We start from the raw sequence: 140,601 nt of genomic DNA, 5'->3' as shown, positions 1-140,601 counted from the left end.
GAAAATGTTTGGCTGGGGTCACTGAGATGGGTAAAGACCTTGCTGTGTAAGCCTGGGAACCCCGAGTTCAATCCCCGGCCTCCACACAGAGGTGGAAGGGTAGGGCAGATTCCAGAAGTTGTCTTCAGGCCTCCACAAGTGCACCCGTGTCTCATCTGTATGCCTTTCCCCCAAACACACTTACAGTAACTAGGTGATTAATTAAAACACACACACACACACACAATCTGGCTGGATTCCTTACTAAGGTGAGTTCTTGGTAGATTTGATGGATCCATACATGGTGATAGAGATGATCTTAGAAGTGAAACAGAGCGATAGCGGCAGTGGTGGCGGTGCTGTGGATTAGAGAAGGCGGGAGGAGCCACTGTGGAAGCCATGGTGCAGGTGAATGACTTGTCCTCAGTGTGGGTGGCAGAATAGGTAAGGAGGAAGTAGTCAGCAGGTAAAAGGTGAAGGGGTCCCTGGTGGTAGCGGCAGTAGAGATGGAGCAGGCGATAAAGGTGGTGGAAGTGGCAGAGTTGAGGCAGGGAAGTGGTCACGGTGATGGAGAGGGTGGTGATGATGGTATACAGGGCAGAGATGGTTGTAGTTCTCCAGGTGATGATGGAGGCATTTGGTCAAGTGCTGGGGTTGGCAGTGATACATGTGGTAAGGACTGACCGTGTGGTAGACAGGGGCAGAGATGGTGGAAATAGTTAAAGTAACAGAGATGGAAATGGTGGGTGGTAGAGATGGTTGGGGGTGATGGAGAGGGTCTATGTGGTAGAACTGGTAGGTTTGATGGAGGTGATGAGGACAGTGCAGGTGACAGTGCTGATGGAGACGATGGACGTGGTCCAGATGATGGAGGCCATGAAGAGGCTGTGGGACCTGAAAATGGAGGGGGGGGGGTCAATGGCAGTAATAGAAGTGGTGGAGATGATGGAGTCGGTCGAGTGATAGAGATGGGGTAGGTGATGGATTGGTGGCATGGGCGGAAGTAATCAAGCTTGAGGAAGGCTACGGCGGAGCTGGTGGTGGAGAAGGTAAGGAGATATCTAAGTGTGAAGGTGTGTGAAACCGAGTGAGTGGGTGAGTCCTTTCCACAGTTTATCGAAAAAAAATATATATATATATATATCTTGTTCTTTAGAACAAGCAGCAAAATCCTACCAACATAGCTTTGGCAGGATCGGGGAGTGCTTGTTCAGCACTGCTGTTACGATGCTTTTGCTCTAAGGTTTGTGGGCTCAAGGTGGGGCCAGGAAATACCTAGATGCTTTGCTAAGCTAAGTCTGACCCAACACTGTTGGATTTGTGAGCACAGCACCACGGTCAGTTGGGAAAACCTCACAGGATTTGATTAACTAGTTCAACTGAAGGCAGAGGGTGGTGGGTATAGAGCGAGAGGCTGTGAGGGTGAGGCCTGAACTCCTTCGTTTTCCTGATGAGAGAAAAATGAACGCCAAATCCTTTGCAACCATCCTACCCATGGTGCTGACCATCTTTGTGGTTACTGTTTGAGCCTGAAGGATGCATTCTTGCCAAAAATCCTGTGTTCCTATTTTACAGATGGAAAACTTCAGCCTTTACAATCTAATCAGTTTCTTTCTTCTCTCTCTCTCTCTCTCTCTCTCTCTCTCTCTCTCTCTGTCTTTTGTTTGTTCGTTTTTTTTGTTTGGGGGGTGTTGGGTTTTGTTTGCTTTTTGAGATAGGCTTTCTCTGTGTAGCCCTGGCTGTCCTGCAACTTACTCTCTACACCAGGCTGGCCTCAAACTCAGAGAGCCTCTGCCTCTCAGCCAAGTGCTGGGATTGAAGGCTTGAGCACCAGTGCCCAGCTTCCAGCCAGTTCTTAAATCCTATCCATTTATTGACTGCTACTCCCAAGGTGCCTTGTGAGAGCAAGAGTCTGTCCCAACTTCTCTAGAGGAGCTTGGCAAGGCACCAGCGATACCTTGAAGATGCCCACAGAGGCAGGGTGCTCAGCTCTCCAGCACACCTTCTTCCTGCTCAGTCTTTCTGTTTCTCTTTCCTTCCCTCTTGTTCTTCCTTTCTGACCTTTCTCCCCATTCATCCCACCTCTGCAGAACTGTCACATCACCAGGGTGCCAAAGGAGCGATGTCTATGTAAGCTCTGAGCTGGGCGAATCGGGTGCAGAGGTAACTGGGATGGATGCCCAGTGTGCCTTCCAGGCGAGAAGGCCACGGCAGCGGTAACTGATGCTGGTGGCTCTGTGCTCAACCCTTCACACCCTGCATCCTTCTCATGGCAGCAGAAAGCTCTAGCTGTGGCTGTTTCCACTGTGCAGAGGGGGAAAGGCAGAGACTGAGAGGCCAGGCTGCACCCAGGATGCAGGGCAGGGGAGGAGCTGGAATCTCAGTCACTATAGCCCCCCAGGCTGTGCCTACTATTTGATTTCTGCCTCCTTCATTTGAGACACCTTGGCAGAATCCTAAGCTTACCCTGCCTCTCAGCCTCCCGGCCTTTCTATAAGCATACCTGATTATCTAGGCAGCCAGGCCTCGGGGCAGGAGACAGGCATTCCATGCCCACCAGATCTCCAGGGTGACTGAGGCAGCAGACACTTTCTGACACAATGCTAATAAGAACATAGAACCCCATCCCCCGCAGTTGGTGACCTTCAGACCCCACTGTGCCATGATGGCACCCTGGGCTTCTGAGTCCTACCTTCCTCACTGGACCCTTCAAGGTCCCAGGACTCTCTTCTTCTCCATCAATGCCTCCCTCCTTATCACACCACGCTCCACATTAGCGAGCACCTTTATTTTTCATATCTTTGGGCAATCTGAGGCTCATAACATCCCTGCAAAAGACCATGTAATGGCAGCCTAGATTCCAAGCTCTGAAATCCACCTGCTTAAGCTACCCTTGCAGCCCCCATGTCGAGGCTGCGTGGGGCCGTTGTCCACAGATAAGCAAGCACCCAGGCTTTCCATACGCAGGAAAGTACCTGCCACCAAGCCTCCTAGACAGACAATGGAACCCTTTTGGGTGACCCCAGGCCACTTACTGAGCCTCAGTTTCCCCACATGAAAATTATAATAGCTAATATTTGCTGGGTACTTGCTTTGTGTAGCCAGTAGACACCTGGTATATACTAACTTACACAAACCTTTAAATGACACCCCCCCCCAAAGAAGCTAGTTAGTACCTTTTGTCACATAGGAGGCTATCACAGCGCAGAGGTCAGGGCACACATCTGGTAAGTGGGTAGGTCTGGACCCTGGATCTGGGGATTGCTTTCAAACACCTGATTCTGACGTTGAGCTTCCCCATCCAGTGCCCAATAAATAAATGACTGTGGTCATGTGAGTGTCTAGTTCATCACTGACATTAAGTAAATACTTACAGACAAGAAGGAACTGGGAAACACCAATCAATGGCAATCGTAACATCCAGGGAACAGAAAAGAGCACTTATTGAGCACCTCCTGTATACTAGAATAGGTTAAGTTGGGGGTGGAGGTAAAGGGCACCATGAGAGCCCAACAGGAGACACTGGGCCTGGCCTGGGCTTTGCTTCCTGTTCCCATTGAGGAGAGGTGACAATAAACTTCATTTCCTGCCAGGACAGAGGCCCTGTCCTGAGGGCCTCCACTGCTAACCTCCTCTGCCTCCTAGTCCTATGGCAGGTCCCCCCTGTGCTTCCGGTTTTCTATGAGGTATGCCTTTTGTCACCAGGGATAAAGGCATCTATGAAATAGAAGTTCCTCTGGCCCCACAGCCTAATTCAGTGGTTCTCAAGATGTGGGTTGTGACTCCTTTGGGGGATCCAGCCGCCCTTTGACAGGGGTCACATACCCGATATCCTGCATGTCAGACATTTACATTATGACTCATAACAGTAACAAAAACAGTTATGAAGTAGCAACAAAATAATTTTATGGCTGGGGGTCACCACAGCATGAGGAACTGTATGAAAGGGTAGCAACATCAGGAAGGTTGAGGACCACTGCTGTAACTACTGTTCCTCGGACTGTGGCATCATCGGCTCTAGAAAGGACAAAGGTAGGCCGGATACCTGCCAGCAGGGGCAGAGTTTTAGCAAGGCCAGCCCTCCCTCTGGTGCTGCAGATACTGGTGGAGGTACCACAAGTTTCAGCATGGGTATCCCCTCACACTTTTGCTGACCTAGGCCCAGAGAAGAACAGAAGACTTGGAGTCTCCCAACCTCCCCCTAACCCCCTCCCCCCAACCAGCTCTCCCAGCTCCCGCCCCAGCCACAGGCTCTGTAGTCCTGGGGCAAGTCGCTTTGCCTCTCTGTCCTCAGTTTTCTTCTCTGTACAATGGAACAACAAGGCTTTCTCGGGCAAACAGGAGGTGAGTGTAGTACCTTCTCCCTCTCTGCCAGGCTCTGGATTGCTCGAGGTGTGCTACCTACCAGTGGTGACTCAGTGGGGTGGGATCAAAGCTGGGACTGAATGGAGTCTGAGCAGCTGGAGAAGAGGGAGCATTAAGCTGGGCTTAAACACCATATGGCATTTCCTAGGAGGCAGAGTGGGGTGGCCATTCCAGGGAAGGGCCCCAGCTGGAGCCGGCACCTAGGAGATGGCCGTGGAAAGCAGGAAGGCCTAGTGTGGAGTGTGTTGTAGCCACTGCATGAGATGTGCACTCAAAAAAGTGTTCCAGTGACAAAACAGTTGGGATTTTATTCTGTGAGGGTTGGGGAGAGCTAAACCGTTTGGGCGAGAAAGCGTGATATGGCCAGATTTAAGTAGTAAAAAGCTGTGGGGTGCTGGTGTGGCCAGGAAGGGGCATGCCTGGAGTGACCCCAAAAGATGGAAGCAGGGATGCCATGGAACTGTTAGACCTGAACTCTAGAAGTCCTGTCTTATTGTTAAAGGGGCGCAAATGCATTAAGGGAAGGCTTGAGGGGGCAAGGTGGGGCTTTGATTGGGGGTTTATAGGACTTTGATTACACAGCAAGAAAAGGCTGCCAAACAGGGTTGGGACGGGAAGTGGGGTCTCTTAGCTGGAGTTTCTAGTACCTAGATGAAGTGCATTTGGGCCTGGGGGTCAGGCAGGGCACTCAGCATTTGTCCAGTAGGCCCTCTACTTGATCTCCAGGGCAAGGCGGAGCTCTGGGCAGGAGGGGGTTGGGGGGCTGGGCAGGTCCAGCTTGGAGTTTTTATCACTGGGTGGGATTCAAGGTCTGTGGAGGAAGTGGCCACCCCCTTCCGGCCAGGCATTTTTTTTTCCTTGCAGCGTTGCTGGCCACGTTGGCTTTTTCCCGAGGCTCCATTTCCACACACTGCCCCTCCTGGCTGGCCAGGCGTGGGCATGACTCCACCACACACCCACAGCAGGGGCAGCCAGGCCCTAGGCTTCCTGTCCCTCTTTGGGCAGGCCTATTGGAGGAAAACAGTACTCAAGCCTTCTTCAAAACAGGAAACTGCTCTCCCTGCTTCCTGGAGGACAGGAACTGTCCCCATGGCAACAGTGGGACAAAGAGGCCACATTAACCCTTCCAGGCCAGGCCTGGCTTGGAGCTGCTTATTACTAATGTCTCCAGGTATACCTTCAAACAGGTGGCTGAGAGTCAAGCCGTAGAAACAGTTCTGTCTCACCACCATTCTGAGAGCAAGGCAGAGCTGGGAGTGTATGCCCATTGGACAACACTTAGACAAGCTAAGGCCAGGCCACACGCTAACCAATGGCCACAGGAGACAGCTACGGCATGGGACATGGGGCATGGGGCATGGAGCTGCTAATTTCGACTGTAGTCCCATTGTTTGCTGTGTACCTGGAGCAAGTGGCTTAGGCTTCTCAGAATTCAGTGTCTCTTCCAATGGATGAGTGTCCACCTCTCGGGGCTTCTGGGAGCGTGGAAAGAGGCCCCACATGTGGGTATCGTTCACGAATGCTGGTCCTAACTGCCTCGTGTTTCTCTCTCCTCCCAGTGTGGTAAGTACTGTGCTTGAGGAAGGCCATGGAGATGGAGTCTGCACCCAGGACCTCTGAGGATGTCAGAGGATGCTTCCTCTCAGTGATGGGGGTTGGGGTATGACAAGGCCTCATCAGATGCTTCTAAAGGGAACCCACAAGAGCACACTAGGAGAGGTGACAGTGAGGCTATGCAACCACCATGTAGGAAAGGGCCGGGAGAGAGCAATGTGGAAAGAGATGAGGGAGGGCTTGGGGCTCTCCTCTGGGAGCTATGGAAAGACCCAGGGCTGGAGCAGAAAAATGTGGATTCTAATTTGCATTAGGTTGAGGGTGTGGCTAAGCGACAGAGTGCTTAACCTGTTTGGCTTGAGTTAGTAGTGAGTCTTGGGTTCAATCCCCAGTGAATAGGAAGATGGGGGGAGGGGGGGAGAGGGAAGGAAGGATAGAGATGGGGGAAAGAGAGACAGAAGAGAGGGAAGAAGGGAGGAAGGAGGCAGGCAAGCAAGCTCTCTCTCTCTCTCTGAGTGCTGGTAGATTCAGCCTAGAGTCATAGACTAGGGATCCTGAAAGGTGATTTTTCTAGGCCATTGCCCGGAATTTGAATCCCAGAGAAATTTAAGACAAACCACATGCTGTGGGAATCACTGGAGACCCTGTGACCCTAGCATGCCACTACTCAGGAGGCCAGCCTTTTCCCTGCCTGGTGCAGTGGCCAGAACTCACTGCCTTTCAAAGCCCAAGGGCCACCGTAGGGACGCCCAGAAGCTTTGCAAAGCCGGAGCTCAATGGTTGCTTTGAGATTAATGGCCGTTGACCACCAGACTTGAACTCTGCACTGTTGGATCCATCCTGTTGGCTTCTTACCCAGCTTCCTTTCTGGGCTCTAGCCATGCCAACCTCCTTGCTGCCAGATCCTGGTGGGCTCCTCCATCCCCAGGGTCTTTGTCTCTGTTCTTCCCACCCCTTAGAAAAGTCTTTCCTAAACTTGCACAAGGTTAGGATGGCTCCTTTTACATGCCAGGTGTCCCACATCACCTCGTCCCTGACACCGTCCCAACTCTGACCTATCATCACCTCATGTCTCCCCCTTCCTTGTATCCCTTTTTGAAAGCACCACATCCCTTTACTCGTGAGCTTGGGTTCCAAGGTCTTTTCCAGAGAGTGCCAAACTTCATAATTCATAATTTAATATAATAACTTCATAATTTAGGGGCTGGAAAGATGGCTCAGTGGTTAAGAGCACTGGCTGCTCTTCTAGAAGTCCTGAGTTCAATTCCCAGAAATCACATGGTGGCTCACAACCATCTATAATGTAATCTGGTGCTCTCTTCTGGTGGTCAAGCACACATTTGGGCAGGTGTAAATGCAGATACACAAAACTAATAAATACAGCTTTTTAAAAAATAACTTAATAATTTAGTATAATTCATAATACTAAATGGTTCTTCCTACAGTTACACACCTGTAATAAAGAGAAATCTACAAATTAGGGACACAAACAGAGAATGGTGACCATAACTAATTGTATTTAACAGAACAGTTATGACAGTGAACCACAATACATAGTATTTTCTTATTTTACATAGGAACTGTTCATGTCTGGAATTTTCCACGTCACAGTTATGGGTCATGGCTGACTCAGGGCAAACTGGACTGTGAGAATGGGGCTTTGGGTAGGGAGCATAGCTACAGCTTGTCTCCTCAAAAGAATGCCAGCCCTAGCAGGCAGGGTTGAAGATTCCTTGCTGCTGTCTCTACAGCCCAAGGCCAGAGCCTCGCATGCAGAAGTGTCCATGGTGGCATCTTGTAAAGCTGGAAGGATAGACATACATCTGACCTCAAGCCTTACCTGCTGAAGGGGCTGGTGACCTTTCTCTGAAGGTCATGCTCCAAAGAGGAGGTAGTGGGGACAGGAAAACATAACCTCAACACTGTGCTCTGGAAGGTAGCCATTGATCTCTGTGTTGGTCAGCTTTCCACCACTCTGGAAGTCCATGGTAATTGACTTAGAAGGAGAATGGTCACTGGGGCTTGCAATTTGGTGGTTCAGGTCTCCAATCTGTTAGCCCTGTTGACTACTATGGCGGGAGTGTGTGGCAAAGTAAAACCTACTCACCTCCTGACCACCCAGGGAAAGGAACGAAGAGCCAAGGCCTGAAGGAGAGATAAACCTGTTTTTTAGGATCCCAAGTGCAGGATTGGAATGGTCACGTGAGAGAACAGGTGAGGTTAATCCACTACAAGAGCAACCACCTCGTGCAGGAGCTTAATTGTTGCCAGCTGAAAAGATCCTGCGAACAGACTCTGGGAGGAGATATATAAATGAGGCCAGAACTGGAAGCGGAGGTTTTTGGAGACTTCGGATAGTTTTTGCTGTTCATCGCTGCACTTCGAGACGCTCCTAGAGAGAACCACTCAAGGGAGGGCTTCGGAGCTCTGGCTCCTGCTGAGGTTCAGGGTTCTGGTTACCCTAGGTTTCAGCAGAAGAAATCCTGCGGATTGTGCCAGGAGAATCATTCCTCAGAACTGATATCCTTACAGTTTTGTTATTGTGTCCATTAATCCTCATTTCCTATTGTTTTGGTTAGTCGGGTTATAAGTGAAGTATGCTCGGTCACTAAGTTGTTAATAAAATATATTGGTTAAGAAAATTGAGCGTATAAAGGCCACAGTCCTATGTCATTACCCTCAATGACATGAAGACATACAGCTAGGTCATATCTCTTAGAGGTCCTACCACCTCCCCACAGACTAAGCTGGAGATCAAGTCTTCAACCCATGAGCTTCCAGGCCTAAATCATAGCAAATGTGGTCACCAATAGCTGTGCTAGGAAGGATATTATGAGACTCAGAGAAAGAAGCCAGTATCTATCTCTGTCCTCACCCTCCCACCAAACCAGCAGGGGTTTACAGATAGAAAATAACAGGGTGATTTTCTTTATGAGGGTTGACGAGGTCTATGCCATGGTCCCCTCCCCCAGAATGGTGTAGGGACCTACACTTCCTATTTGAAGAGTCTTCTGGGTGCTGTGTAACAGTTTCCTTAGAAATGGAAACATTCCATTTTTCAGGGAAGCTCCTTAAGTATGAAGGTAAAGAACTCAAAATAGTTTCAGGAAGTCCCTGAGACTGATGGGATCCACTAGACCCCTCCCTACCAGAGTAGCAATAAAAGCTGAGAGTCGCTCTCAGACCAACTGAGCCAAGCTGCAAAGATGACTCTCAGACAAGTAAAGCTTCAAAAATTACTCTTGACATGCGATCAGCTTCCTGGAAGAAACAGAAATCAGCTCAGCTGCCTGGAAGAGGTTTAGACCAACTGAGGCACCTGAAAAGGACACTCTCTAACCTGATGAGTTGCCCGCAGGCTGTGTAGTGTGCTCTCAGTTCCCAGTCTTGTGAACTGTCACCCTTCCTGGGGTGGGCTTTGGTGATACAGATTCTTTGAGTCATTTCTTCTCCTTTAAGTAACCCTTCACCCATATTCCTGAAAGCAAAATGCTTCAGTTTACCAAATTGGACTTTGGTGGTGTCCATACTTTGGTCTGTTGTGGGCTCCCTATCTGGGGTGAATAGACATGTGTGTTGTGTCTCCCCAGGAAAAATTTTGTCTCATAACACTGGGCAGGTTAAACTACAAACACTTGGGCTAGGAGTATTCATTTGGAAATCAATGAGGTGCCCTTGAAATGTCAACTGGTCACCAAACGAAAACCTCGGACACTAAGTGGCTAACTGTGTAGCTGCGTCTAGAGGTAGGGTCCAGGGATACCCTGCATGTGCAGCAGAGAGCTGGGGTAGAGAGCGATGCTGGACACCAAGTCTTTTTATGGCCACCCATGCTGAATCTTCTCAGGGACAGGAAACTCATGTCTTCATGGGGCCAACTCTCCCCTCAAAGGCTGGGTTGGCAAGAGCAAAGTGGCAATGTCACCTTCTCCAATGCACCAGGAATGCAGTGGCTCAAAGGGGGACCACTTTGATGAGCCAGTGGACAGCCCAGATTTATGGACACATTTGGAGCAGAGACTGTGAGCTTTCTCTGCTGGCCACGGCCAATGGTGAGGGAAAACAGTCCTAGAGAAACCTTCTTCATTAGCTTAATAACCGGGTGTGTGCAGCTGTGTGCATATTCGTGGAGGGCAACAGAAGCAAATGTAACCCCTGTCATGGGTGTCATTAATTGCTGTGCTTCCTTCCCACAAAATGCACACTTACAGAAATGAACTGGGCTCTGTCTGGAGACATCATTAAAGCTCCAGGCACTGGTCCAGTCATCACCCGGTGTCTGTGGAAACTCTGCCTGAGGAGTATGGGGAGGGCACCTTCTCCTCGTGGGCCCTACCCAGAGTTGTGTTCGGAAACCCATTGAAGGTTCGCACAGTGTGAGCTTCAGACGACTCTGGAACAGTGTGTGGTACTGGGGTCTAAGCCACAGCCCCACCACCCCACCAGCCAGGAGTTCCAGGCCAGTCTTTCCCTTTTTGGGAGCCTCTCATCTGTAGAGGCATTTCTACCACCTACTGTCCATGCTTTAAGAAGAAGGAAAGATTGTCAGCCCGTCTAGCTTAGTCAGTAGAGCATGAAACTCTTAATCCCAGGGTCACGGGTTCGAGCCCCACGTAAAGTGTTGTATATTTTTGTGTAACATTTTTGAGTTTTCAACTCAGATTTATTCTCAAATATTGCCAGTTCTAACAGAACATTCTTAACTAAGGTGAAATCCTTAAGCTGAGGTAATTAAAAAAAAAAAAAAAGAAAAGAAGAAGGAAAGATGACAAGTCCCCAGCGCACCTGGTTCCTGGCACTTACGGACTGTCCTTAGGAACAGAGCTTATCAGGTGCTGAGTTAGGGTTCGACCTTTAGCAGGTGGACACATCTTAGCCACCCGCTATTCTAACTTGCTGGCCAGTGTATGTATGTACACCCCGCATGTTTGTGTGGGCATGCGCACAGGCGAGGGTGGATACACATGGTGGATGGCATGGCATGTTTGTATCTCATTCTGTGAGGTGGACAGGAGAATTTGCAGTTAGATAAATCCAGGTTCTAGAACAGTGATTCTCAACCTATGGGTCACTGATAGCCTACAGATACTTACATTATAATTCATTTATGGTTCTGAGCCTAGTCTTTAATGGCTGAGCCATCCCTCCAGCCCTACATTATGATTCATAATAGCAAAATTACAGTTATAAGTAGCAACAAATAATTTTATGGTGGGGGGGGTCACCACAACATGAGTAAATGTGTTAAAGGGCAGCAGCATTAGGAAGGCTGAGAACCACTGTCCTAGAAGGGTCTCACCCAGCTTCTCCCCAAACCGAGAGGTCGGCCTTTTCCTCCTGCTCTGCACACTTGCCTGCTCATCCACACTGACCCCAACCCCAGCCTTTGTTTTCCTGCTCTCAGAAAGAAGATTGTGTTTACTAAGACTGGGTTTTGTGTTATTTTTGTTTCCCAATAATTGATTCCCATAGTTCCGACAGGCGTCCTGCTGAAGAAAAACATGTTTTGCTCACTCAGCCTTCAACTTCCTTATGGTGCCACAGTGGTGAGGGCCCACCTCTCCGAGGAAAGCGTGGGGTGACTTTTCCCTTGGTTATTTTATTTTTTTTCCAGTGCACTGGAGACTCGGTGGGGGTGTGGGGGTGGCAACAAAACATGTTTTCTCTTTTTTCCAAAGGAAATTGGAGCTTAATGTTGACAACTTGTTGTCAACTTCATTCTCCTGCGATGGTCTCAGATGGAGGAGCTCTGAGCGTGAGGGTTAATTTTCATGATCGATGTGGCTGGGTTTAGAATCACCATGGAAATACACCTCTGGGTGCATCTATGAGAATGTTTCCAGAAAGGTTTAGTGAGGTGGGAAGACCCATCCTGGATGTGGAGGGAACATGCCGTGTTCTAGGGTCCTGGAAAAAGTGAGCTAGGCACCAGAATTTATTTCTCTCTGCTTCCTAATTGTGGAATACCATGTGACCATCTGCCTCACATTCTTATAGCCATGCCTCAGGCCCTGATGGACTGTATCCCCTTAAACTGTGAGCCAAAATAAACCCACCCTTCTTCCTTAACTTGTTTTGTTTTGTTTTGGGGGGTTATGTTGTTACAACAGCAATAAAAAGTAACCAGCACAGGAGTTAACACCACAATAGAGGAATGGCCTTCTTTTTAAAAGGACAACTGTCCTGGCCCAAGTTATGATCACCTGCAGCCACTGACACCACAGAATCCATGTAGCTTTGTTGTCAGTCTGCGCATACTCCGAGCAACTTCACTGTCCCCACTTCTCATGTGTGTTGGGAACTAGCTGTGCATATGCATACATGAGGAATGGCTGCTGAGAAGCCACAGAAACAGAGGCAGGTATAGAGTGCAGCAGCCCTCCAGAACTGTTGCTCTCCTGGGAACATCCTGTTTCCCTGCACCATCCATTCTAACATTACAATTTGCTGCTGCACTGCAGAGTCCTATTGTCATCCATCTGCTGATTCCACACGTTGGCTTAGTTCTGGACTTTCCACTCTTTTCTAAGTCTATTTGTCTCCCTTTGCACCAAGATCACCCCATCTTAATTACTAAGATAGCCACTAAAATGGGCAAATCCTACTTCACTTAGTGACTTTCTGTTACTGACTGCTTACATTGTTTCCAATGTTTTGTTGTTACAAATTGCCTCGTTCTAAGTCATAGTAATTAAAAAGCAAAAGCAATCTAGTTGAGGCTTAGACTATGCCAAGCTCTAAAATGCACTTCACTTTTACAACCCTTTGAGGGATGCAGTTGCTAGAAGCTCTGACACATGGGAAACTCAAGGCACAGGTCTGGGTTACTTGTGTAGTGTCACCCACGTCTACATGGTGATGATAGGTTTTAAAGTCAGGCATGCTGACTGTGGCAGTTGCACTTTGGTCCACCTGCCTCACAGTGGGTGAGGGGCCAAGAGGAATCAGCGTTGAGGAAAGAGAGGGACAGAGGTGATGAAGCCCTCCTTGTCTATCAGACTTAAGTAGCTTAGTCCCTTGGAGCCTAAGGAGCCTTGAACCCTACCCTGCTCTATTCTATAGACTTTAGGCCACTTCTAACTCATCTTTATGCCCAACCATCCTCATTTGTAAAGTGGGAACAAGAGAACATCTGGACTGGGTTGCTGGGGCTACTAGAGCAAGACAGAGTGTGTTGGCTCAGAGGATGGTCCCTGCAGTCTTAGCGGGTTCTTCCTCAAATGCTCAGTAGGCATTGTGAGTCTTTTTCTTGTGATGGAGGGGACTTCTTGGATAAGAAAACAGGCCTGAGTCAGGCGGTGGTGGCGCATGCCTTTAATCCCAGCACTTGGGACTGGGCCCCAGCACTCACTCTGTGAGGTCGAGGACAGCCTGGTCTACAAAGCCAGTCCAGGACAGCCAAGGCTACACAAAGAAACTCTGTCTCGAAAAACCAAACAAACAAAAACCCAAGAAGAAAGAAAGAAAACAGGCCTGAAAAAGCCTGTCTAGTAGGGCTGCCCAGAACCCATCAATGGTCACTTATGAGTTAAAGCTCAGCTCAGAATGCCTTCCCCATGCATGAAAGCTCACTTCTCTCCTTCAGGACAGTCCATTTTTCGACCCCAAGGGCTCTCCTGAATCACAGGCCTGATTCACCACCTTCAGCATGGCTGTAGTAGGAGAAGGAAGATACTACTGACAGAACCTGTACAGAGAAAGGCCAGGGAGTACCTGCTGGTTGCATGCATGGCTGGCCATTTCCAAGGGTGACCAAGCATCCTAACTGCCAAGACTAGAGGTTTCCTGGGATGGATGACTTCTGGTGTAAAGTCAGGATACTCCAGGTAAAGGGATGGAGTTGTTGGGCTAGGCCTTGGTGTTCACCAGTTGGCTGAACTCCTGTGGCTTAGGTTCTGGTCTTTAGGAGCAGGGCTGGAATGGAGGCAGGAATCCAGATTTGCTTGGACAACTGAAAACCTACCCTCACTAGAAAGAAGGGAATCAGGAGGGCAGGAGGAAGCTATGGCTTCATATAAACCTGCCTCCTCCCTTGAAACTTTGGGCCATATGGACCCACAGAGTACACCCCTTAGACAAGAGGGCATAACTCCAGCAAGGTACCTGCTGACCAACCAGGAAATGCTCACAGCCATTAGTGCAGCAGGGAAAGCCACTGCAACAGGGAATGGGGTATATGTACCCGGTGTCCTTTACTTGTCACAAGAACCATCAAGGGATGATGTCATCCCACTCAGTAGCTCCCCCACTGCACCAAGAATAAAACTCCAAGTCCCACAAGGATGAACCAAGTCCTACATCTTCATCCCCATCCTGCTCACCTCCCCTCGCTCCTTCCTCTGGACCACTCTGGGCTCTTTCCTATCTTACATTGCATATGCCGCTTTTACCTGACCCACGGCCTTTATCTTTGTTCTTCCTGCCTGGGCTCCCCTGTGTCCAGATCTTAACATGGCTGCCTCCTTCCTGTCACTCAGGCCTCAGCTCAAGTGCCATCTCCTTGGAAAGGACAACCTGCCAATATTGTCCTAATGCCTCTAGTGACCCTCTATCACAGTGGAGGTAATTTTCATCACACTCTGCCCTTCCTGGAATGGCTCTGCTCTCTTGCTTATTTTCACCAATCACTTTGTGTCCATTACCTTTATCTTTACTGGCTCCTAGGGACTAAAAAGTGCCTGGCACACAGTAGGCACCTCATACTTATTTGTCAGCTGATAGAACGCATCCTCATTGTGTGGACGACAAACTGATTCTCAGAGAAGTCACATGACTTACAACACAAGGTCATCAGCTGCTGAGTGGCAAAGTCAGACTTGTTCCTTGGCCCTGTGAGCAGCCCTGGCTGATGAAGGGGGTGCCTGATGGTGCTGACTAAAGGCACCTCAGCTCCTGTTTAGGGTCTGCAGAGAGGTGAGGAGAGAGGCAAGTATCAGGGTCACATATTAGAAACACTTTCCGGCCCCTTGGAGATTGTCTGAGTGGTCTGTATTTCCTGGAGAATTGGAGGGCAGCGAGCTCCTTCATCTGTATCCCTGTCCTTCATCAGAATGCACTGGCGAGCGATGGGGTGGGAGGGAGGGTGCTGTCTGCTGGGTGATCAATGTTAATAATAAACGTTTAGAGTTAATAAGCTCGGGTTAACTTCTCTCGCTTGGGTGACTAATGGGCTTCCTGGAGCCCATAACTCACGCTGTCTGGCTACATCTCCCTTCCGTGCCTGGCTTTGGAGCCCCAGCCTGCTGTGAGATGTCACAGGAACAGCAGGGAGCCCGCTAGGCTGAGGCCTTATTTATGGCAGTGAGCAAGGTACTTTGAGGCACTAACAGGGCTTCTCTGGCTACTGTTGGGCTGGGGTGGGGGGGAAGGGGGGCGGAAGGTAATGTGGTGGGGAAGCCTAGCAGGAGGAACTGGTGTGATTTTTTCTCCTGTCCTCTAGTTTCTCACCTGTCAACCAAGAACATCTGAGCTATTGTAATAATCAGAACTTGTGATAGATTTAAAAGTTTATTAAAAAAAAACAAAAACACTGGGCATGTGACAAGGGTTGGTCATGTCTGTTTGCTAATGGGTGCGATGATGAAGAAGACAAGAAAGTACCTATAAAAGACAGCTCCAAGATCCTTCTTCCTTGTTTTTTGTCCTAACCGCAGGACTAGCAACATGGCATGGCCTGGAACTCATCAGGACAACAGACACTCAGGCTGGCCACACTTGCTAGGCCAATCTGCATGTTAATAAACTCTAAGTGATTCCTGTGCACATTTTAGTCTGGGAAGTGCTGACCTAAAATGCCCTTAGCTGGTCAGTAAACTGAGCACTCCTTTCCTCATTGCTCACCCAGAGCAGACATCACTAATCAATCACTAATAGCACTCTTAATAGTAGAGGCTGGAAAGATGGCTCAGTAGTTAAGAGCCCTGTCTGCTCTTCCATAGGTCCTGAGTTCAATTCTCAGCAACCACATGGTGGCTCACAACCACCTATACTGAGATCTGGCGCCCTCTACTGGCATGCAAACTAACATGAAGGCAGAACACTGTATAAACAAATAAATCTTAAAAAAAAAAAAAAAAAAAAAAAAAAAAAGCAGAGCCTAGAAATGGCTTTAGAATTTGTTTCTGCATAGCACTACCGGAAATTTCTTCAGTGTTCAGGGTTGGCATGCAAAGCAATAACTGATTGCTGCCCTGGATTGGAAAATCCAGCCCAGCCTCTGCAGAGTTTCTGGAACTGATTCCATTCATACAACAGGTAGGATGAGGCATAGGCGACGAAACTATGGGAACTGTGGCCAGGAGAAGTCACAAGGCCTAGTGAATCATGAGATTCCTGTTAGTATGAGTGAGAGGGCCACTGAGCACTTAGTGTCTGTTGGGAAGAGCGGGCTAAAACGTCCACTGGGCAGGGAGAAAATGACCTCCCCGATCCCCACCCCCCAGGTCCCTGAATTGATTCCTGCCCATCCAACAGCATGACAAGATAGCAAATTACCATAGGAACTGCTCAAAATGACATTTAGGGCTGAGGAGATGGCTCGGTGGATAAGGTGCTTGCTGTCCAAATGTGAGGACCAGAATTCAGAGCCCCTGGAACTCCTGTAAATGGCATGTGGGGATGACAGCCTCCCCATAAGTCCCAGCTCTCAGGAGGCAAAAACAAGAGCTCTCCAGGGTGAGCTGGCTAGCTAGACCAGCCAGATTCAGCAAGTTTTGGGTTTGCTAAAAAGCGCAGTAAATGTCAAATTTTGGCTTCCATGCACACTCATGCACACACACATGCACAACTACACACATGTGCCCACACAAATGCCAACATACCTACACACATGCAATCATACTGCCTACCCATGCCAAAGACAAAGAGACTCTCAAGAAGAGCCTGTCCTGCAGAAACCGTTAGAGCTCTAGAAGCTCATGCTGGTCCGTCAGTGCTGATGCTACAGTGGCTGTCCTGGCACCATCCACTCCATCACCCCCCTGCCCTGCCACATTTACATGCCCTTTTGTTTTGCCAGCAAAGGTTCTTGCACACAGCATCTGTGTGCCTGCAGATGGCCTTGCAGAATCACTTCTCTGACATGGAATTGCCAGATCAAAGGGCAGGCGACACTTTAAACTTTAATACAGATGGCTGTCCCCAAAGATTGTGTAGCTCACACTCTAACAGCAGTGACACAACTGCCTGCTGCCGTGCTCCTTGCTGGTACCGGTTGTCATCAATATTTCATATTTTCTCCAATCTGATGAGAGAAAAATGGCATTCTATTGTTCTTTTAATTTGCATTTCCATGACTGCCTGGGAGGCCCACATCTTTCACTTGTTTATTGGCCATTTGCATATCTGTGTCAACGGAAAGGCCTAATCATATTCTTTGACCATCTCCCCCTTGTTTTTGTCTTGCAGTTTTATTACCAATTTCTCTTTGTGGGTTGGGAATATTAACTCATTTTATTATATGAGGTCTACTTCTGTGTCAAAAAGACATCTGCCAGCTTTGTGGATAAAATGCCACAGGAAGAAACTGGAGCAACAAATGCAGATTCTAGCTCCTGGGTCTTTGAGCCTACATGGAGGAGTTGGGAAGGCTGACCAGGGTGGTTCACCATTTATGGCTTCAAGATGGTGAGTTCAGGGGACAATGAGATGCAATCGCTGAGAGAGATAAAAGGGACTTGTAGGTGCACTCTGTAAGACAGAGGTTTAAAATGGTTGCTTTGCCAGCCTCCTGGCAGGAAGTCAGCTCTGGAGAAGAGTGAAAGGCCTTTTCTTGAGGAACTTGGTCCCACTGTAGCCTGGAGCAAGGAGATCCCAGGACATTGGAACAGATGGGCCTATGAGGGGTCAGAGCAGGAGCTGTGACACAAGGCAGGGGACAGGTCCTAATGATGGGGAGGATGGGTCGTCCCCCTGGCCATTTGAACCTGAACCCTTCCACCTGTGCTCTGCGTTATCTTCTCCCAGCATCCTCCGCCTCCGTCATGCTGTGCATACCATGTCCCCTCACCAGAACATCAGCTCCATTAGGACAGCCTTTGCCTGCTCTGTCCACGGCTATATCTTCTCCATAAACATTGTTTTCTTTCCCATCTGCTTTGCAGAAGCAAGACTAGTTGTATAGTTGATAGCACCCGCTAGGAGCAAAACATGCCTGGCTGTGCTGCAGACTTCCGTGCAGAGGACCCAGTGTTTCCTGTGTCTCTTCCACCAAGGTGAGGTCTGGGGCTATGGAGGCTGTAAGCCGGCCATCAAGAACACTGGAACTCTCCAACTGGGTCAGCTCCTGTTTATGTCCAGTCTGGTCCTGCACGCTGCCCCACCTCTGGGTTAGCCCTAGTCTGACTTCAGCTCTCCCAACAGCAGGAGATACCCGTGTTTTGGAAAATCAATCGACATCACATGGACTGAAAATATCTCAAAATACCGCTTGTAACTTCCTCCTGTTCCAGGAGGCCCCCACCCACGAGTGCAAGCAGCCTTTCCCCTGGCTGCTGATTTTCTAGAAAGGCCTTTTATTCCTGGACACAGGGAATTTCCAGTGTTTTTTTCTACCTCTGGTGTTTTTTCTTTTTCTTCTTTTTCTTTCTTGTCTTTGGCTGCCCACATTGTGTTGTCCTGACACAGCCAGCAGTGTTGAGCCTGTAGCCCTGGGCTGGCCACTGGACTCAGACAGCAACACTGGCTCCTTAGGCTCAGGAACAATGCCTCCATAATTCATTGAGCGCTCCCCTTGGATGACTTTTTCCTGTTTCTGATTGTCTGTGAGTTCCAGGCCTGCACAAACTGCTTTTTCCTGCAGCTAAATTTAAAAGGGCTAGACCCTGGAAACAGTGTACCAGGCTGGCCTGATTGCAAGGGCAAAAGTGGTGTGATGGTTGGTCTTGGCTGTGAACTTGACCACATCTGGAATCAATTAAAACCCAAGAGGTTGGGGTCACCTGTGAGGGAATTTTCTGGGTTGAATCTTTTGAAGTGGGAAGACCCACTCTAAATCTGGGCCACACCTTCTGGTGGCCCCTATATAAAGGACCTGGAAGAAGAAAGCACGTGCTCTTTGCGTGCTCGCCCTCACTCTCACTGGCAGGCTCATTACTTTACTTTGCTACTTCTTGCAGATTACAGAATATACTGAAGACCAGCTGAGCCATTCATGGACTGAGAAACTACTGCATTCTTGAACTTTGCAACAGCGTAAAACCCTTGTTGGAAAAGTTAGACCATAACCCATAAGCCACTCTAATAAAGTGTGTGTGTGTGTGTGTGTGTGTGTGTGTGTGTGTGTGTGCATGTGTGTGTGTGCAGAGAACCTGGACTAATACAGATTTTGGTGCCAGCAGTGGTTCCAGGACAACAGAAGTACAGGGGTGAATTTTAAGTATCTGGAACAGACTTTACAATTTCCTGATACCTACAGTTACTGAAGCCTCTCCTGGAATCTCCGAGATACTGAAAGCCCATGGTATGAACTGTTTTTTTACAAACCTAAGGAGACAAATGCACTTGGTTCACCAATTGTGAGAGGTAATAGATTTGGTGACTGTGTACATAAAAAACTTTTGATAATTTGTGGAAAAAATAAGGAAAATGAGGAGGCTGTTTGGTTGCTCCTAGCATCTCTGGATAAATTGGTAAATGAAAAGAATGAGCTCTGTCATCAAAGTTACCCACTTCTAACATCTCAGAAGATGGGGCAGGACAACAATGAACTCAGTGACAAAACTGACTAGTTTCAGATGAGCACAGTCTAACGGTTTCTATGTGCGCCCTGAAAGAGACTGTTCTTACCAGCAGCCCCAGAGAGCAAGTTGTGAGAAGTTAAACTGCTGTCTTCATTATAAGATGAATGAATTGGGTGAATACAACGAATATTCATGTCCTAGCCTTGCACAGTGTAGGCAGTTATTGGTAAAGAATGGGATCCCATGATACAATGGAGTTGTGTGGGAGGATCCCCTTGTGGCTGAGAACTTTGAACCCTCAGATACTCAAGGGTTTATCTCACCTTAAGAAATATCTCTACCCTTAGCAGAAAATGCACCCACACTCCCAACACCTGAAGTATTGCCTTCTCCACATTTGCCTGAGATTAACCCTTCATTGTCTGCTAAACCAGCAGTGACTTTCCCTGAAAGAGGGATGCCAGACAAGACATTACTGATGGTCCTCAGGTTACATCAATAGTTCCCTCTAGACATATAACCAGAATCTATCTATCTATCTATCTATCTATCTATCTATCTATCTATCTATCATCTATCTATTGTTTATATAGCATGAGAGCACTGTTTTTTAAAAAGTGTCAAAAGTTTGTCAAAAGCTGAGTGCGGTGGCACATGCCTGCAATCCCAGCACTCAGAGAGGCAAAGGCAGGTGGATCTCTGTGAATTCGAGGCCAGGACAGTCAAGGCTACACAGAGAAACCCTGTCTCAAAAAAAAAATTTTTTTTTTTTTGTCAAAACATGGCCTACTGAAAAGGAACTGGATGATGGGGATTTTAAGGTTCAGAGAAACTGTCATATAAAAGTGAGTGTGTAAAATCTAGATTAAGAACCAAAAATCCTTCCAGGACCCAGGCCCCCTCTCCCAAGGCTGTTGCTCCCTTATGATTCACCTTCCCCTGCTCCTTTGTCTTAGTGCCCTGAGAGACCTGGCAAATCCTTGTTCACTCATTGAGGTAAGCATGTACCCACCACAGCAGGCAGGACCTTCTTCACTTAGATGGGTTTCCTCTCAAACATCTACATGGCTCATCTCTCACTTCCTTCAGGGCTTCGTTCAAAACTCACATCTCAGTTAGGCTCTCCTTTATCGTCCCCGTAGCCTTTGTCAACACTGGATACAAACACCATACATAATACTGACTGGGGCTAGTGTCTCTCCCCTACAGGACAGGGGATGGTTTCCTGTCTGGTTCATTGCTGTGGTATACTTGAGTGCACACAAATATGTTGCACTTCGATTGGAAGAGACTCTTGCTTCCTGGGAAAACTGGCTGACTGGCCAGCTTGGCACATCTCTTACTCAGCTGTTGCCTCCTGGAGAAATTATTTTCTCAAATACATGGCATACACATACAAACAAACAACAAGAAAGTCCCAAATACCCAACAAAAGCAAATTAAGGAAGAACATACATCTGCCGTGGCAGGGAAACTCCTGTTTTCAGCAAAGGCATGAGAACCATGTGCCACATTGCATCCACGGCAGGGGAGAAGCAGCATGGTGGATGCTGGTGTGCACATCCCCTTTACATGTAGTCTGAGGCCTCTGCACAAGGTCTGGCATCACTTATTCTTAGAGTGGGTCTTCTCAATTAAGCTAACGTAGATACTAACCTCTCAAAGACATGCCCAGGAGTTTGTTTCTGTGATCGTTTGAAATCCTATCAAGCTGATAAGCATAAGTAGCCACCATGTATCTCATTCCTTTCCTCTCTCCTCTTTCCTCATTTTGTGTTTTAATTGTGGTCCCAAATGGAAGCTTTGTAGGTTAGAAGACTTGAGTCGTAATGCTTTCTCAGATGGCTGTATCAGCTTGCATTCCCGCCAGCCATGAGAAAGGCTTCAGACTGTGTGGCTTTGGGCAAATGGCTTGACATCGTGGTATCCCGACTTCCACTTCTGAGAAATGACAGAACAAAGCTTGGAGACATCCTCAGACTTCAAGGCCTACTACGTCACAGCTAACACCAAGTCTCTGTGGCCATGGTGAAGGACAAGCAAACAGATCAATGAAACAAGACAGAGAGCCCATAGCTAAACCCACACCAATGCTGTCAACCAGCCAGTCACAGAGGAGCAAATCGGACATGATAAAGCATAAAAGTAGTGTTGGACAGTCATGTCCTAACAGTGAGTCTGCACACACTTAAGCTTGTCACAAAGGCTGACGCAGGATGGGTCTTAGGCTGAAGCATGAAAATTAAAACTATAAAACTCCAGAGAAAATCTAAATCACATTATGACAATGATGTTTTAGCTACAATAGCAAAGATGTGGATCATGAAAGAAAAACTCACCAAGTTGGACTTAGTTACACTTGAAATTTTCTGCTCTGCAAAGCACAATGTCAAAGGGCTGGAGAGATGGTTCTTGCACAGGTCCTGAGTTTAATTTCCAGCAACCACATGGTGGCTCACAACTATCTGTAATGAGATCTGGTGCCCTCTTTTGGCATGCAGGCACACATGGGGGCAAATACTGTAGAAATAATAAAGCTTTTTTTAAAAACCCACAGTGCCAAGAAAATGAGAGAGCCACAGACTGTAAGAAAATATTTGCAGAAGCCATAACCAATAAAGGATGTCATCCAAAGACTGAGCTGAAGCTCAGAATAGAGTACTTGCCTAGTATGCACAAGGCCCTTGGTTCCACCCCAGTTATATGGAGAAAAGAATCTCATTTACAAAGTGGACCAAACACCCAAAGAGACACTGTGCTTAAGAAGAGATACAGAAAAGAAGAAGAAGAAGAAGAAGAAGAAGAAGAAGAAGAAGAAGAAGAAGAAGAAGAAGAAGAAGAAGAAAAAGAAGAAGAGATACAGATGACAAATGACATGTAGAAGGAAACTCATTAGGGAAACACAATTTAAAAGACAAGGTATGATTACCTGCATATTTATTTTTTATTAATTCATTCATATTACATCTCAATTGTTATCCCATCCCTTGTATCCTCCCATTCCTACCTCCCTCCCACTTTCCCCCTATTCCCCTCCCCTATGACTGTGACTGAGGGGGACCTCCTCCCTGTATATGCTCATAGGGTATCAAGTCTCTTCTTGGTAGCCTGCTATCCTTCCTCTGAGTGCCACGAGGCTTCCCCATCAAGGGGACGTGGTCAAATATGGGGCACCAGAGTTCATACATATATATTTCAATGGCCAAAATCTGGGCTGAGGAGATGGCTCAGTGGGCAAGAGCACTGACTGCACTAGCATGAAGAGGTGAATTCAAACCAGCCTAACCCAGGTTAGTGAAAGACTCTGTCTTCAAGGGAATAAGGTGAAGTGTGATAGAGCAGGACACCCAGTGTCCTCCTCTGGCTTCTCTGAATGCACAACTGTGCACACTCAACCGCATGTGCACACTCAACCGCATGTGCACACTCAACCGCATGTGCATATATACCACACAAACTCTTAGTTTGCTTTCTATGTCTATGATAAAAAAAAAAAAAAACTGTGATGAGAAACAACTGGGGAAGAAAGGGTTTATCTGGCTTACACTTTCATATTGCTGCCCATCACCGTCATCGAAAGAAGGCAAAGCAGGAACCTGGAGGCAGGACCTGAAGCAGAGGCTATAGAGGAACTCTGTTTAAATGGCTTGTTTCTCATGGTTTGCTCAGCTTGCTTTTCTGTATGACTCAGAACTGCCCCTCCCAGGGCTAGTACCACCCACAATAAACTAGGTCCTGACAATGGTCATTTAAAATAAAATATCTGAGGCCACATACACAGATGGCTGGGGCAAGGGGCAGTGTGTGCTTCAGAGCCTGTGTTTCAGATGTTACACTCGGGGTGGCTGAAATAAAGCCTGACACCTTTCTACATGCATTGGGCCATTTCCTATTCCAGTTTTCTTCTTCAAAATGTGGATCACATCCTCCAAATGGATTTTTCAACTCATTAGTGGGCCATAATCTGCAGTTGGAAGCCCCCTGCTTGGGTCCACAGAAGGATGAGCCTAAGACCCCGAGGCACCTGGCCACAGCAATTCCCCAGGACCCGTTCTCCACTCCAGGACCCATCTCAGCTCTCTTTTTCCTATTTTCTTTCCTCCAAACTGGACCAGCAGTGGGTACAACCCAATCTCTTTCCCACATGTGAACTGACAGCTTCAGGGAAGCTCAGGGATTTATTTGAGCTTGGGAGCTGAAGGAGCTGACAGGGCTACCCACTTCTCCCTGATGGAGGTCATTAGGATGCAGCCGGCAGCTAGGTTGGCTCTGGGGGCCGGGAGATTGCATAGATAGGGGGATGCTGTGTTGCTCAAGGCTAACTATTTCTGCTTGGCTGGTAGCCACGCTCCTTAACCCTTGCAGATACTGGAGCCTGTGAGATGACCCACAGGTAGGTGGACCCAGCTGATGTGCAAAGTGGCAACAGGGATGTGTGCTTAACAATTTAAAAATTTGTTCTCATATACATCTTCCAAGTCCAAGCTAAAGGTTTTCTCTGCACTGTATCTGACCTACCCCAGATCCCTGAAAGGATAGTATCCTGGAACATCACTGTGTGTGTGTGTGTGTGTGTGTGTGTGTGTGTGTGTGTGTGTATTCATATTACATCTCAATTGTTATCCCATCTCTTGTATCGTCCAATTCCTACCTCCCTCCCGCTTTTCTCCTACTTCCCTCCCCTATGACTGTGACTGGGGGGGGACCTCCTCCCTCTGTATATGCTCATAGGGTATCAAGTCTCTTCTTGGTAGCCTGCTATCCTCCCTCTGAGCGCCACCAGGCCTCCTTATCAAGGGGGCGTGGTCAAATATGGGGCACTAGAGTTCGTGTGAAAGTCAGATCCCACTCTCCACTCAACTGTGGAGAATGTCCTGTCCATTGGCTAGATCTGGGTAGGGGTTTGAAGTTTATTGCATGTACTGCAGAACATCACATTTTATAGATGAAGACACGGAGACCCATAAGCCAAGCTGCTTGCCCAGTCTCAGCACAGCAGGGAGGGGCTTTATTTTATGAAGGAGATACTTTATTTTAGGAAAGGTGAGAGGTATCAGGGACCTCAGCAACCAGAAGCCTTAACTCTGTGGTTGTGTTGAAGGCCCTGGGTAGACATGATGGCTGTCTAGTGGAGCAGCCTCTTCCTTGAGCTTCAGTTCACTCTGGGATCAAAGCATTCTGCTTAGGACCCCACAGCCCTCACTGGTACTGCATCCTGGTTTTGGACCTTTATGGTGAAAATGTGGCTTCATACTTTTGTCAAGTGTCATGGTTCTGACATTTACCCACTGGTTCTGTTGGGTTTTCTAGACATATAACAGAATGCTTTCCTTTTGTGTCCCACCCTTGCTTTCTTTTGTGTGAGGGCTCAGCTCTCCAGTGCATTTTGCCACTGGTGGTGCTGGAGACAGCTTTGTCTTTTTAACCTTACTGGCGATGCATTTAAAGAGTCTGTATGAATAAAGTGTTTGCTGAATGTTTTTCTCATCAAGTTTTTAAAATTATGATGTTGATCTATTTTTGGTTTGCTAAGATTTTGTCTGCTGCATTTCTTTACCAGGAGAGTTAGAATTTGGTTTTTCTTCTTTAGTCTATTCTATAGGGAGTGATGTTGACTGGTGTTTGATGTTGGATCAACTTTGTATCTCTAAGACAAACCTTACTTAAACATTATTTTAAAATTTTCTGACCATTTATAAAATGGTTCTATTCCGCCATTTTATATTTATGTTAATGGCATTCTTAGCATTGACGATTATAAAAATCAGAATACCTATCAACTCTGCAAAGTGGCAAAATGTTCCAAATCTTACATCATTGAATATTCAGGCAAGATTTTATTCCATATGTAAAACATATAAGCACATTCATTGCTTAAGGATGCAAAGTTGCTTTCATCCTTAATAAATGAAAAATCATATGTATGCCAAAGAATTGCTTTAAAATATATTTCTTTATTATTTATTATCAGGAAAAGTTTTATTTGCATACCTATTTTACATGCCTATATGCCCAGGGTTATGTAAAAATGTCTTAGTTCCATGTGGGAGAAGTTTAAGAAGCCCTGTACTAATCTCAGCTCACACAATCCATCACCTTCATGTCTTTGTGAGAACATTTCTCCTGGCATTTCTATGGAGAAGCGTTTTCCTCTTTTTTCACCACCACTACCTCCTCCTCCTCTTTCTCCTCCTCCTCCTCTTCCTCCTCTTCCTCCTCCTAGAGTAATCTGATGGTGTTGCCCTGGACATTCACTGCCTACTCTGCCAGTGGGAGGTGCTCCTGCTCACAAGCAGTCCTTCAGTGTGAAAAGCACCCTGCACAGGGCCAGGAGCTGTCCTGTCTCTTCTACTGATATACACAGCATTGGCTGCTTAGCATATCCATGTGATCACAGCTGAGCACATGGCCTAAAGGCCAGAGGGGCGCAGGTCAGAGGCTTCACGTCAGTTCTGGCCTTCTCCAGGGTTGGGGGTGCCTATCTGTGAGGTTAGAAAAGAACTTTAGGCCTTTGCCTTCTTGTTTTTATGTCTTTGTGAATGGGAGCAGAAGACAGGAGAATGCTTAGAGCCCTAAACCCCCTCACAAACATCAAGGCCCGAAAATATCAACATACACAGCTTAAGAACAAAGCAGGGCACTTCCAATACACTTCTAGGGGAAGAAACATAAAAACTGAGAAAAAAAAAGTATTTGAAACTATAAAACAAAAACTAAGCCTTAAAAAATTCAGATTGAAAAAGCATGTGTTGCTGAAGAAGCACAAATGGTTATCTGTAAAACACATCACCAAATGCTGCCTGGAGTTTGGGGCCTGGACTCTATTCTAGGCACAAAGGCAGACCCTCCACAATTCTTGCTGTGGGGACATGGCTCTCATGGACTATACAGTTGTGAGAAATCCAGCTCTCTCAGAGGTAAGGGAAAGGCAGCTAGCATGGCAGCGGACAGCTGCCTGGGGCCCCTAGATGCTAACAAGGATGCTCTGGACCCATGTATTCAGGGAAAGGAGAATTCAGTCCACTCATATGTTCCATGCTGGGCTAGGTGGGGATGAGAGCCTGCAATGCATCTGCTGGACTCTGGCCTTCAGACCACTCCTCTTCCTCTTGGTCTTCCTCTTCCTTTGGCATCTCTACCTGCCCTTTCATCCTTCTCCCTCCTGCATGCTTTCTCATCTCTTTCTACCACTCCCTCAGTCTCCTCTCTCTTTCTGTGGCCCTCTCTCCTCTCATCTTCTTTCTACCAGAAGTCTTGCCCATTCATCAGAGGGTAGGAGAAACAATCCAACCCCTTCAGAGGCTCCCCAGGGTTGCTGGAGGGTTGAGCGGGCAGGCCCTTGGCCATGAGACATTTGTTCCCTAGAATTGTAGTCTCAGGCTTACTCCTGGCCACAGAAGAAGCACTGAGTTGGGGGTAGCAAGTTTTCAAGAACCTAGCCTGAAACTAGCTGTCGGAGCTTCTGGCCTTCTTGGAGTCAGAGCTGGGTCTGTCCCACCCACCGCTGCCTCACCCAGATGCTGGAGGCACACGCATTTATTGAAGGGGGGTGGGAGACCAGGAGTTAGGGCTGGGTGTGGGGAGGGCATTGCTGGCTGTTCCAGCATCACTTCTTAGAACCTGACTTCTTCGTGCTGTTGCTCTTCTTACTGGACCTCCTAAACTTGAGGAAAGAATGTGGTTCCACTTCAGGCTGTTTCAATCTAAATACATAACAGAAGAAGCAGGTGATGGGCAACACGAGGGCAGGAAGGGAGCCTGGCTCAGCTGACGAGGGCATGGCCCAGGGGCAAATTGGAAGGAGATAGCTCCAACTTGGGAGCCTGGGAACACCTGTAGCCTGGTCCTAGCATTCCCCGCCCCCATCCCCCCGTCTTTCTGGAAAGAGTGACTGCAGAATTGTGATTTGGATCCCTGTCACCATCACCAAGAAACTTGCTGGAGTTGGGAGCAGCCTTCATCCTTCTGACTGATGAGTCTGGACCATGGGGCCTTGCTACAAAGTGTATTATCCAATGTACAACCCTTACACGCAATGGGACACTGTGCAAAACAGGCTAGAAATCAAGGGCTGACCTGCACCCAGAGGGACACAGACTGCCAAGGCATAAGCCATGACATGGTAACCTTAGTGGCCTGTGACCAAGCTAGAGATCCTGTAATGAGCCATCCATAACCTACCAACTAGAAACATGGGAAAACGTACTTGCCAGGGGTGGGAGATGGTACTTTTTCCACTTTGTCCCCAAGTGCCAATGAAGAGATACTGCCTTCAAAATCTTCCGATGGGGCTCTTTTAGCTGACTCAAGGTCTTCCAGGCTTGTGACATAGGTTGGCATGCTGCAGGGGAGGGGTGATAGGAAGGCATAGCTTAGGGGGTCAGATGTGAGAGCCCAGGGTTCACTCAGTGCTATCCCACCCTGTTCTAGCCCTTAGAGAGACCAGCAAAACACTCTTCCTCCCAGTTGTGCCAAGGGAGAAACTGTCTGCTCTGCCATGCTGGGGACCATTGGAGGTCAGCTTCCTGGCTTCCGTGAAGAGCTGCATAGCTGCTGTTCCCATGCCACCAGCTACCTAGTCCATGCTACACTGAACACAGACAATGCCCACAGGTTACAGATGGCTTTGCAAAACAGCAAAGGAGCCCAAGGAAAGGACGACCTCCAAATTCATATGTAGAATTCCTAACCCCAGGGCCCTAGGATGTGGCACCATTATAGTCATAATTAGTTGAGATGTAATAAAGCTGGAGTGAGGTCAGACCCTAATCCTATATCACTAGTGTCACATCAGGGTAATGTTGTCACCAAAGCCAAAGAGAGGCTAGAATGTGACTTTAGAGGGACCATGGCCTGCTCATACCTGGATCCAATGTCCAGCCCTCAGAACTGAGATGACACACATCTGCTGTTTAAGCCACTCAGTTTGGCTGTTCTGGATGCTCTGAAAGTGCTATTCCTGCATATGGCAAACAGATCACTGACATGAACTGCACTCAGTTCTCACAACTGGCAGACCATCACCAAGGTGCCAGAAGACTCAGTGCCTGCTAACACTCGTGGATGACATCCTCAAGGATGGCAGCCTCTCAGTGTTCTCACATGCAGAAGGGGTAGCCTAGCTTGTAGGTGTTATCTGTGCTTATGATGCCTCTGCTTTTGTGGTCTGGTCACTTCCCAGAGTTCCACATTCCTAACACCATCACCATGAATCTGTGGGATATGGCAGCTTGCTGCAACCATCTCTCTTTATTAGTCCCTGGCCACCTCCTGTTGTGACTCAGCTGGTCCTGCCTCTTCTAAGGTGGGCAGAAGCAGGGGTGAAGAACTCCCTCACAACTGGAAGCACCCACAGCACAACCAAGCCTTCACTTGACGTCCATAGAGATCACGACTGTTCACAAACCCTTTGAGGGCATTTGCATACCGTATTATATTTATGAGGTCTCACTCCAGTCTGTATGTCACAGGGTACTTGATGACTTATAAGATGCTTTGTCATTCATAGATTGCCATGTGGGTTACCAAGTGCTGTACAGGGTAGGACACTTCATAGATGACTGGGCATTGTGCGTGGCTTATGACAACTTGCAAAGTGCTCTGCTGCTTAGGAGGAGCAGGTCTGAGAGGAGGCCCAGTGGCTTCTGAGACTCTTCCTAGTTCACAGGGCACTCAGCAGCTCTCACTGCACATTGTGACTTATCAAGGATGTGGGCAATTTACAAATGACTTTGCCTTTCATAGATTTCATGAGTGTTTGCAAGGTTCTCTGTGGTCCACAGAGCACATAAGCATTCAGGTTATGGGGACAAGACTGTTTTCAAGGCATTTTTTTTTTTTTTGTCACTGCAGAGTGTGGCTGTTTCTGATAGATTTGATTGTCTCCTGTAAAGACAGTCCTGAAACAGCCATGTCCCATCCCTTCAGGACATGACTGAGGTAGAGAGAAGACAAAGGTGATGGCTGTTGTACAGCCTGGATTGATTCCCTGTTCAGAGCACATCTTTTTCTTGCTGGCCCTCAGTTTTCCTTCTTCCCTAAGGTATATGTGCTGTGCCAGGAGCTCCTAGCTCAGGGTCCTGGGCTGCTTTTCTGTACACAGCCACCCATCCAGACTCTAGCAATATAGAGCAGAGTGCTTGGAGCTCACAGTTCCATACTTCTCTCCCTGATGACTATGCCATGTCCTGTAAGTGGCAAAGGGCCACAGGATGCCACAGGCATACTTTTAATTGTATATTCTGCTGCTACAAAAGAAAAGTAGAAGAAGAAGAAGAAGAAGAAGAAGAAGAAGAAGAAGAAGAAGAAGAAGAAGAAGAAGAAACAACCTGACCAAAATCTTTCCACTGAGCTTCTGCAGCAACCAGAAACAGAAACAGCAAGAACAAAACTGTTTTTAAGTATCCCTGTCTCTGTAGACAGTCTTGTGAACCGTGAGCAACTTTTTAGGGGGACTAAGTGTTCTTCTCCCTTCCCACCTAACAACTCTTCCCTAATTGGTCCTATTTTTCACTTAATTTGCAGACCCACATTCAGCCAATCAGGGTTCAACGGGTACCGAGTGAGGGTTGCACAGACAGAAGTGCTGCAGGAACCAAGGGAGAAAGAAGAAAAGGAAGACTTCAGGTTGGGCTCCAGCCAGTTGTTTATCTTCACTGACGGAAAGACACCCTCAGTGAAGGTTGCCTTCAAGACAGGCAGGGCACAGAACTGTCACAATGCAGGAAGCTCATTTGAGCCAGCCTCCAAGGACATGACCAGTAGTTGCAGACAGGAGGGTTAATTTCTGTCTCAGCCTCTGAGACTATACTTCAACAGTAGATGATAATTCATTCCTGAGCTGCGACCAGCCTTCAAGACCTGCTGCCCCTGGTGTTTCTGTTGCTTGGCCAGCAGACTTGTTCTGCAAGGGACTGCTCTGGATGGGCACCCTGAAGCCCTCCAAGATCTTTTAAAGCGGAAACGCTGTGGAGAGCTGAAAGAGCTCTCTGCCAGCATCTTTCCGCTGCCGAGGATTCAAGCCTGATCCGTTTAAACTGTCAAGCCTGTGTGCCAAAGAGTTTAAAATTGTGTTATTCCATCTAAAGCTGTTAATCCCGAATTGTCAATAAAGCATCTCCTGGTGGATTGTCATCACTGGCTGGCCACTCCAGTCTTGGAGGAGGGTGGGAGGGAGGTGCATCTCCAGGCACAAGGAGAGAGGAGACAACATTTCCATGGGCCATTTCACCGCTACATGGGAAGGGTGGTCTTATATACACACAGGCAACTTCTGGAGCTCCTGCAGGTTAAGCCCCTTTGTGTTTCCATGGGACCAGCTGTTTTCTTTGTCTGGTCTGTTCTCTGATCCCCCCAGTCTCCATGAATATCTCGCACTGCCCTATCCTGGTCCCTCTTATACCTAAGTCCTTGCTGGAATGTGAGCATGGCAGATGCCTGTCTCTGTTCACAGACACAGATACTGGAGCCTGAAACCCACACGTGACCTCCCTTAGCAGGGGCTAAGTGTCAGTATTGTGCATAGGTAAACAAAGTCTCACTCAGGGCTGCTTATGTCAGGACCACATTCTACATGTGTTTCCCACTGAAGTTGTCTGTCCACAAGCCTGTCGTGTTCTCCCATCTAGGACCCAGAGACTTGGGTTAGGGGGCTGAGCTCTGGGCTTATGTAAAATTTTCATATTTTGTAGCCTTTGCCTCATAGCTTTCCACAAGCTATAAGATGTCCACAAACATAGTGGGGGATATAATTAGACACATTCCCGTTTGTTCAAACTGTAAATAAATCCATCTTCATTTTTCTGTTTCCTAGTATCTTTTAAAATACAAAGAATCTAAGGTGGTGGGTTTATGGACACAAATACCCAGTAACACCTCACATATCTCTGGCACATTCTTGTTTTAATTGTGACCAGCTCCTGAGGCTGAGGACTTACAACTCCCTGGACCTGCCAATGTCTGGTCTCAGCAACTAGCTGCTTCTCTGTGTGTTCTGAGTGATAGGGACTCAGAACACTCAGGATTTTTTGTCTGCCCTGCCTTATCCCCACAGTCTCTTCCTCTTCCTGCCTTCTTTACTTGAGTATTCCAAAATATTGAGGTCACTTGGTGTGACCTCCATGGATTTCCCATGAATATATCCCTAACTTCCAGGTAAAGCAGATTGACAAAATCCAAATCAACTACCTAGAGTGAGATGGCATCAAGATAGAAAGCTGAAACCAGGCATGGTGGCTCACACTTTTAATCCTAGCACTTGGGAAGCAGAGGTAGGTGGATCTCCGAGTTCAAGGCCAGCCTGGACCACAGAACAAGTTTCAGGACAGTCAGGACTACACGGAGAAACCCTGTCTTGAAATAACAAACAAACAAACAAAAAGATAGAAATCTGCAGGTCTTGTGGGAATAGGGGATATAACTTGGTGCTATGGGGGTGTGCCACAGGTAGCTCAGGTCTGCAAACATATTACAGATAAAGTTATCCTAGGTTTGATCATTGTTTTCCACTTACAGAACTTGTTAAAAAACGCTTTTTTGTGGAATCCCTAACATTTTGCAAGACTGAGTATTATCTTCATTTAAAAGGCAAAGAGATACAGATTTGGGAGCCCACATGATTAGCTGACAGTCACTCAGATAATGCAGGGCCAAGCTGGGACTCCAGCCCTGTCTTGGGACCCCTGACCTAGCAAGTTTTCCAGGAACCTGAACCACAGAGCACAGTAGAGTCTGGAATGCTGTCTTCTTTGGATGCAGACTTCAGCATAAAGCCCAGGCTCTTCCTGAACTAGACTACAGCGTTCTGAGCTCAGAGACTTCTACCCCTCACCAGAGCCAGCCTGACATTGTGTCTGTGGGGGTTCATCTGGCAACCCAGCAGAAGCCAAGCTGAATGCACATACAGGTTGGAGCTGAGGGGCTCGGCTGCATCTCCTGCCCAAAAAAGTCTTTCCAGTATCTCCAGCTGAGTAGGGCACTGTGCAAACCAGCAGTGCCTTCTGTTTCACACACAGCCCTTTATCCAAATGTATACTCAAAGAGACAAACAGCATGACCTTGTTGGCCTCTTCCTGCCAGCTCTTCCTCTTCCCCTGCTTACCTGCTTAACCCTCCTTTTGCTCATGGAACTATAGGAAGAGGCTGCCCCTCACTTCCACTCTGATTCTTCCCCACCTCACTCCTCTGGCACTACCTGCTCTCCCTTCCCACAGCCCACGTTGCCTGCCCCATTGTCCCTCCCTGTGGGATGCCTTGTCCAGTTTTACTTGAATTTGTAGTTTTCCGGCAGGAAGTAGCCCATCTTGCAATCATGTCGAGCCCGGAAGATCTGTTTCAGCAGATTCTGCTTGCTGAAGCCATAGCCATTTAGGACACAGCCCCCAAAAAGCAACTTCCCCCCAGCAAACATCTGTTGGAAGACAGAAAAGAAATGAAAAACCAAAACCAAACCAAAACAAAACAAAATAAAACACCCTCAGTATATTGACATAGTCGCATGACTCATAATGACAGGCAAGTTCCAAGTCTTAATAGGACTGATCACAGGCTCCTCAGAGCTGGGATAGGGCTCAGGCCTTTGATATGTTGGAAGAGTGTGCTACCCTTCCTCACTCAGTGACCCAGGGAGAAATGATTGAGCCTGGCCCCTGCGCAGACCCCTCCTGAGTAAGAGAGCAGCCCAACCTGGCTGCTACTCCTACTGGGGGCGCTCTCAGACGGACACTTCATACTTTCCTTAGGGCGCAGAAAGGTCACATTCTTCCCTGCTCACTCGACTCCCACCCACTTGCCTACAGCTGTCTGGCCCTCTCTGCTTTAAACCCACACACGTATTGGGATGCACTGCTCATCTCATCCTATGGAATGGGGGTCTCACACCTTCTACTCTGTGTGTATCATTTTCCAACATGGACACCTCTATAAGGATAGTTAGGCAAGGTTATCCATCATATCATTGCGATAAAGGAAAAGAAAAACAGGGAGAAAGAAAAGAGGGGAAAAACAACCTAACTGTCCAATAAAAGCAGCTTGGATAGTGATAAGATAGACTGACTCACATCCATGGTAAAAATTCTGGGGTTACAAACTGAAGATGTGAGAAGGCACTCTGCTATTGCAAAGGCAGTGCCCTAAAGTATGTGTGTGGAGAAAGACAGCAAAGGTCAGATACTGCAACATTAGGTGGGTGTGGCTTAGCAGGGTCTTCAGAACTTAAGTACTGGATAGAGGAGTAAGACCTCAGATGATATGAGGGTGACATTAATTTGTGCATTGTATACAAGAGTTTTCAATAAGCATATAAAGTCTTACAATATTTTAGTATAATTTACTAACAATCAGATGAATAGAATTTGGTTCTCTGTGTTAATGTTGCCCAACCCCTCCATCTCCTGGCAAAGGGGAAGGGAGTCTGTTGGGTGACTCTCAGCCAGTCCTGCTTTCAGTGTGGGTGGGAGAAGATCTGTCCTACTCTCCCTGATCTGGTTGAGACAGTAGTGGCTGGTGGTGGATGTCTAGCCATTTACAGGGCCCCAGCTCACCAAAACCATCCCGTGCACCACAGCAAACTTCTTCACCATTAGGGGTGGATCCTTCTGCAGGGGGCTGTCCAGGTCATACCGCAGCAGGCGGTAAGGGTCATGGCGGCACTGCCAAATAGAGATGTGGGAACTGGTCACCCTGATGCAAGAAGATACATGTTAACTTTCCTGCAGCCATCACTACCCCTCAAGAAGGTCTCCAGATCTGCTCTGAGCCCTCTAGGGGGGAGGGAGTCATCACTAGAGTGACTCCTCTTCAGGTGACAGCACTAGGCTTGCCCTGGGATCTGTGGTATATAATGCCCCTCACTCTGGAAGGTCTAAAAATGGGATCCCTGCTCCAAGTGGATAGGACTTAAGAAGGTTTGTTGCACATTCCAGAGGAGCCTTTCACTCCACCTCTCACAGGCTGGCCCTCTTGATCCCTTTGTGGTACTTGGCCATTGTGGGATGAGAGCGTTAATGACCAGCTTAGCCAGAGCAGAAGCCAACTCTCTGAGAGGTCCACCACTACCCTCCAAGCCTGCCTCTAAAACTCACTGCCACTTCTCATCTCCCCCAACGACTTCTGGTTAGATCTTGGCCCCATTCATGCTGCTTGTAGCTGGAGTAAGACATTTAAGCATTTTATTCCTTAGGAATAATTATTAGTGAACAGTTAGTAGCCCCCAGATGAACTATAGCCACCAGTACATTCCCCTGAGGATGGAGATTCTATCTGCCCTGAAACAGGTGGGCCCGGAGCAGGTTCTTAGTAAACATTCTCTAGACTGAAGTAAGGTGGAAAGGAAATGCAGGGAACTAGGGTGTCTCCATAGATATGGGAGTCAGCACTCCTAGAAAGATCCCTACCCCAGGGTCAAAACTATGCAGCTACAGGCTCAAGGAGAAAGAAGTCACCTAGCTCACTGTCTACATGAATCTGGGGGCTCAGACTTTCACCTTCTCTGCTAGCATTTTGAATAAATGCACACTCAGGATAATGAGGCTGGACTTAAGAACAACTCTAGAGAGAGGAAGGAGGTTCCTTGTGTCCTGACTGCTGTAACCCAACACCCCGTAGACTTAAATTGGGACCTTAAACTGTCCTCATCCCTACACAGGCCACTGCCAGGAACACTCAGCAGCCTGCCACAGCTCTGAGCATCCTAGAAGGCTCATTCTGACCCCAGGAGGCAGAAGTCACACATCCCAGAGCTGTCCTGCCATGGCCCTCTCAAGGGCCTGCCATAGCTGCAGCCATACTGGGTATTCCTGCATGGACTTGCTCATGCTGAACTAGTGGGAGGTATCCAGAGGCTAACACATGCCCGGCACACAGGGGGTACTTGGCGACAGTCCATGGACACTTATTGAACTGTGAGAAGATGGGTGATAGGCATTGTCTTTTCCCTGAACATTCACACCGCAAACTGTGCTAAGTGTTCTGAAAGAAAAAGACAGTGCCTTGACCTTGTCTCAAGGGTCAGAAGAAGCACCAGCCCCGATGTGGTGACATGCACCCTGGGAGAGAAGAGTGAGCAGAAGAGAGATGAGATAAAATGCTGCAGACAGAAAGGGGAGTGTATGCCAAGGCCCTGGAAAGAAAAGGAGCTGTCAGACATCCAACCCATCCTCATACAGTGGGGCCCATTTTTGATTGGCCTCCATGGCCCTGGCCTGAGGGGCCTCCTCACATGGCCCTAGACCAACCTGGATGCAAGGTGATGAACGGCCCTGCTGCCGATGGCTATACAGTGTATCAAGCAGCCACTGGAGCTGTGCGGTACAGTCAGGATTCTGGCTTGACATTATCCCAAATACCAGTACTTGGTTGGGGTCTCGGGGTGCAGACAGGAAGCGCTCCAGCTCCAGATCAGAAACCAAGGGTGCCTTCACAATACACTTGCAGCCAGCTCGGATGTCTTCTTTACGAATGAGCCTCCGCAGCACTAGTGGGCAGTCAGAGGGTGAGGCTGCCCACCTGGTGGGGCTGCGTACCTCTCCTGGCTTCCCTCTACAAAGAAGAGCACAGTGGTAGGAGCTTGTGGGCAACCCCTGCCCCCACAGCTCTTGTGTCCAGACAGAAAGAAGCCCACTGCAGTGCCTGGACTGTGGGCAGATCCTGGTGTAGCCCCCCTAACAATATGAGGGACCCCTAACCGCTCTAGGTCTGCTTCCCTGTGTGCAAAAGGAGGCATAAGAAGTTACTCAGCTGACTTCTTAGAGCCATCCATGGCTCTGACTCTATGCCCCACATTTCACCGATCCCACCCACAAGCCTCTTCCCCAGTTTAAGACAGACCCAGAATCTGACTGTCCTCCACTGCCACCAATATAGTCCAGCCTCCAGTCCTTTCTTACACAGTGCCTCAGGGTTTGGGCTTCCCTCCATGACTTCTCTTGGGGCCACTGAGGGATTCCCTCAGAATCTGAGTCAGTCTCTGGAGCCCTCCTTGGGCTTTCCAGCTTACGTCAGGTAAGGCAGCAGCAGCAGGCTGGATCAGATCTAGCTAGCTCCTGCTTCTCGCTTCCCTTAAGCCCCTCTCACACTCCTAGTACTCTCACTCTGCTCACCATGATATGGCCACACTGATTTATTCTTATACCTTTATTTTTCTCTCAGAGCCATAAGCCTATTCTCTTACCACCTTTAAATCTATTGAAATGTCACATTCCTAGTGACCTTCTAAACACCCCACTGAATGCTTCCTCCTCACCACTCCTTCTTGCCTCTTTTATCTTTCAAGCACTGCTTGCTGCTTAACACACTATATATTCCCCTTATTTATTATTATTATTATTATTATTATTAGTAGTAGTAGTAGTAGTAGCAGCTCTCTGTAGACCAGGCTAGACTGGAACTCAGAGACCCCCCTACCTCTACCTCCTGAGTGCTGGCTTAAAGACATGTGACACTACCACCAGGCTCCCCTTATTTTTATTATTATTATACTTTTCTATCCCACTACAGGTTCCAAGAGATTGGCTACTTGCAGTGTTTCGATTGGTGGAACACAATAGAAGCACTCGGCAAAACAAAGATGCAATAGAGATTAGTCAACACTCCAGCATTTACCAGCCACCTGTTATGTGCTGACACAGTGCAGGGCAGTGGTGCTCGCCATAACTAAGCACCATTAGATGGAAAGCACTCCTCTTGTTTTGCTGTTTTGCACACTGAGTGTTTTACAGGATCTATGGCCCTTGGAATAAGCATTTCCTTGGTTAATTTTGTGGAAACCCCACAGAATAGACAGGAAAGAAACTGTTTATCACTATTTACAGGTCAAAATATAGAAAGCTTTCATGAGAGGAATGGGCTGCCCAAGCTCAATGAAGCCTTTGAAGTACCAAAGCCTCAGATTAGAAGCAAGCCATCCCAAAATAAGAACAATGTCTATGGTTCATCACTTGTTATTTAGTTTGTTAGTTTAAAATATATCAATTTATTTTATGTGTGAGTGTTTTTGCCAACATGCATGTGTGTGCACAGTAAGCAGAAGAGCCCATAAGATCCCCTGGAAGTTACAGATAGTGTAAACCATGATGTGGGTGCTGAGAATCGAAAACAGGTCCTCTTCAAGAGCAACAAGCACCCTTATAACTGCTGAGCCATCTATCCAGACACTTATTTATTTTTGCCAGGTATCCCACACTGGCCTTGAGCTCATGGTAATCCTGCCTCATCCTCCTTGGTATTGAGGTATGCACGTACTAGCATACCTAGCTTTACAATTCATAATTCTTCAGAGGAAATTTAATGATGATACATACTTGCTGATCAAAGGTGGTAAGAATATCTGTTTGGGGGAGAGAGGTGGAGCACAGTGATGGAGCCTGCATTTAGTGTATATGAAGTCCTGAATGTGATCCACACCACCAAATAAGTAATGAAAATAAAGCATCACATCTCTTGTTTAAGGACCTAAACATCCAGGGGAATGTGTAATCTATTCATGATTTATACCAGAGGAAACTCAAAGCAATCAAGGATTTTAATGTTAGAGAATTTGACTCTACAATTTCTTACCAGTTAGAACAGTGGCAAATAGAACAAATTATTCTGTAATTTTTGGAGCAGGGAGCCTGTTGTAACTGATTCAAAAGTCCAGAACTGAAATTGAGTATGGTGACACAGACTTGTAAGCCCAATACTTGGGAAGTAGAGGCAGGAAGACCAGAAGTTCAAGATCATCCTCAACTACATAGGGAGTCCTAGGCCATACTGGGCTAAAAATCCTGTTTCAAATGAGCACACAAGCAAAGCAAAGGGGAAAGACCTGCGGGTAAAGGTACAAAATGCAAACAAGAAGCTGGGCGGGAGCTCCCATCTTAGCTGTGATGGACAGTAGGATGGTACATGAAGAGCCAGGGATGGACTAGAAAGGCCAATATTTGGGGCTGGACAGATGAGTCGGTAAGTGAAGTGCTTGCTGTGCAACTATAGGACCTGAGTTTGGGCTCCCAGCACCCATGTAAAATGCTGGGCATGGTGCGCTACATATATAACACCAATGCTGGTGGTAGGTGGAGAAAAATACGTCCCAGGGGCTTGCTGGCAGCTGGTCTAGAGAGACCTTCTCTCAGAAAGTCAGGTGGACAATGATAAAGGAAGGCACTGAAGTCCATTTCCAGTCTCCACATGCATACCCACAGATAAGCACACAACCCACACCCATAACACACACACACACACTTTAACGTCTGATGAAATGGAGACAAAATAATGAACAATCAATTTACCAACAAGGGTTCAGAATATATTCTTAAAACTCTGGAAATAGGGAAGTCACCAAAAATAGTTGGATAGGAACATCAAAATTGTTCTTCCATTAGAGTTGGTAACAAAATTAGGGGAAAATGGAGGGAAGGGGAGAGAATGGGTGGGCAGGCAGACCAACAAGCTGACCAAAACTAACTTTAGTAAAGGTCAGGAACAAGAAACTGCCGAGCTCTGGGGCAAGGAAGCTGGCACTTTGACTTTCTTCTCCGCCACCCCATTCCTAGCTCATGTGCTATTATGAAGAGGGCAATGTGGACTTAGGCTCAAGGAACTGTGGCCCTGTGGCTGAGCTGCCTAAGGGATTAGCTCAAGATCTGCCTCGAGCATCCCCAGCAAGCATTTGTTGAAAGGACTTGTCATAGTCAGTTTCACCTGTCGACGCGACACCAGGGAAGAGTAAGGCTCAAATGAGAACATGCCTCCATCAGAATGGCCTGGTATTTTCTTTATTGCTGATTGATGTGGAAGGGCCCAGCCCATGGCAGCCAGTGCCATCACTAGGAAAGTATACTAGGGCTGAATAAGCGAGGTAGCCGAGCAAGCCAGGAAAAGCAAGTCACTGGCAGTATTTCTCCAAGGCCTCTGTTCCTGTTCTTGTCTTGTCTGTAGTCTGTACACCAAATAGATCCCTTCCTCCTGTAATTTTGTTTTGGTCAGTTCTTATTACAGAAACAGTGACATATAACTAGAACACACACAATGGCAAAAAAAAAAAATGTCAGATACAACTTCTTGTGCAAGACATGGGCACAGACTTTAAAAACAAAATCCTAGCAGAAAAAAAAGATAGAGGGAGGAAGTAGGCAGATGAAAAAATAGAGGCTTTGAAGTCTCTCAAAGATACTGAAGGCTTTAGGTGTCATGTTGGGGAAAAGCCCAAGAACACCCTCATCTTCACCTCTGGAGCTATGCAAGTATAAAGTGAACGTTGATACACAGCTGTGGATGGCAGCCTGGGCAGAGGCTCAAAGGAGCAATGCCCCAACAGAGCCATCTGCAGCAGCTTCAGGTTCAGGGGCTCTTGTGTTAAACCACCAGTTGGCCCCCATACTGACTGCGTGGAGACCTCAGTAACTGTGTGCAATAAAGAACACAGCCTTTGCACAACGAGTTTGTAAAAGTTACTAAACAAATCTGCTACAAAGAACCTAGGCAAAGAGGGTTGGTCTACAACTACTATATTTTAAATGATCAGTTTTCAAGAAAAGGTTATGGGGACTACTAATAAAAACTGCTCCTTAAGAGACTTAGACATTAGACCTCCTAGCTAAGGGGCTTAAATACTCAGAGCAAACTATGGAACAGAAACTAAAGGAATCCAGAACAGCAGTGCCTCATCAAATAGAGGATGTCAAAGAGACAAAAACGATTAAAAGGTAGAACAAAACAAAGCTAGAGCCAAATTTACAATGGCTGAAATGAAATTTTCAACCATGAGTCTCTGCAGCAGACAGAGGAATTAGATAGTAGGAAGATAGTAAGCTTAGTACAAAGGATTCTTCATGTGATTACGTTACAATAAAGTTGTCAAGAAACAGGCACATGTGTGTGGTGCTGAAAACCCAGTACTCAAGAGGCTAAAATAGGAGCATTAAACAGCCTGGGCTACATGCTTAGACCCTGTCTCAAAATCAAAACAAACAAAGAAACGATAACACACATGAGACAGGAGGGAGGGAGGGAGGGATGGAGAGACAGAGAGAGGGGGAGAGAGAGAGAGAGGGAGAGAGAGAGAGAGAGAGAGAGAGAGAGAGAGAGAGAGAGAGAGAGAGAGAGGGAGAGAGAGAGAGAGAGAAACCTGAGAGCAAAAGGAGAGAAGCAATCCACATTTCGAGATAAGATTGACAACAAATAAGCAAATAATATATAGAAATATAAATAACACCATGATCGATGTTCAAATACATGTTGTCCATAAGCAATGTATTTTAGATTCAAACATACAATTGAGTTGAAAACAATAGGTTGGAAGAAACCATATCAAGAAAATAATAATTAGAAGAAATCGGGAGTTACTACACTAATAACAGAAAAAATAGTAAGCAAAAAATCATTATAGGAGGAGACTAGAGAGATCACTCAGGAGTTAAGAGCATGCACTACTCTTGCTGAAGACCCAAGTTTGTTTCCAAGCAACCACACTGAGTGGCTTCAGGGGATCTGACACCCATCTTCTGGCCTCCACAAGCACCTGCACTAATGTGCACATACATGTACACTTACATAAGTAATAAAACAAAAATGTTATTAAAGAAAAGAAGAACATAATAGCGGAGAGAAGCCATTCCACCTAGAAACACAGTGATTGTATCTGTATGTGTTGAACAGTGAATACTAAATATATGAAGCAAAAGCGGCAGAAATGAGGAGATGCCACTAGGGACTCTACAGCCAACAAGAAGACCATAAGTGGCTCAACCAGTAAAGGCACTTGCCACAATGTGACAACGTGAGTCCCGTCTCTGGGACCCAGCCATCCCCATGGTGAAATAGAGGCCACCTCAGCAAGAACCAACCTGTCTTCTGACTTCTCATTTTACGCCATGGCACAAGTTAGCGTGCACACATACCAACTAAACCAACTAAACACAAACTTTCAAAAGAAGGTCTTGGGAAAACTAGGAACAATTCCATGTCTATAAATCCAATGACTTGGATCACCAATTCCCTTAGAGACATGAATTGCTAAACATCAAGAAAAAGCAAGTGGCCTAACCAGCATTATATTTATAAAAGCGATTTTGTTTTAAAAGCTTCCCACAAAGAAGACTCTGAGTAGGATGGTTTCATGGTAAATCCTAACAAATATTTAAAGAAAAATACCTAGATTTAACATAAATAAACATAAATAGTTCCCAATCAATTTAATTAAGCTAGTATTACTCTAATAAGCCAGACAATAACAGTACCAGGAAAAAACTGTACATGAGTAATCCTCATGAGTATATATGTGAAAATCTTCAACGAAATCTTAGCATGTCATACCCAGCAAAATCCACTTTATAATTGAGTAAAGTTTATCTAGAAATGCAAGGCTGCTTCAATATTTGAAAGTCATATAATTGGATTAACAAAACATAGTACAGAAAGATACCCACACAAATATGACCCACTGTTTTTCTTTAGAAGAGTGTAAAGATAGCCAGGCAGTGGTAGCACACACCTTTAATCCTAGCACTTGGGAGGTAGAGGCTAGCAAATGTCTGAGTTCAAGGCCAGTCTGGTCTACAGAGAGAGTTCCAGGACAGCCAATGGTACATGAAGAAACAGTCTTGGGGATGGGAAAGGATGCAAAGACAAATTAGTGAAGAAAAGGATCTCTCTCCCGCCTCTCTCTCCTCTCTTCTCTCTCCTCTCACCCCTCTCCTCTCTCTTTCCTCCCACCCCTCTCCTCTCTTCTCTCGTCCTCTCTCCCTCCTCTCCTCTCTCTCTCTCTCTCTCCTCTCTCCTCTCTCTCTCTCTCTCTCTCTCTCTCTCTCTCTCTCTCTCTCTCTCTCTCTGTCTCTGTCTCTCTCTCTGTCTCTCTGTCTCTGTCTCTCTGTCTCTGTCTCTGTCTCTCTCTCTCTCTCTCATGGAAACAACTATATAGCCATGCATAAAACAAACAAATTTCAACTCATACACTGTACCTTATACAAAATTATTTCAAGATAGATACATTGTGAAACATAATTAGGAGTTGGGGAAATGATTCAGTGGGTAACCGTTCTTGCTTCACAAGCATGAAGACCTGAGTTCAAACCCCCAGCACCTAAATAAAAAGTTAGGCATATCCACAAGCACATATAGACACAGGCTATGAAGGAGTGGACACAAGATTTCTGGATGCCAGATGAACTCTAAGTTCAGTAAGAAACCCTGTTCCAAAGAAATAAGACAAAGAGTGATAGAGCACTCAATGATAGGACATTTGGTGCTTCCCCTGACAAGAGTGCATATGCCAACACACCAACACACATACACACACACACTCAGCATACTCTATACTTTTTTAGAGAAAGCAGAACATATCACTGGTAAGAATGTGGAGTAACTGCAGTGCTCGTGCTCTGCTGCTGGGAGCAAAGCTTGCTAGAAGTACTGCAGAATACCTACAGTCTGTACAGGAAGCTGAGCATATATCTACACACTCTGGTTCAGCCGTTTTACAAACCTTAGCATTTGCTAATCACATAAAAGACAAATGCCAAGAGTCACACAATTGGCTGTGTTAAAAACCTTGAAAAACTAAACACCTATAACATTAGGATGCATGGTTTCTGGCATGATCACATAATTGTTACATGGTGGCGAGAAAACAAATAAGTGCTGAATGAAAAAAACCACTCATCAAGAAAACAAAACATATACAACCATTTAAATAAAGTTAAAACAAAAGCTAATCTGTGGTGTTCACAATGTTTGGTCAAAGACTGGAATTGACATAGAGGGATTTCTAGGGGTCTAGTAAGGGTCTGTTCCTTATTTGGTGGCTACAGGGTCTGTGATTAGAATTTTCTCATTCTTTTGTGCAAAGTCCAGATTAAAATATATACTTTCAATTATACTTATCTATTTATTTTGTGGGCATGCATGTTCCATGACACACAAGCCCATGGAGGTCAGAGGACAACATCTGGGATTCAGTCCTCTTATTCTACCATGTAAGTTCCTAAGGATGGAACTCAGGCAATCAGATTTGATGACAGAGGTCCTTACCTGCTGAGACATCTCACCAGCCTCCAAATATATGTACTTTAATTTTTAAAAATAAAATCAGATAAATATGTTGAGCTCACTTTCACATGTACAGAATGGCATCTCTAGCATACCAAGGCTACTTGGTTCATCTTCTGCTTGTTCCTGTATTCTCAACTCATATCGTGTCTTCATTCTTTTAAAATAAATTTTTTAAAAAATTACATTGGTTACATGTTTATGTTTGTGCCACAGCACATTGTGAAGGCCAGCAGTCAGTTCTCTCCTTCTATCATGTGCATTTCAGGGGCCAAACTTATGATGTTAAGCATGGCAACTAGTACCTTTACCTGCGGAGGCATCTTGCCTGCCCCTTTAGGACACCCAGCCACACACTCATCTTATTAACTCTCACACACACCAAGCTTGTTCTTGTCCTCAGAGGCTCTATGATAGTCCTTTCTCATATCTGCTTGTTTCTCATCCTTCACTCCTCCCTTTAAATATCGCTTTAGAACAGCTTGCCTGACCCTCTTATTGAATACAGCCTTGCTAGCCTACTTCCCAGTCACTCTGTTCTAGGATGGGTTAGTCTTTTCTGTAATGGACTAAAAGGTAAGCATCCCAGCTTTCAGAAGCCTGACAGGTTCTGGTAAAGGACTCAGCATTACTGTTTTATAGAGAAGCAGCTATGGATGGCGAGAAATGATGGAAGTGGTTGTGCTCCAATAGAATATCATCAAAGAATACTATTGAGCTTCCTCTTATTTCATATGTCATAAAATAGCCTTCTTTTGATTTTCTATAAAGCACTTACAATTGATTAAAAAAAAAAATTAGGCAGCCAGGCTAGATCTGGCTCATGGCCAGTCCCTCTTACAGTCCTATTATAACATACTGTTCTACAATCTTTTCTTAGTAGCCCTATTTCCATCTGAAATGACATCAGTTTTGGAGCCAATAAGATGGCTTATCAGGTGAAGGTGTTTGTGACCAAGCCTGATAACTCACGTTCAATCTCTGGATCCCATGCTGTGTGAGGAGAAAACTGACTCCCTTGAGGTGCCCTCTGATCTCCACACACTTCCCATAGCATGTGTGCACCCACATACACAATAAAAAAAAATAAAAGGTATTATTTAAATACATGTGTATCTTCTATTCTTTGGCACTCCTAGAGTTGGAGCTGCAAAGAGGGGGCTTGTGTGGTTCGCGCTGCCTCTGTACTGACCATCACATGCCCTGGCTCTACAGAAGGAGAGAAGGATTAAGCCAACCTTTGTGAGACTTTAGCCTGGACTTTGTTGCTCTTCTTTCTAACAGGGATCAAGGGTGTGTGTAAAGAATCTTCCTTCCATATGTCTTCTGTAAAGGAGTCTTGTCGGGCTGAGTGGGTTCGCACAAGGGTTTCTGCTTGGTATAAACTTGGCTTACGGCTTCGATCAGGATAAGCCCCGGATTTCAACTTGACCCGACTAGCTTCTGAGTCTTCTTTTAGAGTGGGATATTCTATTGTGAAGAGACCTGTCAATAGGAATGCTGTTGTCATTTTCCCAATCCACCAGGTCACTTCTGATTCTTCTTCTGAGCTTCTACCAGCTGGACCATCAGAGTCTATGTTAGTTCACACCCACTGACCCACCCGACCCCTCACTGGCTCCAGTTCAGGCTGCTTTGTTTCTATATCTAGCACACTGTCCTAGTCAGCAGTCGGCATGGACAATCACATCCCATTTCTAATTGTTTTGCAAGACCCAACTTCAATCTTACTTTCTCCAGATGCCCTGTGTTTCACTCTGTGTTCTTCATAACAATCAAGAGTGAGGTTAGGTACACCATGTGTTCCCTTCCCTGAGAACACTGTCCCTCAAGTCTCTACACTGAGGCCAACTTCATCCTCTTTTTTGTTGTTATGGGTTTTGCCTGATTGCTTTTTTTTTTTAACCTTGACTTTTCTATTTAGTCCAATAGAAATTTCTGAGGCCAGAGACCTACTGTTCCTTCATTCGCTTAGCAAGCATTGTTGAGTGGTGATGCCAGGCTTAAAGACAACCCAAGATAGGCCCTTTGCCACTGAGAACTTGTAGCAGGGAACAGAGGGGCTGGGCAAACAAGGTGACAAATATTTACAAGACTAAGTAAGGAGGTTTATAGCTAGAACAGTGTTGAGAACCATCAAAACAGGCATGGGAACTATCAGAAGGGCGTGGGGAACCCCACTTTGTGAAGGAAGTTGAGGAAGGCTCACAAAGGAAGGGCACAATTGAATTAAGTCTCCTCTGTAAAGGAGAGACTCCTTGGAGAAGCCATGTGGGGAGCATGGCTGCAGGCCCAGCCAGGAGGCAACAGAATAGAATTTGGCAGCATCTTGTTTCCAAGGGCTACCAGCAGAGCAGAGAGCACAGACAGGGGAGGCTCCTGAAGCCTCTCACACTGGCCTGAGAGTGTTCTGGGTCTAGAAGGAACAGTCTTGTGAAGTGACTAGATTTTTCTCTTCTGAGATCATCCACAGAGGAGAGAAGAGCAAGTGCCAGCTATAAAGGATGACCGATGGTACCAGGGACAAAGCAGCTGCCTATGAGAGATAGGAAAATACATAATTGCATGGGGACACTATGTCTTTGGACAATGTCCTTAGAAAATACTGGGTGGTGCCACCTCTCAGGAGGCTGAAGCTCAAGGGATGAAAAAGATTTTGGGACAGGTGACCCAGGTTTGAGAGGACTCCAGGTAGGCCTACGCACCATTCTTCCCTTACCTGCTGCAAGCAACACAGAGTTCATAAACTGAGTCACAGTCTTCTGAAACCGCTTCTTGATCTCAGCCAGGGCTCTGTTACTCTTTAACACCTTTTCATCCAGGTAGCTGATTCTGCGAACTGTCTGGAAGGAGGCAAACGGGTTGGGGGCAGTGGTCACCTGCCCTCAGGGAGCAGTCTGACAGCCCAGCAGGACTGACTCTGCTCTGAAGGTCTAAGTGGCTGTTCCTTCTGCCAACAATACATCTCTTTTCCTCTTGGCCCAGTCCTTCCTGCACACAGGACCATACCTGCCTCACACTCTCCCACTGTGGAGGACTTCTCTGATTCCACTGTGAAGTATGACCCTTTGCTTTGTCCCACTGTGCTATATGGCTGCAAGACACAATAACACTTAACTAAGTGACTGGGTGCACTTGTTCTGTCCCCCTAAACTGCAAATTTCATGGTCCTCTGATTTCATGCAGAAGGTTCTCAATAAATGCTATTGCTTTATGAATGACTGGATGGACAAAGGCTCCTCTGGCGTGTGTATTGCCAATCTCCCCCTGTAGCATATATGCATCTTTTAGAATCCTTCCACCTGGCCAGCTACAAGAGTACTGGCTATGGACAACTCCTAGCTGAAGAGCCACGCTTGGCCAAGGTTGCAGAGCCCAGGGGTCATCCACAACACAAAGGCCTAAGACTCTCACCTGAAATTGGGATTACGCTGAAAGGCACTTTGGCTTCAGAACTCCCTGTGGTATCCCAGAGGCCGTTGCTTCCCTGAAGTTCAACTTCTCTGTCCTAATCCTCAATGCAGTCCTTTCCAGTAAGCTTCTGTGTACCAGTCTAATTTTCTGAAGAAGCTGCTCTCACTGGCTGAGTGCCTCCATGGTGCTGCAAAGCCATGCTCAGGATCCAGAGTTTACTGCAGTCAGCCTTTTCCCTCAGGAAGCCCTCACTTATTTCCTCAGCCAGTGGCACTTGCTCTCTATTAAGCGTTCACATCTACCCATTCCCATGTCTGCCTGGAGTCTTGTTCATTTTTCCCACTTCCTTTATCCCTAACCTTGGCTGGATCCTGAAAAGCAGGCTCTATGTTTTGTTTGTTTGTTTGTTTGTTTTTCCCACTTAACGGTGTAAAAGTATGAAAAAGTTCCTCCCGTGGACTTTGTGTCTCAGGCCGAGTGAGTGGGAAGAGCACTAAGCTGGTCTTTTTCTCTGCAGACAAGAACCCCATCAAGTGTGCCCCAGTACCAGCCAAGCCTCCACCGTCCTTCGGAGCAGTCCCAGCTGCTGCTTCTAGGCTAATTTTATTTATTAATTTGTAATTTATATACACCCTGGTTCCAAAAGAGATCTGAGCACTCTGGGATAATAAAGCATTTAAGTCAAAGCATTGCCTCGCTTCCAAAGTGCTGCCTAGATAGTGAGGAGCCAGGCCTCGGGGCGGTAAAAGCTGGGACTGCCGTTCTGCCTGTCGCTATGATAGGTGGCTCTCTCTGGGATGAGTATGGGGGAAACCATTTAACAAGCTTCCCGATGACAGAGACACTACCCTCCCCCAGTCCTGGCCTTTCTGGGTGGCCATGCATTTTTACAGAGCCAAACAAGCACAGTCAGTGTGGTTGAAAGGACTGTGAAAATCACAGGATGGACTATACATATAGAGAAACTTAAGCTCAACCAGGAAAGTAAGTGCCTGGGCCAAGGCCCTGTGGTCTCTTCCTAATCTGGGCTCTTTGCCAGACCCAACTGACCCTCTGAAAGTTTTCTTGGTCCATGAATCTTTGTCAGTTCCAAAGGATCCTAGATGACCAGGTATCGGTGCCTGGATGGTTCATGCAAAAATACTTGAAATGCTAACCCAGGACAAAGTCTGGAAATACTATTGCTCATAGGAAATGGCTACATCCATTCATTTATGTCTCTTCACCTAGTTATAAAGTCACACTATAGACTACATTGTGCATTTTTAAATAGGACCAATTACAGACAGAATGCTTTTTTGGCAAGACTGCCTTCTCTGTTACTAGTGTCTGTCATCTATAATGCAGCATGTTTTCTGAGGCCATTTTAATGCATTGTCCTGTTTATCCCTGTGTTGAATGTCCCCAAGACAGTCATGTTCTTTGAGTTATTGTGTAATTTTAAATAACTTGTCACCCTTCTACTGAACTGTCAGGCTGTGCCTTTGTGAGCCCCTTGATGGAGACCTACCCTCTACATTTAGCATGGTCTAGTAAAAATACAATGTGAGCTAATTTAATGCTTAGCACCCACATTCAAAACATCCTAAGGTATAGTTAATTCTAATAATATGTTTATTTTATCAAGTATATATAAATGATCGTTTGACATGCAATGAAATTGCCAATTACTGAGAAATCTTACATTCTCTTCTCCTTAAGTCTTTGAAACACAGGATGTATTTTTACAGAAATCTCAAATCAGTTTGCACTTCACAGGTTCAACATCCCTGTGTGACTTGTATCTACCATATTGTACAGCACAGCTTTGGGCTTCTAATTCTGGCTCACTACAGTTGCACTAAGGTAAGACAAAATCACAATTGAACTACTTAGTTTTCTCAGGCTTAGAATGCATGTACACACAGAGACTTGAGAGTCATTTCATTCAGCTCTTTTGGAGGGTCTTTAAGTGCTTATGTCATGGTTCTCAGGAAACACTCAGAGATCGTTAGACATACTATGCATTTAACAATGACCATTAGAGCAAGAACCTGGACCCAAATGGACATGAGAGAAACATCAACATGCAAGCTTACTCACCACAGCTCATTCATCTAGCCTACATGCCTGCCATCTTTGTTTTCTTCCTCCCTTACTTTCTTTTTGTTGGGGGTGGAACTAGCCTCCCATGTGCTAGTTAAACACTCTATTCTGTATTGCACCTTAGCCCACTGTAGTTACAGTTCTTGAAGCTGGTGTAGCCTGAGCTCACTGGCACCTGAGTGTCCTCTGTGTTTCTATGAGAGCTTTGGTGAACACTTCTCTCCTCATGTTTCAGCAGCTCCCATATGGCTCTGACACATAACACTAACCAGGATGAACTCATAACTGATACATGTTCTTTTGTCTCTTCCATTAGACTGAACGTTCCAGAGACTAGAAAGAAGCTTCTTTCCTACACCACCAGCAGCTACCAACCATGGCACATTGCAGGTGCTGATAAATGTTTGCTGAATTATTTAATAAATCAATGAAAGAGAAATACTGCTGGAATGAAAATACAATGGATAAAGCAGGCAAGACTGATGCTTTCCTTGGGGAGATCATGGTTTTTTTCATATACAATAAAGGCCTGCTCCCATGTCTCTGTGTAACTCAAGGGTAGTCAGCCATCCTTGAGAGCCTGAGAGCTTATGGCATACCATGGTCTCATAGCTTACGAGGCTCTTGGTCAGGTCCTTAGAATTTATCATTCCAACCAGGATGCCATTGAAGGAAAAAAGATTATTGTGTGTAATTACTGCATGTGACCAGGTGTAAACAGGAACTGGCACTGGGAAAACTGCTTTTGGTCCTAGGAACAAATCCTATTGATGCTTTTAACAGGGGAATTACAGACCTGCCTCACTCACAGGAGCTCTCAGTTATCCCAGCCTTATTTCCCATGCCAGGTGCTGTCTTTTGGACACCTCAAGGTTTAGGATGGCATCCTCTTCATCTGCTCTATCTCTTCCATGATGTTGCTTTGGCCCAGGCCACAGTCAGGCCAACGAATGGAAAGATTAGGGTTTGAAAAGGTTCTGTTGTATTTTTAATCCTCTCAATAAATAATGGGAAAGTACAGCCATCTCTCTTTGCTTGTGGGATTTGTATTTTCACAGATACGAGCAGCTTCACAGATACCTCAGCCTACAGGTGCTCAAGTCCTTGTGTAAATGGTGTGGGATTTGCCATTACCTATACATATCCCCTGTGTCTTTTAGCCACCTCTAGATTACTTGGCATACTAGTGTAGTGAGAATCATGCACCAGTCATTGCTTCACTGTGTGTTATTCAGGGAGTGAGGCACGAGCAGTCTGTGTATGCTCTGTTCAGACACAGTATCCTTTTCTGAGAAGTTTTCATTCATAGCTGCTTAAACATGGTATGGAAGACTTTGGCTAGGATATAATGAGGAGAAAGCCCCTGAGCTATGACATGGCAAACTCTGCTGAGTCACCCCGGCACTGGGCAAACTGCTTCTGGTCCTAAGAACCAATCCCAGCAAAGCTTTCAACAGGGAAATTACACTGATCAGGGTCAGGGATAGATGCCCCATCTTCATCGAACTTTGCCTTACCCGTTTGTCATGCAGCACACTATGGGGACAGTTTTTGGGTGACACGCTGAGTGATATCGTCTCATTCAGGGAGGTGAAGGTGACGGTGATGGAGTCCTGTCCCAAGACTGTTAGTTTCATTTGTTCATTTACCTGCAGATAAAGAAATAAGCACTCATGGATCCCTGCTTCTTCAAGTCCAAGGTACAAACCCTTGTTGGCTTGAAACTGAGCTTTGTAAGCTTTCTGGGTCGTGTGCTAGAATCTAACTTTCATGAAGAAGACAGAATACCAGTGTCCTTTTAGAGATTAGCCTAGAAAGTCAGCAATGTCTTCTTTCCCTGTTCCTTCTCTTCCTAATCATGCTTGGAAAGAGCTGTGGAGCCACACAGGTGTGTCTGTCAGGTGAGTCAGCTTGAGTCCTGCAGATTATAATAAGACACCATTGTGTCTCCTGGGTCAGAGGAGCTGTGACTACTTGGGTACCAACTGCCTTAAGTCTTGTTCTGTTAGTAACGTTTAGTCTCTCTGAATCTCAAGTTCTTCAGCATGAAGTAGTCATGGAGCTACTGTTCAGTTAAAATAATTGGGGATGTGTAGGCATAACGTTATTATGTAATTCAAATGCTGACTTCTGTATCAAATAACTTCCCAGAGTGGTGGAGGGGTCAGGAAACATTGAGGGAGGCAGAAAAAAAGCCTCTCTCTGGAAGCAAGAGATAAAAACAGACTGACAAACTGTTAAGGTCTAAAAAAGAAGCTAGGTCTAAGAAAGTAAAGTCCTTAGGGAGAGGTTTTTTTTTGTTTATTTGTTTGTTTTTGTTTTTGTTTTTGTTTTACATTCAGAATTTTATTTTATTTTAATTTTATTTTTACATTTTTTATTAATTTATTCATATTACATCTCGATTGTTAGCCCTTCCCCTGTTTCCTCCCATTCTTCCCTCCCTCCCACTTCTCCCCTTCTCCCCTCTTCTATGTCTGTGATTAAGGGAGACCTCCTCCCCCTATATATGCTCTTAGAATATCGAGTCTCTTCTTGGTAATTTGCTATCCTTCCTCTGAGTGCTGCCAGGCCTCCCCATGCAGGGGACGTGGTCAGAAAGGGGGCACCAGACTTCGTGTGAGAGTCAGATCTTACTCTCCACTCAACAGAGGAGAATATCATGTTCGTCAGCTAGGTCTTGGTAGGGGTTCGAAGCTTACTGCCTATATTCTCCTTGGCTGGTGCCTTAGTGTGAGGAGGACCCCAGGACCCAGACCTGCCTGTCATAAAGTTCTTCTTGTAGGTTTCCAGGACCCTGTGGGTCCTACTATTTCCCCATTCTTCCATGCTACTCTTGCCTAAAGTCTCAATAGGATGTCCTTTCCTCTGACCCACTTTCTTGGTAAGTAAAGTTTTTCATGGTACGTATCCCTTGGACTAGTGTTTTGATATAAGTGAGTATATACCGTTTGTCTCTTTTTGCTTCTGGGTGAACTCACTCATTATGATAATTTCTAGATCAATCCATTTGTCCACAAATTTCGGGAATTCCTTGTTTTTAATAGCTGAGTAGTATTCCATAGTGTAAATATACCACAGTTTCTTAGTCCATTCTTCTACTGAGGGACACTTAGGCTGTTTCCATGTTCTGGCTATTATGTATAAAGCAGCTATGAACATGGTTGAGCATATGTCCCTATTGTGTGGTAGGGCATTTTCTGGGTATATTCCAAGGAGTGGGATAGCTGGGTCTTGAGGAAGCCCTATTCCCATTTTTCTGAGAAAGCGCCAGATAGCTTTCCAAAGTGGCTGTACTAGTTTGCATTCCCACCAGCAATGAAGGAGTGTTCCTCTCTCTCCACATCCTCACCAACATGTGGTGTCATTTGAGTTTTTGATCTTAGCCATTCTGACGGGTGTAAGATGGAATCTCAGTGTCGTTTTGATTTGCATTTCTCTGATGACTAACGAGGACGAGCATTTCTTTAAGTGTTTCTCGGCCATTTGATTTTCCTCTGTTGAGAATTCTCTGTTAAGTTCCAAGCCCCATTTCGCAATTGGGTTGTTTGGTTTTGTGGTGTTTAATTTCTTGAGTTCTTTATATATTTTGGATATTAAACCTTTGTCAGATGAAGGGTTGCAAGTGAAGGACTTATTCGAAAAAAAACTTCAAACCTCTGAAGAAAGAGATTGAAGATGACATCAGAAGATGGAGGGATTTACCTTGTTCGTGGATTGGAAGAATCAACATAGTAAAAATGGCCATCTTACCAAAAGCAATTTACAGATTCAACACAATCCCTATCAAAATACCTACAAAATATTTTGAAGATATTGAAAGATCAATTCTCAAATTCATATGGAGAAATAAAAAACCCAGAATAGCAAAAACAATCCTATACAATAAAAGATCCTCTGGAGGAATCTCCATACATGATCTCAAGCTGTACTACAGAGCAACAGTAATTAAAACAGCATGGTACTGGCAAAGCAATAGACTGGTGGATCAATGGAATCGAATTGAAGACCCAGAGATGAATCCACACACATTTGCTCACTTGATTTTTGACAAAGAAGGCAAATTCATTCAATGGAAAAATGATAGCATCTTCAACAAATGGTGCTGGTCTAACTGGATGTCTACATGTAGAAATATGCAATTAGACCCTTATTTGTCACCATGCACAAAACTCAAGTCCAAGTGGATTAAAGACCTCAACTTAAAACCAGAGACATTAATTCAGTTGGAGGAAAAAGTGGGGAAGAGCCTGGGACACATAGGCACAGGAAACAACTTCCTGAACAGTACACCAACAGCCCAGGCCTTAATGTCAACAATTAATAAATGGGACCTCATGAGGCTGAGAAGCTTCTGTGAGGCAGGAGACACTGTCAGTAGAACAAAGCGACAGCCTACAGACTGGGAAAAGGGAGAGGTTTTGAAATTAAAGAAAAAGATTATTTTCTATGTTGAAAAAGATGGACGACACAGTGACACAGTGCATCTGGATTCCATTTGAGTTTGTTTCTCTTGATATACAAATAATTTTTTTTCAATGATGATTTCAGTTTTGTGTATCTTCTTTGGGAGAGATCAGGATAAGGAAGACTTGGAGAAAAAAGAGACTAAGAAATTAGATGCTGAATAAAAAGCCATAGAACAGAGGTTGGAAGAAGCATTTAATCAAAATAGGAAACCTTCAGTTCCAATCTGGAACGTAAGAGGGTGGTTCCAGATGAGGAAAATACAAAGGCTTGAAGAAATTGCAAAATGGCATCCCATTGAGATATTGGATGTAAAGTGTTCAACTATAGGCCAACATGGTCAAATTAGATGGTATATGTATACTTTCAAGGTTCAATTACTGGATGAAGGTCTATATGCTAACCTAGAGATGGAGATCCTGTTTGGTATTGCCTTGGAACAAGGTTATACAATGGCTATGTGCTCCATTTTGCCGAGTTTAGAAAACTGAAATATATGCATCATGTCATAGGTTCATATTCAGAATTCTAATGGGATTTTGCCTTAACTTCTGGATAGCATGATTCTACGGTTAAACATTTCTTAAAGATAGTGACTGTCTTGGAGATGCCTTTGCACACTGTGGCTGATGGTGCTTTAGCCTGCATAGCCATTGGAATACAACATTTTTTAAGCCATTATGACATAAAACCTGCCATATATAAAATATAATCCTACAGGTCAATTATGAAGAAATCTAACAATAATTTTTAAAAGATGTTCATAAAACAAAAGGGGAATATAATACTCCCCAAAATAGACTAAATAATGATTTATTGATTTAAATGAGACAAGTAGCACATCTTCTAATAAATACTGGATTTCAGAAGGGACTGCTGAATTAGATCACCATATAAAGAACCTAGTTCCAAAATGGAAGACAGGAAATGTGTTGCTTTGGGGAAGAATATGTTTTGGTCTCAACAGAAAACAACAGCAAAAAATATGTATTTCATCTAAACTGATGGAAATCAGATTTGACAGAGGGAGACCTCCTGAAGATCTTGGCTGCAGACAAAGAAAAGAAATCAAGAACACCAAACAAAACTTTCTGGCCTGGCCCATCTGGGACACAGAGATCGAACAAGCAAAGGTGAGTTGGGTGTGGGCTACAACCCACATTGCTACCATCCTGAAAAGGCCTGTGGGACACCCAAGTAGCTTTGGCTTGAATCTCTCTCTACCTGCTGCTTACCAGCCTGGCCCATCTGGGACACAGAGAGCAAATAAGCAAAGGTGAATTGGGCATGGGCCACAGCCCATATTAACTGCCATCCCGAGGACTGTGGGATACCCAAGCAGCTTTGGGCTTGGAGATCTCTCAGCCTGCTCCTCTCCTGCCTGGCCCAACTTGGATACAGACAGCAAACCTAGCAGATCTGAGCTTGGCCCAGGCTCCAACAGCCATTGTCCACCATCCTAAAGAGGCCTTTGGAGAGCCCTAGCAAATGGCCTTTGGCTTGGAGCTCTCTTCACCTGCTTCTGATTTGCCTGACCCACATGGGACATAGATGGTGACCCCATAGGAGGGCCATCCAGACCTGTTAACACCAGACGGCTAGAAGCCAGCACAAGACAACATACAGCAGAACTCAGAGCCATATGACACAACCAGAAACCAGTAGTCCTACCACAGCAAGCCCAGGAGATACTAACACCCATGAAACACAAGAATATTATTTTAAATTTGAGGTGGTGAAAATGATAGAAGGAAAATAAATCTCTCAGAGAAATTCAGGAAAATACATTCAAACAGATGAAGGAATTGAATAAGTCCTATAAAGAATTATAGGGGAAAAAAGAACTATAGGAAAATACAATTAAATGGGAGAAAGAAATGAATAAAACTATTCAAGACATAAAAAGAAAATTAGAAGAAACAACAAAAACACAATCTGAGGCAATCCTAGAGTTGGAAAAACCTAGGGAAGAGAACAGGAACTACAGACATAAGCAATACCAATAGAATATAAAAGATAGAAAAGAGAATCTCAAGTGTAGAAAATACAATTGAAGTTACCGATACATCAGTCAATGAAAATATTAAAGTTAAAAAGTTCCTGACACAAAACATCCAAGAAGTCTGGGACACAATAAAAAGACCAAATCTAAGAATAATAGGAATAGAAGGAGGAGAAGACTCCAAGCTCCACGACCTAGAAAACATCTTCAACAAAATCATAAAAAAACCTTCCCAAACCTAAAGAAAGAAATGTCTATAAACATTAAAGAAGCCTACAGAGCTCCAAATAGCCACATAATAATCCAAACATTAAATTGCAGAACAAAGAAAGAATATTAAAAGCTGCAAGAGAAAAAAGGCCAAGTCACTTATAAAGGCAAGCCTGTCAGAATTACACCTAAATTCTCAACAGAGACTATGAAATTGAGAAGGGCCTGGACAGATATCATGCAGACATTAAGTAACCACAGATGCCAACCTAGACTACTATACCAAGCAAAACTTTCAATCAACATAAATGGAAAACAAGATATTCTATGACAAAAGCAATTTTAAGTAGTACCTATCCACAAATCCAGCCTTATAGAAGCTACTAGAATGAAAATTCCAACTGAAGGAGGCTGGCTACACCTAGGAAAACACACCCCTACATAACCCTACATCCACAAAACACACATACACATCCTACCACCATAACCATAAAAACAAAAACAAAAAACAGGAACTAACAACTACTGGTCATTAATATTTCTCAACATCAATGGCATCAACTCCCAAATAAAAAGACACAGGCTAACAGAATGGATGTGACAGGACCCGCATTCTGCTGCATAGAAAAAACACATCTCAGCAATAAAGATACACGCTATCGCAGAGTAAAGGGCTGGAAAAAGGTATTCCAAGCAAAAGGACCCAAGAAGCCAGTTCAGTATCTAATTAAATAGATTTCAGCCAAAACTAAGCAAAAGAGATGAGGAAGGAAACTTCATACTCATCAAAGTAAAAATGCACCAAGATGATATCTCAATCCTGAACATCTATGCCCCAAATGCAGGGGCACCCACATTCATTAAAGAAACATTACTGAAGTTTAAGTCACACATCAAACCCTCACATTAATGGTGGGAGACTTCAACACCCAACTCTAACCAATAGACAGATCATCGAGACAAAAACTAAATGGAGAAATAATGAAACTATCTAATGTCATGAATCAATGGTACAAAACATTTCACCCAAACACAAAAGAATATACCTTCTTCTTAGTACGTCATGGAACCTTCTCCAAAATTAACCATATATTTGGTCACGAAGCAAATCTCAACAGATACAGGAAAATCGAAATAACCCTTGCATCTATCTTATCAGACCACCATGGATTAAAGCTGGAACTCAAGAACAACAGAAAGCCTATAAACTCATGGAAACTGAACAACCTTTTACTCAACGGCCTCAGGATCAGGGACAAAATTTAAAAAAAGAAGAAATTAAAGACTTCCTAGAATTCAATGAAAATGAAAGCACAACATAACCAAACTTATAGAACACAATGAAAGCAGTGCTAAGAGGAAAGTTCATAATACTAAGCACCTTCATAAAAAAAAATTAGAGAGTTCTCATACTAGCAACTTAACAGCACACTTGAAAGCTCCAGAACAAAAAGAAGCAGAGACATCCAAGAGGAGTAGATGGCTGGAAATAATCATACTCAGGGCTGAAATCAATAAATTAGAAACAAAGAGAACAATTCAAAGAATCAGTGAAGCCAATTGCTAGTTCTTTGAGAAAATCAACTAGACAAACCTTAGCCAAACTAACTAAAAGGCAGAGGGAGAATACTCAAATCAACAAAATCAGAAATGAAAAGGGTAGACATAACAACAGACACTAAGGAAATCTAAAGAATCATTAGGTCTTACTTTAAAAGCCTATATGCCACAAAATTTGAAAATCTAAATGAAATGAAATTTTTTTCTTGATACCTATCAATTACCAAAATTGAATCAAGATCAGGTAAACAAATTAAATAATTCTATATCTCCTAAGGAAATAGAAGTAGTCATCAAAAGTCTCCTAACCTCCCCCTCCAAAAAAGCCAAAAACAAACAAACAAAAACAAAATACCAATATTTCACAAAATAGAAACAAAAGGAACATTACCAAACTCATTCTTTGAAACCACAGTCACCTTGATACCTGAAGCACAAAAACAAAAAACAACAACAAGAAAACCAAAGAAAGAGAATTTTAGACTAATTTCCCTTGTGAACATTGATGCAAAAATACTCACAAACCAAATCCAAAAACACATCAAAAATATCATTCACCATGACCAAGTAGGCTTCATCCCAGGCATGCAGGGGTAGTTCAATATAAGGAAATTCATTAATGTAATCCACCATATAAACAAACTGAAAGAAAAAACCCACATGATCATCTCCTTAGATGCTGAAAAAACATTTGACAAAATCCAACACCCATTCATGTTAAAAAGTCTTAGAGAAATCAGGAATACAAGGCATGTATCTAAACATGGTAAATGCAATGTACAGCAAACCCATAGCCAACATCAAACTAAATGGAGAAAACGATAAATCAATTCCACTGAAATCAGGGACACGACAAGGCTGTTCACTCTCTCCATATCTTTTCAATATAGTACTTGAAGTCCTAGCTATAGCAATAAGACAACCAAAGGAGATCAAAGGGATACAAATTGGAAAGATGTCAATGTATCACTGTTTGCACATGATATGATAGTATACATAAATAACCCCAAAAATTCATCCAAGGAACTCCAACAGCTGATTAACACCTTCACCAAAGTGGCTGGATATAAAATCAACACAAAAAAGTCAGTAGCCCTCCTTTATACAAAAAACAAACAGGCTGAGAAAGAAAGTAGGGAAACAACACTCTTCACAACAGCCACAAAAACCATAAAGTGTCTTGGTGTAACTCTAACCAAGCAAATAAAAGATTTGTATGAAAACATTTCAAATCTCTAAAGAAAGAAATTGAAAAATATATCAGAGCATGGAAAAATCTCCCATGCTCATGGATTGGTAGGATTAACATAGTAAAGACGGCCTTCTTACCAAAAGCAATCCACAGATTCAATGCAATTCCCATCAAAATGCCAACACAGTTCTTTACAGACCTTCAAAGAACAGTTCTCAACTTCATATGGAAAAAAATCCAAAGATCTAGAACAATCCTATACAATAAATGATCTTCTGGGAGTATCTCCATCCCTGAAGACAAAAACCATACAATGGAAACAAAAAAAGATATCATCTTCAACAAACGGTGCGAGTCTAACTGGAAGTCTACCTGTAGAAAAATGCAAATAGATCCTTATTTATCACCCTCACAAAACTAAAGTCCAAGTGGATTAAAGTTCTCAACATAAAATCAGACACAACAAATCTGTTAGAAGAAAAAGTGGGAAAGAGCCTTGAGCTCATTGGCACAGGAGACAACTTCCTGAGCAGAACTCCAACAGCTCAGGCTCTAAGATCAGCAATTAATAAATTGGATCTCATGAAACTGAAAAGCTTCTGTAAGGCAAAGGACACTGTCAACAGAACAAAATGATAGCCTACGGACTGGGAAAAGATCTTCACCAACCCAACATCTGACAGAGGCTAATATCCAAAATATATAAAGAACTCAAGAAATTAAACACCACCAAGTCAAATAATCAAATCAAAAAATGGAGTACAGAACTAGATAATTCTCAACAGAAGAATCTTGAAGGACCAAGAAACACAGAAATGTTCAACATCCCTAGTTATCAGGGAAATGCAAATCAAAACAACTCTGAGATTCCATCTTACACCCATCAGAATGGCTAAGACCAAAAACTCAAGTGACAGCACATGCTGGTGAGGATGTGGAGAACACTCCTCCATTGCTGGTGGGAGTACAAACTTGTACAACCACTTTGGGAATCAATCTGGTGCTTTCTCAGAAAATTGAGAATAGTTCTATCTCAAGACCCAGTTATACCACTCCTGGGCATATGCCTGAAAGATGATATACCATACAACAAGGATATTTGCTCAACTATGTTCATAGCAGCTTTATTTGTAATAGCTAGAGATGTCCCTCAACTGAAGAATGGATAAAGAAACTTGGTACATTTACACAACAGAATACTACCCAGCTATTAAACACAAGGAAATATTGGAATTTGCAAGCAAATGGATGAAACTAGAAATTATCATCCTGAGTGAAGTATCCCAGACCCAGAAAGACACACAGGGTATATACTCACTTATAATTGGATATTAGCCACACAGTACAGGATAACCATACTACAACAACCCACAGATCTAAAGAAGGGTCCCAAGGAGGAACCTAGGGAGGATGCTTAATTCTCATTCAGAATGGCAAATATAATAGACACCAAAAGCAGTTGAAGAGAAGGAATAGGACAGGAGTCTACCATACAGATCCCCTGAAACACTCCACCCAGCAGGGGATCGAAGCAGATGCTAAGACTCACAGCCAAACTTTGGGGTGGAGCTCAGGGAGTCTCAAGGAAGAGTTGGAAGATAGAAGGACCTGGATGGGACAGGAGCTCCACAAGGAGACCAATGGAGCCAAAAAATCCAGGTGGAGGATGGGGTAGCTGCAGAGACTGATGCACCAACCAAGGACCATGCACAGTGAGGACCTAGACCCTCTGCTCAGATGTAGTAGACAGGCAGCACAGTCTCCTTGTGGGTGCCATAATATGGGGAGTAGGGACTACCTCTGACATGGACTCTGCTGCCCACTTGTGGATCACTTCTCCCTGGTGGAGAGGCCTTGGCAGGGCACAGAGGAAGAGGATGTAGGCAGTCCAGATGAGACTTGATAGGCTGAGGTCAGATGTTAGGAGAGGAGTGTTCCCCCTTTCTGAGGACTAGGAGAGGGGGAGGGGATGAGGAAGGGAGAGTGGGCCTGAGAAGTGATGAGGGACTGGGCTACAACTGAGATATAAAGTGAACAAATTAAAAAAGAAATCATTAAAAAAGAAAACCAAACAGAACAGGTAACATAATTTGCTGGTCCCTCCACATGAGAACAGCTTTGAGACTGACTGAGACATGAAAATGTCTCCAGCCAGGACTTCAGCTATTCACAGCCAATAAATCTTTGGCTACAAAATCCTCATGATTTATCATGCCATTCATTTAAATAGCACAAATAAAATTTATTTTAAAGCTTGGTTATATAGTTCAAAGTAACTTATATAGAAAACGAAATGCCATACCTGCCTGAATAGAAAGCAAAGAATCATCTTTAACTAATCTGTGGTCAGTGCACAGCCCATACATATATTAATAAAAATGCGTAATACCTTTGAAAGTTAATATTTTTGCAGAGCAAGAGTAACACATACACAAAGACAAGTAACTCAGGTGATCCTACCTCATAGATGGCCTCAATAACTGTTTGCTCAAAAATCTATATCTGGGACAGCTAGCTAGATTAATTGTCCAGCATCACGGAATGCTCCTATCAGGACTTCAGTTAAGATCTGAACTTTCTCAGCATTCAGAGACTGGACAACAAAAGTTATATCTAGCTTTCTTAAAAATGGACAATATCCCAATTTTTTGCCTCCCCCCCCAAAAAAAACTATATCCCAAATCAACAGGAAGCAATTTAACAGAACTATGACCCATTTTCAAGAAGAGGTGGGTGTTTGGGGTCATTCTATGGATGATAGATGTTTGGTATTGTTTTAAAATGACTGGCTATAGGAATGATAAGCAAAAAAGGTAGATTGTTGAATCTCCTTTGAGACAAAAGAACATTAATAGGCCAGAAATCTTACATTGGATAAATTTTGCATATTAATACAGATTTAAGATTATATTTGGTTACAACATGCTAAAGTATTATACCTATGTAATTCATTAAAATGTAATGTTAAGTTCTAGTCATTTTAAAAACTGCTATTATGAACTGTTTAGGATAAGTGAAAAAACGTATGTTAGCAGTCAGATAAACTCTTGGTCATATTACATACCAGTTTAGTTAATTGCAAAAATTTGTTTCCTAGATTGAAGAAATAAGAACTAAAAACAATTCAGATAAGATAGATGGTCTTCAAAATACCTCAGAGATTTGCAGAATATAGCAATTATTGTTGTTGTTGTTGTTATTATTATTTTGTTTATTCGAGACAGGGTTTCTCTGTATAGCCTTGGCTGTCCTGGACTCGCTTTGTAGACCAGTCTAGCCTCAAATTCACAGTGATCCACCTGCCTCTGTCTCCCCTAGTGCTGGGATTAAAGGCGTGTACCACCACACACAGCTAAAAGATTTTATTAACTTAAGGCTTTTTTTTTTTTTTTGACAATGAGACAGGTCTGCATCCCCATTCAACTTCAACGAGCATCAAAGACTTCATAGGTAGTAAGCCTTGGTGTCGATTACAGACAGAATACTGTCCAAACTGGACAAACTGGACACAGGAGAGTTGACTGATAAGCTTTGCAAGGACAAAGTAGGCAAGTCCTTCCTGATTCCTACTTCACAGAAAAGCCTGTTAAATATTCTGAGCAGAAGATGATGCTCTAACACTAAGGAGAAATTCCAGGGAACTATCCAGGCAGCCAAAAATCTCTGTCATTTCTATACTTTTGGAAGCTGCTTGTCTGCACTTCTGACATATTTAGGTAATATTTATTTCTTCTTAAATCTCTGATGGGGTTGAAGACTAGATAAGTATAGTCTCACAACCAAACTTAAATTGTTTAGGATGATAGAAATTGATAGATAATAGAATACTTTATCCAAAGGTACCAAATATACACATGTAAACCTTACCTAATATTTTTCATAATTGTTATTGTTACATATAGTTTGTTATTGTAAGAGAAAGAGCCCTTTATTAGACTAAAAGGGGGAGATGTAAACATAATATTATTGTGAAATTCAAATGCTGATTTCTGTATTTTTCATATCTGGTTGTACTCCTTGTTCTAAGAATCTCCTGTCTCAGTGTAGTGTAAAAACTGCTTCCCAATTGTTCCTTGATATGCCAATAAATCAACTTATAATCAATTGCTGAGGAGGGGGCAGAATAGGGCTGGACTTCCTGCCAGCCAGAGGAAAAGGAGTTAGAGGAGAAAGTAGAGGAGTCAGCCACTAGAAAGATCCAGAAAACATCAGGAGAGAGGAGCTGGAGCAGGAATGCTCCAAAGTGCAAGTATTGCTGGGAGGAAGCCAAATTAGCTTAGAGAGTTAAGAATAGAGTAACAGCTGCTCAGTTATTGTATTGTGAATCTTGTTATTAAACAAATATAAAAGAATCTCAATTATTTGTGTGCTTACCGGGTTAAGAGAGAAACTGAGAAACAAAAAGTTTTATAAAAATAACATTAAATGGGGAAGGGTGACGGGGAGGAAGGATTCGAGACAGGGCTTCTCTGTGTAGCCCTAGATGTTTTGGAACTTGCTCTGTAGACCAGGTTGGCCTCAAACTCACAGAGATCTGCCTGGCCGCCTGAGTAGTGGGATTAAAGGTGTGTGCTACCATCGCCAGAGTAAATGATGTTTTTAATGGCAGCGGTGTCTTTATAATCTATAAATGTTTCTGCCCCTCATGAGAGGATAGTGTCAGAGTATGTACAGCAGGGCAGCTTGTTTAATTCTGGACAGTTTGCCAGTTCTGAACATTATTTAGGCAAGGCCACAGAGCATGCAGCCCTCCAGCACTGCATTCCTCCCAGTCTTCAGTGTTTTCACCTGCAACTTTTCTTTATCTACAGACACCAGCAGACTGTTCTGCAGCAGGAGAGCTCTCTGCTCAGCTCCTCCTACTTCCACCAGTCCAGATGTTGGCCCAGTAGCCAGGGCCTCATCTTCTCATGACTGAGTCTCTGTCTCACATGCTCTGTCATCTGGATCTGGCACATCGGTACTCCAAAGACAATAAGCTATGATGTGCCAAGTCCCTGGACATCTTCAAACTTGCTGATCATTCTCACTTAAGAGAAGCTACCAACTCCTGAACCTCTAGAGAAACAGAAAAAAATGTCATCAGAAACTCAAGCTTTGTGAGGGGCCTGGTTCTAATCTAGTTTTACCTCTTACCAATTGGGCAATTATGAGAAAGTTGGTTACTTTCTCTGAGCCAGGAGACAATAATAAAGCCACTCCTTGAGAGTGTTGAGCATCCTTCATGGGCTAAAACATGCACAAGGCTTAGTGTGGTACAATTTTTATTTACGTATTGTCCTACTCCCTGGGGATTGACCCCCTCCTGTAGCCTGCAATATTTATGTTCTGCAAACTCAGTCAATTCTCTCCTTCTTCTTCTTCTTCTTCTTCTTCTTCTTCTTCTTCTTCTTCTTCTTCTTCTTCTTCTTCTTCTTCAGAGATCATCTGCTACCTGTCATGTCTGTTCTTTCCAATTTCTTGTCCCAGGTCAGGAACAAGGTCATAGGTCCTAGAGAGTTATTACTGCTATTATGTATGCTAACTAAAAAAATAACTTTAAAATGATCATATCTATCCCTAATCCAAGAGAGTCTTGCAATATCTTCATCCTCACCTATCTCTTCAGCTTATTCCATTCATCTGTTGGAATAGCTCCTGTTTAAAAAGAACACTGCCAACATCTTTAGTCATGCTAGGTCTGGCTAGTAGCCTCACTGGTCATTCCACTTATCCATCTTCTGGTCTTTGCATTGCTAACAAAATTATTTTTCATTATTGTTAATTATGTGTGTGTTAGGGGATTATGTGTATGAGAGTGCAGGTGCCCATGGGGGCAAAGCTTTCAGGTCACCTAGAGTAGGAGTTGCAGGTCATTGTGAGACACCCAGTGCGGGTCCTAGAAACCAAACTCAAGTCCTCTGCAAGAGCTGAACACAGTCTTAAGCACTGAGTCAGCTTTCTAGCTATAGTCTCTATTCTTGTTAACCTTTCCACATGGGGGCTGAACTGAGCATTCCTGCTCTCAGCTTAAAAACTAAGCAGCTGGTCCTACTTCTAGTAGAGTTGAGCTAGCCCCAAACAGATTGACCCTCCCACAGGTCACTACAAGCTGAAAAAGAAAACAAGAACAAAACCGGGAAAAAAAAAGCTACTCAGTGGCTCAGAAAAGGGAGCAAAGCCAGGCAGCTTTTGAAGAGCAAAAACTTAGGAAAGGATGCACATGAGAGGAACTTCTGTCTCAAAGCCCCAGCTTAGAGGCCACAGACATGACTAAAACTACCACTTTCTGGTGAAAGAATCCAAATAATAGAATTTGGGAAACAGTCACAATAAAGTACACAAAGAGTCTGGAAGGGGCTGAATCTGAGGATAGCTTAGAATTCCATGTACAAACTTGTCCATATCTCTGGCCAGTCCCTGAACTCTGTATGGGAAAACAGTCTCTCAAGACAGCTCACAGGTAGAGAAATTAACAACATAGCGATTTGAGTTTCTTTCTACTGCTAATAGGGAAAGGTCTATAGCTTCAGCCTGATCAAGTTCTTTGCCTTTTAGAACAAAAATATCCAGTACCATTCTCAGAAAGACATCAAGATTCAGAGAGCCCACAGCATACCAGTGGCAGTCTGTACCCAAAGTTCTATGGTAGAAGAGCGACTGGTAAATCATGATGGTTGACTGAAGCTGACCGTGTTTGGCACAACCAGGACACAGAAATCTTCACACACAAGACTCTGAGACAGCTGGTGTAACTATAGAGAGTGATGCAAGGGAAATAAGCTTGTCATGAATTGTTAAAAGGGAAGTTCTCAGCCAAAGGATAGAAAAACATAAAACTAAAGAGGATTCTAGAATACCGAAATTTAAACTTTTCACAAGATTAGCATAAAAGCAAAAAGAAGATGACAAGGAAGTCAGGGAACTTGGAGATGGATCAAGAGAAATTACACAACTCTGAAAAGGAAAGAAGAAAAATTAGAACTACAAAAAAGTAAGAGCTTGAAAGACCCATGGGACAGTCAGGAGTTAAAGGCCTTTCCTACTTTTCCAAAGGACCAAGTTCAGGTTCAGTTCCCAGCATCCATATCAAGTGTTTCACAACTGCCTGTTGGGGAATTCAGTCCCCTTTTCTGGCCTTTACAAATGCATGCACACACACACACACACACACACACACACACACACACACACACACACGCACATACGAATAATAAATCTTTTTTAAAAGTATAAAATACATATAATAGGATGTGAAACAAGGGGAACACGCCTCCATTGCTGGTGGGAGTACAAACTTGTACAGCCACTTTGGTAATCAATCTGAAGGTTTCTCAGAAAAATTAGAATAGATCTATCCCAAGACCCAGCTACACCACTCCTGGGCATATACCGAAAGGAATCTCCACCATACCACAAGGACACTTGCTCAACTATGTTCATAGCAGTTCATTCACAATAGCCAGAATCTCAAAACAACCTAGGTGTCCCTCAACCTAAGAATGGATTTTTTTAAAAGTGGTACATTTACATAATGGAATTCTACTCAGCCATTAAAAACAAGGATATCATTAAATTTGCAGGCAAATGGATGGAATTGGAAAGTATCATCCCGAATGAGGTAACCCACACCCAGAAAGACACACACGGTATATGCTCACTTATGAGTGGATAGTAGCCATAAAGTACATAATAACCAGGCTACAATCCACAGACCTAAAGATGCCAAGTAACAAGGAGGGTCCAAGGGATGATGCTTGAATCTCACTCAGAAGGGGAAATAAAATAGATATCTGTAATAGATGGAGGGAGGGAACTGAGTGGGAAAGGGAAAGGGAAGGGAACAGGGGTGGGGCTCAGGAGTGGGGAGGGAGGGAGGCTGGGAGAACTGAAGTTGATGGGGCATATCTCTGGGATGGCGAAGGCTTCTGGGAGTCTATGGGGGTGATCCTAGCTGAGAGTTCTACCAGCGGGGGATACAGAGCTTGAAGAAGCCATCTCCTATACCCAGGCAGAACTTCCAGTGAAGTTAGGAGAACACTAACTGACCCACAAAATCTTCTTCCCAAAGTCTGTCCTGCCTACAAGCAGTACAAGGACAATGATGGGGCAGCGCTCAGGGGAATGGTCAGCCAATGGTGGCCCAGCCTGAGACCCGCCCTATGAGAGACAGCCAACCTCTGACACTATCGATGATACTCTGCTATGCTTGCAGAAAGGAGCCTAGCATAACTGTCCTCTGAGAGGCTTCATCCAGCAGCTGATAGAAACAGATGCAGAGACCCACAGCCAAACATTAGGTGGAGCCTGGGGAGTCTTGTGGAAGAATTGGAGGGGTGGGTTGGGGGAGCTGAAGGGATCAAGAAGACCTACATAGTAAACTAACCTATGCCCATGGGGGCTCAGAGAATGAAACACCGGCTAAAGAGCATGCATGGCTGGGACCTAGGCCCCCTACAGATGCAGCAGATGAGCAGTTTGTTCCTCATGTGGGACCACTAACAATTAGAGAAGGGACTGTCCTGGCTCTGTTGCCTACCTGCGGATCACTTTCACATAGCTGGGCTGCTTTGTATGGTCTCTGTGGGAGAGGATTCTCTTAGTCCTATTGCAACTTGATGTACCAGGGTGGGATGGTACTCAGGGGGGCCTCCCCTTCTCTGAGGATGAGGGGATAAGGGAGGATGTGAGGGTGGGGCTGGGAGGGTAAGCAAACTTAAGTGTCCTAGTTTGCTTTCTATTGCAGTAGTAAAGACTTCCTTGACCAAAGCAAGTTGGAGAGGAAAGGGTCTGACTTACATGTCCTAATCACAGCCATTACTCAAAGAAGCCAACACAGGAACTCAAGCATAACAGGAACATGGAGGCAGGGGCTCAAGTAGAGACCATGGTTTGCTCTTCATCACTTGTTCAGTTTTATTTCCTTTCTTTTAAAATTATATTTATTTTCATTTTATGTGTGTAAGTGTTTTTCTTGGCATGTATGTCTGTGCACCATGTGTGTGCATTGTTCGTGGAAGCCAGAAAGAAGAACCTCCTGGAATTGGGGTTACATAGGGATATTAACAGCCATATGAGTTCTAAGAATCAAACTCAAATCTTCTGGGAGAGTAGCCTATATTCTTAACCACTGAGCCATTTCTCCAGCCCCTCAGCTTGCTTTCTAATACAACCCAGGACTAATCATTGCCAGGGGTGGCACTAATTACAGTGTGCTGTGTCCTCCTACATCAATCATTAGTAAAGAAAACACCCCCACAGACTTGCCTAGATGTGGCTAGGCTTGTGCCAAAGTGACAGAAACTAATCCCAAGGAAAACAAGAGAAAACCGTTTTTTAAAAAAAAAAACCTAGCAATTAGGAAAGCAAACAGATCTGAGTAACTACAGACTCTGACTCTCATCCTAAACTCTAGAAGAAAGGCACAATGGGATTTTAAAAAAATGTTCAAAGGAAAAAAGAACGCCAATCCAGAATCTCATATCCCATTTTAAAAAATAGCCCTTAACAATGACATTTTCACATGAAAACAGCAAACTTGTTGCCAGAAGGTCTGTGTTTATAGAAACGCCAAAGAAGTTCTTCAAATAGAAGAGAAATAATACTGGAGGGTAGCTTAGATTTGGAGGGAAGAATGAAGGATGTTATAAATACCAGGATTTGATTTAAAACTGGTTAAAAACAGCATAGAAACTACCCAGAACCTGATACCTGTCATCTCACCCTATGTCATCCATGTCCCCTTTCTTTCACCATACCATTATAGGAAGCACATATGAACTCTTAAAAGATGCCACACCAGACCCCCCCCCCCCACACACACACACAACACAAAGCCTTTAGGAGTAATGTTCTGAGATACCAGAAGAAATGCAATTAGATTTCAGGGTCACCCAGGGCAAAGATTAAGAAATATGCCTACAGGAGATAATCTGGCCAGCTGCAGGGAGGAACCAGCCTTTCCACACTCCTCCCCTCTGGGATAGAGTTGCTAAAAGACCCAGTTTTATGGCCACATTCCTTCTTGCACACCAGAGATAGGGTTAATAAGAAACCAGACACTTTCTTGGGCAAGGTAGTGAACAAAGAGAACAAAGGAAGCTAAGCCATGGGGGTCTTGGTGCCTTTTTCTGTGGCCTGTCACCTTTAGACATTAGACCTCCTTATGTTACTCAACCAATAGGCGCTTACCAGGCTGGAACTCCCCTGCTTTGGGGCAGTGGGGCGAATAGGAACCTATAAATTTACCCTCAGCTCAGAGTTTGAGCCTCTTTCTGGGTGCCATTGTGTTGGTGACAGTCAGAGCCTGGCTTGAGTTGAAAAAAATTAAAGGTCCTTGTGTGTATTGCATCAGTATGAGTCCTGGTGGTCTTTTCGGGGGGTTCTCATGATCTAGGTATAGCAGTTCATTCTTTTACTTTATCTAGAGTCTTCCTCCCTCCCTCACCTCTGAATCATACACTGTCACTTCTTCATGTTATATGTCATGGGCCACCTTCTATTCCAGCCTGCTTCTGACTATATAGACCTTTGCTGTGCTGCTTCAGGTTGAGCTAGAATAAGGCACAGTGATAAATATTTGGGCATGATGGTGCATACTTATAATCCTAGCGTGCATCAGACTAAGAAGAAAGATCAAGAGTTCTATATTATTATTATTATTGCCTGTCTATATTATTGCCACAAATAGGCATTATTTTGCAGCAATTTCCTTTGAGCTAAAACACTGTCCTGGAGGCTCCTAACAACTTAGGAAATAGACAGGCTTGCAAGTCCAGGAAAGCAAAAATTTTAAAAGATTCACAGGGCCCCTGCCTAGGATGTATAAGAGATAAACAACTTCTGAGGAGGTGGCTCTGGGACCAGCTGAGCTTTATGGAGAGACTCTGGCACCTGCCCAGCTGTCTACAAGCTGTGTAGAGAACTCCAGGCAGGCATCTTTTATGCCAGGGATAGCTGATAATGCAGCTAGTTGCTTTCGAGTCATTCACGCTTTTTAAGTAACTCTCACTCATACTTTGATAACTAACTCCAACAAAATGATTTGCCTGTCAAGCCAGAATGTTTTTAGGTCATGTGTTCTATGAGGAAAGTCACACAATGGGAACTATTTATATATAAAAAAAGCTATAAGGTCATGGACAACCTAAGTTCAAGCCCTGGGACTCGAGAGAGGAGAGACAGAGAGAGAGAGAGAGAGAGAGAGAGAGAGAGAGAGAGAGAGAGAGAGAGAGAGAGAGAGAGAATATGGTTGGGGGAAGGGAGGGAGGAGAGGAGAGGAAAGAGAGGGAGAAGGAGGAAGGAAAAGAAATATATGCTGTACATTGATTAAGTATGTTCCTTACTTAATCAAATTACTGTCTTACACTCTGATAGCTGAATAATAATTCTGGTCTAAGAATTATAGTGATACAGAAACAAGTGAATTAAAGCCTTACTTCTAGCATAAGCATGCCAAGTTCTGCTTTTGTGCCCCTGCTGGAACAGCTAGCTGTCTGATTAGACAAGTCCTGATTACTGACAGTAGAATGCCCTAACTGCTACCCATGTTTGCTTAACCACAGTGAAATTTCCCCTTCGTGGTCATGAAATGCAAAGGCCACTGAAAATGGCTATGTAGGCAGGAACTTTTAAAACTGATGCCCAGCCTGTACAAACTGTAGAAAACTACAAGTGAGCAGTTGGACTTGCAGAGCACGAGCTCAGTCCAGGCCAACAAACAGAAAGTGAGCCTCAGTTTTCCAACTCTTCAAGTAGTACTTGGTTCTTTAGTAGCCAGCTTTCTACAATACAAAATAAAATTTAGACGAAACTTAAAAAAATAAAATTATTCAAAATAGTCAATTATTTTAAACATTGCTTCATAAAATGAAGGCTATTTTACAACAAAATCCAGTAGGAAGGAGGTTGCCATGAAGGATCAGGACAGTACGGCACAGCCGCGCAGACTAGTGGAAAGCAAGTAAGCCCACTTTGCAGCACTGCTGCCTGGCTCATGACCTCTGAACAAGATGTTGTGCTCCCTGGGGGCAGTGCTGCCTTACAGGTGTGTGCCTTTCAATGCTGAGGAGCCTGTTGCAGCCACCCCTACCCGTGCTGCTCACATACCTTGTATTCCAGAGACAGCAGGGTCTCAGTTTTATTAGACCAGCTCCACCTGTGGACTACGTAGCCCTTTTGGTCATTTGTGATCCCGCCTTCCTCGTCCAAAACCAAGACATATGGACAGCTAGGAGATACATAAAAGACAGAAACTACTTAGAGGCCCTGAGAGAACCCCTTATCACTACAGTCTACAGACTGGCATGGCTGGGAGAGTCTGCCTGAGGAAAGTTTACCTGACATAAAGAATCTGAGGAAGGGAAGGAAAGAGTCTGAAGACTCTCATGAGCAGCTTAACCTTTCCACTCACTGTAGTCCTTATACCAACTGATGCTAGTGGGGACATCTGTGGAGAAGGGACAGGCAGAGGCAGATAATACAGGCTCAAGCAAAACCCAAAAGATGAAAAATTAATTTTTCCTGTAGCCCAGGAGCCTGGCACAAAATATCAAGTACCAAAATGTGAACTAAACATCTAAACATGAAAGGAAGTCACTTCTTCCAAAAACAACTTATGAAAAGGCAGACAAAAATCAACTCTTAGCTGTCAAGAGTATGCACTGCTCTTTAGAGACCCACGTGTGATGGTTAACTTGAGCTGCCTCTTTGAGTAGCTTGGAAATGCCTAGATTAGTGGAGCATGCCTCTGCGTCTATCTGTGCTTTAAGAGATGCATAGATCCTGGGGTTCTGTCTTAATCAGTAGATTAATCCTTTGATGGGTTCAGAGGACGCTGGCATTAGGAGGTAGCGAAAGGCAGGTGAGGCCTGGGTGGGGGCAGTTGGTCACTGAGTTGTATCTTGGGGATGGCTATGTTTTGCTCTGATTGCTTCCTGTAAGTTCCTTTCTCAGTTTCCTAGGCGAACCATGACATGAACTACTCTGATCCACTGTACTATGGCAAACTAACACTTCTGAAATTGTGAACCAAAATAAATCTTTCCTTCTTTGAGTTGTTTATGTCAGCTGTTTTGTCACAGCAATGGGTAAAGTTACCAAACACCACAGAAGTTCTGTTCACACATCTTGTCCATCCACTCTTAGTGTAAGACATTTTTTTTCCCACTAAAGAATTCTTCCAGGGGTTAGAAATGGGGGTGTGGTTCAGTAATAGAGTGCCTGTTTAGCATATATGGTCCTAAGCACTGAAAAACAATAGCAATAAAAACCCTGTGTATCTGACAAAATGGAGATCTTAGTGTTCTGGGGTACCCCATGGGAGACTGGGAGTGAGTTACTTCTCACTGTGGAAAATGCAACATAGTCCTGAAGCTTGGCCACCAAGTACAACATGTTCCTACAGGCACTGCTTTACCCTGCCTCGGTGCCTCCCTAGACTCCTCCTTTAACTTGTAGTCACCCACCTTACTTCCCTTGACCTACTCACCTGTTCTTCATGTTGTAGTAAACACAGCCCTGGCCTTCAGCATTGAACAGAGCCAGAAAGGTGTTAGGAATGTCATTAAAGAGGCAGGTGATGGATCTCCCTCTGCAGCACGTGGGAATCTGAAGCATAGCAATGTTCCCGGAAGGATAGCTGGCAGATACAGTCAAGTTGCACTAACAGAGAACATTCCAGGTGCTGGCCCTCAAGGTGCCCAGAGAGACGCATGAAAGGATTCTTCTGTTTTACATTGTTCTCTTCCTTAAAGACCCTGTCTGTGCTTTGCATGTGTCACAATTAAATAACTATAGAACTCAGCCACGCTCTAGGTCCTTCCTGTATCTACTTCCTATTCCTCACACTGCCATATCAGAGGTGGTCCTATCTCCATTTCACCTGGCAGTAGGGTTTTCACATATCTAAATAGTGCTGGAGACAAAGACTTTTAGCACTAAAACATGAAGGTCTCAGGAAAACCAGGGTAAGGAGGCATCATAGTGATAAATCCAAGGCGTAGAAATAGCCCTGACCCATCTCACACCACAATGAGTGACAGCCAGGTCATGATCTCTAGAACCAGCAGTGTTTCTAGCAGTATGAAGCTGCCTCCCCCTTTGGCTAATCTGGTAGGAAAATCACCTCTCTCTGCTTCTTTCCTAGCTCAGAGGCCCCAGGAAGCATTGCTCCTCATAAGGGCACAGTGTCAGCAGCTACTTCTCTGTGTAGAACTGCAGAAGTGGTAGAGACTGGCACTGCAATCCATCCTCCTAAATCTTTCCCAACAACTAAATAAAAACAGAAATGGCCCAGGCAGTGGTGGTGCATGCCTTTAATCCCAGCACTCAGGAGGTAGAGATAGGCAGGCCACTGTGAGTTCGAGGTCAGCCTGGTCTACAAAGCGAGTCCAGGATAGTCAAGGCTACACAGAGAAACCCTGTCTCAAAAGTCCAAAAAAACAAAACAAACAAACAAACAGAAATGGAAGAAGGAAGGGTGATCATCAGGTAGAAATGACACAGAGTAACCTATCAGAAATTCTAGAGCTGGATAGGTAGTACAATGATTGAAACAAAGATTTCACCAAAAACAAACAAACAAACAAAAAAAACACAGCAGCAAGTTAAAACAATACAAGAAAAAAAACCATTGTATTGGAAAACAAATGAGCTATCCAGACCTTACAACACAAAGGAAAAGAAGAAACTGGATATGATAGCTCATGCCTAGAACCTCAGAGCTTGGGAGAGTGAGGCAGGAAAACACTGAGCTACCTAGTTTCAGGTCAGGTCAGCCTAAAGTACAATGTGAGATACTGTCTGACAACAACAAAGCCAATAAAGACTAGAACCTCAGTGCCCCGGGAAAGATTATCAGGCACACCAACGTATGCAACGTATGCATACAGAAATCCAGGAAAGAGGAGACAGAGAGGATGCCTGAAAAAGTAAAACACACTGGCTGAAGCTGGGGCATGCTTGTGCACATCTTTAATCCTAACATTTAGAAGGCAAAGGCAGGCATATCTCTGTGAGTTCCAGGACAGCTAGGGCTACCCAGAGAGACGGTTTCAGGAAAGGAAAGAATGAACTGGCAGGATTCACAAAACTTGTTGACTTTAAAAACTTACCATAAATCTTTAATAATTAAGTCAATGTGGTCTGGCATAAGGAGAGAACATCAAATTTAGAATTAAAATGAGTCTAAAAATAGATCTTTCCATCTATAGTCAATTTATTTTTATGAAGATCTCCAGGATTATTCAAAGAGGAAAAAAAATGGTCTCTTGAATAGATGGCACTGGGAAAATAGGATACCCATGTGCAGAGGGATGAAACTGGCCTGTTAGCTCATACAGGATGCAAAAATTGGCTCAGAATACTTCAAAGAGCCATATTAAGAGCTTCCCCTATAAAGCTGTTAGAAAAAGACACTGGGTAGATCTTTATGACCTTGGATTTGGCAGTGATGACGTGGATGTGAAACCAAAAGCATTAGCAATACAATGGGGAAAATTGGGCTTCATCAAAATTAACAGCCTTTTGGTTTAGAGGCAGAGCTCAGTGGTAGAGTGTGTTTGATATATTTGAAGCCTTGGATCCAAGTCTTAGCAACTGCCTCACCAAAGGCAATGAAAGGACGAGCCAAAGACTAGAACACACACTTCTCCAAAGGAGTAAACGTAAAACTGTTCAGCATCACTGCCCCTGGAAAAGCACAAATCCAAACCAGGGGATTCTAGTTGATTTATGGGAGGAATGATGAAATTAACACAGAGCTGGTCTGAGGGCTGCACCAGGAGGTTCAAATCAGTTATGGCTTGGAACTGTTCACCACTGAGACTTACCATTTTCATCTGAACTCTGTGTGTAAAAACAGAGTTGGTGGCTAAAGCCAGCATTCTACAGAAGCCAGGAGATGATGAAAAGCTTTCCAAATATGTTTCACTCAGGAGGGATCCAACAGCTAAGGTGTACCTTAGCCTTGGAACACAGTGACACAGAACTTCTGGAAGATTGCTGGATTCCAGAAATAAATCCACACACATGATTTTTGACAAAGAAGCCAAATCTATTCAATGGAAAAAGGATAGCATCTTCAACAAATGGTGTTGGTCTAACTGGATGTCAACATGTAGAAAAATGCAAGTAGATCCATATTTATCACCATGCACAAAACTCAAGTCCAGATGGATTAAAGACCTCAATATAAAACCAGATACACTAAACCTGTTAGAAGAAAAAGTGGGAAGAGGCTGGAACTCATTGGCATAGGAAACAACTTCCTGAACAGAACTCCAACAGCCCAGCCTCTAAGGTCAACAATCAATAAATGGGACCTGATGAGGCTGAGAAGTTTCTGTAAAGCAGAAGACACTGTCAACAGAACAAAGCAACAGCCTACAGACTGGGAAAAGATCTTCACCAACCTTATATCTGGGAAAGGCCTAATATCCAAAACATAAAGAACTCAAGAAATTTAACTCTACCAAACCAAATAACCCAATTAATAAATGGGGCACAGAATTAAACAGAGAATTCTCAACAGAAGAACATCGAATACCTGAGAAACACTTAAAGAAATGCTCAATGCCCTTAGTCATCAGAAAAATGCAAATCAAAATAACTGAGATTCCATCTTACACCCATCAGAATGGCTAAGATCAAAAACTCAAGTGACAGCACATGCTGGCAAGGATGCGGAGAAAGGGGAACACTCCTTCATCACTGGTGGGAGTGCAAACTTGTACAACCACTTTGGAAATCAATCTGGTACTTTCTCAGAAAACTGGAAATAGGTCTACCTCAAGAGCCAGCTATTCCACTCCTTGGAATATACCTAGAAGATGCCCCACTACACAACAAGGACATATGCTCAACCATGTTCATAACAGCCTTATGCGTAATAGCCAGAACCTGGAAACAGCCTAAATGCCCCTCAGTCAAAGAATAGATAAAGAAACTGTGGTACATTTACACTATAGAATATTACTCAGCTATTAAAAACAAAGAAATCTGGAACTTTATGGGCAAATGGATGGAACTAGAAATGATGATCCTGCATGAGTTAACCAAGATCCAGAAAGACTCTCATGCTATATACTCATAATTGGACACTAGCCCAAAAGGGATGTCCGATGAAAGTCTTCACTTACCAGGAGATCAGAATAGGTGTGGGCACTTCCTACTGGGACTCTAGGTGAGGGAAATATGGGAGAATGGGGAAACAGAAGGATCCAGAGGGTCCTAGAAACCCACAAGAACAACATCATGACAGGTGGATATGGATCCAGGGGTGTCTGCTCAACCTACTGTACCAACCAAGGACAATATATGCAGTAAACATTGAACCCCTATTCAGATCTAGCCAATGGACAAGACATTCTCCCACAGTTGCATGGAGAGCAGGGACTGGCTCTAACATGAACTCTGGTGCCCCATATTTGACCACTTCCCTTTGGTGGGGAGACCTGGTGGCACTCACAGAAAGAATAAGCAGGCTACCAACATGAGACATGATAGGCTGTGACCCTATCATGGAGGAGAAGATCCTCTTTTGTCACAGACATAGGGGAGGGGAATAGGGTGAAAGAGGGAGGGCGGGAGAATACAAGTAAGGGGATAACAATTGAGATGTAATCTAAATTAATTTTAAAAAAATTACAGAGTTCAACTCACTCATCATGTAACCAAGAAGCAAGGCACAGAGATTAAGTAATGTGTAGGGTCACTGTGATGGCTAATATGAACTATTAACTTAGTGGCATTTAGAATTACGTAGGAGGCACACCTCTGGGGATGTCTGTGATGGTATTTCCTCCCAGAGGGGTTTAACTGAGGTGGAATGTGGATATCATCATTCCATGGGCCAGGGTCCCAGGCTGAATAAAAAGGAGAGCACTGGCACTCATCTCTCTCTGTTGTCTGGCTGTGACTCATGTGACCACACATTTGCCACCATGCCTGACATGACTGTACCTTCAAACTGAGAGCTAAACTAAGCCCTTCCTTCCCAAACTGCCTGTTAAAGTATTCTGTCATACCAACAAGAAAAGTAATGAATACAGAAAAGAACTGAACGTGATCATTATGACTCCTGAGGATAAAATGGACTAGTTCTTAGGATGCCAACGCTGTTGGAGTAAAGTCAAGTGTTCTTGTAAGATGGATAAGAGGTGAGAGGTAATTCTACCTAGGGCACCTCATAATTCTGGGACAGGTAAAAACAAAGATGCCAGGCAACTCTTCTCCAGTTCCCTTGCTAGAAAGCTAACTTTTAAGCATGTGTTGAACCTGGCTAACTCAGTGAAGAGTCAGAAATTGGGCAAGGAAGTCCCACAACCTTCTCAAGCAGCAGCTTCCTTGGAAGGAGTTTGCTTCTTCTGTACTGGAAGCAGAAGAGGCAGGGCTGGGAGGGTGTAAAGAATAAATTCACTTATGGGCAGAGACACGAGACTTCTTTGATGTGGCACTTAAATCCTAACTCCCCAGTTAAGTTAAGAGGAGGTGGAACAAAGTGAGGAGGTTGTTGATAGACAAGCCTGATTGGTGCCATGTCCCCAGGACAGTAGTTGAGATAGTTCAGACACCTGCCCTCTACTACAATAGTAAGAGTTCCAAGTGCCTAGGGCCCTTCCATGCATCCTTTCCATACTGTCTACCGTGCAGAATGATCTTTAAAGGCATAACATTGGCATCTGAGAAAGGACAAAAACAAAGGCACAAAAGCCCTTTTTCCCTGAGCCTTTGCCACTGAGTTCCTTTTGTGATACTGAGTAGGTCACACTACCTCTTTGGGGATCACAACAAAGGTTTGTTTCTGCTACAGAGGAACGCAACTATGACTCTGTGTCTCCCATCCTTTTTGTGTGTGTGTGTGTGTGTGTGTGTGTGTGTGTGTGTGTGTGTGTGTCCCATCCTTGAAGTCAGTGTAACTAAAGCTTCAGAACCTGGATGCGTGCTCCCTCTCCCCACCACCCAGTGGACTCAGTCCACATTGCCTTAAGGCTGGGCATCGGGATCTGATCTACCTCTAGAAGATGCTGGGGAGTGAATGGATGAGATGGTGTCTGAAAAAGACAGTGTCCAAGGCAACTTTCCACGTGAATGTTTCCCAAAGAGGGAATCTTTCTCACTTTTAGCAGCCAAATTCAAACTCCTTTCCTATTTTTAGAAAGCAACAATCATGAATGGTCTATCCAGTCATTTTATTGATCCACTTGGTACGTCTCTGCGAGCAGAAGCAGCAGCCAACTGAACCCACCCAAGGCATGCACAGACCTCGGGCTCACCCTCTGAAGGGGTCTGCTTTTGAACACCTGAGCTTTCCTGAACTTGAGTTCAAGCCCAGGCACTAAGGGACCTAAGTTGCTTGCAGCTGCACCTCACAATTTACACATGTGTGGATATGCACACACAAGCATAGTTCTGGGAAATCTGTCCTCCTCTGCCACATTTGCACCCAACATTAGGATTCAGCCACCCAAGGCAGATGTCAGATACAAGTCAAGCAGATGTGCAGCAAGTGGAATGAGGTCTTAGACTCCAAGAACTTGAACCTTAGAGGTGAAATGCAAGGACCACAGACTACAACTAGTGCTTAAGGATCAGGGAAATAACCCTCCTCAATTAATTTAGGGACACTTCACTTTTCCTCCCAGCTGGAAATGAACCACCTTCTCAGTAGCTTCCTCTCTCCTGGAAGACCCTTGAAGAGCCTGCACAGACAAGCTTCTCACAGAGACTAGGGACTTGGTATACTCCTACTGACTTGAATGATACTGAACTTGAACTTAAACTTTGAACTCCTTCCTTAGTCTCTCCAGAGCCTAACCCAGACCAACACTCACCCTCCCGCCTCCCAGCATTCTCACCAGGCTTCTCTAGTTGACCAAGAGTGCCCAAGGAACAGTTAGCTGTTTTAAGTTCTGTGGTTCTCTGGGGATGAGTTGAGCTGGGAAGAAAGAGCAACACCCATCAAAAGGATATTAAATGAAGGAAGAGCCATCATAGAAAGTGTAATGCAGCTTGATGGTCTTCTTGGGCCCCTTCCAATCTTGAGAATGGCGGCCCATGTGAGCATGATGGCTGGAAGGCTGGTGAAGAGTGGAAGCAGTAATCTGAGTCCCCGCAGTGGGAGCATGGTGAGAGTCCCCCTTGGAGGCCAACATTAAATGAGAGGGTATCTTTGCCCTGTAGTTGCGTAAAATCATGGGGCAGGAGGCATTCCTCCCTCTCCTTTCGGCTTCTCTGTGGGAAGGAGATGAACGCATCTTCTAGGCGCTCGATTCTCACTCTCCAGAGAGGTTCTCTACATCCCCTTCCCAGCATCCACATCTCCCACCCAGGTCCCTTTGTCCTAAAGCACAGATCCCCATCCCGTTCTTCCTCACACACTAAGGTAGTATTTTTAGGAAGAAGTGGGAAGATGCCAGTACCCTGGGAAGATCATCCTTGTCTGACTGGACCTATGGAGTGGGGCTATGAACAGAGGAGGGAACTCTGGAGCAGCAATGGACAAACTATCCCCTCAACCCCCATCCTGAAAGTTCCAGGTGGGTTCCTTCTGAAATGTCACAGTGTAGAGATGAACTGGGTGCCTACTTGTGACCTGGCCCAGTGATCCCAGGGGACATAGATATGAAAAAGGGATTTAACCTTTATGGGCTGGGCCTTTGGAAAAATAGGTTTCTGCTAGGCATCATAGTATCCCCAAATAATACCCTATTACCCATGAAATATTTAGTTTTGAAAGGTTTTTTTCTTGAACACTTGGAAAAGTATGCCAAAAGAAAAAAGTAAAATAGCACTTGGGCCACAAAGCCTATGAACTACAAGGAGCTACACAAAAGATTTTCTTGGGTGAGGAAGTATATCGTAGGTGGGCTGACAGAGCTGGGTGAGCTCAGGAACTGTTTTACTTTTCTTATGGGTAAATTCAAAAGACCATGGAAAGGAGAGAGAGAGAGAGAGAGAAGAGAGAGAGGAGAGAGAGAGAGAGAGAGAGAGAGAGAGAGAGAGAGAGAGAGAGAGAGAGAGAGAGGAGTTGACATGGGGCATGCACTTACTGCTGTGACACCCATCTGTCCTTGTGTCCCATGTCCTGTGGACACCATCCCCATATCTAGGCACTCACATGTGGCGACACATATCCTGCAACTTTTCCCGGGCCTCAGGACAGGGGTCCTGGATCTCAACGATGATACTTTCAGGAGGGGTTCGGACTCGGACAGGTTGGGATGAGATCTCCTCTGCAACAACAGCCTTTGTCTTGCCTGCAGTTAGAGGTGAGGCAGTAAAGATACAAATACGGTGGGCTGTAGATGTGGGTTCTTGAACATGGCACTCGCCTGGGGGAGGGCTGCAGAACATGTTAGGAAGCTCTTTTGAGCCAAGGTGCAGTGAGGATCATTGGCTGCTTACTCAGCCAGTCAATAATTAAAGCTACATCAGAAACTGAGAAACACAGTAATGAACAGAAACAATGGCAATGAAGTGGAGCTTAATGGTGATGCCTCCATAGCCCCCTGTAACCGGTCCCCTTTTACCAAGGAGAGTGACGCATGGGGAAGACAAATCACACAGGCAGCAGGATGGGTGAAGAATTGGCTTCAAGCTTCTCAACTTCCAGCCTTACCTCCAGTGTCTGTGGAAATCAAAGGGGCAGCATAAACCAACACCAGCCCATCGTCACTATCTGACCCTCCCCTACCTGTCTGTCTAGCCCATATGTCATCACAGTTGGCAGGGTGGATGGAAGGTCCTGAGGCCTCTCCTACTGTCAGCAGGCCCCTCCAGACACACCTTCCCCTTGGAGCTTCTTTCCCTCACCTGTTATCTATTTTCTCTAAAGTTCCCTCCCTTCTTTACAGGTCTTTCTCAACAGGACAGGTTTTCTGTGGCTTTGCTTTCTGCCCACACACAGCAGCCCCCTTTGGAACAGAACTGGAGCCTGCTAAGTTTGGGATACAAATGCCACTACTTTCCCACTGATAGTGTGGCTGGACAGAGCTGTCTCATTCACAGGTATGGGATCTGCATACTGCCTGGGTTGAGTCAGGGAGCCACACGGGGAATGGAATGCAATTCTGATTGCTGTGACTGGCTGTGCTGTAGCTCTGCAATGCCTGGAAGGACCCGTGGCCCAGGCTGCTGAATCTCAGTGGCTGGAGACACTACTTTTTCCCCTTCACCTTTCTTCTTGGCTTCCTTTCCTGTGGAGAGGGAGAAGCTCAGACAGGCTGTGGAAGTCTGGTAGACCAGTTGGTAAGGTGTATTCACTCCCATGGCTGAAACATTCATGGAGGAGTCTAGGAAAGAAGGGTAAGGCTTCTTTACCATGTTTTAGACATCAGTTAAATTACAAAAATGCAATGTATTCTTCTTGTTTAAACAAGATGGTGGCCCAGATACTCCAAAGTTACCTGTAGCCATAAATCAACCAGGAAGTCTTCTGAGTGAAGACTTCTAGATGTAGAGACAAGCTCAGAATAAATAGGCAACATATTAAGGGTCCCCTTTGTGGGTCTCTGTACCTCAGCTCTCAAGAGTGAAAAGCCATTCATACTTACATAATAAGCTAAAAACAAGCAGGGGGTAAATTCTTCTAAGGGCAAGTGCAAATGTCAGTGTGGCCCTAGATGTGGACAAACCTAGGCAGTAAGGAGGAGGGAACGAGTCAGTTCTCCCTCATCCAATGCATGTAAATCAACTGCTCCTCCAACAGCTTCTCAGTCCTGCAGTGTCCCACTGTCTTCTGTGCTGCCACCTGACATGCGGCTGCTTAGGAATTCTAGTGTAGCCCTTGGCCACACTGGGAAGAGGAATAAATAAAAAGGTCCAGTGACCCCTTCCATCCCACAGGCCTATCTTCCTGGTACTAACATGAGGCTTTGGTTTAAAGAATTATGTATTATAAAGCAGTCCTGCCCAAGGTATGGCCCTCCCCATCACTGACATGCCTCTGAGCTATGTATGGCCTGCAAGTTGTCAGCTCTGTGGGAAATCTCTATCTTGGAGACAACTCTCCCCACTAATTGGCAAAAAAGTCCAAGTCTTTTCCTTACCAAGCATGAGACTCTTGGGAAAATTTCAGTTCTTTGGGGTTCATTTTGCCAATAGTCTGATAGCCAAAGGGAAGATCACAGTGGTCTCTGTAGAATTATCTGCACTCCAAGTTACAATCTTATATGAAGCCCATTGCCTCGTTCACTTGTTCTTTCCCAAGATATAGTTATGTCACTTGTCAGACATGAAACTGGTATTAGGAAATGCTCAGAAATTCACTCATCACAGCACACTCAAACTCATAAAGAAAATGGTAAACTCCTCATTAAGTAGACAAAGACTATAAACATGTCCTCCACCCTGGATGATCAAAACACAGAACAGTCACTTATGCTAATATTTCAGGTATTAAAATTAAAACAGCTTTCAGTACCTTTGACTCTGGTACAAATGAGAAAAAATGAGTAGAAACTAATGCTGGTCAACCTGTCCTGTCCATGTAGAGAAAATCATGCAGAAAGTTATGCATAGATTGTGACCTTCTGCCCCAGTAATCTCTCCCCTGGGAAATTAATCTTAACCAATGCAACAGAAGGAAAAAGTGTTGAGCAGATAGCTGCATGTAGTAATAAAAGCAAAAAGCATGTGAAGCTAGGCTTTTAGATAAACATGGAACCAGTGTTGGAGGGGATCTGTCCCCACTTACATGGCAAGTGTTGCAAACCATACAGCCATTCTGGCAAACATTTGCAGTTGATCATGTAGAAGGAACAAAGAGACAATGGCAATACTATTATTAAAACATATGTGCATGAGTCAAAATAACAAGAGTGCTTTCTTTTTGGATATTTTACTCTGTAATATCACTTTCAAATGAAAATGTAGAAGCAGCCCTGTGTTTGTCTGTGATAAGCCAGGAGGTCAGGTGTCAGGAGAGGAAAACAAGCAGGAAACAGTCTTACTGCCATGGAAATGTCACCTTAGCAAATGATATGTTCTGGGCTAGATTTAAGAAGATATGCCAGGAATACTCACTAGAATTCAGTCCAGAAAAAAACCATAAATTTTGCAATAAACTATCATTCTTTGAGTTTAATGTAGTGGGAAATCTAGCTAATTAAAATCCTGAGTCAAATGAATGCTTTCCCAAATGAAATAAATGGATCATTCCTTCCATTGTATTTGACTATTTTGACTTCGTGACTCCCACAAAAAAATAATCCTCAAAACCTTTTTAAAGAGAAGACTATCTCGGGCTATAGAAATAGCCCAGTGGGTAAAAACACTTCAAAAGCCCGATGATCTGAGTTCAATTCAGAAGCTGTCTAACGCTAGAAGGAAAAAACAGACTCTAAAGAGCTGTCCTCTAACCTCCACATGTGCACACCATACACACATATATACAATAATAAACAAAATTTTAGAAGTGAGAGAGTGAGCATCTGCACCAAGTGTCAGCCTGTGAGAGATTTCTGAGTGAGCCCCATGATGAGAGGGGCTTCCACACCCTCCCCTCGATGGTGCTGTAGATCATAGTCCAGCTGAACTGGCTTCTCACTATCACCTCACAAATCATAAGCTCTGAGGGATTTGAGAGGTCTACGCCTTTGAGACAAAGGCCTGTCATCCTGAAAATATGCTTAAAATACTTTATAAGATGGACTATAACTCATCTTTTAAAGACAGTAAGAATTATCCCTCAGAATCATCCTCACTATCCACAGGACATTGGTTCTCCTGAGTGTGTGTGTATATGTGTGTGTTGGGGGTGCAAGCATTTGTAACTGGAGTTACAAGCATTTCACATGGGTGCTGGTAGATGAACTCAATCTTCTGCAAGAGCAGGAATCAGGAAGCACTCTCTCTGCCCACTTCATCTTTTGAGACAAGAATCACTGAGTTGACTAGACTGGCTGGCCAATAAGCCCCAGGGATTCTCTTGTCTTTCTCTTCAGCTCTGACTGGTATTACTGGGGATCTGAACTCAGGTACTTATGTTTTGTGTGGCAAACACTTTACTAACTGGGCTGTCTTTCCATTCTAAACACTTTATTATCTCCAGATGACTTATGACAACACAATATGAATGTTATGCCAATGATTGACATTGTGTGTTAGCTAGAAATTAAAAGCTGGGTAGTGGTAGCACACATTTTTGATACCAGAACTCGGGAGGCAGAGGCAAGCAGATCTGTATGAGTTTGAGGCCAAGCCTGGTCTACACAGTGAGTTCCAGGACAGCCAGGGTTACACAGAAAACCCCTGTCTCAAAAAAGAAAACAAACAAAGAAAATAACAAAATAGAGGCACTCTTTTTTTTTTTTTTCTTTTGAGACAAGGATTCTCTATGTAGACCTGGATATCTTGGAACTCACTGTATAGACCAGGCTGGCCTCAAACTCAGAGATCTGCCTGCCTCTGTCTCCTGAGTGCTGGGATTAAAGGCATGCACCACCTACACTTGGCCAGTCTTAAGTGTATTTTTTAATTTTTATGATTATTTTATGTACATGTGTATTTTGGCTCTATACATATCTATGTACCTCATATATACTTAGTGCCCATGGACACAAGAGGGCATCAGTTCCCATGGAACTGGAGTTACAAGTGGCTTTGAGCTGCCATGTGGGTGCTGGAAATTGAACATGGGTTATGGGAAAACAGCCAGTGCTCTTAACTGGCAAGCCCCCTTAAAAACCTTTTTAATCTGTGGTTGGTTTGAGGCAGGAAACATTTTAGGGATATGAGAAGACCCTTTCACTCCAGAATGCAAATCAAACCTTCCACTAGCAAAGCCTAGTTAACTGTGATGCTCAAAGCCTTTCTCCCTCCCAGACGTAAAGAGACAATTTTCTAGGAACCTCACCAGAGACCCAATTTACAGAAAAAGGACACAGGGAAAAACCCCTTGTGCAGCCATAGTGGTTTCTGGTTTTTACCTCCTCAGATCATGATCTTATCCAAGCATGGCCAGAGCCACCTCACTCTCTCTTATAAGAAGAAAGAGAAAAGGATGGGAAGGCAGGCTGTAGTAACCTTTTGAGATGTAACTTGAGAGCCATCAAAATGGCACATATAGCTGATACTAAGACAATTAATTGTGTATCTCCCTTGAGGAGCCCTACCCATACTTGTGTACATGTTATTTTCGCCTACTGTTGTTTGAAAAGCATTACCCACACATGCACGCACACATGCGCGCGTGCGCGCGCGCACACACACACACGCACACTCACACATCTGAGTGTGTCTTATTTTCTTCTTAATGGCTCTCTTCTAATCCCTCATGCTTAAGACTGTGCTCAAATATACTCAATAAAATTGCCAACTTTGCTTCATTATAAACTAGCTGATCCTTAAATTCTTTTTGAGCAGCCATGATTCCCACTTTAGCCTGAGTTGAGGCCCCTAAAATTATAAGCATTTCCCACCTCAGGCTGCTGAGGGTGACAACTGAAGGCCTGTCTCTGCATCCTCACTACTGATTGGCTGAACTTGGCGCACATGGAATCTGTAGTTACAAAACTGCCCTTACTCGGGTAGGCAAGGATTTGGCTGGCTCCAATGGGGTCTTATGACAGAGTCTTAAATTTATATAAAAGATCTGGACCCCACAGAAGTGTGTAAGCTCTGAAACAACACTCTCCCTGTGTCAATCACCTGCCTCCCAGTGTTTAGAGCAGCACTGCGGGACTTAAGGCACCAGAGCCTAGCTGACCAGTAAATCCCTTTAAATGGACACCTTTATTTCCTCTCCCTCAGAAAAGGAGAAATGTTTGACTGGAACCTAATCTTTGAAAAAGAAACTTAAACTTATCAAATAACCTTTTTAAAAATCTTGCTTAACAAGTTGGTTGATATTCATTCTATGCTATGCTATTTCCCTTTGTGTTAGTCTTTGCCTAAAATAGTCAAGGGCTCTTTGTTTACTCCCAACTTTTCAGTGTCTCTGGCACCCTTCCCTGTTGTAGGATCTGACATGGCGTCCCTCTTCATCCCACCTAAGCATGCACCAGCAACTTTTATAGGATTTCCACATCACTTTCATTAGCTTCCTTAAAATCCTATCTTAATTCCAAGATCTAAAATGTTACTACTTAACTGATTTGCTTTGGATGTGTCTATCATTATCAGGTATTTAGCCTCCAATCACCAAGGGAGCTGGACAAAGACACTGCCTTGGTGACAGGGAGTGGTGCTAATGGGTGGCTGACTGCTCTGTGACAGATACAAGAGTTCATTTGGTTTGAGGTCAAACTGACAGTACCGCTAAGCATTCCAAAGTACACTAGTGTTCCTAAGCCAAGCTGAAGATATAAAACATCACAGGGAAAAAGCAATTGAAAACATGGACCAAAGGTCAGAATGGATATTTGACAAAGATATACACATGGCCAACAATATATGGAAAAAGTTATCATCAGAAAAACATAAATCAAAGCCACAATGAGATGTCATTTCACGAATTTTATCAAAAATAAAAACAGTAACAATGCTAATGAGAGCATGAAAAAAAATAGCTTTATAATTGTGGTAGTATTGTAACCTTATAGCCACAATGAAGATTATCTGAAAAATTAAAACAAATGGGCAGAGGGGCACACACCTCTAGTCATAGCACTTGGGAAGCTGAGGCAGAATTACAAGGTAACACTGGCTTGGGCTACATATCAAGACCATATGTCAAACAAAATATAAAAAACAATACTTAAAAGTAGAATGACCATACATCAACCTCACAAGTATATATCCAAAGGAAATGAAGTCAGCATTATAAAGAGATGGCTGTGCAGTCACCTTTAGTGCAGTATAACTCCCAACAGCCAACATGGCATCAGTGGGTCAATAGATAAGGAAAAATGTGATAAGATAATTGTTGGTGTTAAAAAGTAAGGAAATACCACCATTTATACCAAGATAGAGGAGTTTGGAAGTCATTATGCTAAGTGAAATAAGCCAGGCACCACAGAGTGAGCACCTGCAGGAGCTCACTCACATTGGAAATAAAGCATTCAAACTCACAGCGGAAAGAACAATGACAGTTGCTTTGGGTGCTCAGGGTGATGTTGGTACCGGGTACAAACTTTCCTAAATTCTGGGATCAAATGAGCACCATGATGGTGTTGTCACTTTTATTGTATGGTGTATTTGTTATTTGCTAAAAAGGTAGGTATGTTCTTTTTATATGCACATGTAATATGAAATCATATTACAGACATTGAACTGCTGACGAGTGAATTGTGGTACTTCAGATCTTGCTCCTCTATCTCCACGTCTCCAAAGATTAACATCTTTGTTTCTTATCCTGTTTTGAATTTTGATATATTCATAAATAACATTTCTTTGCTTATATTGAAATATTGAATAAATCATCACATATCCTTTTACACCTCCTTTTATCTGATGCTATTTTTTGAGACTCACCTACACTGCTGAGTGGCTTAATGCTTTAGGATAAGGGTACAGGGTCTCATGTACCTGGACTGGCCTAGAACTCATTATGTAGCTGAGAAGTATTTTGAACTCCTAATTCTCCTGCCTCTACCTGAGTGCCAGTATGACTGGTGCGTGTTGTGTGTCCTATAGTGGAAGTTTTGGTTTCTTTAAAAACTCAGTTACGTTATGTAATAATATCAAGTGTGTTGTTTTATGTTATGATCCCAAATGTGGGATATGGTACTGCCTTAGTTTATCCACAACTGATAACAGCCTCAACCAGGGTGTGTTTTTTTGCCTGCTGGAGATAGTTTAATTTTGAGGACTCAAAGAGGGTATAAATATGATATCCCAGAGAGAGAAGGTTTTGAGGGCTTTGAGGAGACAGACTGAGGAGGAAGAAGTTTCTTCATTTGCCACTTGCTGTTGCTAGACTACTAGATATCCTGATGACTGAGATTGGTATTTTCCCAAAGAACTCAATGACCCTAACCAGAAGGAAGTAACTAAGAGACCTATGTCCCCTTTCTAACCTTCTTTCTCCCCTACCTGGGGTTGGGGGGTGGGGTCCAGCTTGACTTACTCATTTTTGTTGCTCACCATGAAATAATATCTACATTGACCATAATTTTCTTGTCTTCATTTATAGACAGCTGTTTCTAATCTTTCTGCCACTCCAAATTATTCTGTAATGAGCATTCCTGTGGGACTGCTTGTATGCATGGGGCTGAGCTGAGGCTAGCAGATGGAGTTGATTCCTATATGCCATAAACAGGTAAGCTCAGACACAGAATGTCAGGACCAACAGGAATCTCTGTAGTGAATTCATTGCTGTGACATCTTTACCATATGTACTAAAGGGCTAGCAGCAGAATGGAAATTTTAAAACCTTGAGCATAGACTTTTGAGAAGTATACCCTAGAAAGGACCTGAGAGGCAAGACTGAATTGTGAGTTGCAGACAGTTTCACCAACAAACAACCAGGCTGCATTCCATTAGAGATGCGCAAGCTCCCCTTGCCAGCATCACAGCATCCGGGATGCCTGCGGCTCCACAGCCACCATAAGCCTTGGGAGCTTTGGCCTTCCTGGCTGTAGCTTTTATCTTTCTAGCATCTTCTTGTTGGCACTGTTTGGACTTCTTCCCTACAGGAGGACACTCACCTTTCCCCAGCTGTGATGCACTAACGCAGCTTTTCCCAACAGTGCCAATCAGGCAGTCAAAGGCCATCTCCTTGGCATTGAGATGGAGGAGCTGGCTGGCCTCCACAAAGCGCTTGGTGATGTCCAGAGGATTGGCACCTGCTCAAAGAATAAGCAAAGACAAAGTGTTTTTCTCCTGCCATGGATGACTCCTCCAGAAAAAGACCTTTGCAAATGCCCAGGAAATAAAGGTGAAGACTTACTCCTGACGTAAGGGTGAGGATCTCCTGACATGCACACTCGATAGAGCAGTGAGCTCAAAGTCCAGCGGGAAGAACTTTGTTCCTAGCCTCCCTGTCTGCCTGCCTGTCTCCTTGCCCACAACTGAGCAGTGAGGCCTCCAATAGGCTGCTGCTGACACTGCTTTAGGTTCTTCCCAAACTCTGGAATGATGACCTCAGTTTGGAGGCACTGCGATCTCAGAATTCCCCTTGTCAATGGCTTGGACAGACTCTGGATTCACAAATTTCATGTCTTCACTCCTCAATGCAGCTCTATCGACCTCTGCTACATCACCCCAAACTCTCCCTTCAGCATCTCTAGCCTTTTTCACTGCCACCACTGCTAACTTTTAAATGGGCAACCCAGAGATGGGTGACTGGGAGGGAAGGTGGGAGAGCAGAGGGGGCACAAGGAGAGTACTAGGCACAGAAAGGGAAGCACAGTTCTTGCATTAGACTCATTACCACCCCCAATTCACAGTGCATAATTATACAGGGGAAGTATCCCCTATCCCAGGGCTTAGGTCCAAAAGAGTGTGGGGTTAGGGAAGGATGGGGCTTTGGAATATATGGGGATGGGTCTCAAAGACATGGAATTCTCCAATTTTTCATGTGCACCCTGTGTGCAGACTGAAAATTGTCTTACATGCACTATCAGCTGTGGAATGTTCCACTGTAGCATCACATGAGCATTCACTATCCTTCTGACTGCAGAGTACTTTAGGTTATGGATACTCAACTCGTACACACACACACACACACACACACACACACACACACACACACACACACCACCCTACCTACCTGTGCAGAAACAAAGGGGAATCTGTGAACAGCCTTACCAGAGGCAGACTCCACCATAGCCTTCATCTTCAGGGAAAGCAGCTCTGTCAACAGGTGGATGGATTGCCGCTGGAACTTGTGCAGGGTATCTTGGCCAGTGGGCATCAGTCGAGCAGAGGTCGGGATGGAGGCTGAGTACTTGCCCCCAGTGGTGGGTGTGAGCATTACTGGGGGTTGTGGGGGTGGTATGGGTTGCTTCTTCTGTATGGAGGTTGGCATTGGGATCACTTCTGCAAGCACCACTGCAGGAGCTCCAAAGGTGATCACCAGATCCTGAATTTCAGATGCAGTGGGCACTGAAGGGTCACTGATGAGCTCCTCCCAGGTGAACTCAAAGATATTCCTGATGCCTTTTGGGATGGAAATGCCTGCGTTGCGGCAGACAATGAGTAGTTTGGAGACGTGGGCCAGCAGTTTGGGGGCTGTGGCTGAGTATTGTAGATACAGTTCTCGGTTACTTTTGACCTGGTTCATGTCGTCTGGGAAAGCATACTGCTAGGTGACACTGTCCATCTCAGAGGAGAGCGACCTTCAGCTGTAACGACTAGCAATCTGAGAAGTGAGGTGACTGGAGTCAGAAGCTCGTACCTACAGAGAAGCTTTGGAAAAATATGGAGTGCACATGCAGAAATAGCCCAAACAAGTCATTGAGCCAGTAGTTTCTGTTTCAGAAAGAAAAAAGAATTGCTGGTCATTCTTCTATGCTAGAATAAAACATTGTCCCTTCCCTCATCTTCCTAGTAACAGCAATGTGAGTGAGCTACATTGGGGCAGGCCTGCTGCTAATGATGGGCCCAAAAAAGTTCCAGAAAGGGTCATAAACATTGAGTACCTAAGGTAAGAACCTTGGGAGCTATATGATCAAAAGGGACAGAGCAAGGAGGAATGTCTCACCTCACCTGTTAGTTAGAGACCTGAGGGTAGAAGATCTGCCTGTAGTCTACTGATAAAAGCCTGCAAAAAACCAAAAGGATGCCATTAGCTCTCCCCAGAGACAAGGAACATGGGAGCTCCTGGTCATAAACCTGCGATGGGCAGCAGATTACTCAACATGCACAGCCCAGGCTAGAAAGAAAAGCCGAAATGACAATGCAACACCACAGTTCAAAATCTGATACCATAGGTAACATTCCATCAATTCTAGGACAAAAACAATTAAAAACCGCACTGTTAGAAAGATGCCATTGACTGGAAGGTGTATCACAATTGCAGAGATGTTACAGTGGGAAAAATGTATAGCCTAGCACTAGTGGACCGTGGGAAGCATTTTCTCTCTTTAACAGAGCTGCTCAAGTGCTCTCAGTGTTCAAGTAAGGACTGGGGGCCTTGAATTTAGCAGATAATACATTTGTAAAAACATAAATCCTCTTCTGGATCTGCTGTACAAGAACAATGCCTATTGCTGAGGGCCTTCATAAGGATGTGAACCTCCGCAGGAGGGAAACATGGAAGAGTGACCATTTGAGGGAAGCTCAAGCAGGCCTTTCTTTCCTCTTGTGGCCTTTCTGGCACCTTCCTGCAGTGCTAGCTCATCTCTGTCATCTACCCAGAAGCCAATCCAGCATGTTTGCCATGATGTCAGCCACAAAAGCAGAGAGGGCAGGCTGCTGGCTGTACTTTCCCGCCATGCTTGGCAGTGAGTACAGCTGTCCAGCCATCCCTTTTTCCACTTTCCATCCTGACCACCACTTTTCCACACAGGCAATTCTCTTTCCCCTTTCAAGCTCTGACCTTGGGAGCCACCCCAAGTTCACCATTCCAGGACAGTTCCTCAGGAACACACCTGCAGGGCTTGTAGAGAAGGCTCATGGCCACTCACTGTGCACTGTACACAACCTATTTGAGAATTCTGCTCTCTCTCCTGTCTTGCTAGTGAGGAACCAGAGCCCTGGGTTGGGAGATGTCAGTCCCTAGATTCAAAGCATGGAGGCTTTTGAAAACACTAAGCCCCTTCTCCCTAGCCTTTAAGCTATCTTGGCTCATCTATGAGGAACAAAGTTCTCAAACAACAAGAGTCCCATAGGACAAAGCTAACATTCTACAAGCTTCAAGACAAAGTGGCTTCCTGTGTCTATCTACTGACCTCTGGCATTGCCATTTCTCAGCTTTGCAGGCACAGAAAAATAGATTTGTTCTGGAATGGTCAGTCCACAGAACAAAGACACCACTCAGAATCTCAAGCATTGGGGCAGCAACCCAAAGAGGTCTGGCTCTAACTGTACAGGGCAGATGATGATGATGACAACATCTTACCCTCCTCCTATTTCCTTTCGTCCCCCTCCTCCTTTTTCAGTCAGGACTCAAAGAGAGAGAGGGGGGGGAGAGAGAGGGGGGAGAGAGAGAGAGAGAGAGAGAGAGAGAGAGAGAGAGAGAGAGAGAGAGAGAGAGAGAGAGAGAGGATGATTAAGCAATCCCTGAAACATATGCAATGTTAACTGTTTGGAAAACTATCCTCCTAACTAGTTCCTACCATTTGAGGTTAATTTGAGGTTAATTCTGAAGACATCATGCAAATAGATAAAAGACAATTCCTTAAACAGGTTTACTGAGCTATAATCCCCCACACCATATAAACCAGTTGTTGTAATGTGAACATTTATGTGTGGTATCTCTAGAAATGCAGCCGATATTATTATTGAACTACAGAATAGTTCATCATCATCTATAGAAGTCCATTTGTGATCACTCCCATTTTTCCCACCCCAAACAACTTCATCTAGCTTGTCTGTATAGATTTGGCTGGGTTTTTAAAAAGTTTTTAAATGATTTAATTAGATGTAGGTGTGTATGCTTACATGTGGGTATGTGCACATGAGTGCAGGTACCTGCAGAGGCAGAGGCATGGGATCCCCTTGGAACTGAGTTAGTGAGTTATAAGCGACCTTTCATGGGTACTAAAAACTGATCTTAGGTTTTGTCTCTTTTTTATGTACATATATATCCAAGATTATGTGTGTGCAAGCATGGGCAGACTAGAGGTCAATCTTGGGTATTCTTCCTCAAGAGCTACACAGCTTGTTTTTCTCAGGCAGAGTTTTACAGAGACCTGGCAGTCACTTATAGGCTAGACCAGATGATCAGTGAGCCCCAGCAATCTGTCTCTCCCCAGTACTGGAGTTACAACACACATGGCAAGCCAGTTTTCAATGAGCTATCTCCCAATACCCCAGATTTGCCTCTTCTGGACATTTAACATAAATGGAATCATGAATTGTATGGTCCTACTCCTTGAGCTCCTGGCACTTGATGACTACTGCAGGAGAAAGTCATGTTTGCCTGAGGTATGTTTCCATGTACCAGTGGGACCAACATGTATGAACATACCAGCAGTTCTAACTGGATTTGGTGGACATGCTGGTTTAAAAGAGAAATTTCCTAGGCATGTATTTCAAAACTTGGTCCTGAATTGGTGGCACTATTTTAGGGGAGGTTACAGGAACCTTTAGGAGATTCAGGCTTGCTGACAGAAGTATCAAGAGGGTTGGCTTTAAGGGTTTATGGTCTTATCTCACTTCTTAATCTCTCTCCCTTCTCCCCTCCTTGGGGTATATAGAGAGGCAGTCATTCAGCTTTCTGTTCCTGCCACCACGCCATGCTTTCCTGGACATTATAGGCTTTCCCTCTGGAACTGTAAACCAAAATAAACTCTTGCTTCTGTAAGTTGGTTATAGTCATGGTATTTTATCACTGAGATGGAAAAGTGGCTAATATAGTGGGCTTTAAAAACAAAAAGGAAAAGAAGAAGACATGAAGTTATCAGGTGAAAAGATTAGGGGAGTTGGGAGGGGGTTGGTGGGAAGGATGGGTCTGGGTGAATATGACCAAAATACATTATATGCATGTATGAAATTCTCAAAATATAAATATAAATATGTATGTTGTCCTTTTGGGGTTTTGTGTTTGCTTGCCATGATGCTTTTAAACATTATCCATAATGGGCTAGGCATGGTGGCACACGCATTGGGAAATTGGCAGATCTCTGAGTTCAAGGCTAGGTTAATCTACAGAGCAAGTTCCAAGACAGACAGGACTATACAAAGACACTCTGTCTCAAAAAAATTTAGTCATGGGCTGGAGAGATGGCTCTGTGGTTAAGAGCACTGCCTGCTCTTCCAGACGTCCTGAGTTCAATTCCCAGCAACTACATGGTGGCTCAGAACCATCTATAATGCTATCTGATGCCCTATTTTGCATATACAGTACTCATGTTCAATAAATAAATACATTTTTAAAAATTTAGTCACGAGCTGGAGCCACAAATCAGCAGTTCAGAATGACCCAGGTTCAATTCCCAGCACCCACATGGTAGTTCACAACCATCTGCAACTCCAGACCCACGGTATCTAATTCCCCCCTTCTGGCCTCTTGAAGCACTGAACACAGAGGTACATACATGCAGAGTCTGTACATACATGTAGGCAAAACACTTATATACATAAAACAATTTTTTTAAACCACTCATGTAACAGTATGCATAAGTACTTCACTACTTTGTGAGTTTTAGGCTGTTTGATTGTTGTTCAGACAGTCTGACTGTAGTCTTAGCTTGCTTGAAACTGACAATGTAGACCAGGCTGGCCCTAGTACTCCCAGAGATCCACTTGTTTCTGCCTCCTGACTGCTGGGGTTAAAGGCATGTGCCATGGATCTGGAAAAAATGGGTCAGTGGTTAAGAGCACTGGCTGTTCTTCCAAAGGACCCAGGTTCAATTCTCAACACCAACATAATGGCTCACAACCATCTATAACTTCAGTTCCAGGAGATCTGCTGCCCTTCTCTGGCCTTGAGGGCACCAGGCATGAGTGTAGTACATAAACATATATGCAGACAAAACACACACAAAATAAAATAAAATAAAGGCATGTGATACCACATCAAGTCTTGCTTTTCATTTTATCATTTGTTTGTGCATATGTATGTATGTGTGTGTGGTGTGTATGAAGGTCAGAGAACAACTGTGTAGAGTCAACCCTCTCCCACTTTATATAGGTTTGAAGGGTTACACTCAAGTTAGCTTGCACAAGTACTTTACCTGTGGAGCCATTTTGCTAGACCTTATTTGTGTGTGGCAGGTGTGTATGTGTGTGTGTGTGTGTGTGTGTGTGTGTGTGTAAATGAAGAGCAGAGGTCAGTTTTGAGTGACTTTCTTATTCTCCATTTTACTTTTTGTTGTTGTTTTTGGTTTTTCAACACAGGGTTTCTCTGTGTAGCCTTGGCTGTCCTGGACTCGCTTTGTAGACTACGCTGGTCTCAAACTCACAGAGATCCACTTGCCTCTGCCTCCCAAGTGCTAGGATTAGAAGGCAAGTGCCACCACCGCTGGGCTTCCATTTCACTTTTTTAGACAAGGTCTTTCACCAAAACTAGAGCTCAGAGATTGGCTATACTGGCTGGCTAACGAACACCAGAAACCCTCCTGTCTTTGTCTCTCCCCACCCCCATCATACCCCCACACCACACTGGGGCTGTAGCTGTGCCAAGAAGGAGTGATGGGGGTCAGAACTCAGTTCCTCATGCTTGCACTGAAGGCTTTTTACTGATTAAGCCACCTCCCCAGCACTCAATGTTTACCTTTCTGAAGAACTCCCAGACTTTACCAAAGCAGTGATCCTGCTTTCACAGTCAACAGCAATGTTATGGAGGTCCCAATTTCTACGTGCCCTTGTGAACAAATCTTATCACTATTGTTTTGATTCTGGTATCATCACAGTGGATATGAAGTTACTGATTTGATTTACAACCCTATGTATCTAATGATAGTGGCACTTTCCTACATGCTTCTCAGGTACTTTATATACTTGGAAACATATTTACCTAGAAGCTAATTTTTTAAAATTTATTTTAGTCAAACGCACATATATTACATCTCTTCAAAGTTTGACTAAAAAGTGAGTGTCTTACTACACTCTACGTATAAGATGACGCTATTAGGTAGAGGATCTTGAGACTTATAGTTAACGGAAGTTGCCTATATGAAAAAGGCCACTTTTAGGTCACTTACTACCCTTCTCATATGTCTGATCTGGAATGAATGAGATGGTATATCGCTAGCAGCTCTTTTGAACCATGAGGTTACCTTGAAGAGAGAAGCCATGAACTAGGGGTAGCCATACAGAACAATAGAATCTAGACGCCTGATAACATTGTGAAACCCTCACACCAGCCTTTCACCTGTCTTCTAAATTCTCACGTGGGAAGATGGGACCTTTGCTCCTAGTGTCTATAAGTCACTTCTTTATTCAGATCTCCATTCTTGCCATCAACTGTGATTTCTTTGTGGCCATAAGTCACCATAAGTCACCTCCACTCTCCTTGTCTACCCAATTTTATTCTGCCATTCACTTTTCCAGAACTGAGATGTAAGTCTTGCCCTTGAGAAACTCGGTGTAAAAGGAAGAATGAAATGAAACTGGCTTACAATAGAAATCACACTACAGAAATGTGTAAAGGCCACAGGACATCTATATTAGTTACATTTCTACTGCTATGACAACATATCATGACCAAGACAATTTATGGAAGGAAGGGTTTATCAGAGTTTATGGTTCAGGGAGATAAGCGTCACTATCACAGTGGAGACACATTGCAGCAGACAGGCATGGTGGTAGGAACAGCTGAGAACAGCCTCACATTTCAAACTTCAAGCAGCAAGCAAACTAGAAGTGGCACAAGTCTTTAAGACCTCAAACCTCAAATAGTATACCTCCTAAGCCTTCCACAACAGAGCCAAAGTGGGGGCCAAGTATTCAAATGCCTGAGAATATAGAGGGACATCTATTGTTCAAAACCACCACAGTCCACTTCCTGGCCCCCACAGACTCATGGCCGTATCATTATGCAAAATAATGCAGTCCAACTTCTAAAGTCCCTGTACTCTTTTGTTTAAAAGTCCAAAGTTTTCCTGAGACTCAAGGCAATCTCTTAACTATAACTCCCTATGAAATAAAAAAGAAAAATATGTATGTCCAAAATACAATGGCATAGATGTACATATATGTACATTACCATTTCAAATAGGATGGCTGAAGGCATAGTGAAAAGAAAAAAAAAAAAAAAAAAAAAAAAAAAAACCACAGACCAAAGCAAGATCAAAGCTCAAAAGGGTGAACTCCAAATCGTGTAGTTCCATGTCTTATATATCAAAGAGCTTAGATGGTTACATCTCTCCATTCGGCTGCATGCCTCTCTCTCAGACTGGTTCTACTCCCTATGCTCCACTCCCTCTGGGGCAGACATCTCACAGCTCTGCTATCTCCAACAGCTTCGTGCAGTAGCCTTTCAGGGCTTCAGCACAGGGGCTCCTCTGCTATATTCCTGGCTTCAGCAGCTCTCTAAACCACAGAAGATGATTCTACAACCTCTTAACTAGTTTATCCTTCATGGCTCTAAAACCAGCACCACATGGACAATATTGCCAAGCTCAGTTGTTAAGCTCGGATGAATGCTGGCTCCCACTGAACCACATTTGCTGCACTTTTTGTTTATTGTTTGTTTCTAGGAGCAGAAAATTCCCTATGCCTTTCCTTTTCACAAGCTGCAGATTTAGCTAGTTGAGGTCTCTGTGAGAGTATCCTTCCCTTTATTTTACTCTAGATAATGTCTCTCTTTAATTTCCCAGTCCCTTTCAGCATGAGAGCTGGCTGCGATATTGAGCTTCCTAGTGCTCTTTTTCTCTCAAACTACATTTTATAATTCTTTCTGCCCTGCTTGTTCTTCTTCAGTGCCTAATGTTACTAATAACTGTGCAATAGAGTCAGTGTCGACTGTCTTGAAATCTCCTACGCCAAAGAAATTAGTTCATTGATTTTAAACTTACTCTCAGGCAAGTTGTTAGGAAAGCAGCCACATTTTTGCCAAAATATCATAAGAATGATCTCTAGCACACTTGCTGATATTACTCTCCCCTGGAGCCTCTTCTGGTGGACCCCCACAATCTGCATGGCTCTCAGCACTACTGTCTTTCAAGCTTCCAGTAGGCAGCTTTTTAAGCTCTGCTTAAAGTAGTCAACCACTTTTCTAGTCCAAAGCTCCAAAGTTTCCCACATTCCTCAAAAAAACAAAAACAAAACCAGTATGGTCAGATCTGTCTCTGCAACACCTGACTCCTGGCACTTTCACTTGTTACTTTTCTATTGCTGTGATAAATTTTCATGACTAAGGTAACTTATGGAGGGTTTACTTGGGTTTATAGTTCCAGAGAAATAAGCATGACCATCACAGTGGGAAAGAATGACAGCAGGCTAGCATGGCGGTGGGAAAAGCACAGAGCTTGAATTTCAAACCCAAGCCAAAATCAGAGAGCAAAGTCAAAATGCTGTAAGTCTCTAAGCTCTCAAGGCCTGTCTCAATGACATACCTCCTCCAGCAAGGGCATACCTTTCAAGTGCACACATGCTTGCACGTGAGCACGCGCGCGCGCACACACACACACACACACACACACACACACACACACACACACACAGTGCTACAAACTGGGGGGGGGGGGCACATATTCAAATGTCAGAGAATATAGAGGGACATCTAACGTTTGAACCACCATAACGCCCAAAGAAAAATGTCAAAAGAAGACAGACCAAAGGGTGTTGCTGAAGCTAAGAAGATACCACCCAAATAGGAAAATAAAATAAAATAAAAACCACTATTGAATAACAGAGCCCTCTGAGAAATAGTGCAGCACAGTGGGCCCAGAGAGAGCCACAGATGAAGAAGGGTCATGCCTGTTAAACCAAAGCTTATAGTTACCGTATAATCAAACATCTCATGCAGCACTGTTGTGGGCACATGATGATAGACTGCATGCTCAGCACTGGCCCCTTCAGGTCATAATGGAGTTGAAATGTCCCATCATGTGGTGACATCACAGTTGTCACAGCCATGGCAGCTTAGTACAACTAGCATATTGCCCCTGTTTTTGTGATAGTGGTGTGAACACACCAACCACAAAACAGTGTGGCACATATGATAAAGGACAAATTTTGGTTGAGATTTAAAAAGAGGACACATATCCGTCCCTGTAGTGGCACTGAGCCAAGAACAAATTTGGGTCAAAGTGCACATAGCTGAATATTCAAAAACAAAAGGAAAGCAGGCTTCCTCGGGTCATCTGGCCATGCTTCCCTAGTTTCTGGTTCCCTCTGGTTTTAGTCAGAAATGCTCCTCTAAGGGCTTGATGTGTACACGATGGTTTGTGTGACTGCCCTGTAAGTAAGCGTGGCTTCTGATGATGGGACAGAAATGCTAATCCTGCTTGGCACATAAGGTGGGATCTGGAGAGACGCTAGAGAATTTTCCAGCAGGGAGGAAAACAGGCCATGCAGAGAAAAGCATCTTGGCACACATGGTGAGGCCCCGTATGCATTCTGCTTCACCCCATGTTATGCCAAGGCTCAACACGAAACCCTGGGAAAACCTGGCCAACCCTGGGATGCCAACACTTCTAAAATACCTGACCCTCTGCAGGGAGATCCACTGCAGTGTCACCAGGCCACCACTGAGATGGATTTCCTGAAAGGATCAATCAAGAATTTCTGTCCACGAGAAGTGATGTCACTTCTCAAAGTGATGCTCAAGGGGATGTTTCAAAGGCAGCAGTGTAAGGCAACAATTGCTAAATCAGCCTAAAAGATGCCCTAGCTGGCTCCTCCTTACCATGTCGGAATGCTGACCTGTGCTTTTTGTCTCTGTTGAGGAACTAGTAGGCAGCAACTAAAAATAACTGAGCAGCTCAGTTTTAGAAACTTTAAGTGAAAGCAAACCAGCCACATGATGCTTATAGCCACCGTTTCCTGCAAAGTCAGAACACCATCCACAGAGCTAGAGAAAAGCTTAACAGTACAGGTTATCTGTGGCCAGAAAACAAGAAGCCACATGTCCTGCGCAGCTCTCAGAGCATCTGTAACATGGGAGGCCAGGTGGGGACCCCAACGACTGTGGAGGAGTGGAAAGGGTGAAGCAGGTGGGGAAGGAAAAGGTGGACACCATGTTCCAGCTCAAAGCTTAATGCTGACAATGAACAAGACATAGAAAAGGACAAAGCATAACCCGGGGAAAACGCTTGAAACCAGGCCACTTGACTGTTTTTGGATCCAAAAGCATGTGGGCTTTTGGAGCTAGTGAAAACATGGCAGTTAGAAATGAATTTAGATAAAAAGAAAGAAGAAAGGGAGGGAAGGAGGGAAGAGAGAGACAGAGGAGAGGACTTAAACTGAGAGCAGAAAGGAAATAAGATCCTGACTATTCCTATGTGTGGACTCATTTACTGTACACACATGGGCAGCCTGGATATAAGAAACCACTGCAGAGCACCAATGCTCTGCCAGAGGTCAGGGCTTGGTTTATCTTTAACTTAATTGTTTTTGAGACCATATATCACTGTGTAGCGCTGGCTGACCTGAACTCACTGTGTAGACCAGGGTAGCCTCAGAGAGCTGCCTGCCTGAGGTGCTGAGATTAAAGGCGGCATGCCAACCTGAGCACAGGGCACAGGTTCTTATGAAATCAAGGCTTCACATGAGCATCTTGACTTTTCAGCTGCCCAAACATTAACACCATCAACCCCACCACACTGAGACCCTCAACGATATGCATGCACCACACTTGCCCACTCTTCAAACACAAGGGCAGATGCCGATAGACTCCACCAGCCACATCTCCTCTCACCATTTCCAAGTCAAGAAATCATTTTCAATTATTAGCACTCACCTTGGCTATGTAGCATTTTATGTGAACAGTATGGCATTTAACTGACTCAGCTTGCCTCACTGGCAAAAGGAAACTTGAACCACATACGGTGTGGCCACCCTGTTGTGTTAACTGTAAAGACCAGTACCCACCCCCATTCCAGATTCTAAATTCCACTGCCTCGTCTGTATGTCACAACCGGGCCAGCTGAACAGCAACCCAGGGGAATGACTGGTGTCTCTAGCAAATGTATAGCTAAGTACAGCAGGCATCTCATGTATATGGATTTGAATAGTCTCCTTTGGGAATTCTGCAGTCCAGCAGAATGATTCACTGCACCAATTCAAATGCACTGCGCCAATGCACACAAGACCCAGAGGAGAGGTTACAGTGAAAGCAAGAACTCAAAGCAGTCTCTTCCCAAACGGTTTACTTTGCTCTCCAGAGGTGCAGGTAAGACATGAGGACGTTCTCCTGTAGGTTTCACCACTTCCTGCTCTCAAGTTAGACAGTCACCATATGTCTTGGATGTGTACCTGAGAGAAACTGGTTTGCCAATTCTTCAGTCACTAATGGGAAGACAATGTACAGGGCCCACAAAGCCAGCAAAATGGTCGTTTGGAGCAGTCCTGCCTAGAAGACTAACATAGAAAAGGGATTAAATTTCAACTTCACTGATTTACATTTAAAACTTGGTGGGGAAGGGGGGCCAGGTGGCTGAGTAAAGGTGCTTGCCAAGCCTGGCAAGCTAAGTTTGAACCTGGAACTAACTCATGTAAAGGTGGAACAAAAGTACCAATTCTACAAAGTTGTCCTCTGATCTCCACGTGTGCTGTGACACATACTACCAACACACAGAGATACATACAATAGTAACAAATAAAAACGTGAACTAAAAGTTGAAGCTGGGGTTGTAGCTCAGGGACAGGGCACTAGACAAGCATGTGCAGGGCAAACCCTGACATCTCAGAAATACACCAACAAAAATTCTTACACTTAAAACTACTCAATTTTCAGATAACTTAAATGTTTGTTTGGGATAACTTGGATATAAATTTAGTGTTTTTCAACTGCTTTATGACATCTAAATATAGATAAAATATTTCTGGTGAATATGAGATGCAAGCTCAGCTACATTGTGGGCCACAGTGCACTCTGAGGACTTAATGTGAAAAAAAGAAAAGCAAAGTGGGGGTTAGCAATTATAAGTGTTTGGTATTCTTGAAGCGAACTCTGTTCCCAACACCCACATAACAGCTCTACTTGTAACCCCAGTTCCAGGAGAGGACACTCTCATCTGACCTCTGCAGGTACGAGGCATACACATGGTACACATAAATACATGTAGACACTTACACATAAACATAAAAACAAAAGCACGTGTGGTACAATCTTTATTCCCAGCACTTGGGAAGCAGAAGCAGACTGATCTGTGAGTTTGTTGCCAGCCTGTTCTACATAGCACATTTCAAGACAGCCAGGGTTACATAGAGACCCTGTCTCAAAACAAAAACAAAAACAAAAACAAAAACAAAAAACCCCACAAAGATTGTTTTTGTATCCTGACTATATACTGAGATGTTCTGGATATGGTTCAATAGAAAAAATAATTTCACCTTTAAAATACGGTTCTAATAAAGCTGAAAATGGCCGGGGAATGTAGTTCAGTTGGTAGAATACTTATTTAGCATGTACAAAAGCCCTGGTTAGATCCCCAGCAAGGCATAAACCAGGTGTGGTGGTGCACACCTGTAATCTTAGCACTCTGGAGATGGAGGTACACACAGGAGGATCAGAAATTCAATATTGACACTTCAGCTGCCCCATGTCTATCCATCCACATTGTACTCAAGGTGCTGAAAACAAGTGCCATGTCGGCTGAGTGCCTATCCCTCTGGGCTCAGGAACATCAGGAAAGGGAACAGAATGTCAAAGCTGGAAGATAGAGGTCAACTGTGAACTGCCACCTTCAGGGCACAACACAGGCACTGCACACAACACAACACACAATCTCACAGCAGTTGCAACTGCCCACACAGGTCCTGCAAAAGGCTTGGACTGTCAAGAAGCAACCATTGATTGGGGAAGAATTCAAGGGGCCCAACCTCCTCCACTGAACAAGTGGCTACAATGGATTATGTGGAAAGGCAGATATTGTCCAGGTTCCAATAGATAGTCCTAAACTCAGATCACACAGATAGTCTCAGATAAAATCAGTGGATCACAAGACAACAGAATGGAAATGTGGAAAAAGAACTTTAGGGAAGAGGGGAAGTTGACAAGGTGAAAGGAGGTAAGAGAGAGTAAAGGGGAAATAGAATAGTGTACATACATGTATGAAATTGTCAAAGAACGAGCTACAGAACGTTCAAGATAATCTCTGTTACATATCAAGTTTGAGCTACATGAAACTATCTCCCAAAAAGGAAAGAAACAAAACCGAGAGTGACACTTGGTAACATCCCTATGAAGCCAGTACTGTCTAAGAGCAAAGATCTAAACTGAGGGCTCTGCTGCCATCTGCTGGACACCTTGGCACAAAGCTGGTCCATGAGAAACAACTGTTTTTTTCAATTTTTAAAATTAATTTATTCAGATTATATCTCAACTGTTATGCCTTCACTTGTATCCTCCTGTTCCTCCATCTCTTCCTCTTTCACACTATTACCCTCCCCTAGGTCTGTGACAGAAGGGGACATCCTCCCCCACATATGGTCACAGCCTCATCTTGGTAGCCTGCTTATCCTGAGTGCCACCAGGCCTCCCCACCAAGGGGAAGTGGTCAAATATGGGGCACCAGAGTTCATGTCAGAGTCAGTCCCCACTCTCCACACAACTGTGGAGAATGTCTTGTCCACTGGCTAGATCCGAGGGGTTCAATGCTTACTTCATGTAGTCCTTGGTTGGTGCAGTAGTTTAAAGTAGACACACTTGGGTCCAGATGCGCCCTGGTACAACCGGGTATCTACAACTTTCTGAAGTGGATTTCATGCTTGATCTAAGGGATTGAAACATGAAGATACAGCTAGCCAGGCTTGTCAAAAAGCCTTGTAACTGATGTGATGGAGAGGACTAGAAATTTAACAGTCTTCAAAACCCCAGAGGAAATAAGACTAGTTGACAATGATGAATGGCTGTGCTTGACTGCTCTGCCCACGTAAAGGCTTGTGGTTGCTGGGTCCTCCTATGTCCACTGGCTCTACTCAAGGCTCACTGCTGCCTGGTTGTCCCTCTTGCCTTCTCTTCCCTATCTCACCATTCTCTTCTTGGTACTCTGCCTTTCTAAAGCACTTTCTTACAGCATTCACATCATTTGCTTTCCTTTTACTCTGTTTGGAGCTTGCTATGCAGTCCAGGCCGGCTTTGAATTTACTGAGACCCACCACCCCTGCTCCCAAGGTATGCACCACCATACCTGGCTTTTCTGATTTTGCTTATGGTTGTGGCATGTCTAGTAATTCTATTTCCTCCTTCTTCTCTAAGCCGTTTCATTCTGTTGGCTGATTTTTATAGTTTCGGCTCTTACTTTTCAGTCTCTGGTTCATTTTGAGTTGACTTTTAGCTATGGTTTCAGGTCAAACTCTAAACTCATTGCTTTGCCCTGAACAGTGAGTTGTGAAATGTTCTGGCACTCTTGTTAAAAATCAACTGCCCACAAATGCCCAGCTCTATTCTACCCCACTGACCTATGTGTCTGTTTGTGTGCCATTACCATACCATTTGTACTGTGGTAGCTTTGCAGTAAGTCTTGAATCAAGAAGTTTGGTCCTCCAACTTTTTTTCTGGCTATTCTGGGTCCATGGCATTTCCATATGAATTTTAAGATACACTTGTTTCTGGGTGGGTGGGTGGGGCAGCTAGGTTAGCTGAGTTTTGATGTGTATCAAATTTTCCTCATGAGACTGACAGGATGACATTATGTCTAGTGTTTGCCTTTGTTGTGGAGCTTAGAGGTAACTTGCTAAGAATGGGGTTTGCCTAAACTTTTTTTTTTTTTTTTCCAAGACAGGGTCTCTGTGTAGTCTTGGCTATCCTGGACTTACTTTGTAGACCAGGCTGGCCTCAAATTCACCGCTGTCTGCCTGACTCTACTGAGTTGTGGGATTACAGACATGCACCACTGCACCTGGCTTGTCTAAACTTTCTTGATACTGCAGCAAGAAGACCGGCAGCAGAAGGTACTAGAAAAAGCATGAGTCTGGATATTAGATATGTGAAGTCCTGATCTGACACTTAGATGCCACATGAGCTTGAGCCAGGTACTGACCTGTTCCACATTCCAGTAGGTCACCACAGGAAGAACCAGGCACTTCTACTCATAATGCCGTGCTATTGAGCAGAGACAAAGCAATCCAGGAGATGCCTAATAGGTAAGTTTGCCCTGCTCAATAAGGACCTAGGCAGGGACCTACCTGCTCTGCACCATGGGATCCAAGTCTGACCCACTCAGGCTCAGTAAGTCTCAAGCAATGGGGAGCACCAGGAGGCACAGAGGCAGAAGGCCAAGACAAGGTCAGAGCTCTGATTGGTCAAATAGGGAGTACTGGCTTTTAACGAGGCTCAGCAGCCTTCGGGAACACCCAAATGATTCGGCACAACTCCAGATGTCCAAAGAAGACCGAGATATAGGTAACTGGATGAAACAATGACAGATCAACAATCAGCTACTACCTCTGAACTGCAGGTGTTCTTCCCAGACCTTATGGCTTCAGATGTGATTGCTTAGTTTTCCATCAGCTTCCTCTTTCCACTTTTTGCCTCCTATAGTAGGCCCTCATTTGTCTGCTGGGCAGGTAGAAACTCCTCCCTTGATTTTGCTCCATCACCTGCCTGGGAAGTTGAATCTGTGGAGTAGACACCTACATGCTAGCACTTCTGAAAGGGAAAGAATGAAGCCCTAAAAGTGAAGTCATAAATAGGTATGTTCGTAAAGCAGAGCTACAAGATCCTCAGCAGGGCATGGAGAGATGAGCCAGTAGTTAAGAGAACTGGCTACTCTTGTAGAAGATCAAGGTTCAGTTCCCAGCACCCACACAGTGGCTCACAATCACCATAACCAGTTGTAGGGTATTCAATGCTCTCTTCTGACCTTGGGTACCAAGCACACACGTGGCACACATATATACAAGAAGACAAAACGTTCACATATATAAAATAATCTAAAAATGAAACAAGTCCCGCAGTGTCAAATTTCACAGATTAGTTTTTACAGTTCACAGACCTAGAAATCCAAATGAGTTACAACTGGTCAGCAGGAGGGGAGGAGACATTCCCTCTATACCGAGTGATTTTTAAAAAGTGAAAAGCCAATTAGCCCATGAGCTCCCATTGGTAACTAACTCCTCCTCCCTGTAAACTAATCTGGCTTCAAGCCTGTGAATCTTAGAGAAAGAACATGAAGAAAGAAGTAAAGCTCAGTCCTGTCCTGATTTCTATGGCACAAATGCAACCAGCATGCTTTTCAAGGTCATGAAACTTGTTTATAGTAAGATATCATATCATCTAGTGTTTGGAAAGTAACTGGAGGTGCTTGTGGTGGGCTTGCAGAGGCAGGAGTAGATGTGTGTGAAGAGGTGGAATCCTGGCTCTGGCTAGAGCAATGCCCCAAGTCACTCGGCGCTGATCCCGGTCTGCTCCAAGGCTGGCTACTGATAGGACCAGTTCTCTTTTGACCCACAAAGTAATTGGAAGGTGGAGCAAACTCAGGATCTCGCTCAGCACGGAGTTCTGACTGCTTCTTCGACCAGTATCCAAAGGAAAATTCTAGTGAATGTAAAAAAGAGTATTATTAGAAACAACTATGAACCAGTCAAATTTATTATAATTATTCTTCAGTTCTTATATATACTTTAAGAAGCCACCACAGACTTTCTAAGAACAAGGATAGCAACAAGAAACCCAGCTAAAAAATAGAGTGGCCTTATGACAAGGAAAGATTAGAGAAAGGCTCTGTGGAGAAGTTGACAGGCTCTAGACCACCAAAAGGGCACTACACTTGCAGAGAAATTAAACAGCCAACTAATTATTTGTAGGAGTTGACATGGTTAGATGCTTCCTATCAAGCCAGTCTGTCATTTGTTGAGTTCAGGAGGACACAGAACGGGCTCAGCTGATATAAACAGTGGCTCTTTATATTTCTCTTGTCAAATCCAACAGCAGGAGCTAATGTTTCACTGAAGTATCTTTGAAAGAGGCATAAAATGCAGTCTGCTACGGCAAAGACTGGTGGGCACGTTTGTAAAAAATTAGAGAAAGATGAGCATGTATAATGGAAGCTCAGGTAAACTTTCAGCCAAACATGAAGAATTGCTCAGGACAAAATATCTTGGAGCACCAAGCCTCCGTCATACTCCATCTCACACACGAGCACTTCAGAAAACTATTCTGTGGACAGAGGCCTTTCTAGATGCTGGTCTTTTGTGATCACGCTTTCCCATTTCCCTATGTATAAACAACTAGTGTCCAGTGTGGAGAAGAAACAAGTTCAAAGGCCTGGAGACTTCCTTAGGCTTCAGGACCACTAAGGCTCACTGTGGCGGCACTGAACGTGGAGCTGTGGTGGAGCTCTTGCCTAGCATGAGTAAGGCCCTGGATTCCATCTTTGCACCATAAAAAAAATAAAATAAAATTGTACCAGAATCACACATTGAGTTAAACAAAAACCACCCTTCACAAGGGCCCCACTAAGAAGTTTTCACTCATAAAAGCCCCTCCCTACCTTTTCCTCGGTCCCACTCTCGGATGTGTGGCACTCCAGGCTTGGTGTCCTTCCTCTCCTGGATGATGACTTCCACCTTGCTGTTCTGGGCCACAGGCGGTGGAACAGGTACAGCCTTTGGTTCTGATGGCTCAATGACATCTCCATCTGCTTTTGTAAGGAAATAAGACCTTATTACCATGGCTTAAAATTTTAACATAGTAATTTTGAAGTAAAACTAATCACTAGTGCTAGTGAGGGCAGAAAGTACATCTTAACTTAGAGAGTAGTGAAATAATTTAGTAACATTTATTTCTGTTTATATAAGGGATGTGAATGCCAGAACACATGTAGGGATCAGAGGACAACTTTGTGCAGTTGGTCACACCTTTATGTGGGTTCCTAGGATCTAATTCAGATCATCACATCTGTATTCTTGAACAGCAAGAACCTCTTCTTCTGAGCTATCTTGCCAATCCTTCAGTACTTTCTATACAACAGATTGCCCAAGTCTTTAAACAACTCTAGTAATTTTATTATATCACCTTACCAACAAGAAAGATTCAGCTGAGCAATGGTAGCATGTATAAAACAGCAAGAAGATTCAAAATTCAAGTTGAAGCTGAATGGATGTAAATCTCTCTGCTCCCAAGGAGCAACTGAAGGACCCAAATCCTCAAATTATCCAACTAAAATAGTAAGAGGAGAAACCAGAGTGCTGAAGAGGTAGAACCAGCTGTTGTAGGCTGTTTCATTTTGGTCATATTTTAAAAATCTTAAAGAAAAATGATTTTCAAAAATAAAAAAAGTGGAGGCATATTCTGGATCTTCTAGGGCAGATGTACAGGAGACAGAACAAAAACAGACACAATGGAGAACTCAACAAGAGACAGCCTTTATCTGAAACTCAACATGGGATTTTCAATACCTAAGCCTAACCCTGGTGTCTTGTCAGGACTACATGAGGGCCTGCTCAGAGGCTGGAAAAGGAGAGGAAGACGCTAAAGAGTCCTCAACATCCATACTTTTCTCTTGTTGCTGGTAGAATGTTCCCAAGTTTCAAGCTCACTTCCCAGCTTCCTCTGCTGCTAATATAGCCTGTGGGCCTGAGCTCTGGCCAGTGAGATGCAAACACATAGGCTGCAACTTCCCACTCCCATTTGGAAAGAGAAAGCTGACTCCTCTCCTGTCTCCCCTGCTTCCTTGAGCTGGCCCTGCCCTGGATCAGGAACAGGTGCTAGGGAGAAAACTTGGAGCATATGGAGGAGAGTACACTCTATCGAGCAGCAGAAACAGCAAGATGAGAGGCAGCCTGAGACTGGATGACCTGGATACTCTTGCACTTTTCAATATTAAAACGAACAGGCTTATATATTAGACCCATTTATAGATGGGCTAAAGTCAGCGATTTGGCTTCTACTCCTGTCTGGTCACAGCATTTAACATTGTCTCCCAGGGAAAGTGTGTTCCATCTCCAGTTTCTAGAGTACAGTTCTTTAGTATGAATTCCTGTTGCCAGCTGTTTTACCTTAATACCCAAATTGGGAAATAAATTTTACAAAGAGAGTACATTATAACAAAAAAAGAACTATAAGCAAAAAGCTGAAATCAGGGACGGAGAGCTGTCTCAGAGGGTAAGAGCATTGGTTGCTCTTCCAGAGAACCCAGGGATCAATTTCCAGTATCCTCGTGGTGGTTAACAACCTTCTGTAACTCTACTTCCTAGAGATCTGATGTCTTCTTCTGGCCTCTGCAGGCACCAGGCACCAACATGGTACAAAGATATGCATGCAGGCAAAACACCCATATATATATATAAAATTTGACAAAATTTTTAAAAAGTAAAAGAGCTGAAGTTGAAAAGACTAGAGAAAAGGATTTTAAGTGTTTTTACCATTAAAAATGATAATGCTTACCTTGATTTAGATCACATAATATATGCAGTTGCCAAAACATCACATGGCAACCCCCAAATATGTATAGTTTCTATGTTTTATGTATATTTTCAAATTTTGAATTTTATTTCTTATTTATGTACATAGCTAACCCTTCCTTTTACGCTGGTTTAAACTATCATTATAAAAAGCAACTCAATGCATTACTTGTTAATACCCTTGTCTATTGCCTAAAAACACGTGAGTGTCATTCTCAAACGCTCGAGCTATGAAGGCTTCTCCTGGACTGTGAGATGGCTCAGTGGGGAAGAGTGCCTGCTGAGCAGACCTGATGGCCTGAATGAACCTGAGCCAGAGATCTCACAGAGAAAGAAGAAAACAAATTACCTAAAAGTGTCCTCTGACCTCCACACCTGTGCTGTGGCACATGCGTGCCCATACTCACTCACACATCACATACAATGATAGATAGATAGATAGATAGATAGATAGATAGACAGAAAGATAGAAAAAAGAAAGGAAGAACGAACAAATGAAAGAAAGGAAGGAAGAAAAACAGACAGACCTAAGAATAATAGTTAAAACTGCTCCTGGTGAGACTTTAAAGGCACATGCTATTTAGAGGTAAAGCTAAGTTGCTGATTCCTAAACTGCAACCCTATTAGTAGACTTCCCTTTTGAAGTCAGAAATTTAAGCTGTGATATACCTCTGCTTTCTTCTTCAGTCCCGTCGTTTGATTTTTTAATCTTTTTTTGTCGAAGCTTGGCAAGTCTTGCTTCTAATATAGCCTTTCGCTTTTCCTTTATGTTTTCCCGTTTTATTCTCTGATCTGTTGTCTGGACAGAACAAAAAGTTAGAAAATTATTCACCTGGAGTCAAATTCACATTTCTATTTAAAAAGATGAAATAATTATCTCTTTAAAAAAAAGAAAGTGCTAGGGGGCTGGAGAGATGGCTCCGTGGTTAAGAACACTGCCTGCTCTTCCAAAGGACCTGGGTTCAATTCCCAGCACCCACATGGCAGCTCATAACTGTCTGTAACTCTAAGATCTGACACCCCTACAACAATGCACATAAATTTAAAATTAAATAAAAATATTTTTAAAAAATTGGCAAATGATCTTTAAAAACAAAAAAAGTGCTAATTAAGCCAGGCAGTGGTGGTGCACGCCTTTAATCCAGCACCGGAGAAGGAGAGGCAGATGCATCCGTGAGTTTGAAGCTGGCCTGGTCTACAGAGGGAGTCTCAGGACATCCAGGGATACATGAAGGAACCCCATCTTGGGGGAAAAGGGGCTAATTGGTTTTCACAGCATCTCTAAGCAGCTCTCCTGAAGACTCTGAAAATGGCATCCTCTGAAGCAGAATGTCACAGACCTTTGATGCTTTGAGCTAAATGAGAACTTAGAGAGCACTGTGGAAGCCTCCACATAGAAGAAAGCTATCCAGTTCTTTTCTACTCTTTAATGCCTTAAAACAACTTCCTATTTCCTCACCCAGGTCTTCCAAAATGCCATGCTTGAAACTAGACTTAGCACAGCAGGGCTGGATGCTGGAGAGAGATGCAGTTAAGAACACTTGCTGCTCTCGCAGAGGACCCAGATCCAGTTGCCAGCACCCACACGGTGGCTTAGAACCATAAATAATTACAGTTCCAAGGGATCTAAATGTCCTCTCTGGCCTCTGTAGAATTACATATGCATATGGCACACATACAGATACAGGCAGAACTCACACAAAATAATAATAGCAGTAGTAATAAAAACAAAATGTAGCAAAGCACAGACTACTTCCAAAACAGTTGTAATTTTAGAGTTTGAAAACCCACAAGAAATTGATAATTACCTTTATGCAATCAACAATGGCATTCTGAATATCAATTTTCATTTTATTTACAACATTCTTTTATTCTTCTCCCAGGCAATACATCCTGACCCCACTTTCCCCATCAGCTACTCCCTGCCCTGCCACCTATTTCTCCTCTACTGCAGATCCTCCTCCACTCCCCTTCAGAAAAAAGCAGACCTCCCAGGGACATGAGTCAAACACAGCATAACAAAACACAGTAAGACTAGGCACAAACCCTCATATCAGGGCTGGGCAAGGCAACCCAGTGGGAAGAAAAGGGTCCCAAGAGCAGGCAAAAGAATCAGCGATACCCTGACTCTCACTGTTAGGAGTCCCACCAAGCTAACAACTGTAATATATATACAGAGGACCTAGCACAGACCCACACAGGCTCTGTGAGCCCGTGAGCCCTGTTTAGTTGATTCTGTGGGCTGTGTTCTTCTGGTGTCCTTGACCCCTTTGGCTCCTACTCTTCCTCTCTCCACTTTTGCTGGGCTCCCAGCTCCAAAGGGAAGGACCAGATGAAAATCTCCAATTTGGGCCCTCTCTCTACCCAATGCCTGGCTATGAGTCTCTGGAGTTACTATATTTTTTAAGGCATGTACTGTCAATTAAAAAAAAAAAAATCATTTAAATCCATAAACAACTTTAAATTTAACTTGTACCTGCTCACGAAGCATCTCTAAAATTTTCATTTGCTTGTTTCTCAACTCTTTGTCTCGGGCAAAGGCAAAATACCCAACACCAAGTTGCCGGGCCTCTGAAATAATCAAAAGTATCAAAAGATTAGATTTCTCTAATTAAAACCACATGTACAACAAGTTCCCTAACAAACCAAAAGAGAGGCACACAACAATTTACATAAGTTTAATAATAAAAATAGATAAGCAAGAACAAACAAGTTAAATTGCTTTACTGTTTACTAAGAAGCAAACATAGACAGCTACTTGGCCCTGGTTGTCTCCTCTTCCTTCTGGGAACAAATTTTTGGGCTAACAGACCTCCTGTTAGGAAGAAGTCCCTGAGTTGTGCAGGTGGAGGACAAAGAGAATATTTTCACCCTTTAAAGCACAGTCTGACTGCATCAAAGCTACTGCTCTGTCAGCACCTGGCTTTGTGCCTGCCACTGGCTAGAGATTTTTTTTTTTAAAAGATTTTAAAAGTTGGAAAAAACAAAAATCCAAAACCCAACAATACCATTTTCCCGAATGTCTTCATAATGGATGGGCCCCATTGGCTTTTTCAGGGCCTCCCGCTCTTCTTCCTCCCACTGCTGGCGTTGAAGTTCTTTCCTCATGTCTTCAGATAACAAAGTTTTTTCATTAACAGGACTAACAAAACTAGTAGAGGAATAGAAAAACCTATGTTCAGGTGAATGTCATAAGACAGCAAAACTTAGTGCAATGGATTGATCACGGCTAAGTACACCATTTGGAAAGACAACAGCTCCTTCAGAGGCTTCTGACTGACAAGTCAATACAATTGTTTTAATTTTTTTTTAACATTTATATTCTGTGTGTATATATACACATGAGCATGCATGTACACATGCACATATGTCACAACATGCATATAAAAGTCAGGGGGACTGCTTTGAACCTCAGGAGTCTATTTTCTCCTCTTACCACGTGGCTTCCCGGGATTGACCTCAAGTCATTAGGCTTAGCAGCAAATACTTTAACCTGATGAGCCATCTTGTTGGCCCTATTTTATCATTTTAAAATCAATACCCAGACTTAGACACGAGCATGATAGGATCTTGCCTCAGTGTTCAAGAAAAGTGACTTTCCTTTCAACCCTTGTTCTATTTGGGAGATGGCCTAGCCAGGAAGGATGAACCACTCGTCCTCTCTGAATGGCCTCTTGTCTGAGGACATGGACTTGTTGCTACAGTGCCTCCTGGCCCAGCAGATGGCCTCTGTGTGCCTACTCCAGGCATACCAACAGATGTCTAAGCCTTGGAGGGTTTATGGAGCAGCTCTAACACTTCTCATATAAAAGCTGATTACAGGGATTTATTTTTAATCACCAAGATACTGTCGAACATTTGTTTTTTGGTTCCATTAGAAATGTAGTGATGAGGCCATTGCTTTAATATATAAAAACACACAAGTAAGAAGTGAATAAAAGCAAGTGAACCTTCTCAAACCCTCTGTCTATAAAGGATGGTTTGTTAGCTAGGTTTGGGCTCCTTCTATATGTGCGACCTAGATCAGACATCCAAATCAACAGTCTACTCGTCCCTTTCAGCAGTTACAATGCACATGACCAGAACAGAGTGCCTTCCTGGGAAGCTGAGTCAGAAGAATCACCTAAAACTAGTTCAAGGCCCAGGGAATAACATAACTAATTCCTCCAAGCACCCTATCCCCCAAAAAATGGGTTTCAGAAAAAAAAGAAAAACCAATAAATAAAGGATAATGGCACGCAGGTTGTTCCCTGAGCACAGAAAGTCATGAGTGGACATGTTAACGGCTGCAGGCTTCAGTGTGTACTCTCACACGTTAAAGGTCTTGCTGCAATGACAAGTGCTCATTCAACGGCCTCGCCCACAAAATAACCCCCGCGGCTGTACGCTAGACAAAGGCCACACAGCAAACTTACAGTCTTCCCTGAAGATTTTTATCCATCTCCAAAAGATCTGGTAAATCCTTTCTCATGCAGCGCCGGGATCGGCCCAAGGAGTCCACATAATCCACCCTGAAAGTGAGAAGTTGGGAAGACAGTTGATACAACAGACAGATCTCTATGTCAGGGAGTTCTTACAGAAGCAACGTCAGTACAGACCTTGTTACCAAGAGCCTTGAAACTAAGGCCCGCTACCACAGAGAGAAGCTTCTTCCTTAGCAGCCACACTCAATAAGCTCTACTAAATGTCAGTTTCAGAAAATGTAGAAAGAAATTGATCATTTATGCTTCTTATTTCAAAGACAAGTAACCAATACAGAAATTGGGACATGAAAGAACTCATTTGAATACAATGGAGACAACTCTTATGGTGATTTTGGCCACTAGACTATGTAGTCCAGATTTTTCATCGCTCCTTTCCCCACAGTGTACTCAGATCTCACTTTCTATTACTGCTCTACTTGTAATTGCCACATTCTTTCCATAGAGCTTAGAAGTTTCTTAATGTAAGTCCTGGTTTATTTTGGACCCACTTTAATTAGAAGGAACACAAACAATATACACTGTTCTTCATCTTTCCTTGAAGCAGACAACAGGGACAGACAAGCCAGACACAGTTAAACAAAACACTGAGACTTCCTAGCAACCAAAGTATGGGCAGGTTTTCACAGAAAACATTTCCTTTGCTCTACGGTATAACGTATTTTTTCATATTTGCTATTACAGGCAAGAAATCTCCCACAGTCCTTAACAGTCTGTGCTGCAAGTAAGTAAAGCAATTCAAGGTCAGATTCAGCTGGCTCCGCTGTTGCCTGAAATTTCTTCCCTCTCAAGCAATGCTGACTTCTTTGTTGTAACATGCTTTAAAAATCAAATGCTTGGGAATCCACTCTTATGGTCCTACAGCTGATTATTACAAGAAACCAAACCTACAACTAAACAAAGCAGCATCTTCATTTTCTTTTTTCTTTTTCTTTTTTTTAAATGAATGTGGGAGAGAACCATCTAGCCAGATGGTCCATGTAATTATTTACAGTATTTTTGCAAAAAGACTTTTCACCACCTGGAATTTAATTACCAAAAGGATTTACAAGCAGTCCAATTCTGGAGCCTGATTCAAAAACAAACAAACAAAAAAAGGAAGAGTGGGAACTGCTTGCAGTGCGTCTTACTGCACCATATGGTAGCATGCAACGCCTTCAATTGCCCTCTAAATTCCTCAGATTGCTGGGAAATTGCTTGTAATCATAAAAGCATTAATAAGAAAAAAATTAAAAGACATCAGACCATTCAAAGGAGACAAGATTTCTGCCTTGAAAAGCAATCACAGCTATTCTGTTCTGGAGCAAGCCTCCACAACACACACCAGCAGGCAGAATGCAGTAGTCAGCAATGGCTCTAGCTCATCAGCAACTGCTTACTGAGCAGTCCCAGCCAGCACAAACCCAAAGAAATTGGGTGATTCAAGGAGGACAGAGTACCCTATCTCTATAGGGCTCTAGAGAAGCAGGAGGGAAACACACATAGATTATAAAAACAAGCAAGTTTGCCTCAAATGTTTTGCTGGTAATACAGCCTAAAGTGGGTCAACTATAACTAAAAGGTAAGAACTCCCTTCTCCAAATAGTTCAGATGAGGAAGCAAGTACTTAAGACTAGAAATGATGAAGAAAAGCTCTTTTCTTCTCTGCGATTCCATGTGGCATACGTAAGAAAGCATGGACCACAGTGGACACCTTCAGCAATATGAAGAAGGTGGTTCTCTGATATCCAAAGTGACAAGGATTTCTCTCTTCATGTATATCTGTCAAAATAGGGCTAGCAAAAGGCTAAGAAACACCACAAACAGTACTGAGCAGCTTCTAAGAAATCTCCCAGAACAAGAGTTTGAGAGAGGGTCAGCCCCAGTACATGGTCAGGACATCAGTGACGTCTAAGCAATGGCAAGTTCTGCTCAATGAGTGTCTAAGAAACACAAAAGGCACTGTAGCGGAATCTACACTCTCCTCTGTATATGAGATGTATATGATGATGCATACACACTCTCGTCTGTATATGCTGGTTCCTCCAGCCTTTATGTACATACAGGCAAAACTAGGGAAAATGTCAAAATCAGAGCCCTGCAAAGTATCTGCTTATGCTCCCAGAATGGAACACACTTGCTTCTAGGAGGGAATTTAAGGGAAACGGTCATGGCACTGAAGCACAGCATCTCTACTTTCCACGGAAGGAAACTAGGCCTGCGAAAGGCTCCAGATTTATCAAGGCCACATGGGCAGAAGGCAGTACTGGAACTCATACCTCAATATTAGAAAACAATGACGCTAGAATACAGCTTACTGTGACTAATCTGCCTGTTTCTTTTTGCAGGACTCAAAGGGACCACTTCCCAGGACCTGATATCTGAGCCAGGGCACAGAGAAAGGGAGTAAGGAAGTAGGACTGCCCAAGGATCCCTGAGCCTGGCACCACTGGGCAGAGCAGATGCTTAGTTCTCATCTGCAGTCACGGATGTCACCTCTCCACTGGAGCTCCCATTTCTATACGACTGATACACTAGATCATCCCAACTTAGACGGGTGGCTCTTGGAAGACAGGAAAGCCAGTCAGAATAAGAAAAAATGGCGTGATAACCATCAAGCAAAGCAATTCTCAAAAAAGTGTGAGTCTGAGGGGATCACTCTGATTTAATCCCCAGTATTACCCACCATTCCTCACTGGGGTCTTGGGGAGGGGGTATGTCTTTTTCAGAAAATTCTTCATCATCATCTCTCTCTTCTGTGTTTCGGGAATCTCTAGTGGCACTAAGCACCTCCATTTCTTTCCGCTTGTCTATGATCTTCTGTGTGAAATCCACAAGGTACATGTCCTCCACTTCCTCATCTAGGGAAAAAAAATCAATTACAGATTCTTGACAATAAAGAAAAAAAAAAAACATAGCTGGAACTGATAAGTGGCCCCATTGCCTGACTATTCACCAGTCAATGTTTCCACCTGGGACAATTTACAAAGACACAGTCACCAAACACCTGACACGAAGCTCTAAATAAGCCATCCAAAATTGAGATTACAGCCGGGCGTGGTGGCGCACGCCTTTAATCCCAGCACTCGGGAGCCAGAGGCAGGCGGATCGCTGTGAGTTCGAGGCCAGCCTGGTCTACAAAGTGAGTCCAGGATGGCCAAGGCTACACAGAGAAACCCTGTCTCGAAAAACCAAAAAAAAAAAAAAACCCAAAATTGAGATTACAATACTCTAAAAAGCCTTGAGTTTCCTCCTCTGCCATCAGCACAATGTGTGAACAATAAGACCATTTAAAACAACCCACCCATGCAATTTTGAGCAACTCACAGCTAACAACATACAAGAGACACAGAACAGCCTTTCTCTCAAGCAAGATAACAGGTCTTTCTAAACATGTGAGTTGCATCATTTAACTCTTACACTGGTGTGCAGAGAGAAGTGCTTGAAAGGACCTCACGCAGGTAATCAGTGTCCTCTGAAGCTGGAGCATGGTGCACACACCGTTTAACACAGCACTTAGGAGGCAGAGGCAGGTACAGGTACAGGTAGATCTCTGTTTGAGGTCAGCCTGAACTACATCGTGAGCTCCAGGCCTTTCTGAGATACATGGTGAGACCCTGTCTCAAACACACACACACACATACACACAAACATTGTTTTCAGGCAAGGCCTGGAGTCAGGAGTCAGGCTCTATAGGGCTGAACTCAACATGCTTTTCCCCCCTAAGGATAGAAACAATGACAGACAATGGGCTCCCAATCACCAAAGTGGTGATGCTACGCCCCTGTGCAGTGTTACAGTGGAGACAATGGAAGCTCCAAGGGTTAACCAGTTCAGATACACAGGTTCAATGTAAGTATCAGGAAGTGGGCCTGCTGACCCACACTCTCCATAAACATACTTCTTTTGACTGAGTTACTGTATTTCATGTTATCTTAATTACATATATAGGGGCAAAGGGGTGAACAGGTGCCCTCAGAAGGCAGAAGAAAACATCAGTTCTCCTATAGCTGGAGTTTCAGGCAGTTGCGAGTTGCCCAATATGGATGCTGGGAAACAAACTCTGGTCCTCTGTAAGCACAGCAAGTGCTCTTAACTGTTAAGCCATCTCTCCAGCCTCTCTGAGTTTCTGTAGTAACAATAAAAGTTTGAATCAAAAGAAAAAAGAATAAAACAAAAAAACACTTGCAAGCCACACAGGTTCTAAGTAGGAGAGGTGTGTTCTCTAAGAGTTGAGGTACAGATGCACACACCAGTGAAGCATCCTGGAGAAGAACACCTGGCTCCTCTTCTGGAGTGTAGCACTCTCACCACAGCTCCCAACTTTGCAAATGACTGACTCTTCCATGCTGCATTCCCTGACATGCAGAGAGCCATGCCATCTGAGGAGAGGCAAACAATAGCTCACAACCACTGGTGTCTTGTTTGCTAAGCAAAGTGGAACTGCTGAGCTTCAGCCCTCCCCCTCTGAAGAACTTCTCTTAGTACTCTCCCCTAAAGGATCCTTTTCTCTAGCTTGTCAGGTCAAAGTCCATTTTCTTCTAGAAATTTCCTGAATGCATACTTGCTTTCCCTGCCTCCTGCCAATACTGTGTACACTGGCCCAGAAAATCTCTTATACTGTTGTCCAACCATGAATTCTACTTTGTATTTCAAGGGGATATGACAAAAGAGAACTGTATTCCAATTATAAGCACATTATACAATTACTAATAGGATATGCCATGAAGTTGAAATTACTTAGGGAACATAAAAGTTAGGATGATAAATGAAAGAAACAAAAAAAAGGGAAAAATAAAGGAAGCAAAGTTAAATAAACAAAAAGAGAAAGAGGAGGAGTAGAAAAGAACATTCTAGCGGGGCACAGTGGTGCACGCCTGTAATTCCAGTACTCTGAGAGACAGAGGCAGGCAAATCACTATGACTTTGAGGCCGGCCTGGTCTACAAAGTAAATCCAGGGCAGCCAAGGCTACACAGAGAAACTTTGTCTTAAAAAACCAAAAAAAAAAAAAAAAAAAAAAAAAAAAGAAAGAAAGAAAGAAAGAAAATATTCTGGTGAGAAAGAAAAAGAGCAAGGAATTAGTGAAAATGAAATAAAGATTTCCCACTGAATAAACGTAAGAAGACAACTGAAAATTAAAAATATAAGAAATGACTCAAAGGGTAAGAAGAACCTGTCTCCAAACACAAAGACCCGAGTTCAAATCCCCAGAACACATAGAAAGCCTGGTTTGCAGCCTATTTGTAACCCCAGTGCCCCTATGGCAGCAAGACGGGAGGTAGAACAGACTACCCAGGTTCTGTCTCAAGGCAGAAGATGAGAATCCATGTTTCACTCCCATGTGTGGCGTGAAATGCCTGCACTTACACATACTAACATACAGACAGCAACATACAAAAAATAAAAATGAAACAAAGGAAAAAACACTGCAAAACATGAAGTTTAAAACAGGAAAAAGCACATCACAGAAATAAAACGGAAAATACAGAAACAGCAGGAAAAGGGGCAACATGAGCCCAAGTGCCTAAATGGGACCAGAATTCTGCACAACGGGTTGTACCTTTTCCATAAGCATGGCTGTCCCTGCATGCTAGGCTAGTCTGTCTTATTGGTGCTGTGCTCTCCTCCTCTAATGGACAAGATCTGCTTTGAAGGATCTGTGAAGCAGAACTGGCTCCCTATACTCTACTGTCCCACGGCCCAAAGTCCAATGGCACCAGTCAGAATATTGTGGCAGATTTTCTTGTCTCTGTGTAGCCACTGAAAGTAAACTTTTGACTTCATTTTTAAAAATTTCTTCCTCTTAGAATCATTCAAACAACTAATAGTGAAGATCTGTATGACTTATAGGCAATAAAGAAATACAAATAAACTTTTGTTTACCTAGAAAATCTCCTTTAGTCATCTTTTCATATAATTTGGCCTTTTCTTCCAATTTTTCCCTAGGAGAAAAACAGAAAAATATTAGAAATGGTCTTAGAACTATCCCTTCTACCACCACACTGTCAGCTGAGACCTGCCATGAAAGGATGGGTACAGCGCCTGCTGACTGCCCTGTCCTTAAGAGACCTTCAGGCCCACCTCATCTACTTCATTAGTGAAAGCAGGAGTGTGCCTCAGGACCTGAAGCCAATCCTGGTACAGAGTCACTGTTCAGTAAATATCTGATGAGTGAATAAATGGATGCACTGAGTTAAGGCTCCAACAATTTAGCTGCTAAATGCAACTTAAGTTACATACCAAAAGAGAGATGTATTTAAACTAACATTTTTCTTTTCCTTTTAAAAATATTTATTTATGTATACAATGTTTTGCCTGCATGCGCACCTGCGCGCCAGAAGAGGGCACCAGATCTCATTATAGATGGCTGTGAGCCACCTTGTGGTTACTGGAAATTGAACTCAGGACCTTTGGAAGAGCAGCCAGTGCTCTTAACCTCTAAGCCATCTCTCCAGCCCAAACTAACATTCTTCTATTCAAATTTTCCAAAAGGATCACCAAATTCAAGGTAAGCCTCTCTGTCATAGTGGTTTTAGAACAGGGTCCTGGTCATTTATGGCCTATTATGCTTCTTTATATCAACTTATATTTGCAGAAACATGACAGTATCTATTTCAAAGAACATAAATAATACACTCAAGCCACAAACTAATATACAATAACAACAACCCTGGCATTTCAACAAAGCAACGTCTCTGCTCACATAATTTTGGTGGTACTTATCAGGTAGTGACAGACTTAGCAGCAGCAAGACAAACAAACAATACAAACCATACATGCAAATGTATTAGTGACCAGAATACTTAGTCTCAAAGTTACCCACCTCAGGCTACTATTAACCACATAGAAGAAAGGGCATCTTCTCAGTAGAGAACTCTACCAGACTTTTTCTAACCAAGTGATCAAATTCATTATCATTGCACTGACAGTTATGAGCCTCTGGCTAAGATGCATTGGGTAAGACATAAAGACTACCTACACAGTATTCTTAAATAAAAAAACAGGACATAGTAACAAAATCTGGCCTGGACACTTAAAAATGTAAGTAATGTAACTGACAACAAAAGGCAAACAAATTAGAGAGATTTGAGGGCTAAAGGCATGAATGACCTTTGAATCCTGAATTTTTTTTTTCCTGATTTTTCAAGATAGAGTTTCTCTGTATAACAGCCCTGGCTGTCCTGGAAATTACTTTGTGAATCTTGAATTTTTACAAAACCTTTTTAGGACATAATTGTGCTGTGACAATTGGCAAAATTTGAAATATGAGCCACACAGTAGTATTAAATACTGTGTAAGATAATGTCCTTGTTCAGATAAATATATACTGAAATATTCACAGGTAAATTATCATGACACTAAAAACTCTTCCTCTACAGGTGTGGAGGGAGGACAGAAAAAAGCAAATATAACAGTATGCTATTAGTGAATTTAGGAGAAGGGATTAGAATGTTCCTTTTACTCTTTTAATTACATTCCTGGTTTGGGAGGGAAAGTTGCGGTCTCTAAACACTAATGTCTTATCATCTAGTCTAGAACATGCCATGGGACACTTCTTTAAAATGTGTTGATAAATTGAAGAGGTTGCTCAGTGGACAAGATCATGGTATCAATACTTAGAAATACAAGTTTTAAAAAATTCTTGATATAGGCCAGGCGGTGGTGGCCCATGCCTTTAATTCCAGAGGCAGAGAGGTGGATCTCTGCGTTCAAGGCCAGCCTGGTCTACAAAACAAGTTCCAGGGCAGCAGGGCTACTCAGAGAAGCCCTGTCTTGAAAAACAAACAAACAAAACAACAAAAATTGTAGATATAGCTTTTTCTTTTTCTCAGCTGCCAGAAAGATGGCAGACATTCAGACTGAGGTGCTTGCTTACCAAAAGCAGCCCATGATCTTTTAAAATAAGAAGCTGCTTCTGCTGAGAGAAACTGGCAAGGAGCGGCTCCTTCAGTACTAAAAGAATATTAGTCTAGGTTTCAAGATGGTTCAAAGAGGCCATCAAAGGAACCTGAATAGACAAGAAATGCCTCTTCACCGGTAACATCTCCATCCAAGATCAGGTCCTGTCTGGTGTTGGGACCAAGATGAAGATGCAAAGAACCACTGTCATCTGCCAGACTATATCCATTATATCCAAAAGTACAGTAGATTGAGAAGCACCATAAAAACGTATCTGTACACTTGTCCCCTTTTCAGGGATGGGCAGACAGGCGACATTGCCACTATGGGATGATGCAGGCCTGAGAGAGACTATATGCTTCACTGTGCTCATGGTCACCAAGGCTGCCAGAACTAAGAAGCAGTTCCAGAAGTTCTGAGAGGATTCTGGCCAACTCCCAGAACGAATAGTTATTTTCCAACTTAAAAAAAAAAATGTTGATATATTTAGTGTGTAATAAAAGCTCAAAACAGAACCCTATTTCATCTTTTTTTTTTTTCCTATTTCATCTTCTAAACTGAACTTTTCTTTCTTGTTGTTAGATATGTGTAAATCACAGAACTTTGAGAAGACAGCTGGCCCTCCATACCTAGAGTCCAGTTAATCCAGACTGAACTAATTGGAATGAAACATATTCCAAAACAATGTTTCATTATTGTTAATGTATACTGTGTATCATCTGTCTGTACAGATTTTCCTTCTTGGCCCTCCCTAAGGAATACAAAATAACAACTATTTGCATCATATTAGGCATAGCAAGAAATCTAGAAAAGACTTTAAGTATACTGGATGTTTTCACAGATCACACTATTTTATTTATTTTGGTTATCTATGAGCTTTGGTATCTGAGGCAGAGGAGGGTCCCAGAACCAACCAATACCCCTCAGATATCAAGGGACACTTTATTTACATTTACGGAGTATTTGCCTAGAATACACCAGGAAGAGTAAGGTCTCAATGTCTATTTCTTTGGTAAGGTCCCCTTCAAATGTAACTACCTTGCTTTGTCTAAAGTCTTCTGCTCCTCAAGCTTCTGTTCAGCATCCTTCTCTGCTCGGCTGGAAACGCCTGCATTTTGCTTGTTCCAGATACTTGGCTTCTGAAGAATGATTCAAAAGAACAAAATAAAACCATGTGACTGCAAAACAATCTCAACTTTTGTACACCAAAAGGAGAGAAAAATCCTTAGATCTTATGAATCAGAGAACTACTTACTCTGACAACTAATTTATAGTCTACAACAGATTACCTGCACATGATTGTAAAAGTAACTTTTATTTTCCTTATGTAATTGTCTCAGAGGCTTATAGCCTCGTCTGATAACCTAGACCTAGTCTTGGAAACTTCTAGCTCCGTAACACTCTAATGTAGGCCTAGACTGTTTTCAGCCTCTGAGATTTACTACTGAATAAGTTCACCCTTTCTAGTTCTTTCTGAACTCTAGCTGGCTTGTTCAACTCAGCTGTTCTGGCTCAAACCTCTTTCAAAGCTGACTGATTCAATCCAGCTTCTCTCGGTTTTTCACTGAATTGCTCTGCTTGGCCTCAAGGAACTCTAGCAGTCTGTTCTAATCTTCTGGCCTCATCTGTGCCTAGCTTGTTTTCTCTTCAACCTGTCTCTGTTAAACTCTCCCAGTAAAAACTGCCTCTGAATTCCACGAACTGAACTGCAACAAACTCACCTTCACTGCACTGTCTCTCAACTCACTGACTCAACCAAACTGTCTGAACAGCACTGACTAGAACCCAAGAGATCTGCCTGCCTCTGTCTGCTGAGTGCTGGGATTAAGGAGCGTACCACCACGCCTGGATCTAAACTTTTATTTACCTGAAACTTGCTCTATGCCAGGCTGGCCCTGAACTCAGAGATCTGCTGGCCTCTGTCTCCTAGGATTAAAGGCATATCTGTACTCTAGCTGGATCAAACAGACATAGGTTTTTGGATGTGATCTTTTGCCAGAGCAGCCATGTTCTGAATTAAAATTCCTCTACATGTGACAAAGCTAGAGCTGAAAAAAAGTCTTAAATCACTTAAGAATTTCCTTCTGAATGTCACTGAGCTACTTTCTCAGTTGACCTTTACCACTGACCATTCAATACTTCAGTGAACATGAGCAGAATACAAAGAAATACAGTAGGTTACTACCTATAAAGATCGAAAACTTAGTGTCTTTCATATATTAAGTCTATTTCCATATTGTACAATTGTTTATCTCTTCTTGGATACAAAACACATGCTAATCCCCCAAGAGAATGTACATAATCCATTATTAACAGCATATTAAAGAATACTGGGACTGGAGAGATGGCCTAGCATTTATTTACAGATAACCACTGATATGTTTCAAAAACCTAAAATATATTATAATTTTCCCATATTTGAAATCAGTTGAGATATTTTTACCTTATTAGTAGTCTTTGGTTTTGCAAAAACTCCAGAATCTTTTAGAAGTTTTTCTTGTTTGAACTCTTCTTGTTTTCGGAAGAGCTCAGCCTTAAGATCTATCAACTAGAATAAACCAAAAAAAGTAAACAATATTTAATTCAATTCTGGGAGGTGACTAGATTGCTAAGCAACTGTAATTCTCCAAGGAAGATTTCGGCTTCCAGACCATGTATAACGAACACAATGTTTCCTTATGGAACTCTATACAAAGTTAAACAGCACTGGGTTTCACTCTTGTTTTGCTGCAGGCATAGTTCTACTCCAGCTTAAATCACTTTAGGCTTTTTTTTATTCCCCCCTCCCTGTCACGGGGAGAGTGACAGAGCAAAGCAAGCAAATGAGATTTACATGTTCAGATAAAAGTCGAGTAATTTCTAAAGCACCTTTAGTTTGTGGGACACATACCAGAAGTACCAACTTAAGATTGTCTCAGTTTTTAAAAACATTACGTTTAACTGAATCACAGGTTTAAAAATAGGAGAGGGAGTACAGGTGAAGAGAATGGGGCATCTGGGCAAATACTTGCACCTAGCTCTCAGCTGTGTTGTTCTAACAGTAGAAATGGGGGAAATGATACACCGACAAGGGGCTATTATGTACAAGCACTTGCAAATCAGACACCAGTAGCTGAAAAGGAAAATAAAAAGGACTGTGTCACAGGATATTTGATCTCATTGTAATCCCTGAGATTGTGAACTGTAAAAATCTGTCATTGATCCCATTGTGATTCCTGAGATTGGACTATAAATTCCTGTTTCTTGTGGTTGAGCCCTAACACACCCTTAATCCAAGAACTTTCTGTTTATTGTGAACAGGTAATTAAGGTGTGGCTCAGGCAGCCCTTACACACACCTTTAATCCAAGAGCTACTGTACACAGGAGTTAATACAGGTAACCCTAGGTCAAGAGGTGGAGCAAGAAGCCAGCTGACAGGGATTAAAGAGTAGGAGGGACTTTGAGTTGAGGGGTATTTAAGACAGAGTGTAGAAGTAGAGGGGGTCTCTGGTGCTTCTTTGGGTTTGGGATTTTAGCTTTAGCTCTTGAGCTCCTCAGTTCCTTGGCTTTTTGGGCCTTGAGCTAGCAAGACTGTGACCTTGGCTTTTTTTGGCCTTTTCCTCCTGAGCTGTCAGCTGAGCTAGAGAGCCTTTTGGGCCTTCTCCATTGGCACATGAGCTGAGGTCAGCTGGGTGCTTTCTCTGCCTCTCTGAGCTAGCAGGTTTTTCACCACAACATCTGGCTCCTGAGTCTTTACTAATAAAGTAGAACAACCTGGGATTTTTAATCAAAACAACAGGACTAAGCTCAGGGGCTGAAGAGATGAGCCAGCAGTTAAGAACACTTGCTACTCTTGTGGAAGAGTCAGGTTAGGTTCCCAGTACCCATATGGTGACATATACCTATCCATACATAACTCTAGTTCCAGAAGGTCAATGTCCTCTTCTAGCTTTTGAGAGCACCAGACAGGTATGTGTTGCATGTGCAAAGGTGCAGGTAAAATAGTTATACACAAAAATTTAAATATCTTTAAAAACTTTTAATGATTCTTTTTTTTTTTTAATGTGCATTGGTGTTTTGCTTGCATGTATGTCTGTGTGAGTATGTTGGATCTCCTGAAACTGGAGTTACAGACAACTGTGAGCTGCCATGTGGGTGCTGGGAATGAACCAAGGCCCTCTGGAAGAGCAGCCAGTGCTCTCAAACTTCTGAGCCATCTCTCCAGCCCCATAAACATTTTTTTTTTTTAATGACTGAGTTTGGTGATTTTTATTTGAAAGAAATCCATTTAAAGATACTGTGGAGCAGGGATTTTAACATTGTAAAGGACCCAATATTCAAATTTATTCCAGGACCCAATATTCAAAATTATTAAAGGAAGAAAAGAAGAGAAAATTTTACCTTTTCTCTTAAATCTTTGTAGATGCATCAATTTTTTATATATATATAATTTCTATTCTACAACTACTTCTGAATTTAAGCTACAAAATGACCAATTCCTGGACTTCACTTGTATTATAGTTATTGAAAAATTATCTTCTAGATAAGCTAACTTTAGTTTGGATTGGTTTTTAAAGACCGGCTCTCACTGTGTAGCCCTGGCTATCCTGGAACTATGTACCTCAAGCTGGCCTCTGACTCACAGATATCTATCTACCTGTCTCTGCCTTTCACAGGCTGGGGTTAAGAGCATATGCAACTACAACCTGTTTAGTTTAGTTTATAAGTACTGAATCCAAGCAAGCATAGTAACTAAGGTCACATTTTTCACATTAGAAAGCAAGTTCCGACAAAATATAAGATACAACATTGGATGTTTTCCTCTTATATTCCCATAGTGTGTAGTAAATTCAAAATTAAGTCAAAGGTTAGAACAAATATGTTCGGAGATAACAGAAAAGGCAACGGTTTGCAGTCAAATTGAATCTGGGCTCTCACACAACAAATCTGCATGTAAACTGAAGAAACTGGCATTCACTTTTGGGCGTCAACTTCATCATCCCATGACGAGTGATCATTAATACCGCCTACATCTTAAAAGCACGTCTTAAGACTCAATGGCAGCATGAATATGAGGCCCTGGTACAAAATATGTCCAGTATTTACAATTTTGCTGCGCAGATTGGTTAAGTTAGCAAAACTCCTCACATCTTGTCAGACATCACGGGCCCAGGCAGTAACTTTTCTGGGTCCTGCTAGGACCCTAGGTACTCCGGAGTCCTGGGGAATCAAGTCACACCCCATTGCTCACGAAGGATTTTATTGATCTCTGGGCTGGAGGAGACGCCAGGGAGGGCGCGTCCCCCTAGGTCCCCGCAGACAGGGCGGCCTGGCCCGGCTGTGGCGGCTGACCCGCAGGACGCGCCCCAAGATCCCTGGGAGGGCGACTTCCGGGGCGGGTCTGTGGGGTGAGCTTAGTCCAGATGCCTGACGAAGCCGGGTTCAGGATTCTGTAAGGAAACTGTCGAGGGTCCCCACGGGGAGAAAGCTAGTCAGAATCCCTGTCAGACGTGGAGTCCAGGACCCTGACCTGCATGAGGCAACAGTTAAAGTGCTCATTCTCGACTGAGAAAGGCGCGGGAAACGCGGGGCACGGAGCTAAGCTACACTCGCACTCACCGAGGAGGCTGTCACGTCCAAAGGCTTTTTCTTTCGGTCCATCGTCCCGCCAGGCCGTCCGGTCCCAAGACCTAGCCTTCTGTAGTTTCTGTCAGGCCTTACGAGCCCGCCCCCAGCCCCCGTGGCGGAACCGGAAGTGTCTTTGATAGCTACGCTGAGTTTGCGTGATTTTGCGACAAAGATTTACGACCTCGGCGCCATCTTGAAAGCGTCAGTATGAAGTACCTAGTCGCTACGTCACCATTTTGAGAAGGTCAGTGTGTCTCCTAGGGTTGAAGTTAATCGCAATAGCCATCTAGAAGAGAGCAGAAAGTGAGGTGAGGATGACTAGTATTGTCATCGTATTGAGATGAAAGGAGTTCTTTATATTTTTTGGATATCAGAGATGAAAGGAACATAGCTTTCATTGCAACAGACCATATTGAGTGAAGAGGTGAGGTAAACGAATGGCGCCATCTTGAGGAGGGCTAAGTAAACTCAGTGTTTCCAAAATGAAAACAAAGGGAATTTAATAAAACTGGAGGCGTGTCGGGGCGGGGGGGAGCGGGGGCATGGAGGTGGGGTTGGGAGGAAGGCGGCGGTGGGGGGAACGGCACCTATTGTTTGAGAACTGGGCTGTGGGAAAAACTCATTTTACTTTTGGTGATTTGGTTGGTTGATTTTGGGGGACGGGGCGTTTCTTTTATTCTTTTCTTTTCTTTTATCTGTAAGACAGGGTCTTAATGCATAGCCAGCTGGCCTCAAACTCAATGCCTCAAATTTGCAGCAATCCTTCTGCTTCTGCCTCCTATATGCTAGGATTACAGGTGTGACTATGCCCTTCAGAATGTTTGATCCATTCATTCAACAGGGTTTCTCTGTGTACTCCCGGCTGGCCCAGAACTTGTTTTTTAGGCCAGACTCGCCTTGAATTTACAAATACCTGCCTACCTCACTCTCCCTAGTGCAAGAGATTAAAGCTGTGTTCCACCACAACTGGCACCCAGAATAGTCTTATTTTTTTTACTATATTGTTTGAATTATAACTTATTAAAAACTTTTTTATTTTTATTTAATTCATTTATTTTGATTTTTTTGAGACAGGCTTTTCAGGACAGGCCTTGGCTGTCCTGGACTTGCTTTGTAGACCAGGCTGGCCTCAAACTCACAGCGATCCGCCTGCCTCTGCCTCCCGAATGCTGGGATTAAATTGACCTGGATTAGAAAAGAATTTTGAACAATTTCTGAAATGTCCTTAAACACGCATTTGTTCTATTTCTGTAAAGCAATGTTCCCAGAATTGATGATGATAAAGTCAAAACAATGAACTCTGAAAACACTGAATATGCTCTATGTCCTACAGTATCAAATGTTTAGTCAACATTTAATTCCTTATGTTAAAAACAAGCACACTCATCTCATTAGGATGCAAATTTGTTTTTATCTTTGATATATGGTGAAATTTTACACATACCAAAGAATTGTTTTAAACTTTAAAAAAAAATCTGCACACATGTTCTATTTACCTATATATACTTGGGGTCATGAAAAATATATATTGGGTAAGAAGTAGTTGTGAGTGGAAAAACTTTATGAAAACTAAGGGCTGTAACATTGCTAAGTGTGGTGGCGCATGCCTTTAATCCCAGCACTGGGGAGACAGAGGCAGGCAGATCTCTGTGAGGGAGGCCAGCCTGGTCTATAACGTTGTGTCCAGGACAGCCAGGGCTGTTACACAGAGAAGCCAAAAAGAAAAAAGGAAAAAAAAAAAAAAAAAAAAAGACTAATGTTATAATTACTGTCTTACTTTGTAGAATGCCTATAGAAAATCTCTGGTTATCTCCTGGTTAGATTTGTAAGCTTACACCATAGAAATTCTTACTAAGAGTGGCCCCCACTAATGAGACTACCTCCCAAGACACGGACATCACTAGGAAAGGATAGGATATCTAGCTCAGTGTTGTAGCACTTGCTTAGCATGTGCAAGAACCTGGGTTCCATCCCTAGCACTGGGGAGAAATAAAAACAAGCCACTGAGTTTCCTTTGTTTCCCCAGCTGTTACACAGGATGTGACGTTGGCCAGAATGCTGTCCTGTAGGCTCATAAGTTCTCATACATCCTGTTCCTAAAAGCTCCCTTATTCCTTTGATGCCTTCCCAGCAGCTTGATCTGTCTGGAATTGCTTTCCTCTATCTAGTCCCAGCTACAGCCCAGTGCCGTTTTCCAGAATGCTGTCTTCTAAACCACACCTTGCACCAGAGTCTCACAGAGATTTCTTGCAGAAAAATACAGGAAGAAAAGGACCTTAGATGAGTTAAAGAAACCTGGGAACATACCAATCACCCTCTGAGCCTCAATTCTCTTACCTGGCTGGGCACACAGGAGATTTGACACCATGAAATGAAAATAGCTCTGTATCCATTAAAATTTTCTTTGTTTGTTTGTTATGACCAAATACATACCAAGAGCAACTGAAGAGAAGAAGGCTCATAGTTTGAAGGGATACAGACTATCATAAAGGAGAAGGTGTGGTCGGAGGTTGTTCCATCCCACAACCCCAAGCTCCATCCAGGTTGAGACCCTTCACTTCCTTGAGTTTTGACCACCCTGGAATGAATGAAGCTACTCTAGAGATCCCTTGCTTGTTGGGAGTCCTGTATTCAGATCTGACTTCTGTCAATGTCTGTGAAGAATCTCCTGTATCAATGTTGTGTGAACATTGCTCCCAAATTTTCTCTGGTTGGTTAATAAAGAGGCTGAGAGCCAATGGCTGGGCAGAGGAAATAGAAATGCTGGACTTCAATCCAATGGTGTGGGGGGTGGGTCTCAGGTGGGGACCACAAGTAGAGGGAGAAGGAAGAAGAGGGAGAGAAAGGACACGGCCATGAGGACTGGCCTGATGGAGCAGAAGCATCCCAGGCAGGACCAATATGACAAGTAATTCAGGGGGTGTGTCTGGGAAGTAGCCAGACTAGCATAGAGAGTTAGAACACATCAATACCTACCCAGTGTTAGTGCTTTAAGGCTTGTTGACTAAATCTATAGGTCTCTGCCTCAGTATTTGGGAGCTAGAACGAATGATAGGGAAGGGCCCCCAAATTATAAAGTATAGTTACACTCACTCCGGCTGCCAGACGATTGAAACAATGGATCCCCGGAAATTGTCATTTTCCCCCCACAAAGCTCATGCTGGCAGAAGAAAAGAGCCTAAAATAGAGCGGCAGAGATGACTCAGTAGTCAAGAGCACGGATGCGCTTCCAGAGGGCCTGGGTTTGGTTCCCAGAATCCATATAGCACCTCCCAACAATCTGTAACTCAGTTTCAGAGAATCTGATATGCCCTTCTGACCTCTGCACGCACCAGTTGTGCATATGGTATATGGTCACACATGCAGGCAAAACACTAATAGACATAACATTTTTTTTTTTTAATGTAAAGAAAGAAAACTGAAAAAGCCTAAAGCTTTAAGCTAACTAGAACAGAAACTTTTCTCCTGGGAAAAGGTTTGCAGGCCACCCTGCAAGACAATAAAACCAAGATGGTGATGAGGGGACCATGCCTTGACCAGGACTGCTCAGCAATGCATAACTCTGGCCCTCTAATTAATCCTTAACCTTACTTCAGGACTCCAAAGATGCACTTCAGTGGGGGAGGGGTCAGTGCATCTGAGTCTCTTTTCCCAATGTGGCCACATTGAACAAATCTCCCTTTTCTTCTTTTCACTATTACTTTCACTCTTTTAACTGGATTTTCAAGGCCAGGTGGTTGAGCCTGACTAGTAGGGGCACAGGGTGTGATCCTAAATCCAGTACCAACATCTTGGTGGAACAGCAAGTAGAAGGCAGAGAGGAGTAGATCCCAGATTAAAATCAAATGCCTCAAAACCCTCCTCACAGTGATCTACTTCCTTCAGTCAGTGAGGCTCCACATCCTAACGTTGTCACAACTTTCTGAAGCACACTATCAGTCAGGGACCAAGTGTTCAAACATACGAGACTATGAGGGTCATTTCATAGTCAAGCTGCATCCAGCCTGCATGTGGAAACAGCTGTGTGCACATCCCTCACAGTTTCAGAGCTGTGGGTGACAACAGTCTGTATGGTGATGCTGCATACTTGACAGTGTGTCTCACGCCTGCTGGGCCCCAGGGGTGTGCAGCGAGTGGCAGGTGGATTTTCTTCTTCCTTTTCATCCCTTTTCATTGTCTATGAAATCTTCTATTGGCTTTAAATCAAGGTGGAGAAAGACAATCTTCCAAAACAGTCATTTCCCCAGGAGCTTAGCTACATTCAGGCTCATTTTCAATGACCTGCAGGGGTCTTCCAGCCAAGAGACACCTAAGGATGCACTGTAGGCCAGCCTCACCCACTGCAATCATCTGCCAAGGCTGCTAGTGTGAGATTCTAATCGGCTGTAGAGTCTACAGGCTTAATTGAGTCCAGGAAGCCTTTTTAGCATGTAAAAAACTGTTTGTTTGTGTGTGTGTGTGTGTGTGTGTGTGTGTGTGTGTATACAAACCCTGTTTCCTTAAAGGAAAACTATGTCTCCTCTCACTGTCCAGCACACAGAGAGCCCTCACCTTGTTCCATCTCCAACACCACTGACTCTAATGAGAAATTGCTCAGCAGTGCATGAATAAGCTGACTCCAACGTGTGCAAAAAGATTAGGTTCACTAAAGAAAATTGGGTTTTCAACAAGGGCGTGGGGTGAGACAGAAGGCAGGAAGATAAGCAGAGTGGGGCCCTGGATGACAATGCAGCTGACCTTCACGAGGATAAGCAAGGCTGTCGGTGTCATTGTGGCACTTACTTTCTGCAGCAGCCTCAAGAGATGGGTGCTGTCATTGTTGTCACACAGGAGCTGGCAGAAGCACAGAGAAGGCAAGTGTGTAGACAAGGTCACACAACCTGGAGTCAAACTCTACTGGGAAAAGAAAAAAAAAATCAGCCTGTTGTCCCAAACTATTTCTGCAGGGGAAAAATAAAAACCCTGGGTCACTCTAAGTTCCTGCTGACTGGTGGCAATCCTTAGCTTTTCTGGCCTTACAGCTGTCTCTTTAACCCTATTGACCCACCTCCCTGTGGATCTATCTTTCCATGATTGTCTTCATATATAGACATTGCTATGTGAAAAAAGGGCCTTCTGGAATCTGGGGTGGTCTCAACTTTAACTAATGATATCTACAGGGACACTATTTCCAAAGAAAGTCACATTCTGACTTCCATTTTTGGACTTACATACATCTTTTTCTTTTTTTTCCCTGGGGGAAGGAGGAGTGCCAGAAAAGACCCCAGTACCTGTCTTGGAAAAAAATCACTTGAGGCCCACAACAGTGGTGGGAGGAGAGGGACCTGAGACCCATGACTGAGGCGCGGCAGCACTGAGTGACACAGAGGCTGTCTGAGGGCAGAGATGGACAAAGCAAGCTCCCTGCCACTCAAGTCAGGCTGCTAGGAAGCAGGTTTCCCCTTCTGGGCCGTCCAGTGCATGCTGCCACCCTTCCCCAGCAGCAGGGTGTGCCTACCAGCTTGTCAATGTAATAAATGGTAACAACAACCAACTTACAAAGAAAAGGGTTTATTCTGGCTCTCGGGTTTTCAGAGACTTGAGCTCATGGTTGACTGGCCCCATTGCTGTAGGCCCATGGTGAAAAATCACAGCATTGCAGGAGCAGATGTTCACCTCATGGCCAGGGAGGGAGAGGAGTTGGGAGAGGGAGAGCACAGAGGCATATTAGGAATCAGGGGTCCCACTGTTCCCTTGAAGGGAACACCCTCATCACTTAAGGACCTCCCACTAAGCTCTGCCACTTCCCCATAGCACCACCCTTGGAAGAAAGACTTCAGTGTGTGGGTCTCTGGGAGATTCCAAACCCAAGCATTAGCAAGGAACAAGGAAACACACCTTGGTGAGAGCCACATCTGGCCACAGGTAGGAACTGAAATGGTGACAAGGAGGACAATGGACACTGGGGAAGGCCATACTGTTGATTAGGACTCTGAGAAAGTGCTTGAATGTGGAGCTAGGAGTCCAGGCAGTTAAAGGACAGACAGACAGGCATGTATCAGATGGCCACTACAATAGGGAGGACAATGTACCCAGCAGGACAGGAAGGAGTGCTTGTGTCCCTGGTGCTTCACAGAGCACCGTGAGGCACTTTGGTGTCTGCCCTGTATAAGGCAGTTCCAGGCAAAGGAGGGATGTAATGGTCTGACTTGAGGATTAACAAGATCTCTGTGCTGCTGGGCTAGCGAAGACTTTTCTAATAATGTTTGCTAGTTCACACTTTCACTCATATTCAGAAAGGAATCCAACACACTTGTTTTAAGGTTAAGTGTATGCTCAAGAGGCCAAGCAAAACACCTGTGAGTCGTCTGGCTGTGAGCCCATGGGAGCACCTTCTGCATGCCAAGCAGTGGGCTAAGTGCTTTCTTAGGTGTATATTAAAATATTTTTTTTCTATTTTAAGTTTTTAGACTTATAGAAGAATTCAAAGATAGCATGGGGAGTTTTTTACATGGTCCTTGGCCACTTCCCTCTGTTGACACTTCAGGACTTTTGTCACATGCAAGAACCAAGTTTCATAATGCTGTCAAGAAGTCTGCTCTTTCTTCCCAGTGTTGTTCAGCCAGGCTGCCACACTGTGCTTAACTGTCAGTTTCCACACGACAGTGAGGGTTTCTCAGACTGTATTAGTCTGATTTCTGTGACTTGAGCTACTCAGCCTATGAAGAGGAAGATGTATTTGGCTCATGGTTACATCTTTCTGTGATGGAAGTTTTGGTTTCTTTGTAAACTCAGTTATGTTACGTAAATATGTTTTTGTTTTAATCCCAAGTGTGGGATTTTAGTTTGGGCTTTAATATGTGCATAGCTGATAGTTGCCTCCTGCAGGCCGTGGTCTTTGCCAGTCGGTAATGGCAATGAGAGGGGTATGGCTGGGATGCTGCGGAAGATAAATAGGAGAGCCTAGAGAGAAAGTGTGGTGTGTGGTGGTGGCCTGTAGCGAGTGGCAGTGCGAAGAGACCAGAGACAGATGGTTTGGTGGCTTGGCTATAGACGGAGAGAAACATTTCAATGTATCAGCTCAGAAGAAACTGCTTGCTGCGTTTGCTGTTGATGGAGATTGGTACTGCTCCAAAAGAACCCAATTTGCCCTAAAAGCTGGGATAAGTAAAGGGGTCTGTGCCGCTCTTCCCACTAACCTTCTTTCTCATACTCAGTGTTAAGGGGTTGGTGGAAGGGGAATAGAGGCTTCAATACCCCAAATAGAATAGTTTAAAAAAAGAATGTCAATATCTTTCTTGGCTCCATGGCTCTCAGCCTATAGTGGTGCAGTTTATTGTGGTGGGTACAGGTGTTGAAGCAGAGGAAGATGGAGAAGGAAGGAGGGGAAAGAGGAGGCCCAAGTCCCAGTATCCTCTTCTAGGGCACAACCTCGATGACCTAACTTCCTCTCATCACTGTGCCCCTCCTCTTAAAAGGTTCCACCACCTTCAAGGCTTAAACACATGGACCTTTGGGGGCCATTCGAGCTCCAAATCACAGTGCTTTGTGTATTGGAAACATCAAGACACAAGTCTTTGTTTCTGGTGACTTTGGAAGATTTCAACAAACTTGGTCAGGGGTGTGTGTGTGTGTGTGTGTGTGTGTGTGTGTGTGTGTGTGTGTGTAAGCCTGTGTGCATGCCTACTTGTATGTATATATAGCATATGCCTGCAATGCTCAAGGAGGCTATAAAAGGGCATTGGATTCCCTGGAACGGGTTGCAGATGGTTGAGATTACAGACAGTTGAAAGCTGCCATATGGGTGGTAGGACCTGAATGCTAAGCCATTTCTTCAGCCCTTGTGGTTTTTTGGTTGGTTGGTTAGTTGCTTGGTTTAACAGTAGATTCTCCAATTTAGATGTGCCTGAATTTCTCAGAGCCTAAATATCCTCCTGAGGATATCTTAGGACATTCACCCAATACAGTGCATGCCATTAAGATTATTTTTGAGTTAGAACCTTAGTCCCCTGGCATGTGGTTTTTGCCAAGTTGCTCGATTGAAAGCTACTTTCCCACTCGCTCTTTCTTCAAAAACAACTCACCTACAGCAGCCCACTGTCAAGTGGTGCTCCATGTAATTAATTTTATTTATTTGTTTCTTTTTATTTATGTATATGTGTTTGTTTGCTTGTCAGTTTATACACTGTTGCATGTGGGAGCCCCTGGAAACCATAAGAGGAAGTCAGATTCCCTGGAACTGGAATTACAGAGGTTGTGAGCCACCGTGTGGGGTCTGGGAGTCAGACCAGGATCCTCTGCAAGAACAGTAAGTGCTTTTAATGGTTATCATCTCTACAGCCCAGGTGTTTTTTTTTTTTTTAATTGACAAATAATCACATGCTTATAGGAAATGTGATGTTTTGATGTATTTTACAATGTGTGATATCAGGCTCATTAACAAATCTGTCACCTTGTTTATTGCTCTTTTGTAGTTGAAATGTTTAAAAATCTCTTTCAGCAAATTTGAAGAGCGTGCTGCATTGTTTTTAGTTTGATCGCCACTCTGCAGTACAGTGCTGGACTGTGTCCCTCTGGCTCAGCCTAAACTCTGTGACCTTTGATAAATACCTCTTCGTCCCACCCTATCACCCATCTGTGGTGGCCATCACTCTTCCCACACTTTGATTTTATGAGTTCAGCTGTGGATTCCTACCTTCGAATAAGATCACGTGGTCCTTGTCTTTCTGTGCCTGGCTTGTTTCATGCTAATGTCCTCCAGGCTCATCAAAGACACTTTGAGATTGTGATCTTCCTGACTATACCTCCCAAGTTCTGAGATGACAAACATGTGCCACCTCCCCGCCTCCTATTTGACGTTCACTGTTCATGTGTTGCCCAGTGGATGCCTAGGCGCCTTGCATCTCTTAGCTAGTGTGAAAAGCTCAGCAATGAACAAGAGGGAAATTTACACCTAGACATGTCTGCGTCAAAACAGGGGCAAGAAAGATATTAAATGAACAATATTCCAGTCCAGGAGTGATGGTGAATGTCTTTAATCTTAGCACTCAGAAGGCAAGGGAATCTCTGTGAGTTCGAGGCCAGCCTGGACTACAAAGCAAGTTCCAGGCCAGTGAGGACCACACAGTGAGAATCTATCTCAAAAATAAAATAAAATACTACATTCTACTTCAAGGAACTATACAAAAATTATAAGCAAAATAAAGTCCAAATCAGTAAAGAAAGACCAAAGCACTGATGAATTTTATTTACTTAAATTTTGTTTTCATATTTTCTTTAGTTTTGTTTGTTTGTTTGAGACAGGATTTCTTTATGTAGCCCTGGTTGTCCTAGAACTCTATGAAGACAAGGCTAATCTGGAACTTGCAGAGATCTGCCTGCCTTTGCCTCTGCCTCCTGACTGCTGGAATTAGAGAGGAGCTCCACCATTTAATTTGACAAGAGCCACCTAGAAGAAATATCACTGTTCCTACTTTACAGAGTAGGGAGTTGAGACTCAAGGAGGCATGGAACCCCACTCAAGGCCATAGGGGAGCTGTTCACCCACACTCTGCTGATGCACCCAAAGGCTTGGGCTCCTGGACAGATCTCTCCCTGCTGTGCCCATCCCTTCATAGCCAGAGGTAGAAGTAGCCGGAGTTCCCCTGTGGCCCCAGTGCCTGACAGGAGGATGACTTGAAAAGCGGCCCCAAATCACATTCATTTTGCAGACAGGAGCCTCAGGGATGAGCTATTTATTGCTAAGGTCCCGATGCCCACTTTAATTTCCTGCCTGGTGTAAGATGGATACAGATAGAGACAGCAAGCTGAGAGGCGCTGCTAGGGTTGGGGGACTATGGTAGTCACAAGGACTGTAAGGACAACCACCTTCCTCCTGGATTCCTCGTGAGAGAGACCATCCACAGCAGGGATGTTATCCATGTCTGGGGACCATGACTTGGGCAGGAAGGCAGACAGAGTCACAGCGCTAGAGGAAGATGAGATTTGCTAGTCCCATGGTACTATGAGAGGGGGACCACCAGGACTGGCACCCTCAAAAGTGACATCACCAGGGCGTAACTGCTCCTACTAGAACCCATGCATGGGTGATTTCATCTCCCTATTGCTTACCTCATGGAATCTTGGGATTCCAGTCTGATGCTTTTCCTTCATAGCTTCATACATGCTGGCCTTCAGCCCAGGGCCCTCACTTGGTTCTGGCACTGTGCTCTTGGGTTTTCCAGACCCCAGGACCATGAGCAAAGTAAACTTTTGGTGTCAGATATTTTGTTGTAACAACAGAAAAGAGATCAAGACAGGGAGCCAACCTCCTACACGGTTATTCTATCAGAGGGTCTTCACATGAGAGTTAGCGGCAGGCTGGAACCTGTGGATGTGTTGCCCACTGCGCCTGTTTGTCAAGAACTGTCCCTGGGATTTGTGATGTGTCAGCTACGAGTATGAAGCTGAAATCCAGAAAAAGACTCTAAATGCCTTTACTGTCAAGGCAGAGTCCCAGCATGCCACATTTAACCAAGGTGCTTCAATAAAGGGATGCTTATTTCTTTTTGTGCATGCAGGCATATGCAGTTGCATGTACACATATTTATGGAGGCCAGAAGTCAGGAGGCCATTTTCAGCTCAGGCATCATTCCTCAGGAAGTACCCACTTTGTTTTGTTGCTGTTGTTTTGTTGGTTGGTTGGTTTTAGACTTCAGAGAGATCTTCCTGTCTGTGCCTCACTAATGCTAGGATTAAAGGCACATGCCATCACACTGGCTTCATCTTTTGGTTTGCTTTTGTTTTTTGTTTGTTGTTGTTGTTTGTTTGTTTGTTTGTTTGTTTGAGATAGGATCTCTCACTGGCTTAGAACTCATCGATTAGGGCAGGACAGTTAGCCAGTGAGTCCCAAGAATCTGCCCATCTCTGCTCCTCTAGTACCCCGCATGCTTGAGTTTTCTTTTTCCTTAATTTTTTTTAGACTTTAAAAACATTATGTTTATATGTTTTGTATGTGTCAATGACTGTGTAATATGTGCATGCCTGGTGCCCATGGAGGTCAAAAGATGGCACTGGATCCCTTAGAACTGGAATTAAAGATGGTTGTGAGCCACCATGTGGGTGCTAGAATCTGAACTCAGGTCCTCTGTAGGAGTAGCCTAAGCTTTTAGCTGCCAAGCCATCTCTCCAGCATCTGAATTTTCTTAATACATATCCATACATGTGAAGACCCTCTGGGCATCCATCTCAGGGCCTCGTGTTTGCAAGGCAAGCATTTTACTGAGTGAGAATCTCACAGCCCTGAAATGCTTATCTCTTTATGGTCCGGCTTATGGATTGATTATCCAAATTGTCTTTACCACAACCCTAATAGGTCAATCCCTCTGAGAGCCCCATTTGACAGGTGAGGAGGCTCAGAGAGCCTAAGTGGGCACCCCAACATCACACAGCTTACTATGTTTTAGAGTTGGAACTTACAGCCAGGTGCATCTGACTCCATAGCCCAGGTTGGTTCTATTTCTTTTTGCATATATGTTCCAACATCTTCCTGAGTTTGTTATAAAAGATAAAGTATGGGACTGGTAGAAGGCTTACTGGTACAGTCCTGCCATGAGAGAATGAGGACCTCAGTTTAGATCCACTAACACCCGTGTACACAGCCGAGGGTGTCACTGTGCTTCTGTAACACCAGCACTGGAGCTTGAGGTCAGAGACAGGCAGATCACTGAAGTTAACTGGCTAGCCAACCTAGCCAAACTGACGAGCTTTAGGTTCACTGACAGACCTTGTCTCAAAATAATTAATAAACAGAAGTGGAAAATGATCAGGGGAAAAACATATCAATGTGGGGTCTCTACATGCATGTGCTCCCATGTGCTTCTGTGTATACCACATGTAACTCAAGAGCACATGCATGTACACACACACACACACACACAAAGATAAATCTTACTGGATACAGTGGCATACCATACATCCCGTCCTCCAGAAGCAGAGGCAGGAGGATTATCTGAGCATTGGGAGTTTTCCACTATTGTGTCCTATAAGCAAGGGGTATCTATACTAAGTGTTAATAGTGGGACTGTGCCTGGGAGTAGCCACCACACTCCACCCTAGACAACATACTAAGACCCTACTCTTAAATATAAAAGGGGGCAAGGATCTATCTTGAATGACAGAGCTTTCTTAGTATGCACAAAAGACTGGCACCACATTAACTAGGCATGAGGATCAGAAGTTCAATGTCATCCTCAGCTACATTGAGCCCAAGACCAGTCTGTTTCATGTGACATCAAAGAGAAGGAAAGTGAAAGGAAGAAAGAAAAAGAGAGAAAAGTTAAAAAAAAAAAACCCACCCCTTGCCTCCTCCCCCGGGTCTGTGTTGGGTAACACACGCCTTCTATAGCAAGCACATATTTAAGTATTCCCAGGGCACACAACATCTGCTGCTATATGCTCGCCTTCCCTATCTGCAGGTGCATGGCTGCGAGTGGGTGAGACAGAGTGTGGCAAAGACACTATAAATGCCAGTGTGATTTTCACACCCAACTGTCTAAGAATTAGCAAGCTTTGCAGAACCGTGAGGGGCAAACGCGCCTCCTTCAGGCACTGTCGTCTACGCAGCCGGTCTGGGGAACCAGGAGGCTGTGTTGAGCCCCATGTGTATGTGTGGTCTGTGGACATGACAGCACACTCATCTGCAGCTCTCAGTGAGAACACAGGGGCCTTGCCCGGCAAGGCTGAGGGTGAGTCATGAACAAGAGGCCTGATGGTGACGTTGATGGAGTAATGACTTTCCTTCAGATCGGATGCTGCTTCCTATTACTTAAAGAAAAAGGGTCTTTATGGTAATTTAGAGAAGAAAACCAAAGCTAAGTCAGACTCCACCTCTTCCAGGCTATAGTGAGACTCATTAGTGAGAGAGGTTACTTCATCAAAGAAACAGGCTTTCTCTGCATGGAACCAACACAGAAAACTAATTCACGCCATCAATCCTGGACAACTGTTAACGCTTCCAAAGCCCATGTTCCTCAAAGTCATATACTGAAATTGTCACCCAGTGTGTGTCAGTTCTAATCACTCCTTTGCTGTGATTACTTTCAGAGCCACTCTGCTTATGGTTCTACAGAAGCCCAAAAGACCATCACCAAGCATAAAGGAGCTTCGCCCAAGTCCCTGTGCCTTCCTTCCCTGGTGTCTCGGTGGAGGTCCTCAGCTCCCAATTCACTTAGTTGTCCTGAAGTGGGACAAGATACCAAGTGTCCTCTGGTCACAGTGCCCTGATGTATTATGGGAGCCATCACTTCCTCTATAGATTACGAGGCTAGGGAAGAGAAAACTTGCATTCTGAATGCTGAGGTCAGGAACTGAAAGAGAAAAGGAATGCCAAGATTTGTGGACTGAAGAAGGGTCCTGCCATGTTCTAGCTCCCTAGAGACAGTACTCTAGAAATTACCCTCAGGTGCACTGTGCACTGACCACAGCGGCCACTGTCTGGCTCTGCCTTGTTTGTGTTTCTCCAGCCATAGGAACATTTAACAACACAATCCAACACACGGGGGTGGGAAGATGGGGGGAAGCATGTGCGTGATGTTACTGTGGTAGACCTTGTCTCACTCAGAGCTCAGTTGCAGAGCACCTGCCCAGCACATATGAGGAGGCCCCGGGCTCATCATCCAATGCCTCAGACAACACCTCTCGCCACTCAAAGTCAATTCCAACAGGACAGAGACGTCTGTGGGTGGCTGCCATGGCCCCACCATATGAACTTAGTACAGTTCTTTCTACCTGCCTGCTGAAGAGACAGGGCACTACCTTTATTCCACTTCCTGAAATGCACCTGTGCTCATGGGCTGGGGGAGAGTAGGGGGAAAGCATCTGGATTGTTCCTAGTTCTACCTTTAAAATGATACTTCAATAATATTTAGACAAAACAGCTTCTCACAATCAGTCAAAATGTCTCACACACACACACACACACACACACACACACACACACACACACACACACACACCTCGGCACACTTAATGGTGAGGTCCTTATGAATGAGACTGGGGCAGATGCCCCTCATCCTCTGGGCCTCTCACAAGTCCTACAAGCCACCGTGTTCATTTGTCCACACCCAGCTCTCTCACTGGCACCGTCTGGGCATGGAGACACAC

The 140,601-nt window shown here is 44.1% G+C and overlaps 2 protein-coding genes and 1 long non-coding RNA gene across 4 annotated transcripts; 1 reads left to right on the top strand and 2 right to left on the bottom strand.

The window, feature by feature from the left end:
* Nucleotides 1–26,829: 26,829 nt before the first annotated feature.
* On the bottom strand, nt 26,830–90,294 carry C13H3orf20 (chromosome 13 C3orf20 homolog). The gene is given in 17 exon segments (XM_051154926.1): nt 26,830–27,280; nt 27,784–27,918; nt 28,441–28,536; nt 32,843–32,985; nt 34,118–34,225; nt 35,810–36,113; nt 44,837–45,083; nt 46,318–46,441; nt 50,615–50,746; nt 70,616–70,736; nt 71,997–72,146; nt 78,479–78,739; nt 79,626–79,764; nt 80,683–80,799; nt 88,096–88,233; nt 89,198–89,860; nt 90,098–90,294. Coding segments are annotated over 16 exon segments (2,787 nt in total). The 5' UTR covers nt 89,673–89,860; nt 90,098–90,294; the 3' UTR covers nt 26,830–27,183.
* Nucleotides 90,295–104,249: 13,955 nt separating this feature from the next.
* Ccdc174 (coiled-coil domain containing 174) lies at nt 104,250–126,579 on the bottom strand. Of its 2 annotated transcripts, none has more exons than XM_051154924.1 (11): nt 126,472–126,579; nt 123,316–123,420; nt 121,911–122,011; nt 118,857–118,915; nt 115,658–115,832; nt 112,927–113,022; nt 111,520–111,662; nt 110,988–111,082; nt 109,181–109,310; nt 106,600–106,749; nt 104,250–105,644 (listed from the first exon to the last, which is right to left on the bottom strand). In XM_051154924.1, exons 1-11 carry the CDS (start codon nt 126,511–126,513, stop codon nt 105,349–105,351), a joined length of 1,392 nt encoding a protein of 463 aa, XP_051010881.1. In that variant the 5' UTR covers nt 126,514–126,579; the 3' UTR covers nt 104,250–105,348. The 2 variants fall into 2 exon arrangements, with proteins under 2 accessions (XP_051010881.1, XP_051010882.1); XM_051154925.1 differs by having other exon boundaries at nt 106,600–106,746.
* A 10-nt stretch (nt 126,580–126,589) lies between these two features.
* LOC127197187 (uncharacterized) lies at nt 126,590–139,943 on the top strand. Its single transcript, XR_007831615.1, has 3 exons — nt 126,590–126,724; nt 134,637–134,767; nt 139,543–139,943. It is a non-coding gene; the product is annotated as an uncharacterized LOC127197187 (long non-coding RNA).
* The last annotated feature ends 658 nt before the right edge of the window (nt 139,944–140,601 follow it).

Source organism: Acomys russatus, chromosome 13 (assembly GCF_903995435.1).
Source record: "Acomys russatus chromosome 13, mAcoRus1.1, whole genome shotgun sequence".
Lineage (NCBI taxonomy): Eukaryota > Metazoa > Chordata > Mammalia > Rodentia > Muridae > Acomys > Acomys russatus.
This window is presented reverse-complemented; position numbering and strand designations above follow the sequence as displayed.

What these genes read in the sequence shown, in the direction of transcription:
- Ccdc174 (XM_051154924.1), bottom strand. Translation starts at nt 126,513, where the DNA reads ATGGACCGAAAGAAAAAGCCTTTGGACGTGACAGCCTCCTCG. An exon ending in AAGACTTTAGACAAAGCAAG is followed by an intron (nt 118,916 to 121,910) that starts GTAGTTACATTT and finishes TTTTTCTCCTAG; the next exon opens with GGAAAAATTGGAAGAAAAGG. An exon ending in AGAGTGGGACCGAGGAAAAG is followed by an intron (nt 105,645 to 106,599) that starts GTAGGGAGGGGC and finishes TACATTCACTAG; the next exon opens with AATTTTCCTTTGGATACTGG.